We start from the raw sequence: 144179 nt of genomic DNA, 5'->3' as shown, positions 1-144179 counted from the left end.
CTCACAGTGGTAAGATCAGGATGTCAGCAATTAGCCAGAGACAGGTGCTGTCTCGCTGTGCCTCTCAAAATAACCTTTAATACATTTTCATTTGTGCCTATAAGCCCTTTACTTCCATTTTCTCCCTATTTACCATTTTATTCAGCATTTGCCTGTATTCAATCTTCAGAGCATTTAATAGTCACTAATTGGGTAATTGTCACATTACTGCAAGGTAATTCACTACTGGTGTCATCAGTGGCAGAAGAAGGAAATGGGGCCATGGAGAGGTTAAGTGAAGGGACCACATTCACTTAAACCCGTAACTGGAGCAGAAGGGGGAACATTCTTGGCATATGATTCCTTGTCTTTGATGAACCCGAGAAATAAATGACCACTTTAGCTTGAATTTTTACTCTGAATGTTATTTTGTTGTCGCTCTCATTTGTTATCCAGTTTTCTCTGTTTTCTGAGTAACTGGGGATTTTAACAGAGGTTTGTAGCATGACTCCAGAATATAGGCTTTTCAACATTTGGGGCAAATCCCACCCTTTACAAATTACTGCTGAAGGTACAAGGGTAGCAGAAAAAAAACTGCAGACATGTCATCAGTAAGTCTCCTTTATACCAATTTGTATTGCCGAATATGCATGTTTGCCGAAACCACCCTTAGAAAGTGTGCAGAGAACTTGCACAAATCCAAATACACACACACACACACACACACACAGAGACACACACACACATGCTCACATCTTTATTTATCTCAGGCATTGCTGTTTTGATTCTAGTTATATGGAGTTAATAGGATATTAGGAACATTCTGAAATTAAGTTGAACAAAACTAAGACTTTGTCCTCCACATTAGTGATCTATATTACTTTCAATAAATACATACACAAGAAAAAAGATCTACCTTCCTTTTTTTTTTTTTTTTTTTTTTTTTTCCCTAGTCACTTTTCTTTCATTAGGAAAAATGACATTTGAATTTCTGGAGAGAGAAGTGGCTAATAGGTTAGAGTTCCATATGATTTATAAACATTACTAGCCAAAGCAATTCTTTAAATGAATCAAACGTTAAGCTTGATGCTCTTACTTTTCTGTACTTAAACCTATTTTAATTCATACATAAAAGATAGAAAGCAAACTTCAGTAGTTTGGAGATAAAAACCTTCAGCAAACTAAGAAGTCCCATCTTAAGAATCATTAACTTTCTAACTCTCCTGTTTTACTGGTTTTCAAAGTAGTTCCTGTGAAGGATTAAATAAAACACGTTGAAAATAAAATTTGGAATTCTATTTAAATAAGATAAAACTGTAAAATTATTTCCATGAGAATAAGTTTATCTTTGATTCTAGCTAAGTGACCCAAGCATGTGGGCCTGGAACGAAAGAATAGATAAGACTTAAATTAATCTAAGCTTAAATTTGAGAGCTAAAGATGGCTAACAAGGAGGCAAAAAAAGAGTAGGGAGGACAGGAAGAAAGTGCATGTCTGAGGACTGGGCAAGAGAGGGAGAAATACACAGAGAATGGGTTCATTGTTGCTGGAACACTGGGAACCGAGCGATAGAGAGACAGGACGCAAGACTGGCAAAGGGATCTAGGCTAAGATGAAATTAACAACCATGTCTTTGAGGCAGGGCTTACTTGGGTAAAGGAGAGAGTGAAAGTGATCCTATGTCTTTCCATGAACCTGCCAAACTACACAAGAAATCCAGAATAATGTACATCCAATCTTCGTTTAATATTTAAACAATAGGAGCCATCATTTACAGAGCTAAAATAATGGAGATTCCAAAAGGTAGCTTTCTTATTCTTTTCAAAATTAGAAATCACTTATCTTGAAATGTGTCAATGCGTTAATGTGTCAGAAGCCACTGCCACATACACAGACTATTGTTTTGCTTTCTTTTTCTACACAGATATTGTCTTACAACTATGTTATGCCTACCCATCAAAGTCTTAAACCAAAATATTGGATCTCCACTATAAATCACTGTATTCATACTGTTTTTTCAGGCATTTGCTCAAATAGGTTCAACCTCTCCCATACAGTGCTTTTTGACTAAAAACTAGTCTGTCTCATAGTTGGGTAAGGATTATCACTTTTGCACTACAGCAGTTCCACAACTCTTCTCACTTATTTTCATACTTTTGATTATGTAGCTAAATGTTGATCTATAACAATGTAGAATAATACATTACAATTTGTTGATTACTTATAATTCAAAATACCATGGTCTATTACCATTGCCACAGTCGGTATTCTAGAGTGGTTGTCATGGATGTGTAACTTGAGTAACAGAAGGCTGCCATGTTTGGTATGTCTTTCTGCTGCTGATGCCTTGTTTTAATATTTTAAAACAAACTCCTGCATTTTCATTTCTCAGTGAGCCCTGCAAATTATGTATCCCATTGCAGGGCCTGCTTAAGAGTTTGTAGGCTTCAATTGCAAACATTCCTTTAACTTGCACCCATTATGCATTGATGGCTAGTGGTGTTCCATAGTCTTTGCCTTTCTAATTCTATTATGTCAGTTGTCAATATCAACATCTCTGATATTCACACTCGTAATATAAGAACTACCACTTAGCCACATGGATAGCACTTCCCTGGAAGATTTTCTATTGCTTTACTGAAAGGAATGTACTTGAGACTTCCCAGGGAGCATATTAACTGGCAGATTCTCGGGTCTAATATGGTAAATCCATTCTTGCATGTTGCAGTACTCAGAACCTTTTAATTCCACCCACAATAGTCTGCCAAGGAAACCCAGGCATTTCTACATTTCATTGTAGCCCATCATTTTTATCCGAACTTCAAGGAGCTGTCCAAGCAGCATATTAGGACTGGCTCCAGGTGTCCCTGCCAGGATATTAAATCCTGAGGCACAGAAGATCATTCCCATATCAATAAATCTCCCTCATATAATTCTTCTCCAACCCTACCCCAGAATCCTCAAGACCCATCATCAGGCGTATGATTTCAGTGCCACTGCAAAGCGTTAGCCAGATCCTTTAATGCTTTTATCGGTAAGCTTTTCCTTCCCATAACTCAGACAGCCTGTCTCCAGTGGGGCCGTGCTGAGCCTTGTCTGTAGCTACTGCTATAAAGACCATCCAGGCAGTGTGGAGTAGGTTTTGCTGGAATTAAGCATCATCTTGTAAAGAAATCACCTTAAGTGTGCTTAAAAGGTGAGGGAACCCTCCCCTCCTGTAAGAAGTGGGATATGTCAGCCCAATCAAAGGGTTCCTGAAACTCTGGAGGCTGCATATTTTCAGATGTATAGACCCAGATATTCCATAGGAGGTTTCAGGCAGCTCGCTGGGACAGTGAATTGAGGTTTTTGTTTCTTATCTACTACTTCCATAATCAAATAGTGATTATACTTTTCAAAACAGTGTTCCCACAAACTATATAGATGTTGGTCTTAGGAAATGCAGCTGCACATTTCTGGCTCTTGTACCATGCCTTAGGCTGTGACTAACTAAACGCAATCTGTTGTTATCAACCTTCAGAGCTTAGTTGTTAGTTAACAAAAACCAACTACTGCTCAGCTTTTGTAATGATCATTTTCACTACAGTTCTGAAATGCATAAGACACAGCATTCCCTCCTATCTGTATCTCATCTCAGCACAAATCAAGAGACTTAATAATTCTTCCTAAGCACAAGCCAGGCATTACCACCAACCTACTAATCAATGATAACAGTGTATTTATTCCATGCGGTCAGCAAAAGGTTCAGTTCCAGAATCACATTCTAAGAGTCTGCCTCTAGGATTACTTTTCCTATCAACTGTCTTTGTTTTTTCCTTCAGAAACAGAGACTAGGATTCAAGTTCAAGTAATTTGTCAAAAGATACCAGAAAGCACTCAAAGGGGTGGGCAACTGCCCACAGAGAAGGGAAAGAAAGCCATCAGCAGTCTGCTTCAGAGTGTAAGTTTCAACTCATCACGCGAGGCTAGAGACAGCATGGGACATGGGACTCAGCTTCCCACCAGAAGTTTGAGCAAGCAGGAATGTTTATGGATCCCTCCAATGTCAATCAGTCATTGGTGGAGTGAGGGACAGGGGGTGGTGCATTTGTTCTCTGATACATCTGTCTTGTTACCCACTCCCCTATACATGCACAGGCCAAGAAGGTTCTCACAGCTGAAAATAGAACCTACTAAAGGGAGGAACAGGCTGTTCTCAGGATGTGTGGCAGGGCACTGACACAATCTGTTGGAATTTTATTTTCACTTACAGAGGTTCAAGATTTATTCATTCAGTGTGTCAAGCCGGTGCCTCCAATGTGCTTAATTATTTATCCCAAGCTCTGGTCACAGTGCGTTCTTTTTACTCAGAGTGCCTCCCCTTTTGATTTTTTTACCTGTACGGTTCTTGCCACATGTAATAAACCAACATTTTCCCCTTGACAAATGTCTAGGTCTTCTCTATGATTCAGATATAGAAACTATCTCTAATTCACCACTTTCCAAATATAGAACTCAGCTCAAAAGTAATTATGGAGACTTTCAATGTGATCTGGATTGCTAGTAAGGATGAGAGAACCTATCAATAATGGGAAAGAGTTAAAGGACTGACATTCACATGAATGTTAAGAGCTAGAAAAAAAGTTTACAGACAGGAAAAAAAAAAAGGAGAAATAATATGCCAAAGAGTTGAAACAGAATAACAATTTGATTAGCTGTGGATGGGGCTGGATTTGGAAACATTTCTAGCAGTCTAGATCACAGAGTAAGAGAGTCACAATGGTACAAAGTTCAGCTAGATTTGTTGATGAAAACTAGATTTTGTAAGAACTTGAATTTATAAAGTGGAATCTTGACTATCATATGGGAAAAAAGAAATATTTGAGACTGATTTTCTGTCCACATGATTAGAAATTATTGGAAATGAATCAGAAAGGTTGAAGTATTATTACCATAATTCTTGAAAGAACATTGAGATAGTTATGCGGGGAAAAAAGCAGGAACCGTGGGATTAGAGGTGACTTGGAGAAAGTACTGTTGGAAGGAATGTGTAAATGCCATATGGGAAGGTATGCACCTTTAATTTTGAATACCAGTGTTTCTTTGATATCTGCAATATTTGTATGTACATAATGAAGTTAATGAAAGAAGAAATGAGTGAGATTATCAATCTCTTCTGCAAAATTCCACAGTAGACTCTGCCACCTATTGATACTGACTGTATAATAATTTACTTAAATGTTATGCTACAAAACTTCACCAACCCAGTGGAACACAGAAAAGAGAAAAAAATTGTCTTTATAAATTAGAAAACAGAATTATAGAATAAAATAGAAAATGGAATTATGAGGTTTGGTGAGGAAATGCAGCATATTTTTCTTTATATGAGGCAATTATAACACGTAAGTATGGAAATGTTAGATATTAAGTTTGCATAAAGTTTCAAGTTCAGGAAAGTATAAATGGGGGCTTCCCATTCCTCAAAATTCAGGATGAGGAGCACTGTCTCACTGAAATGAAAACCTGGAATGGATCGTATTTGGTCATCTCCACAATTCTCTACCAGTATTTGTAACAATGGAGGAAACACATGGGGAAGAAATATATGAGGAATAAACTTTCCTGTTCAGATTAGTAATTCTGACTAACTACAGTGGTAACCTTGGTTCACAAAATTCACTTGTTTTACATTTCGGGAGAAGACGGTCGTACCTGAGTTTGTGGGGAAAGATGGCATGGTTGTCCCCCGATGTGCAGTTTGTGAACGGAAGCAAAATTCTGTTGAATGCTTTTGGTTGAGCACCAAATCATTTGCTAACAGAGGTGTTACTGTATTCTGTTTTAATCTGAATGCTTCTTTTGAGCCCAGGAGTTTTCCTTTAAAATGTGAGAGACTATTATTTTTGTAGGATTAATAATAAATCATCTACATAAATTTTTGTGCATCGTCATATTTTACAGCAGGATACTGTAAAATATGTAAAATGAACATGTACCTGGCATTTTCTACTTGGAGAAAATTTATCTTGAACTACTTTAAAATTTTGAAACTGCATGAATTTAAGTTCACAAAATTTTTTTCTTTGATAGTTTATTGAGAGTTTGTATTTTGGTACTACAGAAGCATACAAGAATTGATAAATTATAATTTCATTTATTCAGCAAGTATTTCTTGCTCATGTGCTACATGCCTGACATTGATGTAGGCCCCCAAAGAAAAACAGTACAAATGAGATAAAGAGTCTTTTTCTTAGGGAGTGTATCTGTTTCCTGTGTGTGTGTATACATCAGTGTGATGTTTATCCAACCATGAAATTCTAAGTGTTTTACTGCAATATACTTATTTAGTAACAAATATTCACATGGAATAATTATACTCATCTTGATTGCACTGTTTTCCAAACTAAAATAAAATAAGATACAATAAAATAAAATCAGACATAAGGAAACACTACCGTTATAATTGATCTATAAATGATCTATCTATAAGTGATTGGGGAGGGGGAATAACCAAGATAGACAAAAGAGACTGAGCAAGCTGAATGATGAATGAGATGATATTAAAATTTCTGGCAGAGAACATAGGTCACACTAAACATAGGAAGGGAAGATTCATTGGAATATATAAAAATGTGGCGTCTCCATACAGAGGAACCACTTCTTGCATTTGTTCTATTACAAAGCTATTAACTTCTTGAAAATAAAAATTAAATTATTCAGCCGGGAGAAGCTTATGGAATTATGATGACGTGTGAAGAGGAAAGAGGAAGTGTTTCTACAGATCTTCAAGGTTGTTAAAGGAAGAGAAAGAATGGAAGGAGCATCTCCAGTTGGTACTTGTAAAAACATTTTTAGGAAGAAATACTCAGATGCTTTAGGATGGAGTGAAGTTGATAGTTACACAGGGAAGGAAACTGCTCAAGTAATTTCAAACACTCTGTAAAGAGAAATGTTTTATTTTCTATGCCTGCCCACAATTCTATGTAGATATGTAGCAGGAACACCTCCCTAACGGGACTTGTACATGCACTATGGAAATCTTCCTGATAGAAAGCCAAATGATCACATTTCATGATGACATGAAAATAAATTTTCTAAGTGGCTTTCAAAGAAGCGAGAAAAAAATGAAGCAACAACACGTGACACAAAATGTTATGGATGGCTCTTGGGGATTTCCACAAAAATACTATAAACTCAGCTCATCAAGGGACGACATCTGAATGCTGATTATGAGACTTTGTCTCCTGTACCCATGCTCACACACTCCCCAGTTACCCCTTCACTTTCCTCCTTGTTTATTTATTTGCCGGAAAGACAAATTAACTAATCTCAAGCAATGGTAGAAGTGAAGTGGCAGTTAAAAACAAAAACATGTTAAAAATCATAAAAAGTGAAATTGATATACAAAGATAAATGTCTGTAATATAGAACAGGGCAGGGGGTAATCAAAACAGATTCCATCAGACCCAGGGCAATGAGAGTAACTATATTAAAGTCCTCAAAAAGTCTTTGGGGCCTTGGACACAAAGAAGCCATTGGGAGCCTAATTGTGTTGCATGTCATGACTATAAAATTGAATCTCACACCAGTAGTCCACGGCTTATTAAAAACACAGACCCAGGCCCAATTTTTATGCCATATTGCTGAAAAGTGCATAAAACTCTTCTGTAAAACACAAGAGATAAAAAATGGGACGGCGCAGTTGTTCAAATCATACCATATACACTGTAATCTCTAGTTCCAGATGTTAACTTTGCAAGTACATCATAAAGATGAATTTAATTTTCATAATTTAATAAGGTACACAAAACCTTAATAACATATAAGAATGTTCAAGCAGCCCTTAGTGCAGACTTTAAGTACAAGCAAAAATTACTCAAGGCTTGAGGACGGTCTCCAAACCTTAGAACAAACACCCCATGAGCTCTTTAATGTCATTACAAAGCAAAGAAGTCTAAGTTTATAAGTTCTGATCTGAAACACCCTAACACAGTGAAGTACGTGCTGGTTGATTTATCCCTCCTAGAAGAATGAAAGGTTGCATTGGACCTGGTGAGATTTTAACCTGTGATCCTAGAGAATCTTCCAGAGCTTCAAACCTGAAGTTTGATGTATAACCTACTGGTTTAAAGGGACCTACATATTAGTACCGGAGAGTCTGACATAGTGGGTGGGTACATCAGACATCAGAAAGAGCAATTTAGTCAGCAAGACACCTATATTCCCCGTTCTAATCATAAAAAAGGTGATCTTTCCAAGAGCTACCACAAGAATTTTGATAGGCACTGAGTTACAGCAAGTAACATTGCTGAGATTTTCTTTTATGGAGCTTCCGCCTCAGTTTAGGATACAAACACAATTATTTCTAAGATTCCCACTTACATAGCTGTGCATATGGTACGTGCTTAAACTTGAAAGAGCCTGTTGAATGCACGTGATTTTTTTCAAATCAAAGAACAATGATCTTATTAATCTTAATTTAATTATATTCCTAGGTATCAGAGTTTATGATTACAGAGACGCTTGCAAACATGTTACATTCCCTGAGACGCATGTCTTCATACTAATGACCTGCTATGGCAGAGCGGCTACTAAGCAAAGGTTTTTTAGCACTGTAATCACCACCTCCATCACCCTGTCTCACCTGTCCCACAGAGAGGCCGAATTCCCAGTCGTTAGATTTGCTCCTTTTTCCAGTTGCTCTCTCTCAGCCAAACCTCTCTGATCACTGTATTCTCTCCACTTCATGCTTCTGTGTCATTTTCATTTGAGGAAAGAAGAAAGAATGATCAGAGAGAAAGGAATAGAAATGTTTAAAGCGTAAAAGACAGGATCAGTCCTTTTGGTCTGTATTATAAATCTCAATCCCAAGTTCCTTTTTAATTTAATAAGAACCAGAATCAATGTTTTTGAATATTTACTGGGCACATTATATTTTTCTCAAGCCTTATTACCAATTTCTGACCAAACTACTAGATTTGTTTTGCAGCAAATGCAATTTGACTTTTAAAATAATTAAAATAAAATAGTCAAAGCAAGCAGATAGCTTTTAAAAGACTATCTTTGTTATAAAACTTATTTTATCTTGCTTGGTTTTGTATTTTTATTGTTCTATCTTCTGTTTGTTTTTCACTTTTATGTTTGCCCTGTTCTCAAGTAAAATGAGTCTGTTTTAAAATAAGACTTGTATTTCTATTAATATCAGAAATATTTAAAATTAATTAAAACAGCATGTGTAATGCCTTATCAAGTAATCACTTTATAAGAAAGAATTAAGAGTGATCATCAAAAGAAAAGCATATATTTACATTGGGCACATTTCTGCAATTTATTGAGAGAGTATTTTGGCAGAAGGACCTATTTTGCATCTTGACTGATTTCAGTGCCTGTGAGGTAGTCTTAAACTTCTTGTCTGTTTGAGGCAATGTCTTGCTAAGCTGTAAGACTGGTCTCCAACATGTCATCTTCCTTACTCAGTTTCTCCTTTGTGCTGGGATCATCACCAAACCTAGCTGTGGTGAAGTCTTAACAATCAAAATATATATTGAGGGAACAAATCTCCTTCCATGCTTCTGATTGTATAGCATTTACTGCTCTTAAAATTGTCCTATTAAGTACAAGATGCTCAGTTAAATTTTAATTCCAGATAAACAAGATTTAACTTTTTTGTATAAAAATGTCCAAAAAATATTGAATGGATCATACACTAAAAATTAGCATTTGTACTCTGAAATTCAAATTTAACTAGGTGACTTGGATTTTTATTTCCTAATTCTGTGTTTCCAGCTATGCTCAGAGATGAAATAAAAGGACTTGGATGGCCTAGGATGTGCAGTCTCTTTTATAGTGCAAAGTTTTTGTAGCTTTCATTTGTAATTTGAATATCCTTTTTGAGACTGAGATTTTGATACATGGATTTTTATTTAGATAGTGATAATTATCTTGACAACTTCCTACATGTGGGGATTTCTCCTGAAAAATATTCATTACTTTGTATTAAGCATTGCTATTGTGAGTCTCTCTCTGGGTCTACTGTTGCTTGTAGTAAAACTCAAATTTGCCTTTTTATCTTACCAGACCAGACATGAGTACAGTCAGAGTGAAATATTTAATATTACAGAGAGTCATTCTTACTCAAAGTGTCTCTTGAAACTGTACCCTTAGCAAAGTGGAAAGGATCAGGTTATGTTCTGAATTCTACTGCATGGATAGACATGAACCTCAGATCAGGGCTGCCACTGGCGGTGTAAGCCTGTTCTTTTCCTGTGTAATGTTTGTCTTTCCTATTTGGAGTACAAGTTGCTGTCTTTTCCTTGTAGACTCCTGCTGATACTTCATTCCCCAGAGAAAGCAATGTTAACCCAGAGTTCTGATTATAAACCAGATATAGAGGTGCACGCCTGTAAGCCTTGATTTCAGGAGGCTAAGGCATGGAAATTGCCACAAATTCGAGGCCAGCTTAGCTACATAGTGCGTTCAAGTACAGCCAGAACAGCATAAGATCCTGTCTAAAAAAAACAAAAAATTCTGTCTGTAAATGTAGCCACAATTAGAACTTCCATTTCAGTTCCAATTCCCTAGGAATAAAAGTTACCACTGGCCCAATCTGGAGTAAATAAATAACTTTATGTCAGTCAATTATAGTCAGAAGGTGGTAACAACTTGTAAATATCCTGGCTGATGGTGGCTTATTCTTAGTCAGGGGTAGCATCTATGGGAAAGACGAAAATATGGCTCCCTAGGTAACCATTACAAACACCAAGAAATTTACAAGCAGAAGGAGGTGCAAAACAAATTCTAAGGCAAAGGATGAGGTCAGGCTTAGCAGATTGAAGAAACCTCCTGACCACCTGGGAACAGGGGTAAATCTAGTACTAAAAAAGACAAAAACAAAGAAACTTGGCCTCACACCAGAAATGCTGAACTGTTTTGGTGACTGACAATCACAATATTTTAAACAACCCCTTTCCCAGTGTTTCATTTTAACACCTAAATGAAATCTCAATTTCAATGACTTGCCTTATGATGTTAAATGAAATAAGCAAGCAAACAAGCAGACACACTGAATAATTGCTAGGGGAGAGACATTATGTTAAATGTTCTGACGCATGTTTGCAACACTATGTTTCAGGATGGGAGGAGGTATGCATAGATTTTGTATTTTTAATTCAGGTGCTTATTCATGGAAATAACGGTGAAGAAACAGTGAATGTAACAGTGCTTTAATGATAGTTTCCTTTAATAATTTTAAAAGAAAAATTAGCCATGACCTCATTAATTTGTTTAGAAGGAAAACACAGCACTTTTATTTCATTAAACTTTCATGGAGATTTTGGGTACTTTCAGATCCTGTACTCATGTGAAATTACAATTTAAAATCTTATGGAGTCTGCTGTATCCAGTATCTTACTGATTTTACAGAAGCTTTTAGCAATAGCCAAAGGCGTTCATGCCATTTATAGGAAGGTGACTGAATTGCAATTTTTAAGGTGAGACAAGACTGCTCTAGAAATTTTTTTTTTTTTTTTTTTTTTTTTTTTTTACTTAAGTTTGAAGAGGCTAAGCAAAGGCATTGAATGATAGGCATCTGCTGGTCATTATTCTAGGCATCTCCTGGCCCCTTGACTCATTTCGTCTTCAAAATAAGGCTTCAGGTAGTTGATAGCTTTTTGATTTTTCAAGTGAGTAATCTAAGACAAAGAATTTTGAAGCTTTTCCAAGGACAGTCTGCAGTGGAGACAGGATTTAATTCCACACAGTCCAGCTCTTTATCTTGACTCCCTCATCACTTACTACTACTGCATCTAGGTGTCTTGTCCTGGCCCCACACTGCTCTTGCAAACCACTCTTAACCATGATATTAACTCATTGATTACTTCATAGGCACATTCTTTTATAAAAGATGAGCTAAGTATTAATTAGGTGATTCATGGTACATAGAAAGCCATTGGATCCAGACTCATGACACATTTTACTTTCATGCTCTTCTTCCTTTAGATACTCAATAAATTAATAACTTAAAACAATACCACAAAAATTGGTAAATCTATCATTATTCTGATGGAACGTATTCAAAATTCATCAAGAAATTTTATAAGAAAAAAAAGCATCAATATTTTTAAGTGTTCCCATAATCATTTACTTAGAATAAAAACCAGAGGTACATTATTCAAGCAAGCTAATAATGCTCTTATGAAAGCTTTGTTCTCAATTTGATTTTCCCTTAATTAAGAGCTAATGATATTTGCTTTTATTTATTCTAATAAATGTACCTGGTATATGACTGGGACATTCTTTTAATATGAAAAAATTACAGTGCTTGAGACTAACCCAAGAAATAAGCACTAAAATAATGATATAAAAATGTGGTTATTGAAAATAGCAAAATAAAAGTGTTCTTTATTTTGGCAAGAGCTTCAAAACCATCAATTATATTTCAAATTCACTCTACTTGTAAAATATCTTGGAAAAGGTTTATCCATATGATTACATAATTTCTATAAATGGAACACCACCTTTCTCTTCTTCCAAGCTTTAATAAAACAGGCAAATATACATCTCAATGGCAGATTAAGGCTTTTTTGTAGCTAAGCCTAATTAAAATGGCACCATTCCAATGGTTTCTTTACCAGGAAGCAAGGACATCTGTAAGGGATAAAAAGATACTAAGCATTTTTGATGCATTGGTTTCCAGTGTTTAAATGTGGCAACAGAAAACAGGAATTGATACTGGCTAAGCTACAAGCAACACTGGTGGTAGAAGTTTATCAAAAATAGTTCAAGTAATCAGAGCAGTTAAATGCATTTTGACTTTCCCTTGTCTTCCCTCTGCCTCTGCTTCTGCATTTTTAGCATCATAGACTTCCTCAAATTGTGTCCCTGGCAGAGTAGTCCTCCCTTGTAATGTGTGTTTGTTTGTTTGTTTGTTTGTTTGCATTTGGGTTTGTTTGTTTGTTTAACATAACAGAAGTTCCACAGGAAAGAAAATAGTTCAACTTTAATTAGTCCAGCATCTCCCTAACCCAGTGACTTTGGAAATCCCTCTGGGTTCTTTCTCTGTATCAACTACTTTCACCTTAATACCACTTGGGAATAGTTGCCCTGGCAGATGGTTCTTTGACATTTTAGAACATTGTTAATCTATTTATGTGGCAATAATTAAATATTAAAAATAGGTAACATATAAACAACAGAAATTTATTTCTTAAAGTTCTGGAGACTGGGGAGTCTGAGATCAAGGCAACAGCAGGTGAGATGTTTGCTGAGGATCAGTCTGCACTACCAAGATGGTGGCTATTGCTGCATTTTCCAGATAGGATCAACAAGGTGTCCTCACATATTATAAAAGCAAGGAAGGCAATGTCTCTGTGCAGTCTCCTACAAAGGCAAAATTCATCCCCATGAGTGTTGCCCTCCCTGATTTAATCACTCTCCACAAACCTCATCTTTTAATACCTCCACAATGGGAATTAAATTTCAGCACATGAATTTTGGGGAACATCCAGGCCATAGCAACTAACATCTCTAAGTCATAAAATGATCTTTGTCTTAGTTACTTTTCTCATTCCTTAGATAAAATACCTGGTGCCCAAAAGTAAAGGTTTATTTAGCTCACAGTTTGTAAAGATTTCAGTCCACATTGTCTCCAGGGCAGGGTGAATGTGGCAGAGGGAAAAAGAGAGAGAGAGAGAGAGAGAGAGAGACAGACAGACAGACAGACAGAGAGAGAGAGAGGGAGAGAGAGAGAGAGAGAGAGAGAGAGACAGAGACAGAGACAGAGAGACAGAGAGAGAGAGAGAGAGAGAGATAGACAGACAGACAGACAGACAGACAGACAGACAGAGAGAGAGAGAGAGAGAGAGAAGAGCCAGGGCATAAGTCTCTTATATTGGTATATTATATGCAGGCTACCTGCCCTATGGTTGGTATTGCTCTCAAACCCTTAATTCCAGTTTTGAACCGTGAGTCAGTCAAAAACTCTAGTTTCATCCACCTCTGAAAAGGTCACTCTCTATAACAGCATGAAGGTTTGGAGGACATCTAGGACATAAACTATAACAGGTTTTGTTTTGTGAAATGTTTTCAATGTGATTGTATATATCCTATGAATTATGTCGCCAAACCAAGTTCCAAGGCAGGACTTCAATAAGAGAGAAAATATAATGTTCCCCACACTGAGAATGAACTGCTAGCTTGCGTTGTACTGATTTGTTTAAATTCTGTGCTGCCACATCTTCAAAAATATTTTGTGGCTACAAGCCATGTACATTCAAATTCATTTCATAACTATTTAACTATCTGGAATGGAGGAATCTGCCAATGAATATTGACTGAATCAAATTAGAGGTTTCCTCACCCTATTTATTTTCCCTCTATACACAAACTCTTAGAATTATACTAGCTGAAAATTGACCCGGGCTTTTTTCATTTTAATTATATTTTGCATTCATGATGGAATTCAGCAATAGGTGAATGTATGCAAGGGACACAGACAGCACATAAAACTCTAGTATTTTTAAAACCTGAGCTCCATTCATATAACATACTACAAGAAATGTTTTGCTGATGCTTTTATTCATTTCTATAATTTACCCTATGGAAAACAGACACCATTATTTTCAAGTGACTTTACCATCTCAGCACATAGGTTTCTTTTCTTTTCTTTTCTTTTTTTTTTTTTTCTGATTTTATCAGTTTGAATTCCCAAAGATTTTTAAATCATGAGAGGATGCAATACACCTTGACAGGGCCTTTTGCTTGAGAGTAAATATTTCAGGTGAGCAAACTCCACTTTGCAGAAATATTTTAAAGGCAAAGTTTGTTTTTCTCAGGATACATTTTTCACCCATCAGGTGGCACATGATGATTGACATAAGGTCATAAGTGCAGAATTAGAAAGAATTTTGGTTTTTTTTTTTTTTTTTTTTTTTTTTTTCCACATAACTGTAGCTTTTTTCCCCAAGAGTTAAATGCTACTCTGGCATGCAAATAGTGAAGATGTTCTTTAACGTACTCATTTTCCTTTTTTTCCAGAAACTTCTAGATACTGTCCTCTGAAAACATAAAACTAAGCATTCTTGGAAAAAGCTATTCAGTGAGGTAATAAACTGAAATTTGGTGCCTAATATTAACTAGCACTTGATATTTTGACATGAAGTGCTAAAATAGTCTTACAGTTCTATAAATAAAACATACATGTTTTAATCCATTGAAGTCTTTTGAGGATCTTTTAAGTTAATAGTAACTTATAATCAAAGATTTAAAAAAAAATTTTTTTTTTTTTGTCTTTTTTTGTTTTTACCGGTACCAGGAATCGAACTCACGACTGCCTGCTTGCAAGGCAGGTGCTTATGCCGCTGAGCTAAATCCCAGCCCCAAATATTTTAAGTTTAAAATTTCAAAAATTTTCAGCTTTTGTATTAAAAATGTAGTCATGATTTTTTCTTTTACAGAAGTACATTTTTCTTTATCTTACTGTCATGCATTTTCTCTATTTACATACAGAATTATAATGAACTAGAACTATTTGTATTGACACATATACGGAAGTAAGATCAGCTTTCTGTTAAAATCGCAAAAACTTCTCTAAGTATATTAAGCATAAAATATTTCAATATAGGGAATTAGGGGTTTAGACATGCACTGGAATTTATTTACTTTCTTTCTACCTATAGACAATATTGCTAAAGGCAGCAAAAGTTACATGTTGGGGATTGGTATCTTGGAGTCGGGATGGTCTGGTGGTGGCCTGAAAAGATTAATTGTTCAAGGTTTACATGAAGACAGCATGTTGGAACAATAGAACAGGAAAGTCCTATGTGCTATCAATAATGACAGCTTATGAGAACTGATATTTTAGAGCAGGACAGTGAAGACGTTATGGCACCAAGTCCTGATGATTGGCCATATTAATGAAATTGGACAAATCAGCAAATATGGTGAAAATACTGAAATAAATTTCTCATTGAAGAAGGAATGTACAAATATCAAAATAAATAGCAAGCTAGAATAAACCCTCTCATGATAGATTGAAATTAGAGCTAATGGAGTGAAAGCATGGCTGTTAAGATATAGATAGATAGGGCTGGGGATTTAGCTCAGCGGCATAAACGCCTGCCTTGCAAGCAGGCAGTCGTGAGTTCGATCCCCAGTACCGATAAAAAGGAAAAAGACCAAAAAAAAAAAAAAAAAAAAAAAAAAAGATATAGATAGATAGACAGATAGATGCATGGATACATGGTTACACAGATACATAGTCAGATGGACAGATTATACATAATAGCTGTATATATCTGTGTAATTACATACATGAGTGTTATGTACGTATATGTAAACCTATTCTTCCTAGCTTTATCAATATGAGTTTTTGGATGCACCACTAAGCTTGCCCAGCACCCAGGTCTTGACTTCTAAATACTTTTCTATAATGAACTAAGTCTCCTGGAAAAATAGGCAGATGGCACAACTGAGTTTGAAAACATATGGTATGCAGCTCTGTAAATAAATGGCTCTTGACTCAAAGAGTGAAAAGATTTTGGTGGCAAATCAAACAAAACAAAACAAAAGAAACTTGAAAGAATGCCCACTGACTGAATTGAAGCAGTTCAGGCATCAAAGTATATATTGATATTTATTAAGTGGATATTACTCCATTTAATGAAGTAGAATCTCTGTATTCATGTAGGCAGCAAGGAGAGGAAAAGAGCTGCCTTTCCAGTAGTACCAACCAATAAACACAGAAAGAGCGTTCGATTGAGTCAAGGGGGAGAGATCGCCATTTTGCAATCATCATGATACTATTTCAGACAGTGAAAATCAGTAAATACTAAAACTGATGGGTAGGGATATAGCTCAGTGGCATAAGCATCTGCCTGGTGAGCACAAGGTCCTGAGTTCAATTTCTGGTACAAGTAAATAAATAAATGAATCTGAGAGATGAAAGGAAAATGAAAAAATGTTAATATGAACTCAAATATTTCTATTGAATATTCATTATTTACAAATTTTTGAAAATAAAATTTGAGGGGCTGGGGATTTAGCTCAGTGGCATAAGCACCTGCCTTGCAAGCAGGCGGTCATGAGTTCGATCCCCGGTACCGATAAAAATGAACAAGACAAAAAGAAAAGAAAATTTGAGTAGATAATATAGTTTTTCAGCCTTAAACTAGTGGTCAACATTTTAAATCATCAGTATTGAGTCAAATTAACATTGTGTGTTACTGGTTTGAATGTAATGAGGAGACTGTTACTTCTGTGTTACAGGAGTAACATGTATAAGTTATGTCTAATCGTGACAAATAATCAGACAAATCTCTCTGGGTCTACAAAATGTTTCCTATAATATTTCTGAACATCAACATCATGGGATAAAAAAACACAAAGGTCTACCACTAGACTAATAGGCAGTAAACCAGGTATAGTGGCTCACGCCTATAATCCCAGCACTCGGGAGGCTGAGACAGGAGGATCATTGCGAGTTCGAGACTAGCCTAGGCTACAACGTGAGCTCAAGACCAGACTGAACTGTATAGAGAGACCCTGTCTCAAAAAGCCAAAAAAAAAAAAAAAAAAAAAAAAAACCAAACAAAAAAAACAAGCAGTAAGATTTAATGCCTTTGGCCATTAAAGAAATTGGCGGGGATATTGATGGAAGATCAATGTGGTCTTTAGAAGAGTATATGGGGATTTGCTTTACTACGATGCCACTTTCTTGAAGTTTGAAATTATTTCAAAATAAAAAAATAATAAAAAGCACTAGAGTGGCAATGACTTAAGTCTCAATTTACAACTGACAATTCAAGACCTGGAAAACCATAGGAGCTTCATGAATTTGCCAATGATAAAGCCGGAATGAGGCGTATGATTTAAAATCAAATAGAGAGGATATTGCAAAATACTAGCTGTTAAAGATTGACACATCTGTCAACTGCTGCCAAAGAAGCAATAATAGGGCTTTTTATGCTGTTCTTCCTTCCACATCTCTGCAGCTTTTGAGAAATGTAGTTCCCAGATCTCGAGCCTCTGTTGGTAAGGGATGTAAAGGTTACTCTGATAGGTAATTTGCAGTCTCACAGGTTAGTTTAGTTAACAGGAAGTTACTTATTAGTAAATAACTTTGCAGTTAGAAAAAAAGACTTTCTTTACGATTTGACTGGGTTTATACAATTATTGTTCAGTATTTACATTGCTCACCTAGTAAATGGTAGGCACAAGGCTCAGTGCTCAGGATTTAACTGCAAAGGTAGCAGAGAAAAGAAACTGGCGTTTTTCCATCTTGCAGTTGTATGACCTTGGAAGACAGCAAATTAGTAAAAAGAAAACATCAAGTTCAGACTGGTACAATGGACGAACTACAAAGTGTCATACGGTGGATCACACCTGGGATTGAGGGAGTATTTTACACAGAAGTGTGAAAATGAGCCACCCATAGAAGCACGGGAGGAACACACTCCAGGCACATGGAATTGCACAGGTGGGAGGCCAGAAAGAGGGAGAGGCGACAGGCAGAGGAAAAGAAATGTGTGGGGCTCTGAGGTTTGGGTTTATTTTGAAGTGCAATGTAACACAATAAAGCAGCAAAGTAACATGACGCGATCTATCTTTTAAAAGAATAATTCTAGTAATACTGTAAGCAAAGGATCCTTGGCATTGGGGCAAGAGTACCAGCAGGAAAGAAAAAATGTTATTTTATGATGCAAAATGAAAAATGGGTGCTGGGGATTTAGCTCAGCGGCATAAGCACCTGCCTTGTAAGCAGGCAGTCGTGAGTTCGATCCCTGGTACCAGTAAAAATGAAAAAGACAAAAAAAAAAAAAAAAAAAAAAAAAAAAAGATGATGAACTCCAGAGATACAAGAAGTGAGAAAAAATGGGAGGTACGTTTTGGAGACAGAACTGGCAAGACACTTCTTTGCGTGCCATATCGTGTTGGCAGTGTTTGATTGTTAGTTACTTTATCAGCTCAAAAGGCTTTCTTCGTGCTTCATCATGGACAAAAACTTCTGAACAGAACAATTAAATTTTAATGTTAATGTAACGAAAAATAATTGGTTTGGGCACACACAATCCCGTCCCCGTCTTACGATGAAAGCACCAAATTTTGCTCTTTTTCCGCTTCTATTATTTTACCTTCCCTTCCCCGTAACTCACTGTCTTGGTGCAACCACCAGTGAAGTTGTTGTGCCTCTCCATCCTGTCCCACTTTCTCTGATGGGTGAGACTACTCTAATCTGTGCAGCTTCCCTCCAAGGACTGCGAATCAAAGATGAAATGACACAAAATGCTGAAGAGGTAAAGCTGTTTTCCTACTGTCAGGGAGCTCCTACTCTCAGCTTTGAAAACCCCTGATATTTCTGGGACCGGATACGTTATATTTTCTTTGAATGCACGAGGTTTTCCACGTATATCTTTCTAGTAAATTCCACACTGTCTCTACTGTCCATACTCCATTTCTGTTGTTTATAACCAGAGTCCTAACTGATATAGTGATTCTTTTTTGATGTTCAGCTATATTTAATCTGTAATGTAAGAAAATGTTTCAAGCAGTTGCCAAGGTAAAATGACAACACAGAAAAAGAGAACTTAACCATAATCTCCTATAAAAACTCATGCAAAAAAAAAAAAAGGTTCACTTAACTTTTATGGTTTTAAAAACTGTTTTTGTGTATAGATCACATACCCACAAACTATCCTGGATCTCTTTCTCACTCTCTCTCCCTATAGAAATGTTACAAGCAGGCCTGATTTTTTTCTGTTTTCTCTCCAATCATACTTTCTATCCCTAAAGATAATGTCTAATTATTTTGCTTTATCGATCTTTATAGATATCTTTCTAATTCCATTGTTTCTGGGTTTTTAAAATTTTAGCTCTTATCTAATGCACTCCTGTTATGCACAACCATTTATTTACATCAGCATTTTTAGTATTCATTATTTTTTGAAATTACATAGTTGCATCATATTTATTTATTTCATTAAGTAAAAAGAAAGACTACTGGATCCCCAATAATTTAAAATGAAGATTGTATTGTCCTTAAACTTCCCTTAAATTCTACCATCTTCTTCTGTACTGATATATTTTTCAGATCAGTGAATTTTACATTTAATTTAGTAAATTCATGGTTCTAGAATTTTGCTTGTAAGTTAAATTTGAAAGTCAAAATTATTATTGATATTTTATTGTTATTATTACTATTTCTTTTCACTTCCTTTCTTCCTTCTTCATGTTCTTAAGCAGCATTTTATCCGTGTTTAACACTGAACTGTGTTGATCACAGAGGCAAATACAGTTTACTGCAGACAAAGGTTGATTCACATTTTATTTCTTATCTAAATTGCTTAGTATTTCCACGAAGTTGTCAATCTTTCTCCCGACCTACACCCATACTTGCATATTGTTCTGTTTCTTAATCCTCTGCTTATCATGTCTGCAATGGTTTGCATGTTGAATATGCCCCAAATGTCAAAGGGCTGCTGGGAGGTGCTGTGCATCCCCTAGAAGGTGAGCCCTTATGGGCCATAGCGAGTATTGTGGATTGGTTAACTGGTGGTCAGCCCTATATACTAGCTGAACTGAATCAGTGTGGTGCAGAGTGTGGACTGCCCACCTAAGGACTGTGGCCAGCATAAAAGGATACCTGGAGAGGAAGAGCAGCGTTGCGGGTTCTCCCTTTAAGTAGTGTTGTTTAGATCTCTTGTTTCTCCAGAAGGAGCTTATCATGCTACTTCCCCTGATATGAACTCGGCTATTATCATCAGAGGAGCTTGGGACCTTGTCGCTGAAAGTCGCTGTTCACTTTGAGGGGGCTGTGACTCTTATTTCAAGCATTGCTTCCTGGCTCCAGAGGGTAAGATGTGTGCTGTTTACTCTCTAGAAGAAGCCAGTCATGCTGGCTTCGTGATATGTACTTGGCTATTGTCACCAGAGGAGTTTGGGATCTCACTGTCACTGAAGATGGCTGTGGCACTTTTTGAGGGTGCCCTGGTCTTTATGTTGAGCATTGCTTCTTTGTTTCACTGCAAAAGTCTCAGCGTACTGGCACAGACTTTCTGACTTCCACTGCTGACCTTTGGGCCTTCCCAGTGCAGATCTGTGCAACAGACTTGCATGAGTCATTGTCATGGATGCTAGGTTTTCAGCTGAACTCATGCAGGTTATTTTCATGGAATTTTCTAGGTCTTTAATGTTGTGGATAGATTTCTTGCACTTTCCTTGTATTTGAGTCCTTGGGTGACGCTTGTAAATAATACTACAAATTATGTGTCTTGTATATAATTGTTCTCTTTGCAACCTCTGACTACAACATAGAGTATGGCCTTGAAGGAGAAAGTGGATTCCTTCTTCCTCTTCCACTTTGTTTCCTGGTTCCCATATGCTGTTCCATTAGAGGCTTAAAAAATGCGGCCACTTGATCTTGGACTGGATCATTCAAAATTGTGATCCAAAATAAAATATTTTCATTGTAAATGAATCATCTCAGGGGCTGTTATAGGAATGGAAAGCTGGCTAATGTAATGTCCTTCATTGTATATAGCGTCAGTTTACTAACCCTCCTCTAACCAGCCACACGTTCTTTCTCCAAGGAGACTTTCTCAAGTCTCCTTCTTCCTGTTTGAATTCAGGACTGGTAGGCATCTCTCATCCTCGGATACTCTTCATAAATATGCTGATTTTGATCTGCCTCTTAGTAGCTCTCTTGCCTTCCTTCTTTATGTTCCTCCTTGGTATGCTAGAGTGCATCCTTAGTTAAATTTCTAAGAAAATATTAAGGGGACAAAATATGGCTAAAGAGTCCCATTACTTTTTGGTATCTGATATTGCTGATGGATGTCAGATGTCAGGGTGATTTTGTCATCTTTTTAGAATATGGAAATCTTCCTTTCTGTCTTTCTAGAAATTACTAAAGCATCTTGTTCATTTTTAGCATTTTGAAATTTTATGACATATTTTTTTAATTTTAATTAATTTTTCATTATTATTGTGTTCTTTTTATTGTGGGGCAATTTAATGTGATGGTATTATGGTAACTGAATTTCTTGTATTTATTTTTTATTTTGAAATTTTAAAATTTCAAAATAAATTCTTCAGTACAAGATCTATTGAATATACTACTATGGTTTCCCCATCTCCTTGACTTTTAATTGAAAATTTAATGTACCTTCTTGATTGTATTTTAATACATTCTTTGATTTATTTTTATAATTAAGTCACAATTTTAATTTCTAAAAACTTTTTATCCTGTTATGCTTTTTCATAGTTTTTTTCTAGATGTATGATCTTGACTTCTCAGTGTTTACTAAAAATTTACTTTTTAGCTCTCTTTTCTAAGAAATTTTCAAAGAAGAAAATCCTGTTTCCTTTGGTGTTTGATTAAATTGTCAATTTTAATGTCTCAGAGCCACCTAATGGATTAGTAAAGCTCACTTCTGGTTGTGTCTGGGTGTGTCATGGAGGCCTGACCTCGGGTACATCTTCTGGCCACCCATCCTTGCTCTCTGGCATTGTTCTTCTGCTTTGCTTTTTGGCCGTCAAGCTTTGCCCTTCGACTTTTATGTACTGCATTTGACAGCTAACTATGGGCTGCATCTCCTGAAACCATGAGCAAAATAAACATCTTTTCCATTAAACTGTGGGTGTTGGATATTGTGCTTTAGTGATAATACAATTGAGGCACATCTTTCCATTTTTATTTGGGTTTTTATAAATTTACTTGAAATAATTGGTTTATTATTTTAAAAAGTATAGGCTAAGAATGACACACCTGTGAGACCGACGTGATATGCTGTGCATCTTGGTGGAGGCATGTCTGCTATTGTGATGCACTTAACAATGTAGGTAGCAGCTATGTCATGAAATTGTAGGTGTTTGATGTTTTACTTTTTGGCTGATTAGCTAGGTTATATGACCCATAAGGAAGAAATCAAGATTTACTTGATCCTTAACTCTCAACTCAGCCCAAATTTCCCCTCTTATTATCTCTCCTTCACAATAGCCATCTCTGCACGTGGAAGCTTCCTTGGATCTGGGTTCTACAGGGCAGCAGGTTGCACCCCACTGCTGTTTTGCTCAGCTGTACCAGCTTTCCTTTGCTCTTTACTTTGTCAATCATTAGCTCTCATCAGCCTCCTGTGATTCTTTAATAAGTTGAAATTTCATAGCAGCTCCTGGCTGTCTTCATTTTAAATTTGATATGTTGAGATAGTATTTTTTAAACATCCCTTGATTGCACTATAACAGAAACATGGATAGGAGTAAATGAAAATGAACTGCCCCAAAATTGTAATGTACTTGATTCATCTTAAATTTTAAGCCCATTAATAGTATTTTTTAATTGAACTGAAGAAGTATAATTTTCTTCTGTCCTTCTGTGGAAGAATAGCTGATATCTTTCACTATAGTTAATAATTCCGTGTCTTCCAAGCTTTCAATACATACTTTTTAAAAGCTATTTTTATTTCATTTCATTTTTAAGAATTTTTAATTATTTATTTAGGTTTTGTGAGGCAAGGTCTCACTATGCAGTTGAGGCTGGCTTTGAACTCACTATGTAGCCAATGTCAGCCATAAACTCATAATGATCCTTCTATCTCAGCCTCCCAAGAGCTGGATTACATGCATGAACCTGCATGTTCAGCTATATTTTTATAGCACTATGTGACATTTCAATATATATATACAATGTTTAATGATCAGGTCAAGTTAACTGGTACATCTCTCCTCTCAGACATTTGTCATTTCTTTGAGTTACTAATAGTCTATAAGTAATGAAAATTCATTTGTGATTTAATATTCAAAATCATATGAAATGAATGATTTTTAAGCATGCTCTTAACTACCCAGTATAATGACTAATGCATATTACTCTGCATCATAGAATGTACCACTCTAGCTAACTTGAACAGTTTTACTAATAAAGACAATAATCTGGATTACAGATACTAAGCAAAGCAGTGAGTCAGGTACTCCTTAAAATGCACAAATAATTTTTTAAAAACCCAAATTTTCTCTCTTCTACTTTTACTATCCCCAAAAAATTCTTATATATTGTAGCCCCAATTCTGAACTAAGAGGGGCAGGGCAGTACTATCCTGTCCAGCTGAGGCAATTCGAAAGTAACCCCACACGGCTAGAGCAAGGCACAGCTACTGCTTTATCATCAGGGTGACTTGGAAAAGCAGGAGAAAGTCTATAGAGAAGGAGGGATGGAACCACAAATGCTGGAAAAATGTAAAACTCTACCTTTTGCTGTGATTTGTTTACATCAGCTAGGTAATGGATGACAATATATTCAAGTTAGTGTACCACAGAAAACATTTGACAAATATCAGTGACAATGACACCATGACAGTGACAATATATCTTGTTGAGATAATATCTCCAAACACAGAGGCAAAAGTGTCGTGTAAGCAATCATGAGGAATTTGGACATGACTTTAATGCGTTAAATGTCTTTTAAATATTGGTTGGCCTTTTCTGATTTGAGAAATGCAAAATATACATTAAGAATAAAACAAAGGAGAGCTGGTAGGAGACGGTGAGGTAGACTTCTTGGAGATGAAAAGATTAGGGTAAGGAAAAGGGAACTATAAGTGATTCAGACACTTTTGCTGTATATGCACTGATTCCCCAAAACAGATGGATTTCTTATAACATAATGATAAAAAATTAGAAATAAAATTACAGATGTGTGGCACAATAAAGCTGTTGAAGGGCTTTTGCTTTACCATTTTAGCATGCTTTACCATTTTAGAATACCACTAAAAGACAACAGTGTGCATAAAAGGGCTAGACTCTTAGAAGCCATGAAAGATGCTCTTTAAATGGCTTTCCTTGAGAATCTGCCCTTATTAATCCCACAGCATCTACTATACTAATCATTTTTTAAAGTTAATTACCACCAAGAAGCAAACCCTCTCTGCAAGCCAGCAACATGTGAGGGCTGCGGCCAGAGTGCACACAGCCAGACCCAAGCCTTTCTTCATGAGTCAGCACCATTCTAGGTCTGTAGGGTGAGAGAACAAAGCTTCACCAAGAAGCAAGCCCTCCCTGTGAACCAGCACAATGCACAGGCCCCCTGCCAGAGTGGGGATAGTCCCACGCCACTTCTGGTACACAGACTGGTAAACAAGAAGAGCCAATCCCTATCCCCATCCCTGTAAGTGAACAGCTGATCTGGAGAAGCACAGGCTGCAATGATACTGAGGTGAAATACAATTTGATGCTTGGGATGTTCTGGTGTTTCACTGACCTTGTAGGTGTAGGGCCAGTGTTCTGATCATCTAGTCAGAGGATGGCAGTGTGGCATCTAGGGGTAATCTCCTTTACAAGGTGGTAGAAATTGTTGATTCCTTATTGTCTTGTTTTGAAGTCCTGTATCATTTTCCTTATTTTGTTGAGTTGGGGTTTGTTCTATTTTGTTTGATTTTGTTATAGCCGATGGCATGGGCAGCTATTTCAAAAATAGCAAGACATATTATGGTAGCATTTTGGATTTACTATTGTCCTGTTTTGAAGTCCTTTATTGCACTCATTGTTTTGTATTTGTTGGTTCAATTTTGTCTTTTTCTGTTTGATTTTCACTATATCTGAAAATATCTGCAGCTACTTTGAAGATAACAAGAGGCATTATGGTAACCATTGTTGCTTTCTTATTGTTTTGAGATCATGTGTCACACTGGCTTGTTTTGATTGGTTTTATTATTCCCCTTGTTTTATTCGCTTTAAAATAAAAAAAAAAAAAAAAAGAAAAGAAGTAAAGTTAATTGCCAAAAAATAATTCTTGATATGTGAACTATTTGAAATTCACTGTTAAAAACTGCAGTCATACCTCTTATAACTTGAGTTATATTTTGATGGGTATTAGCTGCCTGAAAACTTACTTTGGAAAAGGTTATAGAAACTATAGGCCCCTTCCTTTGCTTCAGTTTCATAGCACATAGGCTATCCTATCATCTGTTTAGATCTAAATTTTTATTAAGTCACACATAGTAGCATGCCACGCATAGTTTACGTTCTATCAAATTTTTGTTAAGATTGTTCACAAATTGATTTACACTCCTAAATTCAGCCTTTGTTGTTTTTTGTAAAGTGTAATGTCTTCATTAAAAATAATTCTGGAAGGAAAGGAAAGTAAAAACAAATACAAACTGACATAAGTATGTCTGCTAAAATTCTGTTTTTCGGGTTTTTTGTTTGTTTGTTTGTTTGTTTTTAAGCTTCCACTGTGAACTTTACCAGTTCTACCAAATCCTAATTATTTTTAAAGGGACATCTGCTTAGACTTTGTAAACTTCTTTAGTATTGCTACAAGCTGGCATTTTGGTTTTTGAAAGGTTTATTTGAAATTTAGATTTGGCATCTGTCAAAAAAATTAACAAAACAAAATACAAAATTTTCATGCTATTGGATATTATAATACAGCTACTAATGATTGCTGAAATTTAACCAATCACACAAGATGATAGGAAAAACACACACACACACACACACACACACACACACACACACACAGAATAACTTTATGTCAAAACTATGGAGAAAAATAAGCAAAAGCACTACAAATTAATGCCCCCTTGCTATAGCAGATCTTATTCCGATTAGCCCGTGCAAAATTTATAGAGCTGGATAATCAGCAAACAGAGACACTACAATATTTTTTTGTAAAGCACTGTCAGAAACTTTTCCACTAGTCCCAGTAATATAATGCTCAGTTCCAGGGCCTGCCTGACAGTCTAGGACACAGAGAGCTGTCAGCCCAGGAGCTGGCCTGCGATGATTGTTAAGGGGATTTGGTAGTTCTTCTATTTGCCTAATAGGAGCCTTGTGCTCAGCATTTCCTGCAGCAAAAGAAGACAGATGAAATCTCTGGGCACTTCACTGCCGCTGCCTCTCAAAGATTTCCTGTCAAAACGGGCCTATAAGGGGAGAAAGGTTTTCAATAACATTTCTTTTTTTTTTTTTTTTTTCCTTTCTTTTTTTTTTTTTTTTAACCTGGCAGAATTTCCAGCCTTGCTATGAAAAGAGTTTGAAGGCTCTGTCTTTGTTAAGTGGGAGAAAAGAGAGAAAAAAAAAAAAAAAAAAAACAACGCTGCCAAACTACCAAATCAAGCTGTGTTTAAAAATAAAAAAGCAATAGAGCAATATGGCTCATATTAACATAACATACTCCAGGAAAACCAGTTTTGATTGACACATTATCCATATTTTATATATAGACTGCTGTTCTTTCTTCCTTCAAGTACAGAAAGTGACCTTGATGTTCTTACTTTTCCAATTGAAATAGCGAAAGCATGAGAGTCGCAAACCGTTTTCAGAACTTTAGTCACTTGTGTAAGGAATAAGGAACTGAGGTCTCCTTATTACCAAAGCAAGTGTGCCAGTCTGCCTTTCTCCTTATTAATCCTGTACTCTCGTCCTGCCATCTGTTGGCTACCCAGTGAGCCCACAAATATCTAATAATTGGTAGGAAGAATAGAGCTTTAACCTCAAGCTTCGTTGAGTCTACAAACGAAAGTAATAAGGGTAATGAGGGTTGTTTTTCACCGTTTCCAGAAAAAAATGCATTCAAACTCACATCTGACACGCTAGTGGCAGACAAGTGTGGAAACATATATCTCAAGGTATCCGTCCTGCATTTACCCAGCTGTTTCCACTGGCTGTTCGGTACGAATCATAGGGAATCATAATTCTCTGCGTTCTTTCTCCGGTAGTCTCCCCTCCTGATTTGAAACAGAGGCATAAAACTCGAAAAAAATAAATTTTAAGTTTCTTAAATATGAATAATAAGTAGTGTACCTTGTTTTCTGTGTGAATCTGTGATTCACATTGTGGACTTTTGTCAAGGACATCTTTGATCTTTTTAAAATGGTCATGTTGTTAGAAAGTGAAAACTGATCTAGAAGAACAATATTAATAACATTTTAACAGGAGAATAAAACTTCAATTATCCGTGAACATTTAACAGAAGGGCACACAGGTCAGGAACCCTAAGGGTAATACAGACGGAAAGGTTGACTTTTTACAATGAAGGCTCTCAATTCATTAGGAAAATGTTCAATTCTACTACAATTTGTTATGATATGAAAACCACACCTTACAGAGCATTTAGTTGCAATGTCCATGCTAAAACTGCAATATAAGTAGCGCATTTGTTATCTAGGAAGTTTACTACTGGGTGACACTTCATGTCACCAAACACACTGGACGAGTGAGGTGTTATTATATGTTGAAAGGAGCTAGAGTCCACGTAAGTATACTGATTTCATCTTGCAATATATTTTTCTGCAGTTTGGTTTTAGAAGTTTATGGGTCAAATCCTTATAATGTGAACTCACAAGTTAGCACAATAGATAGAAAAAAAAAAAGAACTTTCTCTAAAAAAGCAGCTGCAGTTATGGAGAAGGCTAATTGGCAGCCTGTAGGCAACGTAAGGCTTTTAATGGGGAGATCCCAGGTGGAAGAAGCTGACTTTTAGAACAGCAGCAGCTTTCAACAAAGCATTTCTTTTCTTGTCTTGTCTTTTTTTTTTCCTAAGAAGGAGGTGAAGATGTGAAACAAGGAAGGTCATAAAGTACATGGTCATGAGTTAACGTTAAAAGAAAATCATGGAATCTTTTTGGCAGCGCAGATGTTTGACTAAAAATTCAGAATGGTTCAATTATACATAGAAATATGAATAAACATATTATGATTTCAAGACCAAGGTCACAATGGAGTATTACAGAAACTCAGAACAGCTTCTTTTATAGCAAATTACCACTGTAAGGCTTAGGCATCTATCACAAAATGTCAATTATTATTGTTGATTGAAACTAAATGGCACTGAAAACAAAATAACCCCAAATAAGCCTGAACATTCTGTAGATATAATAGAATTAGAGACATGAGCAAGAGAACCATGAGAGAGAAAACTCTCAATAACATTGAGTCAGCTGAGTTTACAGGTAACTGCAGGCTCAGACCCTGCTGTGAGGGGTAGCGCTAAGTTCTCTATGAAGATGAGACAAGTGAGGAAATGCCAACCCAACTCAGAAGCTCACTTAATCATTAGAAATTGTGAGGCATACAAGCAGGGAGCATAATCACAGGTGATATCTGGAAAGAATTGGAAATTCCGATGAACCTCTGTTTTGGTTGTTGGTTTTGTTTTCATACAAAAATAGCTTAATGGATGCTATTTTCTTCAATTCTGGTTACTTATGAAAGGCTAACATGCCTTCACGAGACAGCACAAAAGCTAGTTGGAGTAGCCATGGGAAGTCAAAAGGCCAGGAAGGCAGAGCATCAATTTTTCATCTATTTATATGGCTCAATTCTGCATATAAAAATAATTATTGGAAAATTTGTGAAATGTGTGTGTGCACAACCTTTGTCAATGTTTCTGTTGAAACTAAAAGCACAAGATCAAAATCTGTGACAAAGAGATCACAAAAGGCACTGAATAAATAAAGAGCTAAAAGTCTCCAGTTTCAATTCAATGGAAATTTTTCCTTCCCCAACTAATGACAAAAATGTAAAGAAAGAAAGAAAGAAAGAAAAGAAACCAAACCAGGAAAGAGATATGACTTTGCTCCACATTTTGGGGCCCCACCCTTCTACTTATTGTTATTCCCAGAATTAATAAAATATCAAAAATTAGGCTAATGGAAGTGCTGCTAATTTGGCATGTAATGAAACAAAAGAATCTGACATGCATGTGCTTCTACTTCCATATGAAAGGAAGAAAATAAAAAAAGAACAAATTACACTTTGTACCATGGGATATGAAACAATTACAGGAGGAAGGTGGAGGATGAAAGACTCAATGGACCCTTTAATGAATTGTGGCAAAGTATCCACCTCAAAAATGACAGTTTTCATACTTAATGGATAGAAAATAGCTTGCTTCTGTTCAAATTTTTATAAAAAGGTCCTTATAGTCCCCCTCTCCACTGACTTAATGTCAACATTTAGAATTATTAACTGGCTTTTGTCAGGGGACAAGTACATGCATCACAATAGCTTTTGTACATTTTCAACCACCTCATCTGGGATTGAGCCCATCTTAAGGAGTTTCCACATTCGTTTGACATCAATTATCCCAGCTCCTGCTGATATCCAATTCATATCATAATAATTAACTTGTATCTATTATGACCACATTTCATAATTAACATTTTATTTGTCAAATTTTTTTCTCATATGCATATCAGCAATATCAATACCTCTCCAAATCATGTTTTTATTGTTTATAATTAACAGAAAGATATAATCCCAGTTTAAAATTTAAATAGAAATGAACTAGACTCTATGTTCAAATTATTTAGTGTTAATGATGAGAAAAATAATAGAGGCAAATATATGTCTTCAAAGTAGCCTAAATTACCTTAAGTTTAAAGAATCAATTCTTGAAATATTCCATTACTATCTCATGTTTTCTAACAGAAAATTATAAATCTGGCACCATATCTCTTATCATTTTTGACTTTGAAGGGTTTAGAATACATAATTGTTTTTCTTAATTCATAACAACGACATGGAAACTAGAAATGGAGTTCCGTGGGGTATTTAAGACATACTTACACAACAGTGGCATGGAAAGAAATGTTTAAACACAAAATTTGAGAAATTTAGAATTGCACACAGATTAAAGCAAGGCTATTGTAACTTACATAATTCTTTCACTGATCTCAATACACATAAAATTTTAAATAAGATATTGAAATGGATAAGGATTTCTTTTGAAATGTGGTGATTGGCATTAAATCTGATAATTACCTATCAGCTGACAATTTGAAAGTTTCCTGTTAACTAAGATGACTCGATACAGATTACTGAAATGCAATTTCACCATCTTGAGTAGAAGTTATAATCTGAGAACAGAGCACCCTCTGGATCCTCAACATATCTTAAAAATATCTACTGAGGTCACAGAGCAGCGAAAATGTTTATTCTCTATGAAAGACCATGTTGGTTTCTTCACTTATCCATTTTATAATACATGCTAATACAGTTCCATTAAACAAGGAGCTTAATAAATGTCAATTTGTTTTTCGTATTCAAAGAAGTTTCTTAATAAAAAATTAGCCTACTATTTATAATTAATTTTCAATGCAAAAAGTATATAGCTTGTTCATATATATCTCTATGATAAAGCACCTGGTTAGGATGTGCTAGGCTCTGAGTTCAATCTCATATATATATATAAGAAATATATATATATATATATATGAAATATATATATATATATGAAATATATATATATATGAAATATATATATGAAATATATATATATATATGAAATATATATATATATATATATATATATATATATTAGAAAAGAAGCAAGAATAAAGAATAAAGAGATACTTAAATGGGGCTGGGAATTTAGCTCAGCAGCTCAAGGACTTGCCTCATAGGTGCGAAGTTGTGAGTTTGATTCCTGCCACCAAAAACAAAACAGAAAAAGAGATACTTAAATGTACTGGCAGTGAAATGCTCCAAAAAGACTGCTCAAAAAACAGTTTCATGCCCCCTCTGATTATTAGACTAATATGCTCTTTATCTAAGAAAAATTACTTCTCTAAGCTTTCCGGTCCACAGAATAGTAATCCAGGAATCTAAATCCAGATTTTATGGCTCTAACTGTGGTTCTTTGAGAAGTACAACATGTACAACACAATGTTCAACAATGTGGTAGAGAAACATAAACTTTGACAGGATCAGGAGTGCATTACTTCATGGTTTTCAATTATTGGGAAAAATTCTTTCTGATCAGTCCTTTGAATACCTGATTAAAATCTTAGAATCAACTCAGTTCTTTCTTTCTCCATTCTGTCTGGATTGTTGTTGCACTGATCCTTTTTCCTTCTTACAAAGGATTCTCAAAAGACAGTATGCGGGGGGAGGGGGAGTTTCAAACCTTCAGTGTGATCCCTGTCACAAAGTTGGAGAGTATAATAGGGATGCTCCCAAAATGAAACAATCATCTGGGTAATACTGACCTAGGAAACCTACAGTGAAGATCTGACACAGGTTTGTGCGAATCTGCTCCAGCTGCAAATCACATCTCAAAAATGGAACCTGAGACTCCAGGAACCTACGGACACCGATTGGTATTCACACAGAAGTACAAGCTATTACTGTAGGTTCACTGTAAATCTTGCTTCTCGGAAAATGGAGGACCATGCTAGTGATTCCTCCTGTGCACTGAAGTGTAAACTTGCAAAAATGTCATACTAATCTTAGGGAACCTCTCTACAAACTCACTTGAGTAGTCTCACATTATTAAACATCTACTTCATCAAACCCAGCAACCAGAAGTTGGTTGATTTAGTACTCAGCTCACCCTGCCACCCTAATTCATTACACAGTATGCTATTTTGGAATGGCCTAATGCCATCATATATTTGTGAAAAGTCTCTTATTCTTAAATAAATAATATAATATAATATTTGGAGGCACATATTTGTCATAAGTAGAAGAAATTTGGCTTCACAAAGCAACTTTAAAAAAAATATATCTGTTGCTAAGCATGGGACTCAGAGGTAAAGTTCTTGCCTTGCATGCACATAGTATAAAACCTATGTATAATATTTATAGTATGTAATATTTATAATGCTTATATAATGTTTATATAACAAAATAATATATGCATATTTATCAAACATATATTTGTATAATATAACAAACATATTTCTGATCATCTAATATCATTTAGCACTACTCCATGAAGCATTGGAAAGTGCTATAAAGTCACAGTGAAAAGTGGAAAAGCAATTAAAAGATAGCCTCTGCCATTGTAAGTGATCCGTCACAAACGTTATATAGCAGATAGGGTCCATATGTTCATGGAGAATTTAAAACACAATATAAGAAAATAACCAAGATAAAATTTAATACCGTCTTTGATAGCATATTTATAAACACTGGTTTCAAAGTATACTTTTAAAATGTATTTTAACTTTTGAACAGTTTACTTTTTTTCTGTCTTGTCCTTCAAAATGAATGGGGAAACAAAAATAGAAAGATTGTCTATGCCAGGTGGGTTTTCCAAGTCCTGATTATTAAACAGTAATTTTCATCAGGTTTTAAATGTTCCCATCAATAGCGAGATTGTAGATGGGAGATGCAGCTAAATCACTGCTGATAGACAATTAGTTGGGTCTGCTGTCTCAAGCCAAGATTGGCAGACTCTGCTGTTCTCATAATCAAATTCCTTAGCATTCAATATAGCAGGACTGAGTCTTCTAGTTAAGGCTATAAAGCAACACTGAAAATACAAATGGCTTAATCTTCTTTTGCAGTCATACCCTCCCACAGTGGTCTGTGTAATTAGGAAAATACTATATTTCATGTCCTGAATAGAGAAGACAGCAGATTGTTAATCATTATATTTACATGGTTTATAGAAAAAAAGTATTTAGATTCATGAGTATTCTAAGATTTCTTTTGAAGAATATTAATACAAGGACAATACCTGAATGTTCATTATTATCATCTGTGGCTTATTGATGTTACAGTGCTTCCTTAGAAAATTGTTGCATAACAAAAATCCAAATGTAGCACATGTTGAAAAAGCATGCAGATGTTTTTTGTAAAGTCATTATTTGATTCAATACACATATATGTGCACAAGAAAACAAATTTGATGAAGCCTGCAAATTCCAAGGAAAAGATGCATTCACTTACACTTGAAAATATAGTTCCAAATTCAAAGAAAACTATGACAAAGCAAAATACTTCATAAAAGTACTGCTTTAGTACAGCCAGTATTATAAAATGTATTGTGCACTATATTTTATCTGTATTTTACACCAACATAATATTGATTTCCCACAAAAAACACATTAAATAAAAGATTTATGATGAGTGTAGCAAATCTCATTTGGCCAACAAACCGTAACTCTTTTGTGTCTGCCTTATGCACAGGAACAAAAAATAAAGTAACAAATAGTAATGCTTGATATACTTCAACAATTTATCAAAAATGTGCAAATGTTCATCATTTAAATATAATTAAGCAAAATAACGTGATAACAAATGATTGTCAACAAAATAAGAATTTATTTATTCCCTTAACAAAGAAATTCTTACATAAAGAAAAATATACACACATGAGAATGTGTGTGCATATGTGTCTGTATATCTATGTATATATGTGTGAGACTTGTATACACTTTCAAAGGTAAGTTTACAAATAAAACATGAAGGAAGAAATTAGTAGACAAAGAATATGGCTTTTGAAATAAAATACGTTTTTGAGACATATCAAGCAACAGAGATTGCTTAAAAAATACAAAACAGAGCCGCTTGAATCCCATTGAAGTGGTTACACACTGTGAGAGTTAAAGGATGCAAGAGTCTTGAAGAAGTCTAGGCAGAGTGCGGCAAGCACAACTGGGAAACGCAGAGGGCTCCTCTCCTTTCATCTCTGTAACCTCCACCCTCCCTGGTACCTTCCGAAGCTGCAACTCTGAATTTGGGACGACAATCAGGAGATTTCTGTGGAAGCTGTCCTTCCTTCCCCTAATCTATTCTTTCACATAATTAACTGCCTGACTGTTTTGTCCTCTGATTTTATCTGAGGAACTGCCAAATTTCACTAATTTCTGCAGTTGCCACATATCAATGTTAAAGAAGTATTTCATTCCCAAGATGAAAAGCAAACATTCCAAGTATGCATAAGAAAGGCTGAAATGCTGGGAGTTAATAACGCCTGCCACTCTTAGGCATCTTTCAGCCTGTGATTTCAAAGCCCTTAAAAAGCAAAGGCTTAACACTCTCATTTTGCTGGAACGGAGATGCAGAAAGGTTAAGTGACTTGTTTATTTATTTATTTGTGATTTATTTATTCTGCTCCAGCAAGTCTGTAATGGAGCTGGGAATAGGAGACAGATTTTCTGATTTCTTCTTCTCATTCAGACCACTCACCTTGCTTAAATGCTCACAGTGGAAGCGGGTGACATTTACTTTTATAAGTCGAGAATCATCATTACTGAGCTGACATGCCTACCCTAGGCTTAGAAATAGTGAGAGAAGTCAAGGGCCTTCGCTTTGGAGCTTGAAGTTCAGAGCAAAGTTTCTTTGAACAATTATAACTTCAAGAATTATGGAGTTAAGCGAGACATTTATTCAGACAGTCCCGGTGTGATGTCACAAATCCCGCTAACACTTATTGTCCACTGTGTGACAGACACTGCACTAAGTGCTTTGAGTTCATTAAATTAAGACATAAAACAGCCTTTCCACAGGTATGACTTTCATTCAAATTTCCAGAAAAGAACAGTGAGGAATAGAAAAGTAATTTTCCCGAAACACAAGTAAGTGGTGGGCAAACTGTGTTAAGAGGCACGACTCTGGCCTATGATCTTTTTTACTAAACAATACTGACCTTCTACATTCCTGTGCCATATCAAAAGTTAACAGCAAAAAACACATTTATCATGAATAAGCAAAATAAAGTACTAACCTCAATTTGGGTTTGCACATGAAGCCATTTAACAGAATTTTTATTTCTAAGTGTGAATATATATTGCAATGTAACTTTCCACTGATACTAATTTTTTAAAGCATGCACAAGCCAAAGTTTATGATGTCAGTTGGAGAAAAGAGGAATTTTTTTTTTTTTTTTGTCTTTTTCCTTTTTATCGGTACCGGGGATCGAACCCAGGACTGCCTGCTTGCAAGGAAGGTGCTTATGCCACTGAGCTAAATCCCAGCCCCCGAAAAGAGGAATTTTTAAAATTCTGGTTTCAGTTTCTCACTTATTGCAACATGGTTTTATCTAGGCACTATTTTGAAGAAGCTGTTCAACATGAGTGCATATTTTGACTAAAGAATAAACTTAAAAGTTTGTTCACTGCTTCAGTTTCAAAACAATTATATGAAATGTAATCTGCATGTCTAATGTATGTAAAGATCTATAAAATAATAAGCTTAAGTTAATGTGTTTATCATAATTTTTTTAAAATGTGACATATGAGTAGTGAAAAATCTTGACCTAATTGGTGCAGACTTGATTTGAAACCTGTCTTAACCATAAACTGCTATGACTTTTAGATAAGTTATTGAATCTTTCTGACATCAAATTTTCTCATTTTTCAAAAAGTGGTGTGGTCTAGTTTGCAGGTGTATTGTGAGGATTATAGAGACCAAACATGGGTTCATTTTTCATTCACACACTGCTTCCAAATGTCCAGCCAAATATCATCTACATTTTTTTTTACAGATACTGAGTAAATATTTCTTGAGGAAATAAGAATTCTTAACATTCCAATACCATATCGGCACATAGACTGCTCAATGTATTTCACAATTTTTAAACTTCGTTATTAATGTTACTGGTGTCAATAATGGATACGTGAAAACTGGGAATGATCTGAGATTTACGCTACTTGGAAACTGATAATCTAGTTCTGCCACAGTTTATTTAAGTCGAGGACATCAAACACCTGGACAGAAACAAAGGACACAGTATAAAAGTTAACAGAATAGTCAGAAGATAACTACGTACTTATTTTATTGGAACTTGACCCGAAGTCCTACAGGCTCAGTCCTTTTTTGTGTTAGTTTTGAGACAAGGTCTTGCTGAGTCCCAAGGGTATCCAGGCTAGACTCCAACTTGCAATACTTTTTTTTTTTTTTTTCTTTGCCATCGTTTTAAATTGGACCACTGAGCCTTAATTTCTCAGGGTAGCCTGATAAGAGCAAAAGGATAGCTGCACAGCCAGGGGATTATGGTCAACATGCATGTTTGCCCTGTGCTCCAGGGAAAAATTGTCATCATAATCCAAGACTCACAGTAGACCTGTCCTGCTGCAACGTCAGAAACATGGAAACTCATAGAGAACTGATAACCAGCAGATGCAGGTATACAATATATTTATTTGGGATCAGAATCTGACTTCAATTCTAAGTTGGGGGATTGGAAACAAAGTTTATCTTTCTTCACCTTTTTTGGGGGCAGGTACCAGGAAGCAAACTCTGGACGCTGCATTTGGCAGACAAGCACTTGTGCCACTCAGCTACATTCCTGGCCCTTCCTCCATCTTTTAATGGATGATTTAATTCATTAGATGTTTTAGAATCTAACCTTTAAAAAAAAAAAAAAAAAAACTATTATTTTTGTTTGTTTGTTGGTACCAGGGATTGAACTCATGACCTTACACTTACCAGGCAGGAGCCTGTGCCACTGGGCTAATCCCCAGCCCTGTAGTTTATAATTTTGTGAGAGCGTGAAGATCACCTCTGGAGTGAAATTTGTACTTTCTTTAAACATCATTGTAGCTTGAACAAGGGCACCAGAGAGTTCACGAAGGAATTTTTTATCTATCAAAAACAGAAACTGAAACCAAAAAAAGGTGATTACTACAGAATTCTATGCAGCCAGAGCACGATGCTATATATTTCTGTAATGGAAATGGATATGTAGTTATGGAACATCCCAGGCAGCAAGTCTCTGAGTGATACACTCTCAGCATCCTCTGCCAATGGCTTTCTCAGGTTCTTTTCCTATTTTTCTAAACTTGTCCATGCTCACCCTTGAAAGCTGTGGTTTACAATTATTGCATTCACTTCTTCAAACATTTGTTTTTTTAAAATTCTTAATTTCTTATCACCAGTCTTCAGTATCCATGGCTTAAGTGAAATCCTTAAATGTCAACAGCAAACTTTCAATAATTAAACTCCATGACCTTTCCTATGTCTCCTCTCCTTGTATTTCTGGTACTGGCCTGTTTGTTTTAAAATCACTACCTTTGGCATTACATGCCTTGTTCTTTTCTCCTTCTCTCTGAAAAACAGCACTTCAAATCTCTTAGTTGGTTCTGTTTCTCATCTCATCTTTTAGACATCTGTCACTTTCAGTCTTTTATGATTTTCTCTCTCTCCATGTTCTTTCCCTCAATGAGCCCATGGCCTTTGCCCTATAGATCCATGTGGTAACATTCAAGTGTTTATCTCCACTTGTAAATTTTCTCCTGACTTGCTCTTATTTTAATACATCTAACAGACACATCTACCAAAATCCCCAGAGGATAAAGGACAGACTCAATTAGTCAGTCACTTAACTGATTAGGTATGGCAGCTACATGGAGTAGACACACAGCAAAACAGAAACACTGGCATTATGTAATAAGTTCATGTATTATTACAAAGCAATAGAAGTGATGCTACAGAAGATTATATTTCTAACTTTATATCCTGTTACTCTGCTCCATATACTCAAAGTTCATACCAAATTGGGTTGCTTGAGATCTATTAAACTTTTGTTCCTTTTTCCCTCTCAAAGTAGAGCAGTGATGGGTGTTCCATGACCTTCCTCTTCCTCCTCATTCTCTTTGAAAACTGTTCCTATTCCAGGTACACTAAAAGGCAGGATTTTGGGAAGATGTTTGGATTTGGGGTCTTATAGCTGACTTGTTCTTAGGAGGTAGGGACCTGGTAGGGGATAGCTCTCAGCCTGGCTCCTCCCCTCATTCTCTCTGCTTTCTGTCTGGCCTGTCTTCACATGCCATGTCTTGGCTCTGTTCTATCATACCCTTCCATCAAGCTGTCCTGCCTTTGAGCCAGATAACCATGCAAGGATAAAGCTTCTAAAACACAAGCCTAAAAAAACCCTCTCTTCCTTTAAGTGACATGTGTCTGGTGTTGTGTCTCAGTGAGGAAGAAAGAAACTAAGATAATTACCTAAACCAGTCTCAGGCAAATTAGAGTCCCTTGTGCAGTGTTTCTGAGTTGTGCACTTAACCACGTCATTCTGTAGAGTATACGTGGTGCCTTATCCTGTTGCACTGGGAACCAGCTGAAGGACAGGTATCTTGCTTAATATGACTCTCTAATCTCTAAAGCTAAAGGTTATAGTAGATGTTCAATATTAATTAAATGAGTGAGCAGATTAACAAAACATCCCTGAGAGAGCAAGTTTTCTTGGCAAGTCCTTATTTCATAGAAAAGCAATCCCTAGTTGGTCTGAGAAGTCGACCCTTTGCTAGCAAATAAGTTACCAAGGTATTATAGGAGACAGCAGTTTTATCTAGAATTACCTCCACCCAGTACCCATTTCCTACACAGCACATAGGAAGGAGATGATTTCCCCATGGGGAAGAGCTCTTTAGAGTTCACTGTTATAGAGGTGCCCTCAGCATGCAGCACCCCCTTCCTTAGGTACACTATTTCCAGGAAAAATATCATCAAAAATCAATCCCTCAACAGTTCTCTTCTTGCCTTATCATTCTTGTAAATGCTGTATGCAGAAATAGTGAAATAGAGCTTCACCAAGTGTTCAGATATTCTTCTACTTAAACTGAGGTCTCTACTTTTCTAAGTCCATTAAACTATTCTCTAATTTTATACCTGTAATGCACTGCTGTACGTGAGATTTAAAACAGTTGTAAGGTTTAGCATATTATATCTTTCAAGTTCTGTGTACACATCAAGTCATTAACCACATAACACCTTCATGATGCAAATATTATTCCCATTTTATAGATAAGGACATTAAAACTCTAGAGACCCAATAACTTGTCTAAGATAGTATAGTAGACCAATTGCAGAAACTAATTAAAGTAGAATTTTCTGATTCTTTGTCCTGATTTTAGTCTACAAACTGGTATAGGTATCAGGATTTTTCTATACGAGTACATAATAGCTATGTGAGTATGCACTGAAGTCTATATGGGCCTCCCAGAATAAGCATCCCCATAATATAACAGCAAAGCAGACATGTTCCCATATTATGCTACTGTTGGCAAACAAGATAAACCATTTCCCTGTATGCTGAGGAATTATATATCAACTGTATAATTCCATTCAATAATCTGTTTCTCTGGATGATAGAGCATTCCACACTGCTTCAATTTTACTGTTTTCACAACGAGATGATCAGAAACAAAATGGCTGGTTTGAAAAAATAATTTCCGACTACATTTATTTCAGCTGTAATACCTCACCAAAATGGGGCGGACACTATAATCCTATGCCTCATGCAAAATCAATTATACTTTATTTCAAGATTCTCAGTGGCTGAACAGGATATTATTTTATGTCCTGAACAATATGTTGTTCCAGTTACTAAGGAAACCAGTAGCAAAAACTAAGTTTACTATGATGTAGTCTCAAGAAACCAACTGCAAGGCCAGTCACTGGGGTATCATTACAAAGTGCTACGTGCATTTAAATTCCTTACAACCCTTAGGCAATTGATGTGTTTGTTTTGTAAGGATGATTATACAATATTTGTTTGCTCTGGAAATAATTTTAAGCATCCAACCAATACATCAATAGTTAACCATTTAAAGAGTTCCTGGTAAACATGGTGAAATTATTCTGTGTAGACTGCACTTCAGTGGTTTCTAATGAGACATCTATTAAAGCCTCAGCCCAGAATGTGCTCCTCACTAAAGAAAGACACATATTCTGTTTCACACATAGTAACAAATAGGTGAAGTCATGCTGACTTATACTGTTGTATGTCACAAATTACAAGATTGTACAGGAATCAATATGTCTATTTTACACACAAGGTTTTCTGGAGTCCTCAGCTGTTCAGGGTGGTCTCCAAGTACCTCAGGGAAGGCAAGCTAAAGCCCAGATTTTTCTTGAAAGACACTTGCCTCTTTTGTCAAGAAGCAACAACAAATATTCTGATGAGTTACTGACGCCTTTATAGTTGAAATTCCTCCTGACAAACTACTCCAGTGACCAGGGATGACAAGACCTTGACATGCTCCCTCTGCCTTCAGAAAATATAGAACTGGTGTGAAAGCTGAGCAGACTGAGTGTGACCAGAGAAGCAGAGGAATGAAGACAGAATAGTGTAAGAGACACTGTTTTCCTCTAGTGAAACATCCATCCGTTCATTCTGTCGCCGAATCCTTTACCATCAGTATCACTTGTCCTCTGGTTTTGCACTTTGAACTCTGTAATTATTTTTACATAAAAATCTTCTCTTGGGCTCCAAATTTATTCTATATTTAGTGAAATAAAACTACACTAGCAGTGTAGAAATGAACCTCTGCAAAACAAATCACTTTTATGAGTAAGCAATTGCATGCACTCACCCCAAGGAACACAGAAACTAAATAAAAGAGGCAAGATGTCTATTGGAAACTGCGGACAAGCAATTGCAAATACAGCCCTCCACCGATGAAACAAATTTAATTAAGTAGCATTCAAACTTTGGAAAGTATTCCTCTTGATTTTCAATCAGATTTTTTCTTTCCTGGCAGAAAATTATTTTAGCAAATAACTGCGAGCCAGTGTTTTTGAGTTACTCATTTTTTCCTTCCCATCTATTCAGCTCAGTATTAGCGTCCATGGTAAATAGATTGCTCCTAAATTGTAAGAAATTATGAAAAGAAGGAACAGAGATCAAGTATTCCTGTGTATCTGGGAAATCAGCAGAGGCTAATTCTGTGTAAGGTTTCTTTTATTTCCTATCAATATGCCAGAAGCCTGACCTAGAGGATCCCTGGCAATTGACGCAAGAAAGTAATTAAGTCTCCAGGCTCATCACAACCTGTGCAATCTCATGTGCAAAGACTGCACTGTGAGTCAAACAGCTTTTAGTTTTATGACAAAGACTTCTGTAATGTAGGGTTAACAGGGAAAGCCAAGCACTATGGGTCTCTTATGGGACTTGCTGTTCTCTCAAGTGCTAAGACCACCAATCACATTTGAAAGGAGTTGGGTTTATATTCAGATTTTTCTTTTATTTCCTTTCCTTTCCTTTTAGTCTTATTTTTTTAAGTCCCCTTTCTTGGTTTCACTTGCTTAGTCAACCGGCTCTTGTGCTTTCTTTCTTGTTATCCCTGGTCCCTCCCCTCAAGAAATGTTAGCTGCATTTTTTTTTCTTTGACATGACTCACATCAGAAAAATCAAATGCTCAGACAGTGTCAGGGATGTTTACTGCCCAAACTGCAAAATCTTGGAAATGAAATGTATTGGAGGCATGTGTAAAGAAATCTCCATGAGAATCTCTATGGTATCAGTTCTGCTGAGTTCCAGAGTGCAGTGAGGATCATACACAACATCTGAATGGATCATAGTCTGCGGGTCTCTCTAGTGAATTTGCTTTCTTGGTGGCCTCCTGGCTAAATCATGTGAATTATATATTCATCTATTTATACACCAAATGGAACCAAAGACTTACCTTGCTTTTTTCCTTCTAATATTTGTTGTCTTTTTAAATCTCAGAGCCAAGTATCTGCATTGCTTTCCTTATATGACAGATGAAAATTCATCTTTCTTTCAGTTGTTTTCTTTTTCTGTCTTTCTCTCTTTCTTCTTTCTTTCTCTCATCTTTCTTTCTTTCTTTCTTTTTTTCTTTCTTTCTCTTTTTATGTTGGAGATTGAAACCAATGCTAAGCATACTCTCCTGTTAAGCTATATCACCCTACTCCAGCATTTATGCTTAAATTAGATTTTAAAATATATGATATTAGTTTTGAGATGAATAACACAGGCATTATACTGCTAATATAAAGACTAATTTATTTAATTAACTCATGGAATGTGTAAAGCATTTCCTCATATTAAAGAAATACAATAAGCAGGAGCCCACATCAGTGGTCCTTGGGCAAGCTCAAGTCTGTGTGAGGAGCTGAAAACAACAGAATTCACACAGGCAAAGAAAGAAATAAAGCAGAAGCTGCAGATACCTCTTTTATTTTGTTTCTTTTCAGGGAAATACTTAGAATCTGAAGGGATATAAGAATCTTGTTGAAAATGTGAGTCACTACTATTGTTGCTGGTGAACTTATTGTTTCAGAAGAACGATGCTGTGATACCTGAGGAGGGAAAAAATGGTGACAGATACACTTCAGAATACAATTAAAATTGTTAGCTGGTGCTGGCATTTCACTGTGAGGTGCGGCATCCTGAGTGAAATATGATAAGCTCACGCATGTGGTTTCTGGTACCCAGAGAGCCTAAAAGAAGACCTTACTGAATATTCCATAAACTCCATTGGAATTATGCAGCAGTACTTTCTGTTTTGCATGAACATCTGCCAAGTTTTTTTACTGGCTCTTAGTTTGGACATGAGCAGAAGACAGGATCACTTTACAGAAGAGAAGCCATGTGCTGAACAGTCCAGGCCCCCATATCACCTGCTCCAGCATTGTTCCCTCTGCCTCTCAATCAGAAGTCAGTAATTTGCATGTGTGGTTGCACTCTTTGAAGGTACAAGTGCAATAATCCTTATACACACTCATGAAGCTGGAAGAACAGTGGGGTGACACAGTCGGCGTCTTTACCTGTGCTGGTCCCTTGAGCAAGGAAAACAGTCTCAGCTTCTCATCTATTTTCATCAAATTCTCTCACTTTAACTCTGTTTCAAAGTCATAAAAAAGTCTTCTATTTTAACCTTGGCCTGAGGTCAGGAGAAAAGACTTTGAGGGTATATTTATAGGTTTTTATCCCACGGTCTCCAGGGACAGTACAGTCAGCTGTACCTTTTGAAGTTTCACAGAGAATCTATACTCTTTCTAGTTACAATTTTCTTTTTTTTTATTTTTAAGAATTCAAGCTGATTAGTTAGCAACTGTGTTTTCTTTAGTTTTTAACTATTTCATCAGGTGCAAGTAGCTCAAACTGCACTGTGTTTTAACAGCCATTCACGAGGTCATATTTCCTACAAATCTACCTCTGATATCCTCAGTGTTGATGCATTTGAGTTTCTGGTAAAGTACAAAATTCTGCTAGTAAGACAAAAATGATTTCCATAGGCAAATCAATTCATTCTTATTTAAAATAAGTATGTCAGGAGAGAGATAAGGTGTTTTCATTTTTAGAGGTAAAGGAGTTACTATATATTCAGATAATTCTGTATTTGAAGCAAGGTATTTTTTGAGGCAATAAATACATATTGCTATAAAAGGAACTTTGCTACATTTCAAATATATTTTGCATGAGCCTTGATATTTCTATCACATATTCTTATTTGAACAATACTTTTTATCATGCTTGAAATGTGAGAATAAAAATTGACACCATCCACGCAATAATTCTGAGTTCCATTCACAAGGCAATTCTCCATGACTAGCTCCAAGGGAGGAGTGGGTTTCACACTTACACGTCTTATAAATATGTGAAATACTGAAGTTAGGGTTTTGTCTCTCAATCTCTGTCCAAAATCGGATTCAACCCACTTCTGAAACAACTCATCAATAAAATTACAACATGACAAGGGAAGAAGGCTTTCTGCAGTTTGTTAAATAGCTGAAGAGAAAACCACTGAAAACTAACTTCTGACATCTATGAAAAGGAAACATGAGAAGCTTAAAACTTCATTTGTACATAGAACTAAAAGAGGGTAAAACCAAATGCAAATGTGTACAAGCCAATGTTTATTCTCGTTGCTTAATTTCAACATAAAGCAAGGTTAAAAAAAAGAATTATGTCCTCAAAATTATAGAAAAATTTCCATAAGAAATTTCATGTTTTGTTTTGAGTAACTGTCCAAAAAGACCAAGGAAGTTCCATAAGAAATCTGACTATAAGAAAAATCAGAACAAAATAAAATGAAAACAGTCTAGCTATGGTTCAAGTGCACCTTTTAGTTTGTACAAGCAGAACAGTGTAGTCCTCCAGCAGATGCATGAAAACACAATGCGATAAAGTAAGGAAAAAGGTTTTAATTTTTCTCTTCACTTCGGGGTGGGACACCATCGGATTATCCGTCCTGGCATGCATTCGGAGCAAAATTTAGTTCATCTCCTACTCAGGAACTGTAAGTGCTGCCAAGTAGTAACAGCCGCAGCCAGAATAGCTGTTGCTGGAATAATTGGGCACCGGGCAGGTTCAATAAGAGAGCATTCCGGTCTGCGCTCTGCACACGGCCTGTTCCCCTCTGCACACTTGGAAAAGGAGCACGCTGTACTGTGGGGATGTCTTTCAACTAACAATGGCATTTTCTCAGGGAGAGAGTGTTCTTTTGAGTTTTAGAAAAAAATATCTTCCACTCAGACTGCCAAAATATATTCACAAACTCATGAACAAACACACACACACACATGCACACACGCACATTCCTTCCTCCAGTTTCCTAAAATGCATTCAGTCCTTTGCCGAAGAACTTTACTGATTTCATTCTAAATACTTGGAAATATGTTTCTTTACCTTAGTAAATTCAGACTGACCTTTATCAACGGCGAGAGGTCATGACAGAGACAAGCGACTCGGAGCGCAGGCCAGGGAAGCTAGCCTGGATATGCCACTTACTAGTACTGTAATTTTGGGAATGTAAGCATTTTAGTTAAACTGCATAATGGAATGAAGTATCTCTTAGGAGGCTTTTTGGTGAACTTAATAAAGTAGCACAAATGTAAAATCTAACAGTGAATGATAAATATGAACTGTTTCTATTATTAGTGGCTAGCAGAGAACCTAGCAATTTCACCATAACACTATGGAAATTCTATTTCATAATATAAAAATTATTGTTTTCCACGCAGAGCCCTCATGTTTGCTGAAAATATTTCCATAAAATTGTGTCCAAACAGGGATAAATATTTTCTTATCTATGGTTTCATTTAAATACTTTTTTACATGTTCTAACAATACCTTGTAAATAAAAGGTAACACACACAACATGCATCCAGATGACAAATAGTATTTAAAATATACAACAAAAAGTTATTAGGAACATTTAAAAATCCTGATGAAGATTTTACTTAAGCTACAATTAGAATATTCAATTTAAATATCACAAAAGTGTACTTTACAGGTTTAGTATATTGTGAAGCACATACTATGATTATTATTAAATTAAATTAATGAGAATACTTAAAGTATAAAAAAATTCTTATTTTTGTCTGACAATAAATATTATTGATATGAAACTTCATATTTTGGTTTAATTTTAGATGATCTGGAAACAAAATAAATTACTAGTTTCATAAATCAAAAATAAATAACTGCTAATATTACAGAATCCCTTACACAAGGAGCTATACTAAGAAGCCAACTCTTTTTACAAGAGATTACTTGGAGCTGAAGTGGAAAATTAGAGAATACATTCACGGAATACAAGAATTGGAAAAAGACTTAGAATTTCTAATTTTAATCTTTTAATATTGAAGAAGCAGAAACTTAAATCCATAGAAGTTAAAGATTTGTCCTAGTACTCAGCAAATTAGGAAAAAAATTAAAATTACAATCTACATCTTCTCACATGCTTAATATTTAGGAATAGCATGATTACCTGCATTATGGGAGAAAAAATTGTCAGTGTATAAGTTCGTGATCTTCAATTTAATTTTTCACTTAAACATACATATTGAATGACTCAGTTTGTAATTTAAACTTTGTATTAAAAGAAAATTCTGAATTTTTAGGACAGCACATGTTCTAAGTAGACCCTTGTTTTTTAAAAATTCTTCTTCCATAAAATAAAACAGCAAATAAAAACTCTCAGATCCACAAAGTTTATTAATAATGGGACTTAGAATTAAATGAATTTTGAAATCACAATAAATAAAGTTCAAGCAATGTTGTAAGAAAACAAAGTAGTTCACAGGTAGAGAATGAATAGTCCAAAACTTTCTAAATTGTGTCTGGAAGGTAAATTACTCGGCCCATCTTCTTTGTAAAAACTCCTAAAATAATTCTGGTAGCTAAAGCGGATAGAAAATACTTCTCTTTTGCAGGTAGAGGTGTCGAATTTTTTTTTAATTTGTTGTTCTTTTTTAGTAATTTACACATTCTTGCACTGCAACTGAATATATTTCACATGCAATTCAGAAAATTTAAACCTAAACCTAAAGACATAGATGTCTTTTTTGAATTAAATGAAAATACTGTCTCTGCTAGAGAGAAACAAAGAGTCAGATCATATACTTATTAATACATAAATATCATCTCCATATTTCCCATAATGCTCCATTCATGCCAATGAGTGTTTATCTTAATGAGTGGAATCATCTAATAATTAAAATAATAGAAAGAACCTTGCTTTCATTTGAATCTTCTACCTACCTTTGAAATGAGCATCCATCTTACTTTCTATCACATCGAAATAAAAGCAGACAATGGTAACTTACACACTTTAGGGTAAGGCTGGGGCTGGGGTGCTATCATCATGTTTAGTATGCGTACCTGTGGTACTATCATATCATACTTGCTAAAGGTAGGTGACAGATTCACTTTGATACACGGCAAAGAGCAGGAGGTACCTTACTTCCTCCGTTTGAACATTTGACTGAACTTAAAGAAACAACATTCCAGCAACCTTGTCATTTCAATTTTTCACACTTTGCTCTGTGTGTGTTTTATGTCTCAACAAAGACTTATCTCCCCAACCCACTGCCATAGGATAATTCTCTGGAACAAAGCTGAGTCTCGGTCCCCAACCAAATGAAAAAAGGGCAAATCCCCAAAGAGAAAAGTAACGGTCACAGCCATTTCTACGGGTCCCAATCTCACAGACCAAGGAGGGACTCATGACAGTTCACTGCGACCATAAACTGGCAGAATAGACCCCAGAGGGATCAGGGGTTCTGTAAAGGGATTTTGTACGAAGAATATTCTTTCTGAGCTCTCCAACAGAGAGAAGCATTTTTAACAAGTAAGGAAGCTGTGTTGGCACAACAGACGACATTTTCAAGCTGGGCAGAGATGCAAATAGCCACCAGTGCAAGAATGTTAGTGTCTATCACTCACAGGCATCCTGGCCATTCTTTCCCCTTGATTGTTTAATAGTGTTTAGAGGGAGAAAGAATAAAACCTCATGGAAACATTTTTGTTATAAATAACCATAGCATTTGAAGAATCAAAAGTCCTCAAAAACTTCTCACCTGTTTTACTTTTCAGGTAAGAGTTAAAATGTAATTCGACAGCCAAGAGAGCAGAACAAGGGAGAACAAAAGCAGTAGTTGGCCAAAATTTGTAGTGTGCTTAAAATTGCACCTGGAATAGCGTGGCCCACTCCTCCCATATGATCTTAATAAGAGAAAGCTGTTTTATGTGGTGTGTCTGCACTCAAATGCATCCCTAAATACTTTACACATTTAAATAATGCATTTAAAACAACCATTGTGTGATAAGATGGGGTCCCAGATCACTAGGAGTCCTGAATTAATACACTGTAATGATCTGCCCCCAGAGGGGCCTCGGAAGTGCCTTGTTGCTGGGCAGATTATGGTAAGGGTTTTGGGGCTGCATAATTAAGGGGGGAGGTGCTTAATAGCTGACATTCCTCAGAGATTCTAATTTTCTCTTTCTTTCTTTCTTTCTTTCTTTCTTTCTTTGTACTCTGCTGGATTTTCTTCTTTCAATATTTTATTTTTATTGGTGTATGCTCACAGTGCATAATGACTATATTCCTCTTTCCCTATTTGAAAAATCCATAGGAGCTATTTTGTGGGCAAGACACAAACCAAAGAAAATTTTCAAATCTGGACAAACATCTGAACAAACATTTTTTTTTTTTTTTTTGCATGTTTGCTATACTGTGGTTTGAGAAATTTTCAGACCAAATCTGAAAATTTCCCTTTAAGAGGTGGAGCAAGATTGGATACATGAGGAAGGCTCGCCTCTCACAACATCTTTCAATAAGAGGACAAAGGCTGAGCGCTTATCTGAACATCTTACCTGAACAACTGTATATGAACATAGCGCTGAACCCCCTGTGAAACTATTGCTAGAAGTCTCTATTACACCTACCAGCTATTCTTCTAAACTTTGAAGTCCCTTGTATATTGTGTATCCCAAATATATGGGGGCTTTTGACATTTTCCCTATGCTTCCTCAAAAGCCAACATTTGAAGTTCAAAATAAATGTGTGAAAGGGCCTTTAAACTAAACTCACAATGATATAATCATTTAAAGAAGCTGATGTAATCATTACAAGTAATTTGTCCTTGCCAATGACTGAAACATGAGTTCTAAAAGAGAACTCACTGCAGCTTGCCTCTTGTCTCATATAGCAGGACAGAAAAGGCCTCTTACATATTTTTACATAAGTTGTTCCACTGCCTAATTGGGTATGGGACCAGGACAGAATTTATGGCCCAGAATTCTGCTCAGCCACAGGTGTACAGAGAGATTGGGATAGCTAGCGAGCTAAGACTGATCTGGAACCGAGCTTAAGCATCTCATTTCTAGCGGTTGGACAGATGTCACACGTTGTCGGGCAGCAGAATGTGCTCTTCCCTTTGCCACAGAGATTAGCCACAGCCTGTGACGCTGGTACTTTGCTGGAAGGAATAGAACAGGAGCTCACTGCTGTGTTATTATCTGGGCTCTATTATGCTTTTACATTTTTCAAAAATCTTTAAGCTAGATCTTTGACATTCAACTGCCTATAAAGACATGTGCCACCTGATGAGAAGCTTTGATGTGCATTTTGAGGATTAAATAATCTAGATAGAAGGCAATGTGTTTCCAGCCAAGAAGAAAACTATGGAGAAAATTTTGCCTCCTGCAGCTAAACTCTGTTGGCAGTCAATACCTTTTAGCTTACCCTCTATATTTGATTTCATACATATTTACAGACTGTTTTTCCTCTTAGTGCTAATTCTTTTGAGACCAAATTAAGAACAAAGATAGCAGGAAAGGGCTTCATCAAATAAAAATGTAAATATACTGCATCTCATTTGTGCTTGAAGAAATTTTATTTAAATATTTTTTGTGAAGTGGAAGAGTCTGGCTATATCATTATTATCAGCGACTGAGAAAGTAATAACCTCACAAGTTAGTGTAAGCTACGCAGGGAAAAGTAAGCTTATACATTTTGGTGAAGTGACCTACTTTGGAGTGAGATTTTTCTGTAACTTCCAGAAAGAAAGTAATAGTGGTGTTGATGTACTTGTTAATGACAATTGTTGTAACTGTCTTTATTTTATTGTGCATTACCAAAGAATTATTAACTTTGCAGAAGTAAAGGATAATATTTTGCAAAGTAAGGATAATATATTTTAAGTGAACAAAACAAAGAATATGTCTTGATTTTGCTTTTTTTTTTGCATGTTTGCTATACTGTGGTTTGAGAAAAAGGTACAGGAAACATCCATATAGTCACAAGCTAAATAGACTCTGCAGAATTTCAGTTTGTTTTTTCCTAGCTCTGTCTAAAAAAGTATTATACTGCATTATCAGCAGTTGCCAGAAAGTAAATCAAAGAATCTCTGTAGCCACATAAAACATGCTATTCATTAAACACTATAGTAAGAAAGAAATAATTTTAAAAGGCTTTCAAAGGAAAAGATTTCCAAACCCCAGTCAGAAATCAGTTTACATTTCTTCAGGTATCAAAAAAAAAATCACTTATACATCTTAAAATGGTTCTAATTTATCTTACTTTTAAAAAGAAACATTGAATCATTTCCAAGGTGGGGGCCATCTTTTTCTGCTTGTAGCTTGAAATTTCATATTTAAACTAAATGGATCATCTATAATAGCACTTTGAGTGCATTGGTGTGATATATCAACAGCCAGCCAGTGTTTTAGTCATCTTAGCACCTTTCCTTTTCTCTCTGAGAGTTCCCACTCCTGTCTCACCCCTCCCCACGTATTCAAACCCTCAATTCCTTTATTTTGCCCTTGTTACTGTTAATAAAGGGAGTAGGACCAAGAAGTACATGTTCTCCTATATCACTGGCTTTTTACCCTGTGTCTTTTATTCAGATATTTGCCCCAAAATCTATTTGTTTGACTCACTAAAATAATGTACATCCTTAGTGATCTGCATTAAGGGAATAGCTAGTTAATCTTTAAGAACTAAAAAGAAACTTAATTGCACACAACTGTCCACTACGTTAAAAAAAAAAAAAAAAAATGAGTGGTCCTAAAACATACATTGCTATGGGAGTCAATAGGGTTCAAGGCAATGAACTCCTGCCATAAACAGGGAAAAGTAGCTGTGTCTTTTGAACGCCAAGAGAAGGGAGTGAAGATTACACTGAGAGAAAATGTTCCTTACTTAACACTTTATGCGTGCTTGAAAGACGGTCCTCCACAGCACCACAGATGAAATGTGTTCATAACTAATGAAAGAGAAAGCTTTAAACATCTCAAGAATAATGAAGACTACCCTTTCTCCCTACAACATCCTAATCAAAAGAGTTTGAAAAATACTTTCCAAAGTGATTTATACAAATAGAGATTTCCAAATCTCAAAGGTTCTGTCACAGTAATTAAAGGTATGACTTTTGCATTTGTTTTGCAATTCCTGTCCCTGGAGGCTAATTTAGGGTACTTCTTCACAACAATATTATTTCTTTGTGCTGCATCTTGCCTGATTTAAAGACATCTACAATGCCCTTGCTTTCAAATGTAGATTTTTGCCTTTCTAAATCTTGCTCGGTAGAAGAGCTGCGTATGAAATGCATTCAGAGTCCCATATACTCTATTTTCACACATCCGCATTCATATTCACATGCTTACAATCACAGTGCACACAGAAATACCTATTCAGTGTAATACTGGCATCATTTCTAGGTTCTCAGGGTGCCCCTTAAGTTTGGAAATGCATATCCATCCCACTCAGAAACCTTAATATTAAGACCATCATCTTGAATTCAAGTAAATTCAACATTATTTACCTGTTTGTCATCAGTAAATAGGAATTATTCATGTATCTGGCTTTCTTGTCTACCTAAATAATTCACATTTCATCTGTATTAGCTGGATACAAATTTAATGGTAAGACGTTATAAAAAGGAAACATGGACCAAAATTAACGCCAGCCACTTCAGAGTGCCAGATAACTCTTTCAGCAAACAGTCTTACCGGTTGCTTCCTTGGGAGTTGCTGAGAAGCGCCGGAGTCTTCCAGGACTTTTGTTGTCTTCTGGAAGCCTCCCTCTTGGCCCCCAGATTCTTTGTAATCTAGTTAGCATATCCCTTTGCATGTAAAAGGGATGTACACTGTAACCTGAGGCCAGGCCCACCTTAATTAACATTTCAAATCCAAGACTCTAAGCAGATATTTTACAGAGGTACAAAAAGGCAAAGAAACTGGCAGGGTGGGATAAAGCCAAGCCTATGGAGGCCTAATTTACTGAGCATTATTAAACAAAGATTTCCTAAAGTGATAGCAAAGAGAGAAATGGATTTCTACATAGAGTAATGAGCATTAAAATACTAAGCTCATGTCTTTTTAAATGGGAACAGTTGTGTTTGATTTTATTTTGTTGAAGAGGTTAGGCTACAATAAGAAATTGAACAACTTAACTGGGATGCTTTTACTTTTCTAGGTAGATACCTATCTCTATTGGTACCCTTTCCCTGGTAAAAGACTCCTAGGTTAACCATTTGAATTCTAAAATGTTCTTCTATAAATGCTTTTCTAGATGAACAAATAAAATACTTGAATTATTGAGGGAAACAAATCAGTATAGAACTGTTAACTGGTCGGAAATGTTTTGTGGTATTTTTTAAGCATTCTATTTTACCATTTAAAAAAAAAATAGTTTAAAGACTTTGAAAATCAGTAAACTTTCACAGTCTTTGGGTATTCATAGTCAAAATAAATAAGAGGAAATACTGATCCAATTAACAACTTAGTCTCCAAAAATAATCAGATATATATTATTACTTTTTCTTTGTTGGTGCAAATGTTTTGGAGACAACATAAATTATACATAAATAAGTAAAACGAAGCTTCTGTCTTTGTGGACCTACTAAATGTTTCTTTCCAGCTACGATGTGGCTACATCATTATCAAGAGAATGACCATGGAATTAAGTTATAATTACTTCCTAATAAAAAATTTAGTTATCCAGGGGTTTGTCCATTTCTAATCACTATTATCATAGTTCTAATGTTGTATACATGTTTGACCCAAAACAAAGTTATGAACATATAATATCTCCAGTTGTTAGCATCAGAGATGGAAATAGTGTCTTTTCTGCTCACAGAATCATCGTAAAATTGGTAATAACTTCAAGATCTTTTATTTTGCCAGGATGCAGTAATTAAAGAGATTTTATTTGTTAAGACTGTTCAGCTGAGCTATAGCTCAACTTTTGGAAAGAGAAAAAGATGGATTTCTGCAAAGTAGACCTGTATCTTCTTCTACCATTAGCATCGTTATTTTCAGACTTCCAACTCTAGGAGAACAGCTCAGTCAAGACATTAAAACTAGAAGTTTTTGCAGATTAACAAGGTATGAAGAATAAGACTCTAAACATGACACACATGGCATGTGCACTTTTGCCTTTCAAATGCCCTTGGCAGACATCATTAATCAATTGCAACTTTTTATACATATCAGGAAAGATACAGCTTTAAAGTCCCATATGCTGGTGTTTTCAAAATTTCACACATTCACAGAACACACCTATACATTTAACATAGCATTGCTAAGTAATATTATTACTTAGCTCCTTTTAATTGAAAGCTTCATTAATTGAGTTAAATAAGAAAAACATTATCCACAATATTCATAAAATCGTAATTTCTTACTCTATATTGCTTCTTTACTCTATATTAAACTAAAAAGATTTCCATGCATAAGTACCAAAAGTTGTCATTCATATATATATATATATATATATATATATATATATAACAATGGTCTGATAAAGTTGATAAAGTTAATCAAGAACTTAGTGAATAGTCCCCCCCCAATCTGCTCTTAATGAGTGGATGCAATGGAACCAAGGTGAATGGCAGGGAAATCCAGCCCATTTCTTGTTTTTCTCAGTACCTTCCTTTAGCAGCAACCAATAAAAATTGATGAAAAATACAATGAAGGTACTGACACAATCCATCTGCATCCCTCTCCAAGACATACAGCAAAGATTTAAAGATGCCAAGGGCATCTAAATGACAATGATTAGATAAGCAGATTGCATAACATTATTCTAAGGGGCTGGGAGATATGAATATTATGACATGGATTTCATAATTTTCTGAGTTCATAAACATGTAAGCCTACTCTACAGTGTAGGTACACATGGAATACATAAAAATAGCCAACTAACCAACCTAAGAAGCTCATGAAAGTCTTCCCATAAGAAGGTAAAATCTAGGAAAATTATCCTCCACAAGGTGACAGACAGGCGTGAGACAGTTTCCAGAACAATAAAAAGCTCATTACCACAACAGAACTAGATAGTATTTCATGCCACTGAACAGGTTACAGACTGTGAATGGAAGGAAAAGGGGTTCAGTTTAAAAGGATGCAAAGAAACACAAGACACAAGATTAGATGCTCTACAAAGGGCTACATAATCCTGAGGTTAATAAAAATCATACTTGTCTGGAGAAAGACATAATCAGTTAAAATCTTCCTCTCTGGATAAAGTAAGTAGTAATGGTATGCAGTAGTGACGTAATTCTGGTGGGATGGATTTTTAGAGATTGTAATGGTTAAACTTCATTATCAGCAGGATTGACTTGAAAGATGCCTGGAATATAAGAAAGCAGACCTCTGATTGTATCTGACTGGATCATGAGGGTGTGGCTTTGGGGACTGTATCTCCTCTGGCCTCCTGCTCTCTCCTTTCCTGTGCTCTGGTTCCTGACAGTCTTGAAGTTAGACGCTTTCATCCACTATGCCCTTCCGTCATGATGTTTCTTCCTCCTTTGTGCAACAAAAAACTAACTAATGCAGATATTTAAGACATATTATTAAAAGATGTTTCACCATTCACTAATGCTCCAGGAGCCACCTCCCCATCCTCAACATTTGTTCTAAGGCTTACTACATGGAGGCAGAGATAATAAAACTAAAGACCCCCAAGATTTCCCTGGAATATTCCAGAATTCCAAACCAAGCCAACCTGCCTACATGACCTTCAGTAACCTTTCTTCACTTAGAACTCACTGAAGTTTCATGCACATGGACTGTATTTCATACATCCAATTATAACAGAAGAATTATGGGAAAGCCCACGTGCAATGAATAAAGTTGGTGTGATTGAGCACCCTGCCAATCAGGTTGTCAATTGGGCTCTGAAAGACTCCATTTGGAGGCTTCCCAAAATTGGAACATTTTAAACCCCTCTACTTTATGCCCCCAGCACTCTTGAAATTTTCATTTTCCTGGTGAGAGCTAGCTCACTCTGAGTGTTCTATTGCTTTAATCAACTTGGCTGCTTTTTATTTACCATTATGTGTCATATCCAATTTTTAGTTCATCATTAACAAAAACCAAAGATCTTGCCCTGGACCCCATCACTCATGGTAACAAGATTGCCAGTGTGATTGTCGTCTGCTGAGGATTTTCTTTCAGGTCAGAGTGCTGACTTCTTTCTATGTCCTCAAACAATAAATAGCAAGGGATCTCCCTTGGGTCTATTTCATAAGAACACTAGTTCTATTCCTAAAGTTATGGCCCTATAACATTAGCACCTCTTACCATAGATATTAAGATTTCAACATATATGTTTGGGGGATGGGGGGCAGAAATATTCAGATTGTGCTATTTTGCCCCATGATTCCCAAAACTCATGTTCTTCTCACATGAAACACATATTCATTTCACCATCCACCCTCATGGTTTTACCAATTTTCAGCTCAACTCAAAATTCTGGAACCCAGAGTCATGTTGAAATGTCCTCTAAACTGCATACTTTGAGCTAATACTCAAAGTTTTATTTCCTCTGAGGCAAACTTTTCTTGCTGTGAACCAATGAAATCATATATGCTGTGTATGATAGTAAATTGTGATGTGTCAACTCAAATAACATAAATATCTGGAGGACTAGTGTAGTGCAGTTCTGGATGTGTCTATGGATGACTGACAGGCAGGTTCTAACTGAGGAGGGCTGTGGGTGGCACCAACAAATAGGCATGTTGCCTGAGTAAGACAGAAAAGGTGAAAGAAGGAAATCCTTTTTTTTTACTTCTTTGGAGGACCACCAGTCTTCAACATTGCCTTTGCAGCAGCATTTCCAGTTTCTTTGGGCTTCTAGCACACACTCTACAGCCTTCCAGCACAGACCCTTCAGCTTTTCAACAAGGACTTCCCTTGGGCTCTACAGTGAGCCCCAGGTCCACGACCTTCAGGTAGATCCTCTAGCTTTTTAGAAAATAGATGGCCACATTGTAGTCTTCCATCCCTGATTCTGTGGGATGCTATTGTAAGCTTACTGCATAAATCCTTTCTATCATATATAATCTGTTCTTCTAGTGAACCCTAACTGTTACACCTACATGCTTTTGAAATACAGTGGTGGGACAGGCAGAAAATAAACTTTCTCACTTAAAAGAGATAAATATGAATTAAGGAAGATATGACAGGAGTTGAGCAGGTCCAGCACTTTAAAGGATAACTCAAGCCCTGCCCCATGGACCCACTTGTGCAGAAGTCCAGCCTTCTAGGTAAACTTGGGCAGTAGGCCAGCTCCCATGGCTTTGGACTGCTCTGCCCCTTGGCAGTTCTCTGCAGTGACCTCACTTCTGCACTATCTTTGCTCCAGTGTCGTGTGTCTGTGATATTTTTGGGCTGCAATTGCGTGCTTCGGGATCCAGTAGTCTAAATTCTAAGAGATGATCCGAAGAAGCAATGGTTCACATGAATTCCATGACCCTCCAGCGCATTTTTGCAAGCTAGATAAAGTCCCACCTCCACAGCTTTACTGTGAGTAATTCACAGGATTTCAAGGTCCACAGAGCTACACCATGGGTAGCAAATGGGCTTCATGTTGGAGTACACTGAGTAGAGCTTGAAGTATGCTGGGTAAAAAGTCTTCAGCCTCTCCTTTGAAATACCTCTGCCTCCTGGGCCCTGACACTCTCTCTTGGTGCCATGCAAATGTCAACTCCAATATTCTCTGGAAAACAATCTTGTGTTTTTTTCTTCCACTGTCTCCACAAATATCAGCAGACCCCTTAATACTAACCTCCTTATCAAGTGTTTGATAGGCCGTACCTTTGGTTTCTCATTAGGAGAAATATCAATAGACTAAAAGTTTCCTAATCTTCTAGTTGTACCTGTACTTTGATTAAAAATACTTATTTTATTTCTTTGTGCATTTTTATTTTAAGTGTTCAAAAGGCCAGCTGTGCCTTTTACACTTGACTTAGAAACTGCTTCAGCACAATACCCTTTTTCATCACTTGCAAAGTTTATCTTCCTCAAAACTCTAGGATACAAGCACAATGTAGCCAACATCTCTAACATTTTGCAATAAAAAGTGTCTCTCTTTCATTTTCCCATAACATGTAACTCATCAGAACAGCTTTTACTATTTCTATCCACTCACTGTTCAGTGATTCAGATATTCACTAAGAAGATCAAAGTTTTCTCTATGGTTCTTCTCTTATTTTGAGTCCTTACTAGAGTCTTCCTGTGACCTCACTATGAAAAGGTAGGCTTTTTCTAGCATACAGCAAAAAATGCCTTCAGTTTATACTTAGCCACTTTCAAAATTGCCCCCATATTTTTTCTATTTGTTAAGACAGCACCTTTACCTCTTGATATCATTTTTTTTTTTTTACTTTGTCTATTTGAACTGCTTTAACAAAGTACCATAGACTGAGTTCCTTATATATAATACATATTTACTTTTCAAAGTTGTGGGGACTGGGAAATCTAAGGTCCAGGTATCAGCAGATTTGGCAGGTGATAAGCAGTCGCTTATTCGCTGATAGATGGTAACTTCTTGCTATGTCTTCACATTGTGGAATGGGTAAATGAGTTCACAAAATTATAAGGACACTGATACCACTTATGAGGTCTCTACCCTCATGACCCAAATCATCTCCTAAAAGGTTCTACCTCCTAAGATCATTATATGATTATTTAGGGAGTTAATACCTCTGCTTACAAATTGGGAATTGGTGGTATAAAAACATTCAGACCACAATTAAAGAATGAAATGATCTGTGGGAAATGAGAGATGAAAGAACAAAAATGATTATTCACCCTTCTTAGCCCAAATTTACCAAATCAATTAAGATCATAAACCTATAGAATAAACAAATAGTTCCCTTAAAAGTTAATTGAATATAGCTTATATATATGGAATTCTTTTTTGTTGTTGTTATTTACTTTTATTTTTAAAAGCCTGGGAGTAGTTTTATTTGAATGGCAGGAGAACTTTTTGAAGCTATAATTAAAAAAATAACTTGAAATTTTTATAAAATAACAAAATTGTTTAGATTCAGGATGAATTTGCCAACATTAATATATTTGAAATATTACGATAAGTATATATCAATCATTCAGGTCATACAAGCAACAAAATCACAATGAATATTTTCTTATAGTTTTCATAATACATTTTAAGATAATGCTGAATATAGAGTTACCTAAGTTCACGGTATAATGATACTCAAAATAAATAATTAGAGTACAAGGAAAATTTAAAAACTGCCTCATATTTATTAGCTTAAAAATTAGGAAAAATATAAACTGCATATATCCCCAAACTCTGTGTGTTTTCTGCAACTGTTGCAGAACACTTGGGACTGGGTATTTGTAAATAACAATTTTATTTAGCTCTTAGGTCTGGAGACTGGAAATTCCAAAGATTGTAGGAGAGACTTCAAACTCCGTCATGCAATAGTAGAAGTCAAATGGCAAGAGATATCAAGAGCAAGCAACGAAGAGGGCACTGACCTTGCTTTTATAACAAATCCACTTTTGCAATAATGAACCCAAACTTGCAATAACAGCGTTAATACATTCACAAGGGCAGAACCCTCGTGACCTAATCACCTCTTATTTAGCCCTACTTCTTAGCATTGTTGCTATGGAAATTAAATTTCCAACACACCAAGTTGGGAGAACACATTCAGACCTTCACAAACTCTTCTTTAGTCTCTTCTGGCAAGTGAGAAAGCCTTGCTAGGAGTATTATTCTGTCACTTTAGGGAAGATGCTACCATTAAAAGACAAAGAGGAGAAGACAGAAAAAGAACGGGAACTGATTAAAAATGTAACAGCCAGTAAATGAATTAACACTGCATCCACAATAATTATGTGTATTAGTGTAGTACATTCAGGGAAATGTCATCCTCTTCATGTTGCAAATGAGGAAGCTAAAAGCCTGAGAGATTAAACAGCTTGCTCAAGATCAGGTGGTTATTGAATTGGTAGAACTGAGACTTAAATCCAGGAAATCAGAACATTTTTATGGCTCTTTGATCAATCTCTCATTGCATTTCACACTCAGTGATATGTAAAAGTGTTGTTACCAAATTTATCTATTAACATGTTTACTAAATTGATGGGTAATGTTTATTAGTTCAGATATTTTTAAATTAGTCTTCAGAATTTCTAAAATTTCAGATTTCTAGCATACCTGCATTATTTGAAGCAATGATAAAGTGATCTTCATTGTTAATCTAAAGATCTGCTGTATGAAAAATTTTGAGGTGGCATCTAGACCTAGAGTTTGAGAGCTAATGATATTTCATATACCAAAGCATAAAGCTAACAGTTGCAGTAAGATACTGAGGAAATCAACCTACTGACAGATATGATCAAATGGCTATGAAAAATATTCTATTTGTTTAGTTATTAAAATGCTTATTTCCTCCTTTGCTATCAGAAAACTGTGATAAAGATTGACTAGATTTCATTGGTTTCATCTGGAAAGTACACAAACTTTGACATTTGGTATAAATTTTAATCATGATGCAACAATCTATATCTTTGATTCTTCATTTCATCTGTAAAAGAGTCTTCTCTTCAGGTTTGTTGCAAGAACAAAATAAAACATCATACATCAACTATCTAGCGTAGTACTTGGAAAAAATGTTTTGGGGCAAATACTCTCTTTCATCATAATTTGAATATCTCCATACAGAACTCACCTAGAATTTAATCCAACCATGTAGTCAAAATATTTTTTCATGAGCAGCTACCAAGTATTAGGTGCTATACACTAGACTCAAGTGATAAAATGAAAGCTAAGTACCAAATTGCATGATATAAAAAGCACAGATTTCACTATCATACAAGCCAGGAATCAACAAATGACATTTATCTTATATTCTTTAAATGTAAAGAAATAATGTTGTAAAGTTTTGTCAATTTTTTTTATTTCAAAAAAGCAAAACTGAAAAAAGAAACAATGCAGAATTTCAAAAATAGTAGGAGATTAACACTAATTAATATATTGTATATTCTTATCTTAGAAGTAGTTGTTCAGGTTACAAGATTTAAGCAAAACAATGTTCAAACAAACAACAATGAAAGCACAAACTGTTCTTTTCGATGAACTAACGGAGATGAGCAGTATTCACATAGCAGTTCATGAATAGAGCCCAACCAAAGAACGCAGAATAAGCAGAAAAGAGATGCCATCAAAAAAGAAGCGTACTGTGATGATAAACAAAACTGTTGTCTGGCACATTACACAGGTTTTTTTTTTTTTTTTTTTTTTTAATCATTTCAAGGAGATTGCTCTTTCCAACAATCAAGAGTACGTATCATATTTCAACCAAACTTAGAAAATCAGATTTAGAAATGGCATAGTGGAGTGAGAAACTTCAAAGATACAGAAAAATTCTCCAGGTACTGTATCTAGAGGTCAAAAGAGGTATTATATAGAAAGTCAGACACACTTCCATGTTCATGCAATCATGAAAGACAGGGGAAAGCAGAGCAATAAGTATTGAATTCTGAATAATTTTTTACAGAAAATTTATGGCCATTTATCACGCACTCATTTATGAAGATGAGAGAAAGCAGTTCAGTGTTATGTCAGGGTTAAAATCTGCCACCCACTGTGTGTTCTCTTCAGAAAAACTATAATAATGTGAGATTTCTTCCAAAGTGAGGAGATGTGAATCAAATTAAATACAACGTTGTGGCTGAAAGATAACTGTGATAAGGTAAAACATTTTAACTTTTTTGAGATAAAGTTTAATGTTATTTTGAGTATGATTTAAAGTTTGGTCACTTTTTTTTTCAAATTTGGATAAACAAAGCTGAATTCACAGAATTCATAATTTACCTGAAAAATAAATTCTGAGCAGGTAAATATGGCAGTGGCAGAATTAAGCAAGGCTCAGAAATCTTTACCGTTGCAATGAAGCAAAAAATAATTGTACAGGTGCCAATGATCAATTTAAGCATGGTTTTTGTAAATTTTTAATATAAACTAAAATAAAAGTTACTATAGAAAAGAAAAAATACAAATGATTCAGTACAGTTAATGACTCAAATTTCTGCCTTGAGTTACTCTTCCTCTACATTAATTCTAACTTATCAGCTTTTCTTAAAATCCATGGAAATTCTAAAATAAAGGATTTAAATAAAATTTTGCTCTTTTTGGGCTGGTAATCATGGGCATTCCTATAACAGATAGCTCCATGTTGAAAGTTATAAAGTACTGTATATTTAAATAATTTTGCCTTCAAAGTGTAGTTTACTCAGGGTAAGTTCAAAATTTGTCTCACATTAGCATTTGATGCCTTCTTTTCGAAGGGCCAAGAGCAACTGAACAGAATGGGCAGACTGTTATCTTGCACCGTAGCGATGTCTTACTCCCTAGGGTTAGTACACCTAGGACTTCTTTTCTATTTTAATTTTGGAAATATCGCCATATAAATTTCTAGAACATTCAGATCAATTACCAATGAGTTTAGGAAGAAAAATAAGCAAGTATACTTAGGCTCAGCACCCTGAGATAACTATTGTTAGATCAGATAAACCACAGACCCCCTTGATTCAGAGCTACTGGAGAGATACTTATGAACTGGCAAAGACAGAAAAGTAAAAGCTCATTTAAGAAATAAATGCAGTATTCAGATGCACAAGTATACACACACATACATAGGCTTGATAGACTTAAAAATTATGGATATTTATCAGAATAATTTGCCCAAGGTAAATATGGCTATGACTGAGATGTGTATTAGTAATTTAGAAAAGCATAGACTAACTTAATTTTAAGAGTCAGAGCAGAAAAATAATGTACAGAAAGAGAGTGGAGTAGAATGAAACACAAAGCTTACAGGACAGATCTAAGAAAAATAGCAAGTGATTAATCAATGTTTCAAAATGATAAAAGAGAATAAATAAATGATGGGCAATAATTACACAAATCAGTGAAGTTCTCAAACTTGGAGAAAGAGCTGAGCTTCCAGATGGAGAAAGCTCGCTGTGTGCAAGGCTGTCTCATCCACAGCTCAGCCGTGTGGAGGGCAGTGAGTACATTGCCAAGAGAACCACGAAAATAGCTGAAATGGCTTGGGAAAGATTGTTTTTTAACATATCAACACGAGAAGATAGGCGTGATTGGGACTTATAGCAGAGAAGAATAGTCTAGTGACTGTGGACTGAAAAAAACATTCACCAGAATATACCCAGAGTGTCCATTTTAGTGGACTAGAGTAATTGTTCTTTGGAAAGTCCAGGGCCAGTGGGTCAGATAGGGAACTGATTCAGATGGCCCAGTGGCAGTGCCTGCAAAGGAAAATTGCAGAGAGAACTCCAAGTGTCAACTGGCAACAGGGTGGACGATAGTGCTTTACAGTGTGAAGAATGGTGGGGTGGGATGTTAGAAAGTAAACCCCTATAAAGTAGAGAATCGTGGACTTGCTTTGTTTTACGTTGTGAGCAGCATTCCGGAAGAAGAGCTGACTTCCAGCACAAGCAGGAAGTCAGTTCCATCAGATGACACTAGTTTACTCCATTCCTGGGGTCTCTCAAATAACTCTCATCCGAATATTCTGATTCCTGTTTCCTACCAGCATCTACTTGGCTTGACAAGAGATTTGAGGACACAAAAGGGCATTTCAGGAACATGATACCAAATGCCCTAGTTTTCCTCTGAGCAGGCACACATGTAATGAATGGTACATGCTTGAAAATACAGGGGTCATTTCTTCGAATTGTAAAAGTAATGATGACACGTTACATACTTCTGCAGAGAAAGAACCAGTTTTTGACCAAGGCAAAAGAATCAGAGTGGCATTAGATTTCTCATCGCCAGCATGGCACATTACAAGAGAGAATATTATCCTATTATCAGACAAACTATTCTTCAACTATTCACTTGTTAGGATAAAAATAGTGTTGTGCATGTGTAATCATGTTGTACCTCATAAAATTAAATTATAGCTATAGCAAAAGTCTTAAAAATATAAAACAAATAATAAATATTGTACAAATCATTTGGAAGATTACATATCAACTCCCAAGGTGATAAATAACTGTGTCCTGACTCTGGTAATGGAGAGACTATCCAGCAAACAAACACATATTTGACTACATAAAACATTTTAAGTTTTTCAAATGGTAAGTGACAACATAAATAACGTCAATAGACAAAAGCATCAACTTAAAATTTTATAACAGAAAAAGGAAGAAAATTAGTGTTTATAAAGCAAATCCTTCCCTACAAATTTGCTAGACCAGTATGAAAATTCTATTAGGAAATTAAGCTGAAGCAATAAAGAGGTAATTCATGAATGAGTATAGCAAAATGGGTGATAAAACAAAACAAAAACCCCTGTAATGTCAGTAATCCTAAAAATGCCAAAATTACATTAGGTCTAAAAAATATCAAATGACAAAATAGTTTGTAACTAAGCACACTGTGGCATGACCACTAAAAGCAGCCCATTATTCTTTATTGGATCCTAAATGTCTAATACAGTTAAACAGGAACTAAGTGGGATAAAGGAGGACATTCATGTCAGAATCATTTTAGGTAATAGTAGTAATGTTAAATTTTCTGAGGGCAATTAGTGTTGTTTGTCGTGTGGGGGACTATAGTTATTTCATGAAATGTTAATGTAAATACTTAGGCATGAGTATTAGTAATTGTTCAAAACAATTGTCAATTTGTTTAGTTAGCTAATAACACTTGGCTAATGTAGGAAGAAAGTGAATGTTTGCTTTATTTTTCATTCCATTTTTCTGGGGAGATTCAAATTCTTCAAAATAGAATATTAGGAAAAAATGAAGGGATTGGAAATTGTATTAAGAAATGATCTCACACACACACACACAAATGAAGCCCAAGTGTGGCTATGGTGCTGCTTAACTCTCAAAACAGTGATGAGATGGTAGCATTATTTTCCAGCCCTTAGGAAACTGGTGGAATCTTACTGGGATCTTAGGAAATGCGGTCCTGTTAGGTCCTGAAAGAGAAGTAAGCAGGAGGGTGGGTTTGGGTCTTAGCTCTTGTGTTTTGCTTTACCTCCAACCTTTACGCTGCACCACCAGCTAGATTTCCTTTTCCTTCCCTGCGTGCTGATAAAGGTAAGATAAAAGTTTCAAATCCACAGAGAGCCCACCTCTAACTACCTCTACTGAGGTGAGTTTAAAACTAATTTTAAACCAGGCAGTTGCCACTTAGCAGATCAGTGTGACCAAACTAGCCAGCGAGGAAAAATGAAAGGAGGCAAGAGCAGACACTAGATCTTATAAGTGCTTAGTTGTGCTGCATAAGCATCTTCTAAAAATAATCAAGTTCACACTAAACGTAATGTATTTGTTGCCTATGAGAAATGAGATAATTCATTTGGAAATTCACCAGGTTTTCTCTGAGAAAATGCATACTATATATGTATATATTCACTGACACCTGGCACATTCAAGATCATGTATGCCAAATTTTAGCCTGGAGGAAATTTTCACCAAGAAGTTATAAACCTCTGAAAATAGAGGTTAACAGGAAAAGCTGAAACATCCTTAATGACGAGGTTGCTACGGCAGCGATGTAAGCTTACCACCAGCATCAAATATCTGCCGCATTTAGGGCTCCTGTCTCCTTTGATAAGCTTTTCCTGAGTGAAATTAAAGCGCCAGTTGACTAGCTTAGGAAGATTTTCTTTCTGTGTCATAGAATCGGTGACTTACCATGTAATTAGGTGAGCTAGCAGGATGAGAAGAAAGAAAAGGAAAGTATTCCAAAACGCCTCAGCTAGTGTTAACCGGAAGGTAGCTATAATCTGTTAATTGTGACTTAACGATTTTAAGAGGAAAGTCAAGGCAGCGGATAAAGAAATAAAAATAAAACAGCTGAACTACCATACATAAAATATGGATAGTCATTTATATAGGGAAGAGCTCAAATAACAGGCCAGACACATTTCTAAAAGATTTTTAGAAATCTGTTTTCTGTAACTGTAGACAAGTTGTTGACAGTGTAGTCTACATGACTCTTCCATGTGATGGTCCATAGTGGGAATGATATTTCTCATACAAATGTGAGGTCTTTCAACTATAAATAATGTATGTATTTCATGCAATCAAAACCAGCCATCATTTTATTGACCACTCATCCAAAACCTCATGATTCCTCTTGTGAATTCTACAAAAGGGTTCTAGGCTCTGTAGGGAGAAATGGAGGTGGGCTAACTGAAGTGGTACTTATTTCTACAGCACTGGAATTGGTCATTTTCAGGGAATACTAGCTCATCACTGTTTCCAGCATTAAATGATCACAAGGGCCATCGGGAATAGCAAAACGATTCTCATTTTATAGGGAACTGAATCAGCAGTGTACAAGTCGCTCCTTTAGGCATCCAGCAATAAGGGTGAGGCTTTGTCTTCGCGGGTAGACACAGCACACAAGGTCTGTTCCCAGGATCTCATCCATCTACAAGAATTTCAATATTTCTGGAAGCTGCATAATTTTCAGCAGGGATAAGTTTCTGTTTACAACCTGAACCAAAAAAGCGAAAAAACAAAAAAGCAAGAGCCCCTGGAGACTCCCATCATCTATAAATGGAGTACTAATTTGTTGGTCAATTTTACCTCATAAATATGCATTGGCTGGGGAATACCATCCTCAATAAATTATGCCCCGACCCTGAGGAAAACACAAAACAGTTGCAAGCTGAAAGGTAAACCTAGGAGGGAAAATAGTGTACAGGGAAATGATCAGGAGTTTTGGGTTTGATGGCTATATTAGTATCACTAGGCAAACTGCTAATGTTTGACTTGTGGTTTGTCACTGGTAGTGTGGATTAACTGATAATTAACTCTGAGATCCTGTGAGAATTAACTAAAATATATTAAGACTTCAGTATAGTTCTTATGTTCATGTAGTAGAATTCTGTTAAGGTGCTTAATGAAGTTATGAGCTATTTTGGCCTGTGTTTCCATTCATATAGAGAAAAGGATGACAGAAGTCACTTGGTCATAAGTAGAACATGTTCGTGAATATTCAGAACTACTCCACAAATACTACTACTTACATAAATATTCCCTTATGATGCTGTAAGATATGGGTGAAAGAAAATAGATATGATTCTGTTCAAGCACATTAGATTTCACAGTATGAGTTTTGTGAAACTCCAAAACTTGCATATGAGTGGAATCATGGTAAGTGAAACACAAGTTGTGCCTTTGGGGAAATGCAAGTTACAGAGAATTTAGGAAGAAAGTGCAGGGTAGTTCTGCTTGTATGGACAGACTATGTGTGGAGGTGAAATTTGACTTCACTTGTCAGGGAGATTGAACTTTAAATTAAGCTCAAGATCAGGGGGGAAGGGAGATTTTCCATTATGAACAGCAGGACCATACTGGGTATATTACACTACCCATTAAGTGAATAGTAGATGGAATTTGACTGGAAGTGGCACATGACATTTCTTAAGCCTAGGCTTCAAAGTACAGAATAAGCACATCTTCATGCTCATTTCCTCCTTTGACAAGCTGCGCATGATGCAGCTTGCCCCGTTCAGGTGAGGACAAAATCCTAGAAGATGGAAAAGTAACAACATGAAAAATCCTTCATGAACATGTAGTCCAGACTTTGACTTCTGAGTCGGCTACACACCCGGGCTTATGATGAGGTACAGCATATATTTCTGATTTCCAGAAGCAACTATGTATTCTTATATCACTGACCAGTCTTGCCTTATTCCTTTGAGTTGTAGGATTTCTAATACATAAACAAACTGAAATTCACTCATTTCTATTTTTGGTAGCACACAGGTACCTCTATACTTTTGGTTTAGTGAAAAGTATTTTCTGTGGGAAGCTTCTTTTAGCGATTACACTCTCTCTTCTAGGCCAAAAAATAATATGCCCCAAATCGTGCAGTATTTTTAAATACATGTCTGGAATGATGGAACTGGGTGCATGTGTGAATGACAGTAAGTGGTTGATATTGCTTGCATCTTGGGAACCAGGAATAGTGCAGTGTGAGCTTGATAAATTAGGAAAATTGGCAGGAAAAAAGTATGGGAGAGTAAATAGGACAAGGGCAAAATGTGACCATCAGAAACCAGAGTCAAAACGTGGAGATTAAAGACAGCAGCTCTCTGCCTAAGCAGCAGGACAACGGAAAATCTGGAGACTGCAAACCTGTGATTGAGTACCAGTCAGCAAAACGAGCCTGTTGTTTAGAAGCCTAAATGGTAATATATTAACAGGAATATGCCATGTCACATCCAGGAAGTCATATCTTGCCTCTGTCGCCACCACTGAAGACCTTATTAAGGGATGGCGTCTAGTTTTATTCTCAGCACTTGAGGAGGAATGTGGCAAAACTGGAAAGAATCCAGCACAGAGCAACAAAATTGATAAAAGGGTGGGAAAATAAAGGCTGAGAGGAAAGGTTAATAACTAGGATTGTTTAGCCTCAAGGAGCAGTGAGACTGAAGGGTGACTTATAATCTGTTTAAATACATGCCTGCCTAATATAATGAGCATGCTGGCTTGCTGCTTCACGTGGACTTAATGAGTGGTGTAGGAAGGGAAATTTATACGGCAGCCTTAGATTTCTATTTGATACAAGGAAACATGTTGGGAGAGAAGAATGTTGTTCTACAGGAAGAAAAATTATGAAAAGAATAGGTACAATCGTTTTCTTCAAGGCCTCTGAGCCCTTGAATACAATGGGCATGTACTTGACCTTAGAGGCAAGGAGCTGGTAAGACTGAGGTTGCCAATGCGTTTAGTTTGCTCCTTTTATTTACCACAGGGAGGGGATGAAAAAGGTTTCATGACCATATTTTATATGACAGCTACTGTGAGGGAGGTGTTTACATTTATGAACCTCATTTTTCTTGGATTTCTACCTCAAATCCATTTCGTCCTTGTGATATAGGAGAAAAAGTGAACAGACAGAGGGGAGTCACTGGGCTTTGAATCTCTACTTTCATTTGCTTTGCCGAGATGTGAAATTGTCACAGTGCCCATTGCCACTGAAATACTGGCTTTTGCTCTTGGACTTGTCTAGACCTCTAGATGCAGAGCTACACTCTGAAAATGTGGTGCAGATATCCCTGCAAGTACTTGAAGCATTCTCAGGAATCTACAAGATTGAAACTGTGTTTAAACACTTGTTATTTCCACTGTGATAATTTTTGCTTCACTAAAGGATGAAAAGACTAGTGACCCAGCAAGAGTTAAGACTGTGGTACCAGACCATAGCAGCAGTCCTTGTATTTTTCATGAATAGCTGTTACTGATAGGACAATAGCCCTGGTTTTACTCAAAAATGGTGTTGACGCTGCAGTAAGAATTATTAATTGTATTAAATCTTTACTGCATTGTTTTTAATATGCAGTGTAGCAAAATAAGACACCAGTAAAATAAAATTGCACTGTACACCGAGGCATGTAGGTTGTTTCAGGGAAAAGCACTGAGGTGGTTCAATTGTGAACTGGCTGTATTTTCCATGGAATATCATTTTTGCTTGAGAGAATGATTGGCAGACAAACTCGGGTGTTTACTTGGCTCTTTGGCAGATGTTCTATGAAAAATGAGCTTCCAAGGAAGTAAAGCAATATTTGTTGGCAATGAAAAAAATTTGATATTCAAAGAAAAAATCAAAACTGAAGTCTGAGAAAACTTGGAATTTAGACTACTCTTTGGTACTTACTTTTCTGTTGAGTTGGGTGGAGGAATTTATAAAACATTTTTTGAAAAGTAAATTATTTTTGGTAATATAAGGAAAGATGTCAACAGGCAAAAAATCAGTTATTACTTTATGAATCAATATTTCGTCAGTCATTAATGTATAAAAGAAAATGCGTAACAGGTATATTGACAGTACAAATTAGTCATTGAATTTTGTGTATGGTAGAGTACAAAAAGTTTACAGAGTGATTTTGGATTCCATATTGCAAGTATCCTTAAGAAACTAACACATGCTAAGTTGTGATATAATGCCTAAGAAGAATGTTGAACAAAATCTAAAAAACTTATTAAAATACCCTTTTATTTCCAGCTATATTTTTGCACGAGGCAAAATTTTCTTTATGTACTTTATATTACATGTTGCAAAATATTAAATTGGAAAAATAGATATTCCATTTTTCTCAAATGTATTTTTGGTTAGAAAATATTCTTAATAACATATGTTATTTATAGTATCATGCTATGGTTTTATTGTAATTGTTTTTTACAAATTCATAAATATTTTTGAAGTTTTTCAGTTTTAATGAACTGATGTGATATGTTTATCTAATGTGAATGTTTATCTAATGTGATAAACATTCACAGATATAACTCCCATAATACATGTTACCAGGAGTATGATCTCTCACTTCATGTACCATGGTTTTGCAAGAGCACAAGTCATTGCCATACCCTTGAACCTCTAGCAGTGTGAGCTAAATAAACCTTTTTTCTTTATAAGTACGCAGCCTCATGAATTTTATTTTGGTAACTGAAAAATCATTACTAAATGCTGCATCCAGCACAGCTCTTGAATCTCTGAAGGGAGGACAGTGGAGAATGAAGATAAGAAGACAAGAGTCAAGATGCAGAAAGCTGAGGTCAGGTGGATCTCCCATCAGGAGAAAGGACTGCCCAACAACTGCTATTTGTTTATTTATAGACTCAGCAGAGGGCTATTTATGGAGAATTGAAAGGAAGGGCAAGCTTCAGAACATCTAATCTTCAGTAGAACATCATGCTTGGTAGTTACGTGGAGAACAAGAGGAAAAGTGCACATATTATCTCAGGGGAAGGTCAAGTCCCTTTATGTGTCAGCTCCTTGAACTGTGTGTACTTCTAATGGGACCCTGCCAAACTCATAAGAAGCTGTGATCTTGTCCTAGATACCTGACATACGGACAGCTTTGCACCCAAATACAGAACATTTGTTACTGCAGAATGTGGTTGCTACTTTAACTGTCCCTTAAAACACATGAAAGCAGCATTGGAAAGGTAGAAGTTAGAAGAGGCTAGAGAAAGACTACACTGTTAACAGTGGAGAGGTACAGGAGACTCAGGTGGGGTCAGAAGACAAGGAAACCAGGGAAACAGCCTCAAAAGGAAATAAGGATCTAATTGAAAATAAGAGAAAATATTATTTGTGTGACTTCCTCACAGCACGGCAAAGAGCCTGTCAGCGTTGTGTCAATGGCCTAAGACATCAGGAAAGATCAAACTTAAACATGTGGAACTAGTTTCCTGGAAGATGAAGTTTTTAAACCAAGAAGAAGGGACTGTGGGTGCTTTTAGTTACTTCCAGTAACAATTCTAGAGGGAAAGAAAATAGAAAAAAATTGAGAAATTGACATCCTGGTAAAACAGTTGGAGAAAGAACTGTTTTGAAAAGAAACAGTTTTAGTGATTGGGTATTAATTTTCAGAAGAATTGAAAAAAGGTGTTCAAGTGAATGTTCTAGAATATTCCTCATATTACAGTTCCAGGGAACTTCAAAGCAGAATTATTTTAGTTGTGAACCCCAGGTGCACTGCCTTGAGATGCATCTCTCTGCTTTCACCTGATGAAGAAGTCCATGGCTGCAGCCACAGAAGTCGGTCCAGGCACCGCTTGCAGTAGCAGCAGCAGTCCTTACCGATATTCTATGGCACTGGTTCTACAGATGTGCAGAATGCAAGAGTATGGTGCTATGGTGATTTCAGAAGAAAGCTTACCATAGAATAAGAGTTTCGGTATGGACATCCAGAGAAATCATGGTGATGCAGCTGTGGGAGCAGAGCTGCGGCAGAGATCTGAGGGAGATGGACAATCAGTAATGTGCAGTGGCTGTGGGAGGAAGATATAGGCAGCATGCATAGTCTGGCTAAGGCATTAACCATATCGTCTATGAGAAGCAAACTCAAAGGAAATTGAAGGCCTTGAGGATTTACTCTCTGCAAGAGATGCTGGGCCTAGAGCTTTACGATTCATTGTTTTACCTACTGGGTTTGTGACTTGGTTTGGGCCTGTTGCTGCTTTCTATTTTCCTATTTCTCTGCTTTGTATGGAAATTTTAACCCACTACCTGTTCTATCATGTAATATTGGAAGTAGATACATGTTTTGATTTTACAGGTTTGCATCTAGGAGTCTGCTTTGAGAATCAGATACAACCTCAGACTTTGAATTTTAAATTTTTAAGCCTTTGAGTCTATTTGGAAGAAATGATTGCTACTTGCATGTGAAAAGATTTTGAGATTCATAGAGCCAGAGGTGGAATGTTATGGTTTAATATGTTTTTTCCTCTCTGAAACTCACATGGAAATGAAGCTCCACTCATGAGATATTAATAAAGTGAAACTTCATCTGCCTGTGGTGATTAGAGGTGAGACTTTTAAGTAATGATTATGATTATAAAAGGTAATGAGAGTGAGTGTCCCATAATTGAACACTGGTGGCTTTGAGAGAGAGAGAGAGAATCAGACAGACAGGCAGGCAGACAGACAGAGAGACATCAGATACCAGATGATAAACGCTGGTGAGTTTCTTGATGCCTTGTACCATCTCAAGACAGCCAAGATGAAGGATATCACCAGATGTGGCCTCTTGACTTTGGACCAAAACTGTGAGTCAAATACAAGTTTCTTTCCTTTAAAATATAAGCAGCCTGTGCTATTGTCATTAGTGATAGGAACTGGACTAGTACATATAACATTCCCAGTATGACCCAGACTAAATCTATAGGCAAAGCTAATGCAATCAAATGACTATAAACAGGAAAAGTCACATTCATGAGTTATTCAAAGACTTTCTAGGTAACATTGTATGATATATAAAAATCATGTAAGATTTTTGTTCCTTAGTTTTCCAAGATTCTATATTTCTTCTCCTCTTGTTCTTATAGAAAATAACAGAAGTAATGTCAGCCTGGTCATTTGGAGGAAAAGGACTTCAAAACACTTGAGAAGCGGATTTGGGACTTTGAACTAAGCAAAGGGTTTCTGATTTTAAAGCTATTTGATGAAAATGTCTTCCCAATTTTTCCAATATTTGATAATAATGAATGTAGTAGGACAGGTTTCCCAGGAAACAGACTCTGAAGTTGAGAGGTGCATGCAGATGCTTTATTTATAGGAAACAGAACCTATTAAGCAACAGAAGAAAGGATTAGAAAAAAAAAAAAAAAAAAAAAAACCTACGTGAGAGGCCAGAGCCAATTCCATGATAGTTTATTCAACTGAGATGGCCCTTTACAATTGCCTTGATTTTAAGACAGAATCATAAATTTACTAGTGACTCAAAAAAGGATCTTTTGGAAAGAGAACTGTAACCTTTGGTGAGATCAAAGAAGAGCCCAGCAATTAAAGCTTAGTAGCTGACATTCCTACCGTCCAGAAGCATAAATGCTGCAGTCTTATAGGTTGAGACGTACATATGAACGTTTCCAATGATCATTCTGTGTTCTCTTTCATTTTGCAGTTCTTTACAAATAATTAAGTAGGTTAACACTGACAAAAAACCCTCTATACCTTTGAATGTTTTTCATTCAATGCATTTCAATTATTGTGTAATCTATTAATGAGAAGGTGAATTAACATCATAAAATACAGTGAAGGCAAGAGATCTATCTCACCACAAAGAAAGACTAAAGTAAAAGATGTATAACTGCGTTTTGAAGTGAGTGGCCATGGGGGAAAACTGGAAATTCACAAGAAAGGGAGTAAAGTCTCATAAGATTCAGAAACTTGGGAAAAAGGCACAGTAAAAGGAACAAAATATTCCAGCATTCACTAGTCCGGCTTCACAGCTGGTGGAGGGAAGAGTTTCCCTATTTTGCAGGGATAAAGGTAAAATATAGAGTTCCAGCTTACTCTATCAGTGTAGATGCTTGCAACCTATCTACTGGAAAGTTTACTGAGATAAGTAACTTGAAATCTGCACAATAGCCTTGATTTGGAAAAACATTTCAAGTCATCCTTCCAAGGTGCAATAACCAGGAACCAGCTTTGCCTATCTCCAGCCAGGTACCACTCCTCCTGGCTTCTGTGGGGGACTTCAGCTGAAAGATTCAGGGGGAAAGTGTACTGGTCGTCATCTTATGTCCAGGTAGATGAGACTTTGGGTAGGGGTGTTTGGGCATTCCCACAGTGGCAGCAGAAAGGAAAATGGCAGTTTTCTACTATGCCTATATGGCTCCCACCTCTGCGCACCTGCAGCTTTTCTGACCACACACTGCTATCAAGAATGAGTACCTAATATGGAAATAAGTGATATAGTTCCTGCTGCTGTCTTTTCTTATAGAAACGTAGGCCTTCATCATTGCCTGGTCAGATGACAAGTATTTCCAGCTCTAATGTCAGACAGCATTACAAAGTAGCAGAGGCAAGATTAGTAGTGTATGAGGAAACCCCCATCACCCACTAAGACCCTCATTTACATTGTGGGAGCACCCCACAACTCTGTGGTATACACTACATCTGCCCAAATTGCTAAAGTATTCCTCTTCATCTATGAACTGTGGAGACAGTAGATCTCTCTGACTCTGATACAGTATGCATTGTGTTCAAACTTACTAACCACAGCCAAGGGTCATATTACAATAACGACTGGAACTGAATTTGGCACTGCATGGCAAACTGACACTGAAGACACGCGTTTAGGAGAAAGCCTTCTATGTGTACTCCATAACCCTGGTAAAACAGTCAGGTATGCTAGTACATGCCTATAATTTCAACACTTTGGGAGAATGAGGGAGGCAGTTTGCAAGTTTAAAGCCAGCAGTTTAGTGACTTAGCAAGACTTTTTCTCAAACTTAAAAATGGTGGGTAGGCATTGGGGTCATAGCTTGGTGTAAAGGTCTTGAGTTCAATTGCACTACAGAAAAAAAGTGATAAAAATACTTGACCTGCTAAAGATGCAGCTGTCAACATAAGAACACAAAAATAGTATGGAAAAACAAGATAATGAGACATCACCAAAAGATCCTAACTCTGTATCTATATATTTCAAATATGCGGATATGGTTGTTTTGTACCAGGAATTGAACTCTGGACCTTGTGCTTGCCAGGCAGGCTTTAATGCCATGAGCTGTAACCCTAACCCCACATCTTTCTAATCAATAAACAGAATTTTTAATAATCTAATAGAACAATTACAAAACATTTGCTAGATACAAAAAGAATACAGATATAGTTAATAAAATTAGAAGCGTAGCACAAGATATGTGTGAGAAGATTGGAAAATTAGAGGTTCTGAAAATGAACAAAACAAACATTTTGGAAATGAAATGCTCAGAGTCAAATAAAAAAATTCAGTTGAAAGCTTCATCAACTGACTACAGCAAGCAGAAAAAAGAATATCTGAGCTTATATACAGTCTTTTGAAATAACCTATCTAGATAAAAAAGAAGAAATAAGAAATAATGAAGAACATTCATGATCTTTGGGATATTATTAAATGACCAAATATTCACATCACTGGAACATCTAATAGTGAGGAGATGGAGTTTTATGGGTATAGGAAAGCTATCCAATGAAATAAAACATATTAGACAAGTTTCCTCATTTTGAAAAGGACACATGTATTTATATCTTGGATATTTAGGGAATCTCAAATAGACATGGTAAAAAAGATCTTCACCATGACATACTTTATTCAAACTGACATTATAAGACAAAGAAACAATTTAAAATGTACAAGAGAAAAGCACCAAATTATATTTAAGGGCCATCCTATTACACTAACAGTGATGTCTCAGCAGAATTCCTACATCTAATAGTGGAAGAAAGATAAAGCATATGAAAGGATAAATACCACCAAACGTGTAGAAATATAAAAGAGAAAGTGAAAAGAATTAAACATTATCAGTACTCTAAACTCCCAAGCTAGATAAACAAGACAGGAGGAAATGAACAAAGAATATTCCAACAACTATGAAAATAACCCAAATGATAGGCATACATTTTTACTTTTCAGTAATAACAAACTTAGTTATTTTCCTATGTCTGAGATAAAATGCTTTCCCTCATGACTTATAAAAGGAGAGATTTATTTAGGCTCACAGATTTAGTCTGGCTCCAAGGCAGAAATGCCACGATGTAAGGTCATAATGGAGGAAAAGGTGCTCATCCACGGTAGAGAACCAGCACAAAGCAGAAGCAAGGACAGGAATAAACTCTGTATGTCAAGGCTCCAGTGCCTTATCTCCTGCTCAGCCCCAGTTCTTACAGCATTTATTACTGTACCCATTAGGAGACTGATTTACCAATGCGTAAACACCCGCATGACCATCTCCTTCCATACACATGAGAACTGTGGGGGATATTTCACATCTAACCACACAATAACCTTGAATTTAAATCGAGTAATTATCTAATTAAAAGATATGTACAGCCAGAAAGAATAAAGAAACAAGATCCTGCAGTGTATTCCCAAGAAACTCATTCCTCAAGTAAAGACACACATGGACTGAGAGTGAAAGCACGGAAAATGATACTCTGAGAAAATGGAAATTTATAGTGAGCAGCAGGAGCTGTACTTGCGTCTGACAGAGTAGACTTTAAGAGGAAAATTCACTGTATAATTATCAAGGGATCAACTCATCGAAATGTTGTGGTGGTAAGTCCAGGTGTACCTCATCTTGGAGCACCCAGTTTTATTAAGCAAATACTATTGTGAGAGATCCTAAAGTGAGAAATAGGCTTGAATACAATACTAACGGGGAATCCTAAATTCAACAACATTGAAATTATGTTCTGTATATATTCGAATCATGATGGAATAAAATTATAATTCAACAGAGAATTATACTATGTGTTAATAATTACAGCAGAGAAGAGAAAATCTAGAAATTGTAAAAATACATAGTGATTGAAATACAAAAATACATAGAGATTAACTGAACAGTGAGTACTGAGGTATTCAGACAGGAAATTTAAAAATCATGAAATAAATAAATACAACTATAAAATAAAAAATTGTGACAGAAGCAAATACAAAATTAAGAAGAAAGTTTACAGCAATGGCAATCAGTGCCTACATCCAAACAATAGGTCTAAAATGAACTTAATGGTAAATCTGATACATTTACAAAACATTAATATAAACAAAAGTAAGAGTAGAAATAAAGGATATAGACAAAACAGTTACAAAAGCCCAAGGAAATGAACAATTGGGTCTTTTAAAAAGATAAAAAAGTTAATAAATTTTTAGCTAGAATAAGGAAGAAAAAAGAAGCTTCAAATAAAGAAAATTAAAGATGAAAAAAGAGACATTACAATGGGCACACAGAAATTTAAAGAACTGTGAGAAATCTGTATATTGGAAATCTGTACATAAAAAATTGGAAGATTTGAAGGAAAATTTCATGACGTATGTGACTTATGAACCTTAAGTAGGCCAGTAATAAGTAAAAATGTTAGGTAAGAAATGAAATGTCGGGGCTGGGGATTTAGCTCAGTGGCATAAGCACCTGCTTTGCAAGCAGGCAATCATGAGTTCGATCCCTGATACGGATAAAAATGAAATAAAAACAAACAAAAAAAGAAATGAGATGTCGCTTAATAAAGAATATCCCAAGAAAATATGGCTTCTATGCTGAGTTTTAGCAAACTTTTGAAAAGACCAAATGGCAATTCCCTGCAAGCTGTTACACAGAATTTAAAAAGAAGGGATACAATGAGAATCATTCTAAGAGGCCAGCAGTATCTTATTATCAAAATCTGAAAGCCACACAATCAAAAAGAAAAGTAGAGGTCAGTACACCTGATAAACATAGATACAAAAATCTTCCAAAAACACTAACAAATTAAAGATAATACATCAAAATGATCATATATTATGATCAAGTTGATTTCATCTCAGGGAGGCATGGATGTTCAACATTTGCAATTTTGAACATTTGCAACATTTGCAATTTTGTAAAAAGATGAATATTTCACATAAACAGAATGAAAAAAATCTTAAATTCATGTAAATGCAGAAAAAGCATTTCATGAAATAAAAAAAATAACATTATGGTAAATTGAATAGTATATATGACAAGGCCATAGCCAGCATTGTTGTGAATGACACAAACCGAAAACATTTCTTCTAAGATGAAGAAGAGGAAGTGTGTAGTCTCACTACTCTTATTGAATACAATGTTTGAAGTTCTAGCCAGAGCCATTTGTCTGGAAAGAAAAATAAGATGGATACAAGTAGAAGGGAAGACGCCACATCTTCCCTGTTTGCAGTGATTGTATATGTAGGAAAAATTAAAGACCTTATGAAAGAATCATTCTAACTGATAAATGAATTCAGTAAAGTAAGATACAAAATCAGCATAGAAAAATCAGTAGCTTTGTTGTACAGAAAAATTAAGTGTGCTGAGGAAGACAGCCTTAGAACAATCTCTCTCAAAATATATACACACACATCAGACCCATAACACTTGAAATAATCTTAGGATGTTAAGGACTTCTACAATCAAAATAGAAAAACTCTGATGAAAGAGATTGAAGAAAATACTAGAAATTGGATGGAATATTAAAATATATGAGATAATATCATTAAAATGATATTACCACCCAAAATGATATTACTACCCAAAGCAATGGGTAGATTTTTAAAAAATCCTCATCAAAACACCAATTATGTTCAAATAAGCTAGAAACATCCTAAAATTCATATGAAAGCACAAAAGATTTCAAATAATCAAAGCAATCTTGAGAAAGTAAAAGAGAAAACCTACAGAAAGGAAGAAAATGTTATTCAACTGATAAAGGGTGAATATACAGAACAATTAAATTATTCAAAAACAAAAATAAAAAGCAATCCATTTTCAAAAATCGTCCAATGATTGAATAAATACTTCTCAGAAGATAAAATTTTAAAAATGACAAAAAGAATACAAAAACATGCTTAGCATCCTTAACCATCAGAGAAATGCACATTAAAACTACAAAACAATATGATAGCATCTCATCCAAGTTAGAATGGTTACGGTCAAAAAGTAAAATGTAAATCAGTGCTGGAGATAATGTGAAGAAAAGTTAACCCATATTACCTATGAAAAGTTAATATATAGCTTCATTATGGAGAACAATATGAAAATATGAAGCTCAAAAAGGTGAAGATAGAATTATCATATGATAATTCAAAAGACATAATAAAAAGATGTAAATCAGTGTACTGTGGGGATACATGCACATTCATGTTTACTGTGATGTCATTCACAATATCCAAGCTATGGAATCAGGCTAGGCATCCATCAACAGTTGAATGGATGAATAAGATACAATATAGATAAACAATAGAGTATTATTCTGCCATAAAAGCAGTGAAATTCTATTATTTGCAATAAAATGGATGAAGCTGGAGATTATGTCAAGTAAAATAAGCAAGACACAGAAAGATAAGAAAGTATATAATTGATTATCATAAACTGTTTAGGAAAAGTTCTACACATGCGTGAGTCTATACATGTATACCTATCCTTTCTGTGTTAGAGGGAAAAATAAAACAAAACAAATTCCTAGAAAAACATGAAACAAAAAAGACAAATAAATAAAAATAGCAAAGAGCCCAAGAAAGGTATGATTATCCCATCTCTATACAAAGAGCTTGACTAGATCACTTTAAAGTTTACATAGTTTAGCTTCCTTATTTTACAGTTAGGAGTTAATAACAACTGTTTATTGATTGTTTCCATTATAATGTGTCATTCAAAGGGTACATCCTTCTCATCCTCCCAGGTTTCTGCAAGGTAGTTGCTATGTTCATTTTATAAATGAGGAAATGGAAACTCATAGTTCTGGATATATTCCCAGGTCACATCATTAGTAAATGGCTGACCTAGAATCAATATCTGGGTTTGTTTAATTTGACCCTAGAATGGAATTTGCATGTAAAAACTGAAGTGTACTGTTTAGACAACTCTCAGGCTTTTCTTTTCTTCTTTTCTTTTCTTTACTTTTCTCTTTTCTTTACTTTTCTTTCTTTTCTTTTTCTTCCATTTCCCTTTCTTTTTTTCTTTTTCTTTTTTTTCCTTTCTTTCTTTCTTTCTTTCTTTCTTTCTTTCTTTCTTTCTTTCTTTCTTTCTTTCTTTTTTTCTTTCTTTCCTTTCTCTCTCCCCTTCCTGCTTCCTCTCTTCCTTTCTTCTTTCTTTTACTTAGGAAGGATATGATTATCCCATCTCTATATAAAGAGCTTGACTAGATCAATAACTTGACTTTTGCTGTGTGCTAGGATACGTTCTTGTATCCTTTAATGGTATTTGGAAACTTAGCAGTTTATACATGCTTGTAACTGCAAATATGTTTACAAATTATCTCATAATTTCTGATCAAAGTGCAATCATAAGTTATAATCAAGTTTACATGTTTCCCTAAAATATGGTACCCTGGAGATTCTAATGACCCTTTGAACCTTACAGATTTTGAAGCACTGTGAGGGAATAAGAAATAAAAGAAAAATTGGTAAATGCTGGTGAAAATTTGCTTAGTTATGGTTTTTAATTTATTCTCTCCATTAAATAATATATATTGCCATCTCTTACTATCTTATGCTCTTTTATATTTGTAGTTCTTATGTTTCCGTTTTCATTGAAATACTTTACTTATTATATTATATATGAGATTTGTATAGCAATGTAATATATATATATATATATATATATATATATATATATATATACAAGGAAGTATATTACACAAACAGAACAGTGCACAGACCATACATGTACCAGTCTGGAAACATTTGTACATCTTGTGTTGTGTATTCTTTTAAATCACATGTAATAGGTTTCAGCATTATTCAGTTTGGAAGGGGAAAATCTACCTAATGGCTTGTTCCAGCTCCCTCCTCTACATCCCACCTCTGAGTAGAGGCAATTGGCTGATAGATCAGGTTTTACAGAAAGAAGAGCAAGGACTTCATTTTGACCTAGTAAAGATGAGAGTAACTGTAAATTAGGACAGATTAAAGAACTTGGAAAAATGCATGTGTGGAGATGCACTGTCCAGGAATACACTTAAAAGTGAAGAGGTTAGGAGAACATTGGTGTCAATCTGTTTCCATAGTATTGGAAAAATAATTCTGGATAGATGATAAATGTTAGTAAGATTGCAGAAATGGAAGAACCAGGCCATCCATCCAGTGACTGTTGAGGAGAAAAGGGGAGTGAGGAGGCAAGCACTGCTCTGGAGGCTGAATCTTGGGTATCTCAAAGATATGGGGACCAGCGAAAGACTTGTGAGTTGGAGGAAGGTAGTTCTGCAAAGGAGCACACGCGTGGGTGTGGTTAGGACGTTGCACTGTGGATAATATCAATTGCTTTACAAAGGACAAAAGACCAAGGACTGAAAAGCCATCCTTAGAGTTACTGCTGAAAATCAAAAGTGATTCATAAGGAAGGAGTAGGTGGTAAGAATAAAGACAGTTAATTATGAAGCTGTCTTTCCTTTCAAGAAATTTTATAAAAGAGAGAGAGAAAAAAGAAAGAAAGAAGAAAGAGAGAAGGAAGGAAAGAAGGAAGGAAGGAAGGAAGGAAAGAAGGAAGGAAGGAAGGAAGGAAGGAAGGAAGGAAGGAAGGAAGGAAGGAAGGAAGGAAGATGAAACCAGAGAGTGCCTGAACAAAACTTGTTATGAAGGTATGTAGACAAATTTGCATGATAAACTGTTAGTGAAAGCAGGAGAGCTTTAGAATGAAAGAAACATTTAACAAAGGAGAGGCAACATTTTCCCATGGAAGGAGCAGGAAAAGTTGAACTTTTGGTTAGAAACAGAGAGAGAAAATGAAGCTTTCCTCTAGACTTTCTTTAACAACTGGGAGTGTATATCACATGAGGAACCAAGGCTGGGTGCAGAAGCTTAGAACTGACACTATGGAGAATGCAAAAGGCTGTAAATCATTGGTGAGAACAAGTGCTGTCAAGCAGCGACAAGGGCCCGGCTGACTATAGATAGCTCGTAACTGTGGTGGAACCAGCCAACCTGGCTTTGTGACTGTCTTCGGCAGTGTGTGACAGCCTGGGACTGGGAATGCGGGAAGCAGATGATGGTATTTACCGGTTCTTGGGGATTAGAATGGCAGCTCTGGGGCAAGAGAGTGTGAAAATCTAATAAAATGAGTGACCTTAGTGTCAAGGCTGGTTAGGCAAGCAAATGAAGCCAGAAAGGGACTGATGAACTGAGACAATAGTGAGCTATCAGGGGATGGGGAGAGAAGAGGTAATAATGAGACTGAGAAACAGATTTCATTAGAAGTGAAGAGATACGAGCCTTCTAATGATAGGAGTTTGTGCTCAGAGTTATTGTAGTTTGTACTCAAACTGTATTAGAAGAGAACAGAGACAAACATGATTCTACAAGGATCTGAAAACGTGTGGTCAGGTTGAATTTAAGCACAGTTTGATGTTGTTTGTTTTAAAGATAGCCTTATAGGAGCCTTTGAAAATATACTCACAAAGACTGCATGTCTGATAAACCTGACGGTTATTGTATGCAAGAGTTTTATAGATTTGTACATAAGTTTTAGAAATTGAGTGCACTGGTAAGAACTCTCTTAATTCCTGCAAAAATCCATCATTACTTCTCTTCCACAGATGTTCAAAGTGTCAGTCAGAACAGTTTATTATTTCACCTAAGGTCACAGAGAGAGAAAAGAGCAGAAGAGGAACCTCCAGGCAAGCCATCTGAGCCAAGGCCAGACTTCCTTCAGAACTGTTGCCCTAGGTCAAAGGCAGAGTCTCGCTATGTGCCGTTGGTTTATCCTGCTTCAGTAGTTTTCTTAATGCTCGGGACCTGTGGGCATGTGCTAATTTACACAGCTGGCTTCTTCCTAGTTCAAAAACGAACACATATATTCAATCAGACTCTCAAAATTTTGTAAATACAATTGTCAGTTTGTTCTTGATAAGCAAAGGCAGCATCAATCTTTAACATGATAATGACTTCAAAAAAGATAAGAATGAAAAGAAAATATTTGTGTACAATGTTACTGACTTAAATTATGTTTATACAGTAGACAAAGTACAGGTAATTATTATTTTTTTCCCATTTTCGGGCAAGGGTAAGAATGCCAGGCATGAAGCAGGTCTGCATGGTTTTACTTGTCAGATGATAGCAGATTACTGAGGAGGGTAAAAATTTCAATGCATATTGCGCAGAAATACAAACCCTCTTTTACTCTTTTGCTTGGCTTACCTATCTACTAAATAGAGTCCAGCTGGAGTTATTCTTGATGATGATAAGCTGATGGTGAAGGGTATACCGTCTTTGATTTCTGAGGGTCAGTACTTGAGTGCTTAAGAACTCCCTTGGTCACCTGTTTTAAAGGACACTGCATTTACTAAACTAACCTATCATCAACTATAATGACGGAAAAGTTGTTGCTCTGGTGTGGACACCAGCTGACTGTTGCATGTCATTGTTTTGGTAAGTGACATTAATGGCTGAATGTATCATAACTGTGATTTAAGATGGACAAATTGAAATATCATCCTAGCCTGGACATGCAGAAAGATTCATAGTGAGAAGCAGAATATGGTGATTAAGAAATAGATATTTTCCAGGTCAGGATAAGATCCAATAAATTATCCCTAGTATTTTAATTACTTTTTCCTTTTGCTGAAACAAAACAGTGACCTTTGAAACTCTTAAAATCTATGTTTTATAATTTCTGGTTTCATTTGCCTAATCTATAAAATTTGGAGTCTTGTGATAGATTACTTCTAATCCTTGTACCATTTTTAAAATGCTAATTTCACTAAAAAATATTTTAAAACTCTGATTACGATCATGCTTAATGTTGCAGTTTGGCTGTTTTCCCCCCTTTAAACAGAAAACTTTATGAGTTAAGATTTAGTTATTTGCAACATAATAATTTCACTCAACCATCAAATTATCCTATATTATTTAGTCATACCAAACAACAGTTGTTTGATGGATACCAAACAACTGAATCTTTCATGCTATTTTTCTTGTGGATATTATGAGAACCTATAGTTAGTTTTAGAAACAAGTAAAATACAAAAAAACCCTGGAAGAATGAAAGTAAAATTTGGAGACATGTGATGCACATTATGGTGAGATTTACTGAAACTGCTTTTTTTTTGTTTGAAAGAAAACAATTTTGAAAATGCACATTTGAAAACATAAACTGTAGCAGGGTTTTATATTTGTATCATTCAATGATGAAAAATATTTTATATGCAAGTAACCTTACTGAGGTTAAAAAACATTTGCTTAATGACATAAAAGTTCAGATAAATAGCATCTGAAATTGTATTTTCTGTCTTGGGCATTGCTGTAGGAGATTTGTGCTTCAAAAAATATTTTTAATAGTTACAATTTTTTTTCAATTTCTTTTTTGTTTTTTTTCATTTTTATCAGTACCAGGGATCGAACTCATGACTGCCTGCTTGCAAGGCAGTCGCTTACCCCACTGAGCTAAATCCCCAGCCCCAATAGTTACAATTTTTAAATTAATTATGATAATATCCTGAAAAAATGATTAGCAACATAAAATGATAATTTTCTAAGAATTTTTGTGAAGTACTGAGCTAATTTTGAAACTTGTTTAACATCATAATGGTAAAATGAAGTTGATGATATACACCACACTGAACAAATGAGATTAATGTAATTATTTAAACTAGTATATTGCATTTAAATGAACATTACTGATCACTTAATGTGTATATTGATTTTTAAATATTATGAATTAGCCAAAATAATATCTTTAAAACTGAATTTGAAAGAATTCTGTATTGCTAATTAATTTATACCAACACATTTAATTTCAAAATTGAATATTTTTCAATGTGTATTTATTGATCTAAAATTTTCTGCCCTTTTTATTGTGTGAAGACACCCAATGATAACTAAGGTTTTCAAAGACAATTAGTATATTACCATTAAAATTTTAAAGTTTATTTTCCTACAGAATAAAGTGGGTTAATATATATGTATTTTTCTGCTAAATTGTATCTAAGTTCATTATGCATAACATGCCAGTTGTTAATTTATGGGCAGTACTGTGTACACACACATATTATACATGTACATATACACACATACAATAAACCACTTTTTAAAGTTTAATTTTAATGTATTTTAGAACCATAAAATATTTTAGAAAACCCCTGATAACTTTATTATAAAATCATTTATCTCTAAATAAAATGTTACTAAGATACTAGAACATGGCAGAGATATACAAAAACGTATGACTTCAGAATCAGTCCAGAACTGCATAATACTTACTTATAACACAACTTCAAAAAGGTCAATTTTCTGATTTCTTAACTTTTATGTATTTACTATCTCCAAGTGAATGACATTTCAATATGTTTTACTGCAACTAAAAATATAAACTAGCTGATGCCGTGGTGCCATTAGTTTTAATTTAGCAATCATGATGCTGCTCCTGCCAGCAGCAAACTTCAAATGGTCAAAGCATCAATTCTGTCCTTTTAATTTATTAAAATGAAATGCTTCAAAAAGACATTAAGTAAGGATGTGCTCTCAGATGCATGTTCAGCACTTCGTGGAGTCTAATAAACTACTCATAAGACAGTCGATGAGTTTTACTTAGCAATATTTCACTTTGGTATGATTGCTAGTCACTATAAGCATTTACTACTGCTTTGCCATGCAGAGGTACATTTGTATCTGTATAAGATAGAAAAACCTCTAAACATAAGAAAATGTTCTGCAAATTTGACCTATCTCAATTTCCTATTCTTTTGTGTTCAATTTGTGGTGCCTGATTTTCGTGTGAAATGAATTGCAAGCTTTTAAATGTAAGCAGTTAAGAAACAAAATATTTATACCCTCTTAACTTGTGTTTCCTGTATGGCTAGATACAATACAGATGCTAAGTCACTGGTCTGAAAGAGCTTCCACAAATCTATAATAAAATAATTAAATTAGTGAGCTGTGTTTAGATCAGAGACCCTTGGTTGCCAACTCCTAAGAACTCGGGGAATTCAGAACCACAGAAGGATCATTTGGACTCCATTTGGCAGAGACGTCAGAAACTCGCTGCTCTTGGGAACATCCTTTTCCAATAACATTTATAGCTCTAGATGGAAGCGAAAAGCACCATATGTTAAGAGTTTCCTGCAAAGCTTCCTGGTAAGAGAGGAAATAAATTCAACTTGTCACATCTGCTCGTGGGCCAGTCAAGGAGGATTTTATCACAGCCTTAAGTGGTTTACAAAACTGTCCTGTTATCCACTGAAGGGGCTTTACATTTCAGGTTTTTTCATACTGATGTTCATAATCTAAATCATTAAACTATTTTTCTTCTTTGGACTTTAACAGCATGCATCATCATTTGCTTCTAAGCAAGGAGAATTATTCAAAGCAATTCAGCTAAGAATCACATTCCCATAGCACTGTCTCTCCAGAGCTGTCCAAGGCTTAACTACCAGAATGCCTACGGGTGTCGGTTCTACCTCAGCTTCAACCCAAGAGTCCTTACTTTTTGCATAATTTAAGAAGAGAATTGCATTTAATCAGGGTAAATTGATTATCCACCATTACAAAAAATCTCGATTGGCTTAAACCATAACAAAGACCCACAGGGTCAGAAGAGGTTTTTCTGCCAGAGGTATAGGTAGGTAATCACAGGCAAGGTCTTCAAAACTTGCATTGTGAGCTGCCAGTTTCCCTCCAAAGTGATCTATCTTTTTGCTCTTATAATTAAAAAAGGTTAGAGTCACTACGGGCGTTTCAGTTTTCTATCATAAGCAAAATCCTTTTTAGCTTTCAAATCTCTTGGAGATATAGTACCACAAGCAAGTGTTGCCTTTTCTTAGCTAAGCACAAGTGAAATTGATAGCAGTTGTTTATAAACAGTAAACTAAGTTCTTAATTAGCCGATTTGCAGTTTCACATTTATGTCTTTTTGTAGAGGAATAATCATACTTATTAATACATTTCTTATCATTTAAGAATTTGAAGATGCTTTAAAGTAAAAATTGTTGCCTTCAAATATGTCTATTCTGTAAACGATTATATAGTTTAGAATGTAACAGAATTTCAGAGTGCTGTACAGTGATGAAATTTTCAGCATTTATGTTTATATAAACATATCATCCCATGGGCTGAATTATAGAAACATACACAAATTTAAATGAGTGAAGATAAATAATGTAGAATTAAAAGAGAACAAATTGACACACCTGTTCTATACATTTATGAAAGTAGGCTTTAGAGTATGCTCTGAGTTTCCTAGTAACCAAAACAAATGGTTAAATGATTAACATTTTTTCTGGAGAAGAAATTGTCAGAAAGAAAATTTTACCAACACTGAGACCTAGGAAAAGTTTCTCAGAAGAATTTTTGTGGAGTATTAAAAGATTAAGTCAACTTCATCTTAGTACTATCCTCAACTTGCTTCTCCAAAAGCATGAAGAGGGGCTGGGGATTTAGCTCAGCGGCGTAAGCACCTGCCTTGCAAGCTGATGGTCGTGAGTTCCATCCCCGGTACCGATGAAAATGAAAAAGACAAAAAGAAAAAGCATGAAGACACTGACTTATTTCTTTGAGCTATTTCCTGAACTGTCATTTAATACCAATCGTGAATGTAAAAACAAAATTAATTTAATAAAAATTAGCTTACTGGTATTGCTGCATTGTACAATTCTAGGAGCATGTTCATATTGGTAGTCATGAAACAGGAAGCAAAACCAATGGTTGTATTATTAGAGAGGTACAAGTTTCATAACAGTGGCAATGTTCACTAACAAAATCTGTGACAGATGCCCTCCCACAATGCCCAAGGAACTTCCTACTATCAGTTATTGACATAAATTTTTCTTATAAAGGTGACTCGAGGACATTAGTAATCATGTCCTTATGCTTGAGCCCTTCTATTTTTTTCTTCTTTATTAGCGTTAAAATCTACAGACTATATTTTTTGTCAACTTTTTAGCTAGATTTGACCTTTCTGATCAGGATGATGGAAACAGAAGTGATATATACAACTTCTTAATTGTCTCTTTCTATGTGTTATGTACTATCTTTTCATCTCTTCCTAATGTCTATAAAATGGAGATTCCTGAAACAATACTGGTAGCCCTGTGTTGCAGATAAAAGGGTTACCCCACCAACTGTGTATTACACACCCCGAGACTTAGGTGAGAAAGAAATAAAACTCTATTTTATGTAGTATTCTGACTTTAGTGTACTTTTAAGGCATTAAACATTTACTCTAACATCAGTGTTACTTTCATCTGTGTTTATAGACTCATCCCTCTGAACTAGAGAATTGAAAAGAAGAAAAACTGCTGTGGCATGAGATATTTAATAAAATTTAATAGAAGAAAAGTTTGCAATATAAATAAGACTCATCCTGGTTCACTGGCAAGCTGAGGTTCAAAGAGGCAAGGGTTTGCCATAATTTTCTATTGTTTCAATATGTATTCCTATGCTACTCTTTGCTCCTTTCACTCCTGCATTTTGTTACTATTTCACCTTTAATCATCCTAGAAAACAGCACTTTAAGCAAAAGCTGGGGATCCTTCAGAAGGGACAATATATCAGTCATAAAGGTAAGGACCAGTGATAGAGAAATTGTCTGCTGTTTGTGAGATTCTGGCTTAATCCTCAGCATCACAACAAATAAACAATCAAAAACAACACAAAGCTTGTGTCTGAACACAAAGGAATCACTAGATGAAAAGCTTGGCAATTTGTGCAGATATTTGAGGTGATAAAAACATTGACATAGCCACACCCTAGCCTTTCCCCATGAGTCAGCATCATTTGTAGACTGCAGGGGAAGAGAACCAGAATTCACTAGGAAGCAAGCTCTCCCTGTTAATGAGTGAGGAGCACCACCAGTGTGGGGGGACAGCCAGACCCCAGCCCCTGCTGGTACTAGAGCCATGAAACAAGAAGAGTCCTCCTTCCCCTATAAAGTGACCAGCTGAACTGGAGCAACACAGGCTGTGACAATAGCTATTCAGGTGAAATGCAACTTGATGCTTGTGGTGTTTGGTGTTTCACTGACCTTGCAAGTCTAGGGCCAGTGGTCTGATCATCTATTCAGATGATAACAGTATGCAGTGTGGCATCCGGGGGGAGTCTCCTTCTGAAGGTGTTAGCCATTGCTAATTCCCTATTATCTTATTTTGAAGTCCTGTATCATTGTCATTGTGATGGGTTGGGTTTTATTCTCTGTTTTGTTTGGTTTGGTTTTGTTATATCAGATGGCAAGGGCAGGTATTTTAAAGATAGCAAGATATCTTATGATAGCCATTTTGGATTCACTATTGTCTTGCTTTGAAGTCCCTTATTACATTTATTTTTTTGTTTTTCCTGACTCTATTCTGTTCTGTTTTGTTTGATTTTTTACTATGTCTGAAAATATCTGCAGCTCTTTGGAAGATAACAAGAGACATGACGTAACCATTGTTGATTTTGTATTGTTTTGAAGTTATGTGTCACTTACACTGGTTTGTTTTGATGGGCTTGGTTTTATTTATTTATTTTTGGCTTGGTTTTATTCTCTTTAAAATAAAAAAAAATAAAAATGTAATGACAATATAATCCAAATTATTTTGTTCTTGACAAAAGTAGTCTATTATGCATGACTGTAATCTGAAGATGAGCAGAATACTTAACTATTGAGGTTTAGATATATATTTGCATCTTTTACCCTTGTACTATTTTTTAGCCTCTAAACTGACAATTACATATGTCCTTTCAAGACTGCAACAAACCAACCACCAGGATACTAAAAGCAGCAGGCATTGCAACAGGCAAGTAATGCTGAAATATGTGCATAAGGTTATTGAGTCAGGGGGATAATAACTAACATTTTTTTGCTTTTATACATATGCTGATACGCATATGATTTGCCAGATATTGCTCTGTCTTGTGTGTATCTGCATTTCATCTTTCTAAGAACTTCGAGTAGGTGATTCCACCATTTCTATTTATACACGTGAAAACTTAAGTATAAAGAGAATAAAAAAATCATGAAAGGATAAATAGCTCTTAAGGATGACACCCACACCCAGAGATTTCAGTCCCAGAGCACCTGTTCCTAACCACTGTGTTGCCATATGTTCTTACAAGCAGCCAGTCTGAGACTGACATGACACTGGCTTGGGAGTACACAGGGCTGCTTAGAAACAGCACAGCTTTCAATTGGCCAACTCAATATTCCTCTACTCTCACTTTGCTCTTCTTTTTGAGGTATTTGACTCACATCACAGTCTTTGTATAGGATCCTGGCCTGCCTTTAGCCTTGTCCTGCCACACCTCTCCTTATGATATAAGAGATACCTGGAGTGGTTGCCTCAGTGACCATCAGAATGGAAAGATTCCATTATTCTTCTCTTAATTTTCAAAGCTGAGCTAAACAGTAACAATATTTTAAACTATATGGCCTTTCATGTAGGAACACCAGAAGTAAAAGGTGGATATGTTGGCTGTCTAGATTTATGTTTTTTCTTTGAGTTATTTAAGGCAGCTGACTGATTAAGAAATAGTATGCTGATTCAGGAAACATACTCAAAATAGTCAACATCTTCTGCAGAACTGAGTGTTTTAATTTTTTTTTGTAGCAAGGTGGTTGGAAATCACACCCATTGTATTAGAATAAAAAATAGTTCAGGCCTATGACTGAATAACAGTTTCAGAAACATTATTTCAGAAATTATCATACCTTGAGAATAAGTAAACAATTCAAATTTTAGAACCATTATCCTTGTCTAATTCCTTCTTTCTTATGTTGTGATAATGCAAAAGAAAGCAAGCAAGTCAAACCCCACGTTATTACAAACTTCTACTTAACAAGAGATGGAAAAACTGATAGTCAGAGGCAGCATTTCAAAACATCTGGCTCAATGACAGTAAAGACTAGAGCCATTTTAAAAAACACTGTGGTGAAACGATTTTAATTAACAGCTACTAAATGCTTCTAAGGCTATAGGAATCTACCATCCTGACTAAACTGGCAGCAGAAATAGAATTTAGACTCTATTGCTACTTCTACTGGTGGCATACACCTCACCGTTATGGAAGCTCTGACTTGATGAGTACCTTAAACCTTATTTTATTTAATTTTAGTTATTATTGAATTATTACTTACTTATTACAAACGTTTTTCACACCATCAAACATGAAGTACATCAGGTTCAGAAAATTTCTCCTAGTCTTCATAGGTAGCAAGTTGTGGAATCAGCTTTCAAAGTCCAAGCACATCTATGCCCGTGATAACAGAAAGTTAAATAAATAGATTTTCTCCCTTCAGACCATAAGAATGAGGTAAGAGCAGAGATCTACAATACTTAGTTCCTTTCATCTCTGCTCATGCTGGCTGTGAATAAGGTGCAGACCAGATGTCTGAGGGGCCTGAACTTGCAATAAATAAATAAAGCTCTGCTATGCTTTTCTGCCTCCATGGTCTACCATGACACCTTCCATTGAGATCTTCCTATTAAGGCTCCAGAAACAGGGAAGCCACTTGTCTCAGGAAAACTAAGTAGAAGTCTCATTTGTTTATGTACTTGATTGTGTCATCCATTTTTACCCACACGATTTACATGTTTAAGGTAATTCACTTGTTCTTAACCTTTTCAGGAATTTTTGCAGAACGTATTCTAAATTTGTGTTGATATTTATTTTTCTGAGATTGCTTGGTTTAAATCCCATCTCTGCCCATACCAGCCAAGTCATCTTGGGAATCTGCCCTCTCCACAATCACATTCCTTTGCCTCAGTTTCTTCTGCAGTTAAATGAATACAACTGTCATCATTCAGCTGCAAAATTTATAAGGTAAACGTAATATAAGTCCTGGAGTAAATGTCAAATAAATGCTATTATTTTCTAAATTCTGATTTTAAGTATGCTTTTCATAGGTGACAGAAATGAATGTTAAAGTGCTTATCTACACATTAGTTTGCTTACATGTTTAAAGAAAGATAATCATGTTTTGATAATTTGAGTTTTCTGGTATTTTGTGCCTGATGTAGACTGTGAAAAGGGATATGGTCCTTTCAGCCTTGTGTTTGCTTAAGCCAGTGCCTTCGAGAAAAGTGGTGTTCATCAGGTTTATTCTGAATATAACATTCTGAAAGTGACTGACTTACTCTATTGTATTTATTCTTCCCAAAAAGAAAGTTCAATTTGGGTAGTTTGCCACCATCCAATAGTGGGCGGAGGACTCAGTCATGATGTTTTCATGGTAGTTTCTCAGTGTCTATGCAAATGGTTGTTTTTGATTTCTATAGCAACCCTTTGCCCAATCAGATGTTCTCAAGCCAGGGTGACACATTAACCATCAAGGACTCTCCCCCATAGATGATGGATACATACATGTAATGCATTTCAAATCTACATTATTTTAACACCCCCCCCCACATACACACACACACATGCACATACCCCCACACTCTCACACTTGCGCCATTTTCTTCATTAAGGAGTTGTGCAAATGACAGGACATTTGACATTTGCAGTTATTTAAGAAGAAAGTCTCGGAAGTTGGGTAATATTTCAGCAGGTGGATATGGGACGGGAATCATCCAGCCACGTTCTCAGGGTACACACACAGTCAGCCTAAAGAGTCCAAAAATATATCAAAGGTAATTATACCTGCTATGTTGAATGTTACTACAAAAAAATTAAAAATAAAAGCAGCAAGTAAAAACATCATTTGATGGTTTGAAAAAAATTAGGTGATATAAAAGTAATTTCTAAAGATCACTATATTATTTGGTAACATTATGGAGGAATGACTTGAAAACATTAATGCAGTTTCTTTGCATTTATGCTCATGCAAACAGAGATTGCATGTACCCGCAAAAGTAGTTTTGATAACAAATTAAGATCTGAACTGCTTCGGATGCAGGATCATTTTGGTGATCACCCCCCTGGCAACCCCTGAACTCTTGGCTGTGTTTCCTGGAAGTTCTTTCCTTTTAAGGAAATGTGTGGGTGGTGGGTGGTGAGAGATTGGCCTGGAGTGACCAGCAGCCCTAGGAAACATTTACAAAAGCATTCTGCAGTCCCTCATGGCGTGAACACAAATGGATATTTCTCTACCACTGTGAAAAGAAACATTTCAATTTGGATGTGTTTGCTTGTGAAACAAATGTTTACAAGGGCAACCTCCATTCAGGTTTCTAGAACATGGTAAAATAAAGCATGTATTTACTGAAGAATCAAGCACAGCTTCTCATTGTAAGTACTGCCTCTTTGGGGACAAGCTATATTGTAAGGATGATGTGCCGCATAACAAAAAAAAAAAAAAAAAAAAGGCAACAGAACTACAAGAATTTAACAGGCAGACTGTGTAACACTTATAAGCTCTATAAAAGTGGTTCCCAGTAGCTACTGTATGTCATGAGTTAGCATAAAAATCCAGCTACAATTACAGAGAACTCCAAAATAGCATGATTTAAACATGCTCATTCTTATACCAGTTTAGGTGTGAGTGGGTCAGGCCTTGTGGTCAAGGATGAGGCTTCAGCATGCAGAACATTTGGCTTCCAAAGAGTGGTTTCTGAACAGCTATGGCAGTAGACATTGTATCTGCCTTTAAGCCTATGGAAAAGGAAGAATTGAGAGAAGCCTTAGACTTCTTTCTAAAGCAGTGGTTTCCCTCCCTCAAAGAAACTTTTGTTTGCCATGACTCCAGGGAAGAGAGTTACAACACTATTCACATTTAGAAGACATAAGCCAGGGATGGTGGGAAATATCTTATCATGATCAGGATAGCCCACAAGTGAGGAATTATTTTCCCTAACACGTGAGTATTGCTGAGTTTGAGAAATGTTATACTAAAGTGAAAGCTTCTGATTGGTACAGATTTGTATGTATAGAAGTTGGCAAAGACCTTTTCCACTACAGTCCAACAGGGTTCCAGAGATTCGCCTGGCATGAACGATTATTATCTCTGGCAGAGATTGCCTTTGGTCTCCTTCTTGTTTATCAATAAAATGTTATCTAGGGCCAGGTTAAATTTTTCCAGGCTGTTCTTCATTTATAACAATCAAAAATGTGTCTAATCATCACTGAATATACCCTGCAAACGTTCCAGTGAGAAACATTTCTAAGCTGAATACCCTGGGCAAGTCAACCACAACTTTGGAACCACAATTGTGTCAAAGATTGCTTTTTTTTTTTTTTTTTTTTTTTAAGGATCATTTAGAACAACATTATTGTAGGAGATACAATTCTAAGATGTTTCAAATTTTGCATGCTAATGCCTATACAAACATTCCCACCAGCTAATCCATCAAATACTAATCTGTGTGGTATTGTAAGGAAATTTTGTAAATCTGTTTAATGTCCCAAGTCATTGAGTAGGAAAAATTGATTAAATTCCATGGGCCTAGTCAAATCAGGTGAGGTGATAAGAAAGATGAGCTTCTTCTTGTAAAGAGAAATTCAAAGTAATGATGCTTTTCTGGTTTTGGCTCTAAAGATGGAAGGAATTACATGTCAAGGAATGCAGGTGTACTCTAAGCACTAAAAGTAGTTCCACTGTGAAAGCCACCAGGGAATTGGAGACCTTGGTCCTCCAGCAGCAATCACATGAGCAGAAAGGTCTTGTAAAACTGGGAGCAGAGAACTTTACTACACCCATGCACTGATGACCTGCAGAACTGGGGTGCTATTAGTTGCTATTACACAGCAGTAGAAAACTAATACAAATATTACACTTGATCTTAGTCAAAATGCTAAGATAACTAATAGAATTATTATGAATAGTGATTGTGAAAAGTCATTCTGTTCCCCCAAATAAACAGGTGTTTTAGGAGAATTGTTTTCCTGTTTGAGTGATCAATCCTGATAGCCATTATTTCCTCCACTTTGTAGATGTGATCATTGAAGCCTTAATAAGCTATATAATATTTGCTTAATATTCTACTGCTAATGTTAGTTAAACTGGAATTCAAACTCTGGTTTATAGATCCTTCCCTCATTATGCATTTTTATTATAAAATATTAGAAAGAAATAACATAATTTTATTCATTTTCTATATGCACACTGGATGAGTTATGGGCTAGTGACTTATTTGAGAAACAGTAGACACATCAACAACAAAATCTGAGCAAACACATCCGTGCTATGATTCGGTTCTTGATTTCATAATAGGGGTTAATTCAAAACAAGCTTACTTTCCTGCCTAATGACAACTCTTCTTACTTACTTGGCTGATATCTGTTCACTTTTTTTTTGCAGCTCCCATGGAGAAGTGCTTTAAAATCCAACTATTTCCTATTTTTGTTTATCAAAGAATTTTTAAGATTTACAGGCTTATCAAATACTAAGTAAACCAATCAGAGAAAACACCTGTTTACTTAGTTCTAGAAATTTTAATAGTTGCCATTTCTTAGGGGATTTTTGATGTGCTTGATAATGTGTTATGTGTGAAGTGTTAGGAATACTCATAGAACCTACTGTGTAAGCATTATTATTATTCTAATTTTACAGATGAGAATGTTGTCTGAATAAGTTTAGTAACTTGTGTAGGGAAATTTGCAAGTAGATTGTACAGACAAAATTGAATCTTCTAGACATACATTGTAATCTGCACTCCTATTCCTGGTATAAATTGCTCTTGATCATGGAATCTCTCAAGAATTCTCCAAATCAGTGGAATGAATGAATGAATGGGCTCTCTCAGAATGTCTCCAGTAGAGTCTAGAACCTCAAAATTCAGTCTCTGTGAGGAAATATGTTTTCAGGTACCATCTACATACCATTTATTTTTCTACGTGTGAATTTAGTTCCTCTGTGTGTGAGTTTAGCTATTGGTCCAGCTGTACCCTGAGGGAGCCTAATGACTAGTAGGAATCTGATGGTGATAACTTTTATTGCTTTGCCCATGTTCTTTCATCCAAATCCTTAAAAATTGAAGCACTTCAATACAGATGGTGAGGATTATGGTATATTGTAAGGCAGAAGGCTGAAAACAAATTTCTCCATGCCATATGTAGTGGCTATCCAGATGCAGTGCCCCCACACATCTGGAGAACGGCTGTGAAATAAGAGCCCAACGTTTGGCAAAGGTAGCAGATGGCCTTGTCATCAAACCTGAACGGAGGCAGAGTCAGAGTTCTAGGGAATACAAGTTTAAGTCTAGGAAAAGGACAGCTACAATAACAATAACAATAACAATAACAATAACAATAACAAAAACAATAACATACCCTGAAAAGAAGAAGAGCGACTCCTTACATTTCCACACACTATTCAGTGTAAAAGGGTAGATGGACCATGTGAGGTAGCAGGATAAAGATTTTTAAAAATCATGGATAGACATAGGTTTCAAAGGTCTCAAATTTCCCAGCAATTAGGAACTGTCAGAATTGTGCTTAGTTATCTGGTTAATTTGCTATACTTGGCAGTAGAACTGGTATTAAAGGTTGCCACAGTCAACATTTGGTGTGGTGTGTCCTGGGGACACTCCATCATTCTTAATTGAGTAAATGGCATTCACAGAAGTGATGGACAGGTCTGTCATCAGCTCGTTTCATGGATTCCTGCTGCTTTCGTGGGACTCTGCCAACCTCAGCTTTTCTTCAACGGAACAAAAAACTGGTGCTCAAAGCAGCCTTAAGAGAAAGTGGGTCAATGAGACAACGCAAACAGATACAAATCTCTTTTCCTCAAGTGCATCTACCTAGCGGTTAATTCTTCAGTGCTTCCTCATCGAGTCTCATAAAGCTTTGGATGCTACATAAGAGTTTTCAACAAATGACTGAAAATAAGATTTGCTCCCATAGAAGAGGCAAATTTCAAATCTGGAAAAGAGTGGTGATCACATGGCAGAATAAATGCAGAATGGATTCAGAGGTTCAGCACCACAGTGTAAAGCCTGGTTGAGCTCTGAGTCACTGGCATAGAGCTCTTTCATTCTAGGCCTTAGAGCTTATATTGATCCTTCAAGTGAGATGCTTATAGGTATTCTTCTTCCCCTTTTTATTTTTATTTCTAGGTCGAGATGATAGTGAGGAAGCAAGCTGCTCTAGTTGGAGCAAAACCAGACAACCTTTCCATTCTGCTAATTGGATTTGAGGGGATCTGTGTAGCTTGATCTGGGAAGTTTGTTCACCTCAGTTCAGTTCATTGGTCTAGATGTGCATAGAACCCAATAAAATATATTAACAAAATGACTGTGTCACGGACCTTTTCAAAATGTATAACTTGTGGGTGCTCTCATTTGGGGACTCTTTTATTTTTCACTGATCAGTTAAACTTGTCTAGCTACATGAATTGCTCTAATTATAGAGTTTTCCCAGAATTAAATATTCTACATTAAATCAACTAACATTTAGCAAACGGTAGCTACTTCTCCGGCTTCTTTCCCTAAGAGCCCTCCATAGAATTAACAGTTAGGTGCTAATTGCAAATGATTAAGTGCTCACCAGTCTTGGAGTTCTTGCTTTAATATTAATGAGATGGATTAGCATGGAACATGTCTTCTATTAATATTATAAATGGAAGTCTGCATGGATCACTGAGTGCTGTCTTGTATTATAAGGAGCACTTAGTTTAAAGGAATAAAAAAAGTACCCTCTAAAATGTATTTTCCTTTTAATTCAGAAGTAAAAGTACTGAAAAAAATGTTTAAATATCATTTATTTAGAGCCAACATGCAGCATTTTAGCAATTTTACCCTAGCAAACTTTTATAGGAAACTTTGTTTATCAGTCTCTGAGAGTAGAGCTTAAATTATCCTAAAAAGTACACACAGTAAAGAAAATCCATTCTACTATTAGAAATTTCTTGGCAGCCAGTACTAGTTTCAGATACCTGGATTCTCTTCCAAGACTACTCTTGCCTATTTAAAAAATGCTAATTAATTTCTCTTGACTGCAAATAGCCAACTACCTGTTTTTTCCTCTTTTTTGGGGAAGAATAGTTATAATTATAATTACTTCTTTCCTCTTGTTTTTCCCAAGAAGATGCAATAAATATTTCATGAAAAAGAAAAGCCTATATTCATACTATTGCAGGCTTAGGATCTACCCAATGGCCTAGTTCAAGAAAGTCTTTCAGTTGTTAGAAGGACATCAGTCTGTTTATTCCATAAGACTTATTCTTCAAAAATATTGTTCATTTTGGTAAGTGTTATTTGTGTGGGCCAAACGGAGAAGTCACTGAATGTAAAATAGTTAGTTTCACACATGACACGTTACCATTTAACTTTTTTTTTTAGTTGCAAAAATTTCAAGTAAAAGGTCAAAAATTTAAGTATTCAGACCAAGCCAATGTCTGTCCTAATGTAGCAGGTACTATAGTTTCATTAAGGATTTAACCCTCTGAATTAAATTTACAGTTCTGTTCTTAGTCTTTGAACTAAATCCAGGTACTTACTATGTATTAATTACTTGCCCTAAATAAACGTACTTACAACCAAGGATGACAGATAGTGAACACTTACACATTCACAATATTAGATCTCATTCTTGAGTTTTAGATAGCATGTGTTAAACGTGATAAGTAATATAATTTCTATGTTCATGGAAAAAATGAAAGATGTAGCTAGAATCTTACATTCATCCTTATTTATATCCCATGTAATCCAGACTGTGCATAAAGTGTAGGTCAACTGTATTTCAATGTTAATATATTCAGATGTTATTATGATGTTTATAATAGTGTCAAATTTTATGTAAAGTCATATTTATAGACACTTACGATATATCATCCAGTCAAAAATTTTATTTGAAATACATAGTCATGTGAATCATTCAGGGATATTCTCATAACAGGTAAGATACACAGTGTACAAAAGGAACTGAGGTTGGCTGCGGTGAGTGGAATGCTAAGCTAACCTACTGGAGCTGGCTTTGATTCCTACATTCCCTACGGTTCTCTCCCCTGGAGTGTCAGCACTCCCTGCGAATGCAATCACTCAACACTCCCATGGCTAAGTTATTTACTGATTTATTTTGACTAAATCAAGGATAAAATTAATAAATGTATCCTTAACCCACTCAGGTGAGCTCCCAGGCAAAATGTCAGACAGATTCTGTCTTGCTGACCTGAAAGGAGGCAAATGGCTTTGTTGTAAGAAGAGGTTTGGTAATGTGCTAAAAATCTGAGCGCAGTCTGGGAATTGAGAATGGTCCTGTGCAGACAACAGGTCCTGTCAAGCAACAGGCCCCAGTCACACAATCCCACCACCACCAGTGAATTCTGCCTAGAATATGTGACTTTGGGAGAGAATCCAAGTTTCAGATGAGTAACAGTCTGGCTGGCACACCGAGCTGGATCTGTGAGGCCCTAAGAGGATCTTGCTAACCTCACTTGATTCTTGATCCACAGAAACTAGGACACAATAAACTCACACTATTTTGAGCCATTAATGTTTGTAGTAATTTGTTAACAGTAATGAAAAAACAAACACCAAAAATAACTTGGTTTGACCCATGTAGAATAAATTTAACTGACCATAGGTATCCATCTCAGTTAATGAAATCTGGCTGAAAACTTATAATGGGCCACAAAGCATGATGTGTTCATGGCAAATGAAAAAAAAAATATGTAGCCACAAGTAATATTGCTAATTACAAAAGGAAAGAGTGTTTCATATTTTGCTTCCTTCTGTCATTTAGGTAAAATGCTATTATCATTGCCAATGACACTACCAATCATTCCTAGATGACTTTGCAAGAAATTGGCTAGGCATGTCTCACAATTGTTTTCCCTTCTCACAGGTGTCTGACGTACAGGAAATGCTTCAAATTCTTTTCCCAGATTGTAAAAACCATGCCTTGGTCCATCCACCAGTGTGAAAATTTTGGACTTTGTTTTCTGTAGAAGCTTGGCCTCTTCTGATAATAGTTATTCTTTGTAAAAGGATCACAATAGACTGAGGTAGTGTTTGTCTCACTCTCTGCTCAACCTCTACTGACTGTCAGGTCATGAGTATCAAAATCGGACAGCACTGAATGTACTTCAGGTAATGATTCTGAACATCAGTGATTCTGCTCTCTGATTCTCCTGTTGTGCAAGGGTTGGATTGGTAAGAAACTGAATCATATGCATACAAGCTGCTAACAACTCTTGGGGGTACGGAACAGAGAATCATTTTATGCACAGTAAAATTGGCTGGGGTCTGTCTATAGCATACTGTGCCAGAATTGAGAAGGGATAGCTATCTAATGTTTACTGTTTAGTTTTCCTGTCTGAAGAAGAAATCAAGGTTTCCAATTTCAAGTCAAAATAAAATATGTGATATGAGCAAAGGAGTTCTACAATATGGAATATATATGTGTTGATAATGAAATAGCACATCACAGTTAAAACACAGCCACAACACATACATGCAAACACACATACAGATAGATGCACAAATTTTGGATGCACACAGATTCCTCTTTTAGAAATCTTAAGGTTAATATTGTTTCTTCTTTTCTAGACTATGCCATTCTCCTGCAGAGAAAAGTGATACAACTCTCTCTGTATAAGAAACAGTGCCTACTCCATTTTCATAGTAAACCTCCTTAATATTATTTCAGGGAATACCCATGAGAATTTACTTTTGTGCCTATAGCCTAGTTACGATGCCAGGCGGCATTCAGTCATTAGTGAAACTGGATTTTACTTTGTCTGCTGAGAAAGCAAGCAAGAGTCTTGGCACGAAGTTCTTTAACACTATAAATGTTTATCATACACTTAATTACTACTTATATAGTTGGAAGTATTGATTTTTAAGAAGCGTGAAGAATTTTAATATGGCTTACTGACAACTTCAATGCAGTTACATTCATTTCTTGCAGTTGGTATTCCTTATTTTAAACAGATACAAACATATATTTCTCCTCATAAGTCTAAATCTGAAAGAGTGACATGGCATACAAAATTCTGTGTTGTTCTTGAAAAATTCCTGGGAAAGAATCTCAAGTTTGATGATCAGATCCAATTCTTCTTGGCAGCTAGAACTTTTTAAGCTCCAATAATGTTATAGTTTTAGAAAAAGCATTATAAGAGAGTATTTGCAAAATATTGATGATTGATGATCTTATACAATTGTTGACAACCAAATGAAATAATGCAAGTTTTGCCTGCTAATTACCAGCTTCCTGGCTAATTTTCCACTTTTTACCTGCTCTTCTGTATTGGAAGAAACTACAGATTCCTGCCTCCTTGCTTTCTGACTTCTGCCACCATTTCACACAAAGCAAGTAGTTTTAGATAGTTCCATGATGAGTTAAGAAAAGATGTGCCTGCCCCCCCTCTCTCTGTCTCTCTCTCTCTCTCCTCTCTCTCTCTCTGTCTCTCTCCCCCCTTTAGATACCATGATTGAAATTCTTGCTAGGCAGTTCCTATTCTTGGCTTTTCCCCTTGTTCGTCCAATCGTATTTTTCCTTATATTTTATTCACTTCTCCCTTTCCTATATGAATTCGTAGTTCTCCTAATTAATGCCCAATTCACTGTATTAAAAATGATTTATTGTGAAATCCTCATTGTCAAAGCTTCTCGTTTTTGATTGGACCTTCACAGATTGATGGGAAGATACTTTACACATTGTAAGCATTCTTTCTGGAAAACATGAACATTATTGTGTTTTGATGATTAAATTATATATTATAAAGATGATATATTAGCACTTCTTTTATTACCTTATGGACACGGACACTCAAAAAAGAACATCTATGCAGAGAGAATGAAGGTCATGTTTTGTGATATGTATACACACACACACACACACACACACACACATATATATATGTATTTCTATTAATAGACTAGAATAGTTTGGAATACATTTGGATGTCTTAATTCAAATTTATTTTATTTTTGTTATCATTATGGAACAGTGGAAATGGTGGCAATTTCCTTTTACCTGCTTGACTCAGTTCATTTCCTACCTGTCTTTTGTTAAAGAATGTGTCTGTCTTCAGTGAGCTACCAAGGGAAATAAACAAGAGTACATTGGACAGCAATACTCAATGGCTTATTTTGTCCATTAACAAACTTCTCACAAGGTCTGATACCTTATACATTTAGCTTCTACTATATATTTTTCTAGTAAACTGAAGACTTCAGAAGTTTGATAGATGCTTGTCATAACTGTGAATAGTAACATGTTTACTTTGATTGAATGATGAAATCTGAATATTGTGTTGGAAATTGTTATTTGAATGATTGGTTTAAAAACAAATACTGTACCTCCTACAATTCATACAAATAAGCCATAGAGCTTTTCCAAAAAAGAACGAAATAAATGATCTGCTCCATACTTTTGATAAAATTCTATTTAAAACACTGAGTTGCACAAAGCACTTTTTAAATTTTGTGTATCAGGTCAGATAAGCTATCTCCAACTAGAAAAGGAATGGGTTTAAAGAATAATTTTTGTTAGTAAATCTTTTTCTGAATAACAGTGAAAGTAAAAATTTCTAATGACTAACAAGCGTTTTAAATTTATACATTCCATTCAACAAAATCAAAGAAAGACCTGATTGAGTTGTTTGCTGATTGATCATTAAATATGACAAAAGACTACCAATGTAATTTTTGACATGTCACCTTGTAAAATGTTCAAAGAATTGAGTGTTGTTACCAAGAAAAAAATTCTTCTAGTTATGTTTTATTTATAGAGAAAATTTTTCTCAGTGTGTATATTTGTATTATTTAAAATTTTTTCCTTAATTTTGAGACCAGAGTCTCCCTTAGTTGCCTTATGAATTTAGAATTTTCCTGCTTAGTCTGAGTGCTAAGATTTCAGAAGTGATCCATGGAGCCCTGCATCAGCATATAGATTTTTAAAGCAAGCAAGAAATAGGAATAAGATTAATAGTGATTCCAGTACTATTTTACCAATGAGTTGCATTGTTTATGATATGCATACTAATTGAAAAGGGTAACCGAACTTATAACATTTAGAAATTGTTTCTAATAGTTGTCTTTTATCCGTAATAAGTAATACCATATGGTGTGATTTGGTGAGTCAGATTCATAACTGTTAGAGTTAAGAGAAATGTAATAGAAATAAAAATGTGGATTCATATTTTTGTGACAGGGAAAGCAAACATAAAATAGGCTATATTAATGTACCACTTTCTTGGTAATCAAAATGAAAATAGGAATTCAAGGAACAGAAAAACTAATACAAAGTTTCTGAATCAGAGAAGAGCTTATTTATGTAACTTTTAAAATAGATTTGTTTGGTATTAGATTGCCATGGTATTTAGATTTTTTGAATACTTTCTACAAAATGACCCAGCTGTTTCTTTTAATGAATGCTAATTCTTACAATATACCAGAAATTGTATTCTATGCAACCAATTAAACATGATGAAAAGTGTTTTAGCAAGTACATAAGGAAAGAGAGAGAGAGAAAGAGAGAGAGAGAGATTTAAATCTACTCATATTATTCTGTCTTCTCTGAATGATAATTATGTGATTATGTTTCTGTTTATGTGTATTGACCAGAGCACATTCATGAATCCCATCTTGTATTAATAAATTGTTTTTCTCTTCATCCCATCTTGTATTAATAAATTGTTTTTCTCTTCAATTGTTTTATCTCCATCTACATCACCTACATGTGTCCAGCACTAGGATGGGGCAGAGAATGACAATGTGTCCTCAATATACTCTTAATAGATGAGTCATCTGAACAACCATCTGTGCTCCCACACAGCAATACCTTCCAATTTCTTCTTATCCTTCTTTCCCTCAGTGAATGTCTTATTGTCAGCCATCTCCCCCTTTTGCTGTCTACATGAATTTACTAACCCTCCTATCCCCTTTTACATTCTCTTAATCCCTTCTTTTCAAAGCATGTGAATTTAAGTTTAGCACTGGATGATTACCAAGTGAATCATTTGGACTGTGCAAAATAACCCCAGATCAATTCCTTTTATTTCTTCACTACACAGTTTCAGGCCTGTTCTACTCATTTCTTTATGAGGGTTTTATTCTGGCACATATCCCAGTTGATGGAGGATCTCCAGAAAAGAGTGTTAAATTAAAAATATCAGTTACTGGCTTACCTCTTAATGAAGCAGCTGGCTTAAGAAGCTTTAGATCTAAATTATCTGCCCCAGCACTATTATTCAGACTTAAGTGAGACACTGCACCAACTTCCCTTTCAGTAATTGGCTGAAAGTAGACGTCAGAGGAGCCTACATTAACAGACTGACTAGAGATATTATTGGTACTGGAAGGGGTAGTTCTTTTAGCCAAAGTCATATTCATTACTCTGAATATTGGTAGGGTTGAAATTTACACAATGAGTGTTAAATTAATTTACAGTGAGCTCATCATTGTATTGAATCAAACTGATTCAATAGATGCTCTCATTATGATCTACTGTATCAAAAAGATTTACATTATGTTGCAAAATTTTCACAGAGCTCATTTACCTGCCCCCTCCATGAGTTCTACTACTGTCACCTCCATCTCTTTATTTTTCGAGTATAAGTATTTATTTTATACATGAAAACTTCTGTAGGTCATTATAATATACTTCATTTTTCTTGTGACTTAGGGATTACTATGGTTTAAATGCTTTTGCCTTACAAATTTATATTGAATTTGATTGCCATTGTAACAGTTTTGAGATTAGGTCTTTAAAAGATGAAGAATGTTCAGTTTTGTCTTTTTTCATGGTCTTTTGTGTTACTCTGTCTTGCTGTTCTGCCTTGTACCATAGGATAATGTAGTACAAAGGTTCTTGCAAGATGCAGGCCCCTTAAACTTGGACTTCCCAGCCTCCAAAATAGAAAGGAACAAATGTTTATTTTTTATAAATTACCCAGGCTCAAGTCTTAATGTTAGTACAGTATGAAATGGACTAAGACCAAAACTGAGAATCTGTCATGGAGTTATTACTGCTGGCCCTCTCTGACTTTTAAGAACTGATTCTTTACTTGTTATTGAAGTATTTGGTACAATCTGGACTCCCCAAACTACTAATACACTCTCTGACATTTATAGAGAAATCCTATACTTAGAATTTTTAGATCCAGACATAGACTGAATGGGATCCTAGTGAGTATCACAGAGCTGGAATCTAGTCAGGTGATGGCTTATTCTGGAAGACCTGTTGTGCTGAATACCACCCAGATAGAGGTACTTGAAGGCATCTGCTTTACTTGCATTCATAAATGCTTTATTTCAATTTTTTTTCCATATATATATATATATATATCCCTTTTCCCTTCACTCTCTTCCACTTCCTTCCAGGAAAGACAGATTTTTAATGAAAGATGAAAGAAGACAAAAAGAAAACACTGCTTAACCACTTACAATCTCTACTGACTTTTCTGTCACTCTTTTAAAAATGACATAATATCTACCGGGCATTTGCAATTTTCCACACTATAATAGATTCTTTATAGTTATTATTTTATAATAACCTCTCAGTCATTGTATCGGCCCAATGAAGAAGTGAATTAATTCATCCAATTTTTCAGGAAGGAAACAGATACAGCGAGGTAAATACTTGGTCCAATATCAGAAAACCATAAATGCTGGAAAAAAGATTCAAAGATCAGCAATTCAAAACCTGAGCCCATCATTTTTAAAATTTGATTTTAAAAAGCAAAACAAACAGAAAAGGATAAAAATGACAAAAATTTTCAAAAAATAATAGGAAATTAACACTCATTAATATATTACATATCATTATCTTAAAAGTAGTTACTCAGGTTACAAGACCTAGGCATGAAAAAATGATCAGGCCACCAAACAATGAAAGCACAAACTGCTTTTTTTTTTTTTTTGATGAACTAACAGAGATTAGTAGGATAGTTATTTATCTTGTACACACACGCACACACACACACACACACACACACACACGTGTGTATCCCTATTTACATAGTCTTTTCCCTTCTTCCTATTCTTTCCTTTGTCCCAGTTGTTCTTTTCTTTTGATCATTTTCTTTCCCTTTCATTATCACAATATCTATTGTATATTTTGGATCTTATTACTCTTTCAGATTTTTTAATGCTGGGAAGACAATATTTACATATGCAAGTTTGATTTATTTCACTTATGAGTATGGTCTCAAGTTGCCTCCATTTACCTATAAAAGCCTCAAGTTTATCCTTCTTTATTGCTGAGTAATACTTCATTGTATAAAAGTACCTCATCTTTTTCATCCATTCTTCAACTGACGGGCATTTGGATTGTTTCCAAGATTTAGCTGCTATAAATTGTGCTGCTATAATTTTGACAAATCTTGAAGTGACTAAGTATTTATGTCCCTATAATATTGAAAGACACTCCAGGACCATTGTGCTCATGTAATTCATACTATTTGACTTTGAAAAACTGCTTAAATTCCATTTTTTTAAAAATGAAAATCAAACTCAGGATCTGGTACTTGCCAGGCAGATGCTACGCCACTGAGCTATGTCCCTGGCCCAAAATTGTCAAATACAAAATAAGCATATTGACTAAGTGATGTTGCACACCCTTGAGAACTCTAAAACCACTCTCTGAACCTATGGATTTCAATATGTTGAATCAGCTCTACAAGACAGAGCTGCTGCCTGATAAGAAATATTTGAATTCAAGGAAACTAAACCCAGAATCAAGATATCTCTGTTTTATATGCAGAATATGTCATGAGGCCTAAAATTTATCTTTTGAATCGCTCTTTCTCACCAAGTATTTTCTCTCAGAAGGACTCAAACTAATTAGCAACAACTTCCAAATTATTATCAGCTGGCCTTTATGGAGATATTGATGAGAACATTTAAAGAAAGCTCGAATTTGGAATATCATAGTAGGTGGTTTAATTAGCTACATAGCTGGTTGCCTGGAAACCAGATTGATGAATTTCAAAAGGGAGGTAGCTGCCTTCACAATTTTGTCTAGAGGTGGGTGTGCTTCTCTCCTCCTTCCTGTCTCTCCACCCCAATGGATCAGAGAACACAAGCAAGTGTCTGGTTAATGGAAGCTGGTTTTCACCATGTTTGAGAAGGAAGCAAAATGAAAAAGAAATAAAAATTAAAAAAAAAAGTATACCAAAGACGCAGTCCTTGTGTGAAGATGAATTATCATGACCTATTAGAAGTGAAAAGATCACTGACATAAGAATCTATGGCCATAAATTATAAAAACAGAGACATATCTATTACTTTCAAGAAGAGAGGTGTGTAAAATATAGCAGCTGTGTAATGAAACAGAATTACAGGAGCTGTTTGTTAAAAGCTGGAACAAATTAAGCTGGAATCAGTGTCCTCTCCCCTGTCCTACTTTGTTCAGGTCATAAAGTGTTAGGACTTTCCCTAAGGTATGGTCATCATCCACACCTTTGTTTATCTCAGCCAGCTTAGTGCCCCTGCTGCTACAGATATTAATGATGTTGTGAACTTATTTAGTGTAAGTGTGGGTTAATGTGCATTATTACATTATCCATCAGTTGTACGTTGCTTTAGCAACTGGCATAAAGTTATCTGTACACCACTGCTAATTTTGTATCTATCTTTATTGGGTCAGCTTTGGTAATTTTCATATTACTTCTGGATTACATCTCAGCAGTGTTGTAAGAGGCACCTTATAACTGTGACTATATACACTGATTGCAGTAAAACAATGACACCCAAGGTACACAGGACTATCACAAAGATTTCTGGTCTCCTTCTCTCTTATTCTTTAAGTATTCTCTTGGTAATACAGTCTAGTATAGATAAACAATGCAAGTCTACTACATGCATTTTCCACATTTGGAGAAATACATGAACTAATGCTGATTTTTTAAAATTCAGCTGTCATTCTTCTATAGGTTTCAAGGCAGATTTAGACAATGTGTCTGAAATAGGATAGAAGGTCATATGGTCTTCTTTGTGTGAGTTTAAAAAATACATTAATTAAATAGCTTAGAGACCTAACTAGCAAAGGGAAACTTTTATTATTTTTAGAAAATGTTAATCCCTTTAATCTAAGGTTGAAATTTTCACTTTATTGATGAAGTTTACAAAAAGAGTACTTTTAATGTGAGTCCTATGATGATGCAGAAGTCATATGCAAAAGTATTAATGGTTTGTTTGACTAGGTTTGGAACTATTCAAGAAGAAACTTGAAATGTATAGGAAAGCAAATAAAGTCTATTCCACATGCCATTTTTTAACCTTTCCAGGTAGCTTCCTCCATCTGTAAAAGGAAGTTAGATGACTGACCTTTAAGGTCTTGATTAAATGACATAGCCTTTTCTTCATAGGCTTGCCCTGGATAGAATATTTGGTAGTACAATTTATCTAAAGAATTTGGTTTGGAGATAAACCCCTGTGAATCGCTAATAATAATAATAGTCACTATTAGAAGACTGAAACAATACTTGCTTATAACATTTTTACAATTAATTCAGGCTTGATAATTCACAGTATGACTGTAACTACTTCTAAGGATCCCCTTATTTTTTGTTAATGACACTGAAAGAAGACTGAATTAGCTTCTTTTACTGGGCAAACTGACTTCAGGTTAAATGGAAGGGAGCCCTAGTGAAAGCCTTGGCATATATGTGCTGAATAGTTTATTCATAGGGGCAACTAGACATCTTTGTATATTATCTATTAACCCATTAGTATACTTTAGAAGCATGCAGTAAGCATTGGTGTAATTAAATTGAGTAAAATCACAATCTGTTTTTAGTTTAACTAGCCAGTTGAGCAGCATACATTTAGTATATAATTTTGGCATAATACGAAAACTCTTCTTAAAGAATTTATGTCCCTTGGCTTCCATTTTCTTGCTTTGACCCCTATAGTAAAGCCTAAACACACATTTGAGTTGCTTTATGAATTCTGTTTTGCACAGTTCTACATCGATTTGCATGTTAAATTAAAAGGAGTTTTAATTCTAAGGTTTGGAATACAGAATCAATTCATAAAATCAGGCAAATTATTCTGACTATATTCAAAACCAGTACTCAAAGTTGACACCTGAGGTTCAACTTGGGTACCTTAACTTTTGTCTCTTTTTAGCCGTAGGTAAAAATCCAGAAACAATGGAAAGAAAAATTTCTATGCGCTGATCTAACACAGAATCATAAAACCCCCTTTTGTAAAGAATTCCAGAGATAATCTATCCACATCTTTCCAGTGATCTGTAAGACCCATTGTGATCTTTCCCCAGATATTACCTCCTTGATGTCTGCTAGGCAACGAATTGTATCTTTCTAAAATTCGTACATTGATGACATAATGTGACTGTATTTGGAGATAGATCATTTTAGAGGTAATTAAGGCTAAATGAAGCAATAAAAATGACTTATCAATCCTACTAAGGAGAAGGTCATGGCTGTGGTGATGTTTGTCACCTGATGTGGGGTTTGTGAATCGAAGCAAAATTTTGTGTAATGACCTGTTTGAGAAGCAAATTGTGTATTGATATGTAAGTGTTCAGCATTGTATATCCTTCAGTTCAAAGTTAATTTTATCAACTGGGTATCGCTATATTTATGAATTTATCCTCCAAAAATATATCTAAAGCTTTATGGCCATTTTTGGAATTGGGAAAAGAGATGAGAAAGCCAGGCTGCTTGCATTCTCAAACAATGTAAAGCTTTAAGGCATCATAAGGAAAATATCACCTGGTGTTTTTAAAATACAAATAATAGAAGATATTTTAATCAAATCATTTTACCTAAAATACTGAAAAGCAGTGCTTGAATTACAAACAGTGAAAGAAGAAGGGACCTCACTGTACAAACCAGCAAATCACTGATAACTTTTCAATCTACAGCTTGAATGCATGTAAGACATGAATGAGTTGATTGATTTCTGCCTTCTGCAAATGAGAACACAAACACATTTGGCTTCGGGGCAGTTGGACTTTAGGTCATGATCTCTACACTATGGTATGTCAAATTTTGTCCAATCTTTCAGAAACTCACTGTTTCAGCTATGTACTTAAAGTCACATAGAGATTAAAACAATTTTTTTGTAGTTACTGTTGGTAAAGCCTTTACATTTCAGACCTCATTGTAGGGGGCTGTAGATTAATGCATGAAAATCTCGTGTTTTCTATAGTATTCAAAATTGTATTACTTGGGATATTTACCTTTTTTCCCTCTATCATCTCCTAAAATTCTCGTTAACAAGACTTATGTGTCCACATCGTATCAAAGTTACTGTTTTGTCTAAGGAAGAATGATAACAATGACACTGGCCGTCTTTTTAGAGTTAGCCGTAGTGACTAAAAGTACTCTACGGCCCTTTGCGGCAACTTAAGTTAATTTATTAAAAATTTCTCGAAAGGTCTTTGCTGTCTTAGGACATTTTGCTATTGAAATTGTACTTCCCAAATGATTTAAAAATCATTTGTGGGTTCACATTGAATTTATATTTCTGTGAAACTCTAAAAATAAAATACAGTTTAATCATTTCAAAAACGACATTTAAACAATTCCCTGGATGTAATATTCTGCTATGAATTAACACCAAAAATATAGAAAAAACATTGAAAATGAGATAAAATATCTCTGGTTTGGAAGAAATTATACCACCCATTGACTGACCTCACCTCTACATGATCTGTGCCCATGATTTGTGTCTTAGAGACCTCGTTACTCCAAGGAAATTCATAATACTAGGCTTTCATTTTGGCCAGAAAGTTCTTCCTTGTATTACTCCAGAAATTACGAGATTGGGGTGACCCAAGACTGATTTATTGAAAGGGCTGTCTCCTTTTGGACTTGTAAATACTTCAAATACCTGAAGTTTATTTGAATAAATTAAAGGGCAAATTTTTTGTACCCTAAATTTTTCTCTAGTCTAAATATATTTAGGTCTTTTGACTTTAATTTTGTAAACTGAACTCCTCTCAATCTTAGGATACTCAATAGCCTAATCACCACCCTTTCAATAAGGTATTTTAGCATTTGTGGGTTTTTCTTAAAATAGGATGCATGAAAGGCTAGCATTTTCCTTATTTAACTTCTTGCCTTCTTCATGAGCCTACTTCTGATTTATATGGGCCTCCTCTGAACCTTTCAGTTCCTGTTTCTCTTTCAAATAATTTCCTCTTTTTTATTAAGTAATTCTTCCCCTTCTCTGATGAGATAGGAATAGAATGGAATTTGTAAAATCCTTTTATCTATTCAAGATGTTCAACCAGTTTAAATTTAAAACATAAGTTTCCTAACTAATCAACTTTTTAGTCACCAGAACTACTCTCTCTTTGTGACATCAAGTTAAAAAATGAGCTATAAAATTTTTAATCTCGTTGGTAGCTCCCATTTAGTGTTGCATCCACAGTAATATATTATGTGTGAAGAAGGAGCTAGATTCTGAAGAGCTAGGTTCTTTCTATGTTCACACCTCCCAGTAATCTAATAGTTCTTTTTTTTTTTTTTAATTTTTTTAATTCCTATGCTGAATGGCTTAAGCAATCAGATGGCAAATGTCAGTGAATTACCAACTTTGGGTCAATTTTTTTTTTTTTTTTTTTTTTTTTTTTTTAAGAAAATGTGATATTTACACAAAATGGAGTACTATTGCACCATAAAGAAAGGTAAACTTGAATCATTTGTGGGAAAATAGACATACCTTGAGATCATAACGTTAAATAAATTGAATACACAAGCTTAAATATCACATGGTTTCTCTTATTTGAGAAACCCAAATTATAACTAAAAAGTGAAATAAAGATGGATAGTAGAGAGAAGGGAGATAGATCTTTCTTAAACAGAGAGGAGATCAAGAGATGGAGGGGAAGGAGGGAAAGGGGATGAAAAACATTAAGAAGTGTTACTTACATGTACCGACTCCGCACAAGGGATATAAAAATAGTGCACTGCAAAAATGTTCTAATAAAAATAAACAAAATGCATTAAAAAGCACTCTCTCTCTAGAACATCTTCTTCCAGTATGCTCTTGACTCATCCTTGAATGCATCACTCTGGACTGTTCTCTTGGATAACACATTCTTCTGAGGGCTTCAATGCTCAACTCAAGCTGCCACATCTACAAGAAATCTCTGAAAACACTGAAACTCAAAACCCAAACCAGCTTGATTGTCATTTCCCTCTGCATAGATCTACAATGGAACAATGTGATAATTCTGTAGGGTGGTTTCTGAGTGCTTATCTTTAATCTATATTAGATATTTAGCTTTTGGAATTAATAAAACTTTTCTATGGAATTTAACATCCATGCAATGGCAGATTATACATCTTAGATTACTATGAAGCAATGAATAAGTGACACACTTTGCTTTCTGGTGAAAGATACCATGCATATGACAATGTATAAAACACATGGACTACAATGTAAAAAACAGTGATGCAATGAATTCCCATGCAGCCATCATATCAGACAAAGCAATAGAACATAGATAATAACATGAAACTTCTCAATCCAATCCCTCTCTGCCTAGCAAATTTGCTTTGCTTTCTGAATATAAATTTAACCATTCTTCTATTTTGCCTTTAGTTTCATCATGTATATTAAACACTATACATTATAGTATTGAATTAAAATGCATACAAATAGAAAACAACATCATGTATAATTTGTGGCTTTTTGGTCGAGAATTTTTTATCTTTTACCTATAATGATGTATGCAGCTGAAATTAAATTACATATTAACACATCAATATTTTATTTTACAGTATTACAAATACACATATCTATTTTACTTACAATGATACAAAGCAATGCTAATATGAACATAAGAAACAAAATTGCAGGCCCTATTCAACAGGACACACAATAGTGTATATGCTGATTAAAAGAATATGCAAATGTTCAATTTTAGTAAGTGATAGCCCACACCGTCCAAAAGGTCATATCATTTATACACCTTCACAGACTAGGTGAAAATTCCACTTTATACAAATTAGTCAGTAGCACTGCTCAATGTTTAATTTTTCCTTTCTTTTACATGTGAAAAGATATAATGGTTTTGAGTTTTTCTGAATACTAATTGCATTAAATAACTTTTTATGTGACTAACAACAGATTAATCATCCCATTCTATGAAATACTTGTTGATTTCTTTGTGCAATTTTCCAATGGTTATTTGTCTTTTACTTAGTGACTTCTAGATATTAATAGTATGTATACTATAAGAGTAATAAATGTTTCCTGGTTTGTCTGTTAACAGTTTATAGCTTATTATTCATCTTTAAGTCTTTAATTCACCTAGAATTGATTTTGTGCATACATGAATTATTGGTCTAATTTCATTTTCTATGATAACTCAATTGTTTCAGGATAATTATTAATAAATTAAAGAACATATCCTTATCTCTCTGATCTTTAATGTCTGTATTATAGTAAATAAAGTTTGCGTATAGGTACAGTTTTGCTCTGAGTCCCTTTTCTGTTTTTTTTTTTGTTTTTTTTTTTTTTTTTTTGAATATTTGTTTGGTAATGTACATGCATACTACTTGTTGTAAACAGGGGTTGTGAAGAGAAAAATTAGAATCAGGACACAGAATTTATAATATTATTTTATGATAGTTACCCAGAGTTAAACACAGAAAGTTCAGGAAATCTATCCACAACATTAAGTACTCAAAATATTCAGCCAAGGGCCTGGATCACACAGCAATGTCCTGCATGAGTGCAGATGAAAACCTAGACCTCGTGACAGTGCCTCCTATCAGTCCAACTGGAGGTCTAGAGCCCACGAGAAGGATTCATGCCAGTCTGTTTTATGGGTCCACACTGGGAGGGCTCAAACAAAGGTCAGTGGTGAAACCTAGAAAGTCTATGCCAGCAGAGTGAGGGAGCTATGCTGGTAGGTTGAGGGTTCTACACTGGAACCAAGAACTCACGCTCAAAACAAAGAACCTGGGCTGCCCTGAAAAGTACCACAGCCCTCTTCAGTGACACAGAGGCCCTGAACTAAGAACATTAGAGTACACGCAAAAAGCCGGCATGATGAGTTGCTTCTGGAGATTAAACAGCACATGTTTTCCCCTCCAGAGCCAGAAAGTGATGCTCCATGTAAGGACCAGAGCTCCCCCAAAGTGAACCACTGCTACTCTCACCAACAAGGTCCTGAGCTCCTCTGATGACAATGATCGAACTCACACTGGGAAAGCTAGTAAAGACGAGCTCCTCCAGGAGAACCGATAGCTCAAACAGCAACACAGAAATTCACAATACCTCACTTGTCTTCTCCAAATCTCTATGTATGCTTAGTTCCGCTGGTGTTAAGTTGATGATCAGTTTTTAATTCATAACACTGTCTTAATATCTTAGCTTTATATTGGCTTTATATTTCTTCTTTTCATCTTCTGTCTACTTGATTATTTTATCAGGTTTTGAAAAATCTGAACTAGTCTTGGTTGTTTGGTCTTTCATGTAAATTTTAGATTCAACTTGTCAAATTCTCTAAAAATTGGTATTGAATTTTTGTTGGACCTACATTGAACTTAAGAAAAGTTCATCTTTTTTTGTTATGTAGTCATTGAATACATTTTAAATGTGTTTCAATCAAGTTTTATACAGTACTTATTTATGGAAAACAAATTGTGTTTTTGGGACAGATCTTTATTCCTAGCTTTTTTTTACAGTTTGACATTATGTAAATTGAATAATTTATATTTTAAATGTTATTAACATATTGTTGGTATCTGTAATAATTTATTATACTTATGTGTTGATCTTTGCATTTGTAATATTATTCCACTCATTAATTCTAATAACTGAAACATAGCATCTTCCAGAATTTCTGCACTAGCTTTCAAGTCATCTATTAATGTTTCATTTCTTACTTATAAACTACATGTGTATTATTTGAATTAAAGCATCAATTAAAGTTTTTATCCTATTGTTTATTTTATTCTTATTCAATCATTCTTTCTAGTTTCTTGTTGCCTTCTAGTATTTTCAAACTTGACTTTATTTCTTCTTCATTTATATATTAAGTCTGTGGTTCTTCACAGATCCCACCTTTATAATAAGATTTCTTATTATCCACCTTAGACTTTTATTTTCTGTTCTTTCCTGCAAACTGTGCAAAAATCACAGAAACAGATTTTCCAGAATTCAGCGGAACATAGGGCCCAAAAAGTGCACTTCCAAGTGCCTTCCATCTAGATTGCCCTGGTCTTTGAACCTTTGTGTTCCAGATAAGTGATACAAGTGTGGATACAAAATGCCTATATGAATTCATATTTAGATATCTACATATAAAGTATCAAGGTGTACATTATAAACAAAAAACATTCTATATGCATATAAGCATGCTATACTCAATATGCATTAGTTATGTAATTAACATGGATTCTCAATTATAATAAATAGATTTTATAATACTTGTTTACATATATACATGGACATATATTTTTATCTTTAATTACGGCCATTTTAATCAGAAGCATTCAGACTGTTACACTTTCAAATACATAAGTCTAATTTAAATTTATGAAGTCCATATGTTTATATATTATTATCTAAAATGTCAATCAACACTTAACTGGCTAAGAAGGAATGACTAGTTGATCAGGAAACAGGAAGAAGTTAGTAAAACTGCTGTTACCATTGTCAGTCTTGTTAAAACCAGAAAGGACGAACCATTTTTAAAGTTTGATCTTATCAAGTATTTCCACAAAACTTGGTAACTTGCCTTCAAGTAGCAATTATATCTGTATATGCAACTTTACTGCACTTGTTACCCTTTGAACCAATTAAGTTAATTCTCTTTCACCTTTAAAAATAAGACTTTCAAGCACTAAGCACTTTGCACCAGGCCAGAGAGCAGAAGATACACATAGACCCATGCTCTTGGTGCTTTAATTGCAGAGGCCTTTTCTACAGTCTGCCTATTCTTCACATATGAGAGATTTGTGATTGTTCTGCCTACATCTGTGTTTTTCCTTGCACAAAATATTAATTACTATATATAGAAGTCCTCCTACCAAATTAAAAGAAAATGCATCTGCCCTCTGTTTTCATTGTGAAGTAGGTTTATAAAGTGTGAAATACTTGTAGCACAGTACTTAATTCAAGTGCTTTAATTTCCAACTCATCAAGTTTTTAACCACATATACAATATTGAGGCACATTTTATTTGCTCACCACAAATCTGCATCCTGTGTAGCTTCAAAGAGGGCAGTTTGATCACCAGTCTATTAGATACATATGTACATCAAAAATAGACAAGAATTTCAAAAAAGAAGAAAATATGTTCTTATGGTCAAGGGCAAAGGTCATTCTCTCAAAGACAATATACTGTACATGTGTTATTTATATGTCAGCAGTTTAACTGCTTGCCAATGGAAAACATCTTGTTACCATAGCAACTGCCACATTGCATTCTATCTTTGAGTCTACCACTCATTATCCTAGATGCTCAGAAAGACAATCATATCTATAAGTCATCTCAAAATCCGCCATTTTAATAAAGTTTAAAGTAATAAATATGTTAGTTTTTTTTCACTTTTATTGTTGTGCTTAACAATCAACAGTTCTATATAGAGTGTATCTTTTCTTAAATTTTAACCAATGACAGAATGTTGACATTTTATATTTGACTTATGTTAGAGGAAGAAACAGACAACAAAGTACTTTAACAGAAAAAGAATTATGACCTGACAATTATGGCTGTATCATATCTATTTGCTTTTACACTGAGAAGTGCATACGCTGTCACAGTGGTGATATCTCACTGAGTCAAATGTAGCATGGAACAGATAGGCTTCCATTCTTCATTAAAGAATTCAGATGCGCACATTTTATCTTTTGCTCGATTTTCATTTTGTGATAATTTTCATCAAGTCCCATAAATAATGAATACTTTCACGTAAAAAATACTAGTAGAATTGTATTTTCTGTAAATCTTTATCTTGGTCAGATAAACCATATTTATAGCTATTCATGGAAAATCATACAAATAAAATATCTAACATATATTAAATGCTTTCTATATGCCAAAGTCTATGATAGTACTTTAGTCATTACCTATTCTTAATCTCCAAATTGTTTAATGACCCAAATACTGTTACTATGTCATGCTGAAGAAAGTAAAAGTAAGGTTCACAAGATTAAATAATGTCCGAAGATTTGATAGATAGCAAGTAGATGATCTCAATTTTGTACCCACATTGCTTGGGCACTAACGCATGAATTATTTACATCAGAATATTGGGTTCCTTATCAGAAAGACAACTAATGTCCTGAGTAGGGGAGACTTTTTACTTGTCTCACTTATTTAATGCCATTTTTTATTTTAAAAGTTCTAATTATTTAGGAAAATTTATATGAAACCACAACTGTAAAATGACAAAATTAAGTACTTCTAGCACAAATTAAATTCCAGTGAGGTAAGACACCCATGACCCTATCCCACATACTGCCTTGTAATTCTGATAGACTTTCCTGTAATTCTGCACGTCACTAATTTAATAACTATGGGAATCCTGATAATGAGTGCATGTTAATTTTCATAAAATTGTTTAGGACATCTTGGAGTTTTAAAAATAATTTATACTATTCGTAAAATCATACAACTTTTTACAGGTAAAAATGACTTCAGGTTTCAAGTCAAAATAGTAAGATTGAAGAGTTTCTCTTAGTGCTTTACCAAAGCTCATGGAACTCAGTAAAACTGGAACTCATAATCCTAGCATGAAACATCTGCTTGTGCATGTTGTCTCTTGAAATCTGCAATTGTAAACTCTGTTAAAGTTGCTTGATTATAAATGCAAATGTAGGGAAGTCAGAAAACAAGAAAGTTCAGCATTGCTATATCAAAACTACCAGTGTGGGGCTGGGGATTTAGCTCAGCTGCATAAGCGCCTGACTTGCAAGTGTGTGGTTGTGAGTTCGATCCCTGGTACCGGTAAAAATACAAAAATACAAACAAACAAACAAAAACAAAAAAACAAAACTACCAGTGTAATCACATTGTGAATGCAGGTGGACTAAAGTTTGGAGCTAAAACTGATGTAAAAAAGAGAGTCTACATAAATAAAGTTTGCGATTTTTTTGCTTATACATATAGGTGATTGTTACAAATAGCTAACCATATTATTTGATTTTTAAAATTTTAGCTTCAAAGAATTACTGCTTAGCTTGAGTCTTAGTTCAAAGACTGAAGTAATTATCCAGTCCAAGTTAAAAATTAAATGTTACACAATAAAAAATCATGATATTTTGATTTCCTACATAGTTTGAACTATTATACTGTGTTTATCACATAGACCATTCATCATAACAATCTTGCATACTAAAGATAGGCTCAGAATGTTCAGTAGACTTAGAATTTTACATGAAAGAGTTGGAGAGAGAGATAAGTACAAGAATTCTAATATCTCTTCCCTTTTTAGCAAGTTGCTTGAAAGCAGAAACAATTTGGGTTATTTCTTTTAAAAATTTAAAAATTTGAAATATAGTAAAAATTTCATCTTACAAATATCTACCTAAACAATTTCAAACTACTTATGAAAATCAGTTACATAACATATTAAAATCATCAAATTTATTTATTTTCAGGTTTCATTATAAGACTTACACAGACAATTTGTTTTGGTTATACTTACAAATTAATGTGTTTTTAAAATCTCCTTTATGCAGATAAAATAAACTGGAGTAATTACTCTAATAACGCAACTTTAAATGAGGTTAAATCCACTTTTTTATCTTTCATTTGTTTCAGGATAAAATAGAAATAAATTTTATTTTGTGATTTTGCAAGTACATAATACAAAAAAGTTGTTTTAAAAAATAGCTGACAAATACCTTATTAAAGTGAAGGTTAACAAACATTTAAACTACAATGTCTTCAAGTGATCCAAGTTTGCAGAGTATAGTGCAAATGTATACGTAAAGTAAATCTTTCATTGCATAAGTCTACTTTTGGAAGGCATAGATGAGACTAGAATGAAACACATGTGCATCGAATATGCTTTTATTTATTTTTGTCTGAGTAATTGAGGTGAAAGATGAATTAGTAAATGTGCATATTGTCAGACATATCTATTTTATTAAATTATAGTAAATATGCTAAAAAATGTTTTGTAACATATTACCCAGAATTAGCTTTCATACAGTTAATCATTCTTCAGTTTGATATTGCACTAAAATATTTAAGTAAATATTTAGAGTGTAAGACTAGGTAAATAGAGCATAATGAGAAACGTATATGTACCTTGTGAAAGTTTACTAAGGGAATGTATACTATTTGGAAAGTTAATGTGTGTTAACTTTTCCAAAGACTATAATTACTCAAAGATTTCCTTTCCACCCCTTGTGAAAACCTGTTAATTGTGTCTGGAAGCTACCGACTGCCTGTTATTGAGTAAAAACATTTAAAAGTAAGCAGATGGGCTTAATATCATGAAGTTATTGGCTCATATAACCAGATTTTTTATTACTAAGCATCAGAAGAAAACAGAAAGAGCTCTACCAATAAATATAAATCAAAACCATGTATATTAAATGAAGCTATTTGCCAATATTAAAGATACAGAACTAAAAGTTTTAAATGAAATGCTTATAAGGGTAAGGTACCCAAATGCCAGTGTGTATGAGAAAATCTAAACTCAGCATACAAAGGAGCATAACACCCAATTGTCTCTTGTGCATGACCTTGAGAAATCTGCTGACTTCAACACAGTCCAAGTTAAATGATACCAAGGATTATTTTGAGAATGGAATTCTTAGGGAAGTGCTTTCCATATTTGTTAACAGGAATGTAATCACAGTACTATGAACCTGTTCTTAGAGTAACAATGGTCTTCATGTAAATCTATTAAAGTTTTAATGGATAATAAATGATCATAGAAATTACAGAATTGCTTTTAAAAAGTTAAAGTTGTATGTGTGCTGAATGCTTGTTTCCAAAATGTTAGTAAAATATACTAGCAAACCTGCTTAGGAACATGATTAACATATATATATATATATATATATATATATATATATATGGCCTTGGTATTGAGATGGCCAATATATTTTTTCTAGTTTACACACAAGACAAAAAGATGCACTTTCCTTTGTTTATTCCTCTGTTCCCTTCTTATCCCATCTCCTTTACAATACATAATTGGGTTATTTGAGTTGGAAGGATAAGCAAGTTGGATCACCTATGTTACATAATTTTTTTTTTTTTTCTGAATGAATCTACGTTTTTCAACCATTAAAAGCATGTTGTTCTTGCATATGCATAGGGAAGAATAAAATAGAAAGCAAGAGCGAGCAGGAAAGATGTGTTTTGCACGCTAGCAAATTTATTTGCTTTTGTAAATTATAAATTCTCCACCTCCCCTCATGCCCAGTTTTTATCAAGAAAAATGATAAAGTAAACATAGTACTTTTCCTTTGCTTTTGCATGACATTATAGTTGAGAACACTTTGATGTCTTCTGAAATTCTCCAGTAGAGTTAAATTTCTTATCCTTACTCCAATACATTCAAACATAATTTTTACAGGATCTGAGGATAAAGATGAAAAACTCTCTCTCTTTCTCTCTCTCTCTCTCTGTCTGTCTGTCTGTCTCTCTTTTTGATTATTTTTCAAATGAAAAATACTTGACATCATTTCACTTCCTTTCTTCGTGAACATGGAGTTGAATACAATCCTTAATCCTTGATCTTGTTCCCTTGACATCCTCCCAAATTATCTTGCAGCTAAACATCTGAGTCAGGCACATCAGTAAAGGAGGCAGAATGAATGCGTGGAAGAAAGCAGTCTTCCTGGTAAGGAGCAGGCCTGAGAAAGGCTTTAGAACTTCCTTCCCCGCCCTTATGCTTTTTTGATGATTGGGGAACATGGGTAGTAGAAACAGATGCTATCAGCTAGGCAAGTTTTGGCTCAAGATCAAGGGAGCAAAGGCTAACAGAGTTTTGCTGTTTTGCAAACTGACATACAGATTTCATTTTTCCAAAATATATCTGGGTGAAAAAGGAAATTACAAGACTTAATGGTGTTCTAAATGTCACTGTTCCTTGAGTGAGGAAACATAGAGAACAGAGATTAAACAAAACAAAACAAATCAAAACACTAGACTATCTGTTTCTAGTTGGCAGTTAGTGTGTGTGTGTGTGTGTGTGTGTGTGTGTGTGTGTGTGTGTCCTGCAGCTGCATTTTAAAAGCCATTCTTGTGAATCTTAAATCTTTATGCAAAACTTTTGCATTTCCAAAGAACCTATTGATGCTACTGCTGCCCCTCATAATGGTGGAAGAGTTTTTGAAAAATCAGAAGAAGGAAGAAAATTCATGGTTCCTTCTGCAACTTGTCTGATGATTTCAGTGCCCTTAAATGAATAACTTCTGACTTCTAAGTCTCATTTTTCACACACACGAGAGCAATATAGTATGATTCATGCTGTTTATCTCGTGTAAGTGTGATCAGAATGTTTGCACATTATTTTACAATGGGAAGATTAATTAATTAAATTAAAACTAATTAAGGTTCCTCTGTGACTGATAAGCTTTCCCATTAAAATACATGGGAAATGATTAGCTGATAGCTGTCAGAGTTGTATCAGTAACCTGGTAATGATAGGAATTTAAAAGTTATTTGGTTTGGAAAATGTTTCCAAACAAGCTCAGCAGGGATTTGTGGAAAGATGTGGAGAGAATGAAAGGCAGTGTTTCTTGGGGCCCCAGCTCTGGCATCACTCCTTCCCAAATAAGCCACATAATTTAGAATCAAGACAGAAGAAGGCATCTTTTTGTCTCTGAGGACTTGCTTCAGCTCTTGGGTTCCATACACTTGGATTCAAGAGTTAATAGAGAGGACGTCTATAGGAATCACACACCTAGAAAGAACCACATACTACCTATAGCACTGGAACTCTGTTGTCTTCTCAGAACAAGCCCCCCATTAAAGTCGGACAACATGGTTTACAACTTAACTTTTGTCCTTCTATTACATGTGTAAAAAGCCAAAAGTAATGACAGTGAATGCTACATTGTGAATACAAGACATCATGGAAATTGAGGCCTGGATGCTTAGAGAAGTTATCATAAAAGGAACTAGAACTGGAAAGGGCCTCTGAAAAACAGTGAGATTTTTGCAGTAACCGGCTAGCTCTCTGTGGGCCAAAAAGCTAAAAGGTTTTTATTGTGCTGCTGCTTAGGAGGTCTGTTACTGCTGTCATGTTACTTGGTTATGTTTTGAGTTGTGATCAGTAAGGCTCAAACATATCTGACTCTATTTCCCTAGCACCCTGACACCTTATTGGGTTACAAATTGTAATTCCAGACTTTTGGGCTTGCATATCCTGGCTTTGATCAAAAAATAACAAAAAGATGGAGAGACACATCTAGAACACAGTCAAGGTGGCAAGAATATCAGCATTTTAGGGAAGAAAGAAGTGGAGGAGAGAAGTAATGCTAGAGAAGACTTTTCATTTGAGGCATTTAGGAATCATAACTGAAAAGGGAATTCTTAGGCTGTTTAACCAACTAAAAGACGTATCTGCCTCAAAGAAAGTGTAATCCTATGTAGTCCCAACTGCAGCTTCAAGTTGGGTAAAATTTGAGACAGGCAGCAGAGGATTTAGATATGAAAGCACAATTCTTTTACTTTTGTTTCTCTCCCCTGTTGTTGTCCCCAGAAAGCACCACTTATGTGCTAGTTCTAAGTAAAGGTCCAAATGACCCTGTGTACCTGGAGCACAGTGCTTAGCACACATGTAGAGTGGGACTACAAGACAAACTGAGCTGCTTTCTTTTTCATCTGATATTTTTTTAATGTTCTTAAAAATGTTTTCTTTCTCAGAACTGAGCACCAGGCTGACCTGAGTACTGCTGACTTACACAAATCACCAAGACTCAGACCCCAAGATCGCCAAGATCTCAGACAAAAGAATCTTCACAATTAGACAAAGTCATGATAGTGACAAAAAATATTCTCAGCAATTTATAGGCTTCAGATCTTTTCCTTACACTTTTCCTGAAATAAACTAGTGTAAAGCATAGTATCACGTTAAGCCAATTTGGAGCATAGCTTTCTATTCTGAGACTGAAGAAATTTATAGACAAACTCAACTTGGGTTAAAATTAGTTTCCAAGAAAACTAGTTGAGTTCACTTTCCTTATAATGCATATTTAAAAATTTATTGTATTTTACAATTATTATTCATGAGCAAGCTGAAGCAACTCACTAATAAAACTAATGGTATGCCACAAAATGCAATTAAAATTGCTTAGGTAAAATAGAGTGACCATTAGGACTTCCTTTGGAGGAACAACAAATGCTCCATTGTGCAAGTGGTTGTTGAGTATATGAAAAATTTAATTTGGCTAATTAGTGACCAGGGTTTGATAGGCAATTACTTTAGTTATGAGAGTCTTGTGGTTTCTATATCACCATTTCTAAAACAGAAAATAATGTGACATAAAAACTATTAAGAGAAGTTTCACTCAGAAAGCATAGATAAAAAAAATAAGCATATCATTTTTCCTTTGATAGCACATGGTAGTGAGAGTTCTGACTCCACGGAACGCTGGAGGCAATAAGCCCTTTTGGCCAACCTTTCACCTCTCCCATTCTTTATTTCAAGTCTGTCAAGGCAGGTGGCCATAATGTCATCTTTATTGAATCACCCACCTTAGTATTTTATTTGAAATATGCAAGTATTAATCAAAGTTCCAGGATTTGAAGGAAAAAAATATAAAATGTAAGAGTTGGAGGAACCTGCAGGTAACAGCAAACTCTCCCGTGTCATGGAAGAAACATGATCACCAAGCCTATGCAGAGGGAAGAGATTTGCAAAAGAATCTGTTTAGTCACAGGAATCAGTCAGAACATCAGTAGCAACAAAAATGTCTACAAGAATAACAGCAAAATGCCCTGAGTTTCCCATCATGGCTCTGCGAGTCTATCACGGCATCTTGGACTGTTCTTTGAAGTTCTAAGCCTGGCATTAAAGATGTTCTTTGCTGGGCTCCTGGTTTTTCAGTAGGTCGGGAGCAGGCAGGCGAAACCACTGCTGTGCTGCAATCTGCTTAATTGGCCACCCGTGAGGGTGACGCCTAAGGACACACAGGCTCAAGGGAAGCGCCTTGAGAAAAGGATAATGCCATTCTGTACTGACTGGGAGCTCAACAGACAAAAAGGTTTCCTGAGGCATTCTATGGAATCAATAGCAAGTGAGAGTCTTACAGAATCTCAAAAATACAGAGAAGCTTGAAATATTTAGTTCTTTACATAATACTCTTGAATAGGGACCCCTGAAGCACACAACGTTGTATAGCAATATTCATCTGTCTACTGTCACCGGGCAGAGGTCTTTGTTATTACAAGTGTGTAAGAACACCCGGAGATCGTTTGGGTGGTAGGCATGCAGAATTTTTCTGGTGTAAAATGAGAAACATTTGCAAGTAGTGGTTTCTAATCTTTAGAAAAAACAATTGATTTTAATAGGACACACACATTCCATTTAAAATATATACAGCATGTGGCTATTTCCTCTAATATTAAATGGTGACTTTTTCAAATGCCATGATACAATGAATCGAAAAAGCTTTCTTGAGCATTTATGCTCACCATAGTCCATTTTCATTTAAAACACCACTTTTATTTGAAAGGAAAAACAACAATAAAAACTATGGTACAAAATTTCAAAATAAGATTGTAGAAGATTAACAGTGGTTAGTACATTACATATTGTTATCTTCAAAGTAGCTGCTCTGATTATGAGATACAGGCATGAAAAATTGATCAAATGATATAGGTACAAACTTTTGTTTTCCCTGAACTAATAGCAATTAGTAGTATAACCAAAAACTGGCTTCTAGCATGCAACCCTAGAACAGGTTAGGCACCTAGCTTTGCACTCAACTTGGCTTACCCCATAAAATGTCCTGCATTTGGTTATACATTTGACGTGTGAAACACAAACATTGTACCAAAGAGAAAAGGCTTTTTTTTTCTTTCGTGTGGGATTTGTTCCAACTCATCTCTACACATCTGTATGTATTGGAGATGAATGCAGCTTCTTTCAAGAAATCCCATAAGGTGTTTCTGAAACGAGTAACATTCATTTAACAAGTGCACTCTGCCATGCAGGCAGGACCTGCCAGGAGCAACAGCATGCCTGGAAAGGAAATGTTGTTTAATGAATATTTATTGATTATGAATATTCATTAAATTAACATCTTTATGGCCGGCCCCAGGCTTTGTAACTTCTATGGTAGTAAAGTGGTTAAGCAAAGTTTTCAAGCCAATCTTGAAGACCTCTGAGGTTCAGAAAAATATAAAAATTATCAAGAGCAAGTTTTCTTCTGGTACAGAGATCCACTCTAAATCTGATGGCATTGTATTTGGCATTAAAATCTCTGTTTTTTAAAGCCGGATGTAGTGGTTTGCAGCTTGCAATCCCAGCACTCAGGAGGCTGAGGCGGGAGGAGCTTGGGCTACACAATGAAACTTGGCCTCTAAAATCCATCCATCAATCAATAAATTTATAGATAAAAAATTAAAATCTCTGTTTTCTGGGTGTGGTCTGGAGAGACTTGAACCTTCAGCTCAGAGATTTTGGTGCATTCCCCACAGCAGAACACTTCAGTCGTTACCCTTTGTATTCTGTGCTTCCTCACACTTACTCTCTGTGAAGGTAGGCTTGTCTTCCTCAAGCCTCAAGCCATGGGAAAGAACATAATCCCCCTAAAGCATATAGTTGGTCATGTAGTTCTCCTGCTGAAATTCTTCAAAGACTTTTCATTGTCTTTGGATCAGATCCAAGGTCCTCATGTTGAACTGGGTCTTGCTGTCTTTCAAGCTTTGTTTCTCACCATCTTCTACTCTGGTTTCACGTGCCAACCATAGTGAAATTTCACTCATGATGACTTCTGTCTATAGGCATTATTTTTGGCTTGGAGATCTGCTCCTCTCACCCTCACTGGCTTTATGCCTGCTCATTCTTCCAGTGTTATCTTGTCCTTCATCCAGAGCCTTTTCTTGAGCTTTAAAGACTGGCATAGGTGTCCCTTCATTATGCCTACACAGCCTGCAGATTTACTGCTATCTTAGCACACATCAGAGTACACTGAAATTCCTTCTTTAGTCTTCTCGATAGATTCCACAGTCAACTTGTAATAGAACTGTAACTTGTCCATCAAGGAATCATCATCACTCAGATCAAAACTCAACACAAACCGTATTCATTATGGGTATTTTTGCTGAGGTGAATTAATATACATGATCGATTCTTCCCAAAGGGTTCTCTGAGGTCATTCAGGCTGAAGACATGTCAGTCAGCTTTGATGGCCAACGAAGAGCACTGGCAAAATAGTTACCACAGATTTCACAGATGAATGGTCTAGGATAAAACTAGGGGATGTGAAAAGTTCCATTAAATCCATTATAAGACAAATCCCAATCAAAATTAAGTTTTCATTGAATATTCACACGCTGTATTAAACATGAGCGTTCATTCTGGGTTAGGCAGGAGATCAACTCTGTTGTCTTGCATATGTAACAGCAACAACAAAATTGTCAGCAACGAAAAACATCTAAAATACCTACAGTGAAAGAGATGTTTTTTCAAAGATGTAGTTCACAACAGAGTGAAGAGCATAGTATGGGTCTCAGTTGGGAGAATCTTGAAACTATAACCTAAAATTGAACCCATAAGTCAAAAAGTCTTCTGTGTATCTCACATTTGTCCCATTTTATCACAGATTTCTCCCCCTGAAAACTTTTCCTTTACTTCTTAGAGCACATACAGATGCTGTATTTTATTTCATCTCATTTGAAACTATAACCCAGACAGAACCAGATTTTCTTCTGCCCAGTTTCTAGGAAAAAGTATAATTGTCCTAACTTGATCCAAGTAAAAATTTACAAAGAGTTTACTTAATTAGGTAAAAGAAGAGGCTTTACTTTGGGTGTTCCCTGTAAGCTGGGAAATCAACCCAAAAGATAAAATTTGTGAGCATAATATTACGTAGTTTAGTAATACAGAAATCACTTATTCCTTTGCTTCCAAGACTAGTATTAGGAATGCAAAAAATTCTTATTTAGTTTCACTGACAAAATCTGTTATCTTAATTCTAATAGGATTTCATTTGTTGTTTCATCCAACTTTAGAAAGTATCCTTAGTTTTTATACTATTAATGCTATATCAACAATATGATATGAGCATTCTCTGGGGAAGCAGAGCCAATAGGGAAGAGCTTCTCTTTCTCTCTCTGTCTCTGTCTGTCTGTCTGTCTGTCTGTCTCTCTCTCTCTCTTTCTCTCTCCTGCCTCCATCTCTCTCTTTTCACTCTCATAAGGTGTTGACTCACAAAATTTTATAGACTGAGACACTGAGAAGTCCCATGATCTGCTATCTGCAAGTTGGAGATCCAGATGAGCCAGTGATTTAACTTAAAGGCTCCAGAGCCAGAAACTTAATTATATAGACCCTATATGGAGTCTGAACTTATGAGAATTAGAATTACCAGGGGTAGAAGTTTGATTTTCCAGTGCAAAAAGCCCATCAGAGACAATCTGACCTTCTTCTGTCTTTTCAGTCTATTTATTCTTCCATGAATTGGGTTATGCTCACATGCAGTGGGAAGACATTGTTTTATGCAGTCAAGCATTCGGATGCTAATCTCTTCCAGAAACACCTTCATAGACACATCAAGATTTAATGCCCAGCCCAATATCTGGGTACTCTCTAGCCAGGTCAAGTTGATGCATATACTTAATCAGCATATGAGGCACTGCCAAGATCTGATTTTTAGGCCCAAGAAATGTCTTTTTTTTTTTTTTTTAATGTAAGGCTAAGAATATATCCTTGAATGTCTGTGAAGTTATTTTCATTAGACATATATAATTTCCCTCTTGGCATCATTAATCTCCTGTGTTTGGTTCTGTTTAGCTGGTTCTCTTTCTGTGTTTAGCTTTTTTCTGTGGTTGATTTCTCAAGTGTTTTGTTCTCTCTCTATTCAGTGGGTTTGAATATGGGCAATACTTCTAATCTTAGAGCAAAAAGATGGCTCTAATGTCACACTTCAAACATATACCCCGTGTCCCCTTTTCTGTGCTATGGCATCAGCTGTATCCGCAACAAAATCAGTAATTGAAGTTTTCTCTGGGAACAAAGAGCTCACTTCAGTAAGGAACATGCTATCTTCAGTCTAGGTTTCCTTTCCTTTCTGTGACTGAGCTTTCCATTGCACTGAGATTGCTGTGCTTGCTGCCTCAGCCCGGCATTCAGCTTTTATCCTGAGGACCTGCATCTCTGCTGCAGTGGAACTTCCCGGTAGCTGCCTAGAGCTGGACGCTCCATTGTGTTCACCATCTTCTGTCCTCTTTCATTAATTCTTTAGTTTTCCCATCTCTCTGTACAGGGCAAAATAGCACCTTTGTGTACAGACTTTCTGTGTTAGCTTCAGTAGAATCAAACCAGTGCATTGCCACTGAACCAAAGATTGCAAATGTAAGAACTGCCTTAGTAACTACATCAGAGGCATCAATCCTTTCTGTTCATGTCAGAATACTTCTGCCTCAGGCTCCCATGGGCAAGTCTGACCCCATTTGCAGTTGTTTCTAGTTTCCCTGTGGAGATGGGCTTTACTGTTTAATGTTTAACAAATGCTCTACAACACAGGGGTCCAGCTGCAATATTTTCCCTAATCAGAATGATGTCATATCTGTGCTCCCTGAGCTGCATTCCCTTTAGGGGATAGTCTGCTTCTGTTGGCTCTAAGACCAGGCATCCTTGTGGATCAGGGTTCTGAGTGTCTGGGGTTACAGGGCTTCTTATATTTGAAAAGCTTTCATGAGAAAAAGGAAGTAGATACAGCTCGGTAGGTCTTGAGGGCAGAACTAGGACCAACGAGTAAAAGTTATAAAGAAATAGATTTAAAATTCAGTACAAGGAAACATTGAATAATAAATCATGTCTCACAAAATAGACCTAGCAGGTTTCCTTTCACTGTGAAAGATCAAAAAGAAGATGGATGAACACTAGCCAGAGAGAGGAAGAGAGGATTACTGCACTGGAGATGAGATGGCTAGCACACTTCCAAGGCTCTTGATGAGTAGCATTGTTGTTTTATTGTGAGCCTCTTGTTCTTTCCTGTTCCTGCCTATATTTACTTGCTTTTATCCTTATTTCCTTTCCTCTTCTCCCTCTTCCTTGTCTTCCTTCCTTTCTTATTTTTAAATATACTCAATTGAAATTAAATCATCCTCAAAGGTAGCATAGTTGCCATCATGATCAGCAGCAAAAGTCATGGTTGAATCTGTTTTTATTTTCTCTCCTTTTTCTTTCTAAAGAAATCAAGATAGGCTTATAAAGTGGATGGCCCTCTACTTGGAATTCTTCACTTTCAAGATCTTTACTTACTTTAGATCCACGTAGCCAGTGGAAGAAAACACATCGGTCTTTGAATTCCAGGCTGTCAAACATCTTCCACAACAACAGTGCTGAGGTTTTGACGTCAGTTTTCAACACCTCCTCACAGTTGAAAGTGTGAGCGGTTACCTTTAAGGTTTTTCATGGCTAGGAAACACTTGCCTGGTAGCGTAGCTGTGCTTCCCCTCATAGAAATTCAGATTAGTAGACGATCTTTCAAGCTTCCCATTACAAAGTTCACGCAAAATCTGCTTACTGAAGAGCTCCTATTTTAGAAGTTGGCTTTCCACCAATTGGTTGCAAATTCAAAAAATACTATGATTTATATCTTTTCTGCCAATGTGTTTTGCTTTTTCCTGCTCAGAATCTATATTTCATTCAGGGCACTTACCTCAGATCTGAATGCTTATTGTTGATTTCCCCAGGACGATACACTAGTCCCTTAACACTGAAAACTTGATCCTATTGTGCATTGACATCTGGGTAATTTCTGTGAGAGAATCTATGACCTGGCAGGTAATGCATTATTTGTAAAATAGCAGAGTAGTGGTGATCAAGCAGTAAAGATCCTTAGTATTTATCTTAGTGATTTTTCTCTGACAGAGAGTAAACACAGTTTGTTTGCTAAACACACCATGTTGATCTGCAGAAATAAAACAACTTTGAAGAAGCAGTTCTTTAAATATTAGACTGTGCAGGGCAGAGTTATAGCCATTTCTTGTCTGTAGTCTACTACTGCAAACCCCAATTAACACATATCCAATAACTTTGTGGCCAATATTTTAGAACATCTAATAGATTAAATTGCTTTCCAGTTGCTATGATATATTAATCTTCTGTTAAGGGAGAAAAACACAGCTTGGGATCTATATCTGCAAATTTCTATGTCACATCTCTGTTGGAAGTCTCACAGACATCTTATCCTGGATGCGTCTGAAGCCTAACTCATGGCCTCTCCTAATTGGCCACATTTCCAGCCTCCTCATCGCAGTAAATGCCACTTCTTATCCTTTATACTCTTCTAAAATACCTCAAGATTTTATTCATAAGTTAATTTAATTTGTAGATATGTGTGTGTGAAATTATTTTTAATGCTAGTCTTCCCAGGAGGTTTTAAACTCTCTGAAGGTAAGTACTTGAGGCATACACTTTCAACAAAGGGTTGCTGAATGCATAGTAAATAGGGAGGCACCCCATAACTTATTAAATATTTTTTTAAAAAATTATCATTGTTCTATATTGAAGGGGGACAAGATAATGTTTCTATGCATCTCTATATTGTATAATATTCAAACAAGGTTAATCAGCACATCCATCACAACCCTTCCATTTAGAAATGTAAAATACAATATTTTTATTCTTGTTCTAACTTAAAATTTTGTATCTATGCTATTTATATAAGTCACATAGCTTTTGAACTTGCTCAACTGTGTGATTTCACAAAAACACACTGATCACTAACAGATCATTAAAGAAAATGGCAATTCATTTCAAGATAATACAACAATGTCTCTTGAAAAAGATTGATAGGTTCATGGAGTACTCATAACCACCATTTGCCCTACTGTATAAGATTCAGTAATTCTGAGAATAATATGGTAATTCTTTGACTTGCCACACTGTTATTCTAATTTTCCCCTCAATAACTGGGAAAACAGGAATAAATAGAGTTATCTCTATACCCACTCTAAGATAAATTCAAACCAAAATTTATTATCATTTGACTTTCACAAGTTGCTGTGTTGAGTATAAGAAAAGTATCAATTTTGAGATTTCCAGAAATTAATGATGCATGAAATTTTATATATAGTACATTCTTAAAAGGGGAGAAAAAATTTCCAGTCATGTTATCACACAGGCCAGGTGAATTCTGAAGGTTAAAACAAGCAATAGTGTAAATTAAATTGTATAAATTAAATTAAGTTCTGCATAGGTAAATTATATAATAGTGTAAATTAAATTAAATTCTTCATCCAGGAGGTCATCTCACTGTATATATACATACATATAGGTATATAATGACATGCAGATGACAGGCTGAAATAAAGGCCTTGAGGTTGTACAAAGTTTAAGCAGAAATTTACTGTGCCATCATGAAAGGTATTATCATATATCACAGCCATATTATTAATCAGCTTTGTCATTTCTAACTAGAAAAGAAACAAACACAGGTAAAACTTTTGTTTTATTCATTTGTCTTTTACCCAATGCTTTAGAATTTAGGTTTAGGACATAAATTGAGACATAGTTGACGATAAACATTTAATAACATAGACGTTGGAAAAGCAAATATGTGAGATAGTCTATTTCCGCTTCCTCTCATTTCCATTGCTGTTAATTAGTTTGTTTCAATCACAGGCTTAACCATAAGAACATTTGGATCCCACTCTTTTATATGTTTGCATTAGGCGTGATTACCAAGCAGTGTTGGAATTAAGGTCTTGGGAAACCTTTTGATGGGGTCAGCCTACTTTTTCAGCCTTTCTGAGTCTGCCCTGGGTCCCAAACCTGACAGACAGGATCTAGGATGTTGACGATCAAGGCACCACTCTAAAATCATTTGTCAGAGCACCTGTTTTTCAGTCTTCTGGGGTGAGTGTGATTGCCAAGAGACACATGGTATCCATGGTTGTATTTTATTTTGTTTCTGTCTGTAGTCTAGCAACCGGGGATGTAAATTCATTTTGTTTACCTATGCAGGGTTCTTGGAGCATTAAAAATCTCCTGGAAACTCTATGTTTCCTGAGCTTTATATCCTATGTCCCTTTACAATGGCAGCTCCTTTGAGCCCAGTGCATGATTTTCAGTTGCCTAGATAACACAAGTAAGTGTCTAGCTACTATCTGTGACACCTAGGGGAACAATTTTCAACACGGGGTGGCAGTGCACCTGTTTGTTTCTTCTAATTTGCCTCATCCAACGATCCATGCTTTTATAATAAACAGATTTTAGCTCCATTTCCCATTCTTCTGCAGATTTGGTTGGCTTCAGGAGAGGACTATTTGTGAGATTAAATGGGAATCTGAGGTAGATAGGAGTTCTGAAGTCACCCTAGAAGAATTCTTTTCATTCATACTCATAAGCAAGCCTGTTTCTTGTGAGTTAACGGGCTGAATGACCGAGGTTTTGCTGATTTAGCCTCACCATGAGCTGCCAGTCCTGCTTATCACACCCTAAGCTTGCTAGCATATTTTTGCTTGGGCCAGACCCCTTTGAAATGTGCCTCTGCACCTGCTTGTTCCTCTTCCTGCACGGTTTCTCCCAGCTTCACCACAGCTTCCATTCCCACCTTAAATGCTGCGTCTACCGGCGAGCTTTCTGTGGTTGCCATGCTCAGCCTGTGCTCGTGACACGCTCTCAGGAGCTCGCTCCAGCTACCGGGCTCACTCAGAGCTCATCTGAGTCAAGACAGGGGAGTATTTACATGTTAGAGCTCTCTATGCTATGGCCAATTTGCCTACTTCTAGAATTGCATTAGAGCCCATATTAGTACAACACAATCACTCCTTGTCTGCTCATACAAATCTGGGGCAGGAACTCCAATATACCAGACAGGCAATGACAATAACAGAGTTAGTATTAGAAACCAATGTGTGTTGAATATTCACTGTGTGAAAATTATACTAAACTATTTGAATTGCAGTTTTAATCCTCGTAAAACTCCACATGACGACAGTTTTAAGAATCCCATGAATCTATTTCATAAAGGAAGAAACCGAAGCCTGAGAGTTCAGTGACTGTTTCAGAATCCCAAGGCTGTAAAGTATAGAGCCTTGACTGAAACAGGAAATCTTCCTCCTGAGTTTGTATAAACTGATGGGCTGAAGTGCAGCCTGTGGAATATTAGTCATAATGGTAACTAATTTGTGACATTATCAAAGAGCGCAATAAGTCAAGTACCTGGCACAGTCTGACCATTCCTGGCGAATGCTTTCTCTCTCACTATGGCTTCACAATCTTCATGGCTTAGACATCGCAGGATGTGACCCAGGTAAGATGTGTTCTCTGGAACAGGGAACTGAAGGCTGGGCTACGCGTAAGGAGAGAAACTTAGGATAGGAAGGGTAAAGTTATGGGAGAGAAAGAAAGAAAGTCATGGAAAAGCAAAGTGTTATATTTTTTAGTCTCATAAATTTTGGCATAATTGTAAGTTGGAAAAATTGATGAATCGTTTTATTTAAGTATTGTTAATATTTTCATAAAATATAAAATATTTTCAATATTTTCAGTGTCTCAAGAAAAGAGGTAGTTTATTAATGTGCATATCTAGGGAGTGCCTGAATAGGGTGATAAGCAGACAAAGGTTAAACTGAGGAATTTGAAATAGGTATCATACTTGAATAGTGAGGGGAGTAAAGCCCAAAGCTTGGAGACACTAAAAGCAGGGTAAAAGTTTATATGTTGGTCATCTTTTGTTTTTGGTTAGAGACTGTCTTTTCATTAGATCATCAAGTACTTGTGCAGAACAAGGCCTCTCTTCCATGAATTCTAATTAAAAAATCATAGATACTAGCATATTGACAACTGGCCCTCTCTCTAATATATGTATGGAAATTCACTATGCAAAACTGAGAAATTCTAGGCAGATAAAGTTGAAAATGCCATCATCATCTATTCCACAATTTAATACTTAGGATATGTTCACTCTTTTTGCATATATAAATTAATTGGAATGAATAGCATTTGTGTCCATTTGAGATTTTTAAAAAAAATTTTAACTGTGTGTCTCTGAATGTTTTCAATAACAAATAATGTTTGTAACAAGAAATTTAATGACTCCATAATATAAGAGGCATAATTTCTGGAAATGGTCTCTTAATGTCAAACATCTGCATTATTTACACTTTCCCCCATTATATACAACACTGCATCCATACATACATATTTGTTTCCAATGCCAGTTATTCTCCTTGAACGTATATTTTTAGGAGTAGAATTACTGCTTTGAAAGGTAGGATACTTTAAGACAGTGATGTTGTTAGATAATTTTCACTTTTACCTCTCCATATTATTTTCAAAAGCTAAGCAAACATCACTAACTTCTTACCAGCAACCATTTTTTCCACTGTAAGTTTTATAATAATTAACATTATGGCCAGGCATGATGGGCCACACCCATAACCCTAGCAATCTGGGAGACTAGGAGGCTGTAGCAGGAGGATCGCATGTTCAAACTCAACGTGGACAGTGACTTGGATAGACCCTTTCTCAAGGTAAAAAATATAAAGCTGGAGACGTAGCTAAGTGCAAAAGTCCTGGCTTCAATTCCTACTATCACAAAATGAAACAAATTAAAACAAAATGAAACAAAACAGTCTGCTGTTTATTTTAATATATATCTGACTATTTCATAAGTTTAATCTATATTTAGTTTGTGATTATTCATCAGTAGTTGTGACTTGTCTACATAATTCACTAATATTCTCATAGGAGTATTTGGACTTCTCTTATTGCTTTATAAATAGCACTATCCACATTAGGAATATGCATTATTTGTCATATCTGTTGCAAAAATATTTCACCTGCTGTCATTTACTTCTAATTTTATGTATTTATATATATGTAATATATTATCTATATTGGTCTTTTAGAAAAATGTATTTCAGATAGTCAAATTCACTGAACTCACCTTCATAGTTTCTTCTTTCCTTTATGTATACATCTATTAAAATTTATTTTACATTTATTTCAATTTTACATCTTATCTATTTTTAAAATTTAGAGTATATATTAATTTTCATGTAGGTAAAAATATCAAATGCCAATTCAATGCTAAATAATATTAATGCAATAACAAAAACCAATATTCTCTCCTACATTGCCTCCCCACCTCCCTGGCCCATTTTGAAGACCAAAAACTTTGAGCTCTGATTTGTGGAGTAATTATGCAATTTCTACTTTCTATGTGTGTTTTCAGTTTTTTGATATATTAAGTTTTTGATAATATCTATCAATGTTTAATGACAGATGAGTTTTTAATCCTTTGTAGAAACCCTATCTCCTATGCCCCCATCTTTTCAATATAATTAAGGCACTATTTTTGGTTGAATCAACAAGCAGTATTATGTCGTGATGATATGAATGTTGTGCCATGCCAAGCCAAGTTGTATGCTATGACTCTATTTCCTTTACTTGCTATTTTTTCTTCTAGAAGTCTCTGATGCTTTCGTATGTATTCATGCTTCGTATTGAGTTACATTTTTTTCCCCAATCTGACCATAAATTTTCTTCCCTTTCACCCATCCAAACCACTTCCAAATCAATACCCTTTGCTTTTGGCCTTTTTGTGATACTGTCATTCAAGGCTTCCTATTCCCCTCTGAGGGGAGTTCTCTTCCTAATTCTCTGTCCCTGCCATCCTTTGTATCACAATCATTAGTTCCTATAGGATTCTGTAACATCGCGTCAAAATTAGAGGCTTCAGCCAGCATCATTTAGTACCTGGTAGTTCTAGAGATGAGAATCCCCACTGGGTTGGCAGGACGCCATTCCTCCGATGGTTCTGAAGGGAAAAGGCTCTGATTTCTCCCCTTTTCCAGGTCTCTGTGGCTACCTGTACTCCTTGGCTTGTAGCCACGTTCTCCAACTTCAAATCCAGGCCCGTGTAACGTCTTTAAATGCCTCTCTCTCTTCTGCCTCATTCATTCTCTTAAAATGGAGTTTCTGATTCCCACTGGGCCCACTGGGATATCCTCATCACCTCACCATCTGCGGGAAGCCCTGTAATTGGCTGCCACCTTGTATCTGCAGGCCGCACCACCTTAACTCCCTCTAGGAGTTAAGTTTGGCAGGTAAGCAGCACCTTGCCTACCTAGCTTGTTTGGCTCATTAATGGATTATGCTAATCAGCCCACTTTAGGAGCCCCACGAGGGAAATTTGAATTGACCTATAACCCTCGGTCTTGGCACTATTGTTATCTGCTGACATCTCAGAACCCAGCTCCCTCCTCCTCAATACCCTATATATTTGATACTCCTTCCTTGAATAACCGAGACTTGATGGGACTTCGTCTTGTTCTGTGCGTCTCTTCTTTCCTTTTCAGCCCCGCTCCCCCTTTAGGGTCTCCGCGGACTTACCCGCAGGCCGGGACGACCTTGGTTAACGGCCTCACCTGCAAGCCAGGTCCAGCCTCAGACCTCTGCGGAGCCTTTGTTGTCTCTATCCCAGGTGCGCTTTTGCTCATGGTCTTAATGTTTTGGAGCCTGGAAAACTGTTCTTAAGTAAAATTACACCATACATTTTCTGTCCGAGTGTGCCTATATTTTTCACTCTGTACAGAGAAGTAACATCATTTCAAACGTCAGCTTCCATGTGTTGCATTTGTTATGCGTTTTTACTCTGCTACTTACTGGTTCTGTGTCTTTGAGAAAGTTATAAAAACTGTTCATTTTTTATGCTTTGGTTTTGTAACTTGAACAATTACTTCTATGATAACACTACGTAACTTATCAACTAGTGATTTCTTACTGTTGTTTTTTTTTTTGAAATTCTATATTATTTCTACCCCTTTTTTCTGTTTTACTTTTTTCTCTAAATAAATTTTTTTAAAAAAATTAGACATAATAAAAATGATCAAACAATCAAACTATGATAACATAAAGTGTTCTTTTTGATGAACTAAAAAGAGATTAGTAGTGCAGTTATCTATCCTGCCACACACCCACATACATACAGTTATATGTATATCTCTACAGATAATCTTTTCCTTTCTTCCTTTTCTCCTTTCCCCATCCCAGTTGTTCTTTCCTTTTGAACAAGATAAGAATATGAAATATATTAACTAGCATTGATTACTTACTGTTTTTCAAAATTCTGCATTATTTCTATTCTTTTTCTCTGTTTTGTTTTTTAAAATAAATAAAAAATATATAAACAAACCTCTCTACCTCAGTTGTTTTACCTGTAGAGTGGGTATACTAATACCACCTATTCACAGGGTTGGTAGGTTTAATGCATCCGTTTATATAGTTCCTGCCACTTAATACATGCTGCTTGTATCTTCACACTTTATTAATAAGGTGACCAGGCTTAAAATTTCATCATAAACATTAGCTTCTGTCAGAATTTCTTTTTACTTTAAAAATATTTTTATTTAAAAAAACAATAAAACAGTAGTACAAATTTCAAAGCAAGACCTTAGAGGAGTATCAATGGTTAGGACATTGCATATTGTTATCTTCAAAGCAGTTGTTCATATTAAAGATATAGGCATGAAAAATTTAACAAGCATAGGCATAAACCTTACTTTTCAATGAATGAATAGCAATTAGTAGTATAACTATCTTAACTATTTTTGTGATATATATATATATATATATGCATATATATATATATATATATGTATATATATATTCTTTTCCCTTTCTTCTTTTCTCCTATTCCAGTTGTTCTTTCCTTTTTGATCAATTTCTTCCCCTTTCACAGTTTCTATTGTGCCTTTTGGATCTTATGTACTCGTCCAGCTTCTTACTCTAGGGAGACAATATGATGTTTACACATGTGAATCTAATTTATTTCACTTATGAGTATGGTATCAAATTGTATCCAATTCCCTATAAATGTCTCAAGTTTATCCTTATTTATAGCTGAGTAGTACTCCATTGTATAAAAATATCACATTTTTTATCCATTCCTCAGTTGATGACATTTGTGTTGTTTCCAAGATGTAGCTGTTATATAATTGTGCTGTTATAAGCAAGGGTGCATGCACACTAATGTGCTTTGCTATTTTTAATTCTTTTAGGAAAAGACCCAGAAGGGGAATAACTGGGTCTAATGGGACTTCTAATCCTATATTTTTTTTAGGAATCTCGAAGCTGATTTTCATGATGCTTGCACTAGTGCACACCCCCACCAATAGTGGAGAAGGGTTCCTTTTTGCCCACAGCCCCGCCAGTATTTATTTATTGATTTCTTGATGATAGCCATTTTGAACAAATTGAGATGGAATCTCAGTATTATTTTACTTTGCATTGCTCAATTGATCAGTGATATTGAACACATTTTTTCAGACTTTCCTTTGTTTTTTGTATTTCTTCATCTGAAGAATGTGGTTCATCTCATTTGCCCATTTTTGGATTAAGTCTGAATTTGACAGGGGTCTGATTTTTTTCAATCCTTTAATGTTCTATATTACAGTCCTTTGTCTGAGGGACACTTGGATAAAATTTCTTCACACTTTGTGGATTGTCTTTACTCTGCTATTGGTTTCTTATGATGTGCAAAGCTTTTTAATAAGATGAGATCCCAGTTGTTGATTCTTTGTGGTATTTTCTGTGCTGTTTGGGTTTTGTTTACGCAGTCTTTGCTTACTGCTATATCTTCAAGATTTGTTCTTATTCTCTTCCAGTAGATTTAATGCTTCTGTTTTAATATTTAAATCTCTGGTTCATTTTGACTTTAATTTAGCACATCTGTCCCACTGAATCTCAGGCTTTTTTTTGCCAATATCATGCTGATTTTATTACAGTAGCTTTGCAGATAATTTCAAGTCAGATATTATGTTGCCTCCTGCTGTGCCTTTGTTGCCTAGGGTTGCTTTTGCTATTCTAGATTCCTCAGAATTTCTAACCCATTCTTTCACCAGCTTTTAGGACTGACTCCTGCATTTGGGAAGTTCATTACCATTCTGACTCATGCTCATATTGCTGATATGTCTGAAACCATAAAATCTTAAACTCTGTTCTTTATGTGTAGTGTTCTAAATCTTCAAAGTTCTAAATCTTCCTGTATTTACATCATTTTCCATTAATTCAATAGATTTTTTTCAATATAAACCTTTGGTTCCCTCATCAGTTTTATATTTTTTTATTATTTGCTTTTCTATTCTATTCTTTTTTTTAGAATTCTTACTTGGCAAATTAATCCTTTAGAATGAATCCTTCTGAATTAATCTTCTCTGTTTATTATTTTTTCTAACATATTTTTCAGCAATAACATTTTTTTCATTTTCTTTTCTTTTCTTTTTTTTTTTTTTTTCTCTTCTTTTTTTAGTGTACTGAGAATTGAGCTCACAACCTTGCACTTGCCAGGCAGGTGTTGTTTCACTGAGCTATATCCCTAGCTCAATAACATTTTTCTAAGATTACAAAAAAAAAATCACAGGATGCCAGAATGTTTTCCAGAGGATAATGTTCCACTGCAGCCTAGAGAGCATATCATTTACCAAGACTGACAGGGCCACAGTGCTGAGAGAAGCTCTGAAATCCCAAGTGAAAGTCTTGCAGGGCACAACTCACAGTGAAAATGGAATGGAAAGGCTGGCTAACATCCACGGGAAAATAGGACCCAGAAGAAATGAAGGCCTGGGGGTGGTTTATCCAACAGATGCTAACAGACATTGCTAGAACAACTGATACATTTGAAGGGGAAGAGGAGAAAACTTGGCCCACAACAAGTTCTGGAGATGGTCCAGATGGCGTGGTCACACTGTGTTAAAGACAGGTGCTACTTAACATTGAAAACCAGGAAATAGGACAGCCGGCACCAATTTAGATACATGTAAACTCATTTCTCATTTACTAGGACTAGAACATCATTACTCAAAATTTAATTATAGTTATTCTCATGGTGGTCAGGAACGAAGGTGGAGGCAAGCTCGTGAAGAATTTCTTGTCTTGAAGAGGAGAATCTTCTCACAAATAATCTTTCCCAGTGCTAAGAGACACACACACACACACACATCTTTCAGTGCTCTAAGGGCTAAGGGGATCTTCAAGCTTCCATCTAGATGGGCCCTTCCCACATTCCAAGGTCTCAGATCAGCTTTACTCCAGGGACTACTTCTGCTCTATATGCTTCACAAAATAGTAACTCATTTTTTACTGTAAGAGTCAATCTGTCCCAGTACAAATCACCCATGTTCTCAGAATATCCTTGACACACTGTGTGTTAGTGAGGGCTCCTTCAAGATACATATACAAAAAGAGTATATACACCAATAGTTTATTGAGGGCATACTTGCAAAAGCTAAGGGGAGATAGAACCACAGAAAGCAAGGAGAGACTGCAGATCTACTGCCTGTGAAAGAAAGGGGAAAGAAAAATAAATAAATGATAGGAAGAATCTTTGACTGCAGTGTAATTCTAAGAAAGTTTGGGGATGGCGGATGGGAGTTCTGCAATCAAAGACACATGTTAAAAGGGTCTCACCTCTGCAGTAATTGATCCACACCAGAATACCATCTATGCTCAATCATTGGCTGGTAGCAGCCATAGAAAGTGTGATTCTAGTGTGGACACAGTAAACTCGGGACCACCACTCAATTATGCTTCCTGCAGCAAGTGAGCTGAGTGGTGCATTTTCATAGAAACAATAGGTAAGTTTAAAGATTATTTTTCCAAGTAGTTTTCAACTACTTTTACATTTTTCCATTTCCTTTCAGATTGTTTTCCCTTATTTCTTAATTTCAGCCTGTATTTTATATGTCAAATTTTTGATTGCTTAGTGACTGCTAATTCCTCATAGTGTATTGGATTAATTGTTAGCCTGAATAATTGAACAGCTATCAAGCAACTTGATAACTAACTTGGAATAATTTGTAATACCATTTTGTGAGAGTGAATCTTTGTTTTGGAATATCAGCGTCCACAGTTGCATAACTGGATCAACATTCAGGAATACTCCGATTTTTTCTTTTAGTCTGGTAAATCAGCAGGTGTTCTACAAGTAAGTCTGCAGTGGAGTGGCAGTTGACCCTACTGAATGATCAATTTGCAATTAATCCTTGATTTTTTTTTTTAATTTCTAAGCTAACTTTCCTTTGTAGCTGTTATTTGCAATTTTTGGCCTGTCCTTGGCTATGAAAGGAAACTATTGGGTAAGCGTGTCACAGTCTTGGCTGGAGTTTTCTTTAAGACCTAAGAGCAAATCACTGGTTGCACCAACATATCTCTTAGTTTTCTACTGAAAATTTTTACTTTAGTGTAATAGTACCTGGTTGTGCTCTCAGTATCTTTGTCTGAGGAAATAGGAAGCAATCTTTATGTTTACTCAGTTGGTACAACAAAAGACAAGGTGGGTACATGTCTGTTAAAATGTCAAACTGAGATTTTACTCATATTTATGCTCCATCTAACAGCTTCCGTGTATGTTTATCTGATCATCATATATCCACAGCACTCTAGGATATGTTTTAAAAAATACTTTCTTTGATTGTTCTGGTTGAAGTAGCCCAGGTCAGTGCAATGCACATGAAAAACCAGATTTTCAAGTTTAAGAGGAGGTCAAAAGTGAATCATGGATATGATGATGATCTGGTATGGTAAAATACATGTTTTTGTGACAGAAGAGTGGTATAGAAATATGCTGCTGCTGCTGCTGTTGCTGATGACTCTATGATGGTGACACAGAGCAATACGTTACTGAAGCAGATACAGGACATGCCGACCTCATTGATTCAGATAATGTAGAAAACAGAAAGGTCAGTACATTATCTGACTAGTCAAAATTTTGCAAAATGGTCATGCAACAAGTTGGAATGATCCAATGTTAGAACTAGGTTTGAAAATGTAGTAAGAGATCTTGGCAGGAGTAAAACTTAAACACTGCCATTCAGTATTGGAAATTGTAGCAGATGAAATGCTACAAGATTCTGTGAAAATACACAAAACTAAAACACAAATAAAATGTTATGCATGCACCAATAGTTATGTTAAAAATTTATTTATTATCACATTACACTAGCTGAACTGAAAACATTCATAAGTCTGCTGTACTTAGCAGGAATTTCTCATGGTAAACACAGGAATGTAAAAGAATTATGGAAAAACAATGAATCAAATATGGCATATATACATATGCGCTGGTAGATGTGAAGACTTATTGTGTTTTCAATTTAGAAATTTATCTTGGAACTCTGCCACTGGGTTCTTATTTGTATAGCAATAAAATAAATGATGTTGTGAACAGACTTGTTGCTGTTCTTCCAAACTAATTGGAATGTAAAATCTGGCAATTGGTTTACTGTTTCCAATTGATGTTATATTTTTAACACAGCACAAATTGACCAGCATACAAGCTATATGCAGAAACAGAGCAGAAACACCAAAAGAAATGTTGTAATTTCAAAACAGATATTTGTGCAGCAGAATCTTTGGATTTTAGAAAAATTTACACAGGTCTCATATATAGTAAAGAAAAACAAAGTGGTACTGCTGATGTCAACATTGCATGGATATATTGATAAAGAAACTTCCACAATGTGAAAATCTGAGGTGCAAACTTTATACAGGACCAAAGGCAGAGTAGGTGTTGATAAGTTAAGCAGCAACCACGATGTAACTCAAAACACAAAATATTGGCCAATGGTTGTGTTTTACTCAATCTCATACATGGGCATTGTTTGATAGTTTACAAAGTTTTGATAGTTTACAAAGACACTAACAAAAATGCCATGGAGAAATTTTTTTACAGGATTGAGACCAAAGCTTGTAAGAGATCATTTACAACAGAGGAAAACAAAGTGTTTCTGCCCTGGAAACTATGCAAAAAACTTGTGAGGTTACAAATGAACAGGCAAGTGCAGCATCCCAAAGACCCAGAACCACAATAGAAAGTCAAATGTCAACTATTCCTACAAGAAAGGACAGAAAAAACAAAACATACTTGCTATAATTCTAAGCATACTTTATATGGAATATGCAGTTTTCATGTGTGAATGCTGTCATGTGTGATAGTTAAAGCAAAGGTTATATCTGTAATAGACTTCTGTTTGTTTGTATATTGTTCACAGAGGTTTTTTCTGATGCTATCTCTTAGGTTTTGTAAAGGCACAGCCGATACAAAAACGTTGATGTCTATTTTAAGCACTTGTTACATATTTGATATTGGACTCTATCGAAATATTTTTTTTCCTTCTAAGTGCACATTGTACGACGTAGTAGGAAGCTCCTGAGAAAACAAGAAGAGAGGAAAGAAAAGCTAAGCACACGTGCTGTCAGTGTGAGATGTGTGCATGGAATATGCCGTTGTCATGTATGAAGACTGCCTTGGGTGTGACAGTTGAAACAAACATTTCTTCTTTTTTTTCCTATTTAGGAAAGTAAACAACTATCAGAAACAATGTAAGCAACACAGCATTTTACCACAAGACAACCCATAATTAACAATAACTACCATAATGTCTCTTTCTTTGAAATAGTTGAGCATAACCTCATATATGATAGTATCAAACCTAGCAAAATAGTATAAAACCATTCAACAGAAAGAAAGTATTATAGGACATTCAGAAACAAATAACAAGAACAAACAATGGCTACTATATTATCGAATTTTCCATAGAAAATTCATTTGTACTATCACATATAATAAAATCCAATAAGGTATAATATGATATAACCAATGGAAACAAGAAAACAAAAGCATGGTAGGACTTCAGAGTAAGATGATATTAAATCAGCACTGGTTATTATAATGTCTTGTTTTCTTCAAAATATCCTGATTTGTTTTATTTTATTATCTGTGATAGTATGAAACAAACATTTCTATGGCAGACTTTTTGTGTTATAGCTTACATAGGATTTTATTTTTGACGTTCTCTTAGGTTTTGTAAGCAAGTACACAGCAGATATGAAAATGTTGATATTTATTCTAAATATAGAATATACATTAAGAATGTAGTATTTTAATTTATTGATATTTGATGTTCCTGTTAACTATACTTTGCATGATATAATAAGAAACTCTTGACAAGATAGAAAAACCAGCAGGATGTCACGTATGGCCTATAAAATTCGAGGAAAGCAAAACACATGTGATATCAATGTAAGCGATATGGGTATATGGTATGTGCTGTTGTCACATGGGAACACTTTCTGAGGTGTCATAATCTGTAAGTAAAGATTTTTGGGGGGTGTATATTGCTATTAGTATTTACACTGTAGTTAATATGGGAATTTATTTCCGCTATTAATTTTTAGACTGTGTACACCAAAAACCAGTCAATGATGAAAATTTTGATACTTTTTTTATAAACTCTCAATAACTATTAAAAATTTAATATCTATTTGTGTGATTTTTTCGTATTAAGCACTAATTATTTCATACAATAAGATGCATAAAATTAAAATTAATGATTCATCAACAGAAATATTTTAATGAGTAAATATGGGCTTGCCATGCCCAGGTTTATGCAACTTTAAGACAAAAATGTGTTATGCTCTAGGGCTGCACTGCTCCTTGTTGTGCCTCCTGCCCTTACTTTATATACTTCCTAAATTTATTAAACTCTTTTGAGGTACATTGATTATTCCCACCTCTTTACTACTCCTATTCCTATTTTTAACTCCCATTCTTCTTATTAGTTTGCTTTAAACTGTTCTATCCCATTACTGTTCTTAGAGGTCTTTGAAGGAAAGGAAATCAGGCATGTACGTGATCTGCCATGTGGACATTGAAATTGTCATCCTGACTTAGAAATTTAAATGTGAATTTAATGTGAATTGTTTACTTTTACTATGTCATACTAGTTTTTGTAACCTTGGCACTTTGATATTCTTTTAAAATCTGTAGTATATTTTTGAGAAACCTTTTTTGTTTTCAGATGTCTGAAGGGCCTAGTTGTGCGTGTACGCTTGTGTGTGCCCATATTTGAGTGTGAACATATTTGTGCTTTTGGAAATTGTTTTGTTGCGCTATATTTTATAAAAGTCACCTGAGAATCCATGCATTTTATAACTTGACTCATTTTATCAGCTCAATGTACAAAATTTGCATCTCCCATATATGTTCCCAAACTAGAAAATATGCTAATTAAAATCTCCGACAATTTGTAGCAAAATGCTTATTTCAACACAAGCCTGGTGACACTGTTATAATTAAAGCTAAAACAAAGTAAAAAGTTAAAAAAATGAAAGCAAATTTCAAGTTTCAATGTAAAAAATGGTGTGTTTGCAAGTAAAACAATATCATCACTTCCCTGGCTTCTTACTTTATGTAAGGTGCGTATCTGTAATCCCAGCATTTTAAACACCGAGGTAGAAGGAGTGATTTAAGATTTGGAAGCCATCCTGGATGTCATAGCAGGTCTAAGTCTAGACAAAACTACATGGATAGAACCTGTCTCAAAAATAAATATATTTTTAGCCATTCAGA

Source organism: Cavia porcellus, unplaced genomic scaffold (genome assembly GCF_034190915.1).
Source record: "Cavia porcellus strain 051 isolate PalLab524CR breed Dunkin Hartley unplaced genomic scaffold, mCavPor4.1 scaffold_1, whole genome shotgun sequence".
Classification (NCBI taxonomy): domain Eukaryota; kingdom Metazoa; phylum Chordata; class Mammalia; order Rodentia; family Caviidae; genus Cavia; species Cavia porcellus.
This window is presented reverse-complemented; position numbering follows the sequence as displayed.